The following is a 144179-nucleotide window of genomic DNA, read 5'->3' as shown; positions in this document are numbered from 1 at the left end:
GCAACCGCTTAGCATTTAAAGTCTAACCTCAGACTACTTCATAATTTTGGTTTGCGTTTAGAATAGTTATGTCTTTACTTACTTAAGCTAAAAATAAACAGAATGACCTACAAACCTATCAGCATACATCTCACAAAATAATATCATGATGAGAGTTAAGTATCAGAACAACAAAAGCTTAAACTTACATTAGCAACAAAAATTGTGGAACCAAGTCTACCAGCCTGCAAATTGCTGATAACCTCAGGAGGAATGTTCGGATTATTGAGAATGGAAGGTGGCAAATTCACCAACCCAGACCCCACATCAGAGGTATGTGATCCTTGAAATGATGTTCCTGTTCGCTGCAGTGCCCGGCGAGCATTTTCTCCATCGGGATCCTACAATGCACACTAAATGTTAACTGCTAGCAAATACATCAGTGAATATATATAATTAAAGTGGTTTAAACTCAACAACAGCTAACCCATCTGGACCAAAGTACTGACATCTTTGAGGACTAAGGTTTTGTTTATTCGGGTCCCCCCCCCCCCCCCCGCCCAGGAAGTGAGTCCCATAAAAAAACCTAAGGACAAAAGATTTCAGACTCAAAAGCTGGGAGTTTCAAGTACTTTTTTCCAGTCACTGAGGCCACATAGAAACCTGAAATTTGTTTTGTTTTGTTCTTATACTGATGCAGAAGTGTGCATATATATAAATGCCCTTAACTCAAAGAGTAGCAAAACACTTTCTGTGCCTCTCTGCACAATACAACAAAAGTGAACTCTCACCATTAGATAGTCAGAATGTCAGATTCAGACTAATTCACAGCCTCTACCTAGCAGAACATACTACTGTAAACTAAGGAATACAGAGATATAGGAAGGTTTACTATCACGGGTTACATCACCCTGAACAAAACACAATAATGCATTTTCTAATAGCTTCCTCAACAATGAAAAGGACCTGTGACAGGAAAAGAGGAGGAATAACAGAAGGCCGAGGATCCAAGTAAAGAATTATAGCCAATATTTTTAGTTCATTCACTTTTAGAATATCTTTTATTAAAACAAAAGGCAAATACAAATGTATTTCACCCACTCATTCCACTAAGTAGAAGGCCAACAACAAAACTCACGTTAAGACTATATAAAATGAGAGGGCTATCATTTGCATGTAAATTATTATGCCAAAGCTTCTACTTTCTCATTCATGAACTCACAGCACTTGTGCTTGCCTGTATAAGATCAGTCCAGCCAACATTCTAACATGAAAGGATAACGGACTCAGAGCTCCTACCAGGAGGGATCTATCGGCAGCAGCTGTCAGCTTCTGGGGAAGAGACTCAATTTTCTTAAAGGGTCTAATCTCTGGCAGGCCAGTCATGCAACAGTGGATGACTCCCCACCACCACACACTCACAGGAGAATATGGTTAGCACAAATCAGACTCAGGTTTTAAAAATTATTTGGGAGGGACACAAAGAAAGCTGGGAGAGCAAGGAGGTAGGAGTGGATCTAGGAGCTGGGGGAGAAGGGAGTAAAAATGATCAAAATACATTAAGTGAGATTCTCAAAGAATAAAACTATTCTATCAAAATCTTTCCTGCTGTGTTCAGTCTGTAAATACTGATAAAAAAAAAAGTGAAATAAAATAAGGAAGGATGACTTTAAGAAATTCTCCAGCATAGTTGGAAGAACAAAAGAAGGAAAAAGAATGAACGGAAGAATAAAAGTATGCCAGCCTCTAATGTGTTTCTTCATAATAAAGAAATTAAAAGGAATACAAAAGTAAAAAAACTGTTGACCCAAGAATGCTCTAAGACTTTCAGTTAATAAATAGTTGGGATTGTTACTGCTCACTCTGTCACTTGACAGGATCTAGAATCACCTGGGGAATGATTTCTGGGCATGCTTGTGGGGAACAAACTGGATTAGACTAATAATAACTGCTTTCAATTGTGAGCAGGACGATTCCCTGTACTGGTTCCTGAAACGCACGGAATAAAGGAAGTGAGCAGAGCATGCATTCATATATCTCTGCTTCCTGACTAGGAACTCGGCTGTTGCAGGCTCCTGCTGCCTTCAACTCCCCACAATGATGGACCACACTTCAAAGTGAAAGCCAAAATAAATTCTCCTAAGTTGATTTTAGTCAAGTATTTTGTTACAGTGACAGAAAAGAAATTAAGACAGCCATGAATGTTTCAGGTTTGAAAAGTGAAAAACGTGTACCAAAAAAAAATTGAGAATAATGGTTACCTACACAGGAGGATTTAAAAAGAGAGCAAGCTCCTTCAACTATTAAAGCACATAGATTGTTTGTATTAACACGTTTTGTCACATGTAAGTAAGCACTATATATACATTACACACACATAAACAAATCGCATTATGATCTTAGTTTTTATTCCTCTTTCCTCCTTGCTGTCCAGCCTGCCAATCATTAACTGTTAATGCTATTAGTGGATCTACTAATAATACATGAACAACTCCTACTGATCTTCATGCAACTGGATAGAATTCTAAAAACTTGCTAAAGAACGCTGCAAACACCCCTTCATTAGATAACCATGGAAGCAGTCCTCAGCAGTTTTATCAGTCACTAGTTTGTAAATCAGATATTCCCAGGAAAATGACTACCTTTACTGAACATTAGCTGAAGAGTTAAATAAACCCTTCATTACTTAGTAAAGTTAAATTTGACCTTTTTTTTATAACCTTCTAAAATAGTTAAAAATAGAGGTATCCTACAACTTCGTTCTAGGGTTTCCACAACAGATCTGGGCTCTACAATATGCTGCAACAATCACATGACCTAAGCCTTTAACACCCAGTCAATTTTGTCAATTAAAAATAGAAAGATACTATAAACACAGTATGCTTAATGTCTATAGTGTCTCTATGGAGCCTTTATAATACTCGTTTCCTTTAAAGAGAAGCAGGTCCATAAAATAGCAAATTATGATCATTAAATTATTAGAGGATTATAAATTGTGACAAATTATTTAGGATGCCAGCACATTTCTAAAACCTTAGCCCTGGCTTATTCATAAAAGCAGCAAATAAATGACTAGTCGAAGCACAAAGCTTAAAACACTCCCTACCAAATCTCAGCTCTCTGTCAGTTGTGTGTGGGGGTTTTTTTGTTTTTTTGTTTTTTTTTTTATAATCATAATCCCAGGATCAAACAGGATTCAAGGAATTTGGAAGTTAATTCCAGTAAAGAATAGAGGACACACGAATATTTTGGTATCAAGCCATTCAAACTATCATCACACTAAAGAACAAGATATCAACAATCACTAACAGGAATAATTTTTACAGTTTACATTTACAATATAGTTAAGACTATTTTAAGCACTGTGCTAACAGCTTTATATAATATCACAAGTATAGTAATTAGAAAACACTAGTTAACACTTTGAGTCTTTACAACACTTCAAAGATATTCTAATATTTCTCCTATCTCAGTGACAAGGAAACTCTGCTGGGTCATCTGGCTGTTCTAGTGACAGAGAATGAGTTACAACCTACTTATCACACTTCATACAATTCCCATAGGTATTATTGGTGGTGGTATAATAAGTTCTAGAGACTAGAGAAGAGCGGTCATATACCCTGTCACCTGGCAAGAAAAGAAAGGATAAGCTGGAACTCAAAATCACTGTTCTCCTGTTGAATGCCAGTCAACGAACGAACAGAATCAGTATTAGCACAACATTTCAAATATTCAAAATAACATTTCCTCTTTCTTTCCTTCCTTCTTTCAGTTTTTCAAGACAGGATATCTCTATGTAGCCCTGGCTGTCCTGAAACTCACTCTGTAGACCAGGCTAGCCTCAAACTCACACAGATCTGCCTGCCTCTGCCTACCAAGTGCTAGGATTAAAGGTGTGCACCCCATCGCGGGGCTGCCTATTTCTTTCAATACAGACTTAGCAAGGATATGTATGCAAATGCATCTATGTTCAAACTATTATGGTAAAATTAATAATATAAAATAAAAGAATTCATGAAATCGAGGGTTATTCAAGCTAAGTATTACCAAGATCAATGACTCCTATAAGTGGTATTATGTAAAGTGCCTTCTGGTCATTTTTCAATCCATTCATACTACTACAACAAGATTCCCATTATAGATTATTCTAAATCCTAGACTCTATATGCTAATTTATAGAATCTAAATTAATTTTATTAAAGATGAACACCAATCTTATTCAAATTCACAAGCTAGTGTATTATCAAGTAACCAATAATCAATTATAATATCTATTGAATTTTCAAATTAAACAATAGTCTAAAACTAAAAATGTTTATAGGAAATAAAGTCTTCATCTTAAGTTTATCATCTTTAAATCTATAGGCCCTGATTATTTTCTTAATTGGGGGCCTCTATTTAGCTATGACACAAAATTAATTAAATATATAAAGAATAACTCTTATTAGGAGTACTAGCAAATCATCTATAAGAGAAATTATCACTAGCTACAACTCTTTAATAAGATTCTATCCTTAAAAGACAAGTTGCCAGAGCTAAATGAGAAAAAAAATGAAAAGTGAAAGGAAGCATGTCCATATAATATTTAAATTCCAAATACAAAAAATAACTCACCTCTTTAATATTCAGAGGTCTTCCACTAAGGTCATATTTGTTCATAGTTTCTAGTGCTTTCTTTACAAATTCTTCATCTTTGAATTCAACCACACTTAATAGGGAAAAATATATAAGAAATGCTTATGTAAAAAGATTTCTTATTCTAATCACAAGATTAATTTGACTTAAGATACTTTAAAAAAAAAATCTTACCCACAACCCTATATCCAGTAGATTGTCAATACATGCAAAAGAAAAAAACATTTTAGGTCAGTAATTGAAGTTATTGAAAGACTCTAATATTTAAGTCATCACATGTAATCAAGAACATGTTTTCTTTTCTTTTCTTTTTTTCACCTCCAGAAAGTAATAGGCAAGTGACCGTGCATTTTCTACAAAATTTTAAATCCATCTAATACGTTACAAGCTTGGAGTACACTTCTATTTTCAAGTGACTCTGCTTAAAATTAAAACTAGTACCACTGTACAAATTTAATCAACAGTAAATAAAGGAAGAAACTGAAGGTTCCAGTATACAATGTTCTTACACATGAGTATTTCAAAAAGATGCAATGCATACAGTATGTATTGAAATCTAATTAAAACAGCAAATCAACATGAATTTTTAAAAAAAATATTATTTTATGTGTATGGATGTTTTGCCTGAATGTAGGGCTATACACAATATATGGGTGTAGTGCCAAGAAAGGCTGGATGAGGATGTCAAATACCCTGGAACTTGAGTTTCAGATGGTTGTGAGCTGCCATGTGCTATTAGAAATTGAGCCCAGGTCCCCTGGAAGAGCAGCCAGTACTCTTAAATGATGAGCCATCTCTCCAGCCCCCATGAATTTTATGTTAAATAAAGTTATCTATTAGATTAAAACTGGCTGCACACAATTGAGGAGCATCTAGTTGGAAGCATGTAAAACAAATTACCCATGCTAAGGGAATGTACAAAATCATTCTTTAAAAACAATTCCTGTGATTACTATTCAAAGTGCCATTTGAATGTGATGACAAAGTTTGTATCTCTCATGTACCCAATCATTTTATGAATATGATGAGACGTTAGAAGAGTTTTCCATTATATTCTTCCGTATGCACATGCTGCTAAGTCAAAATCTATCATCAGCCTTCTAGGTCAACTTAATCATAGACATCATTCCTAACAATTGGTCGGAGCACTGCCTCTTGTATGGTCCTGAAGGCTACCAAATTAAGCTTTTCAAAAAAGTTTCAAAATTATATTCGAAATTAACACCTTTAAGCCACAGGCCTCTCATGAAACTCTTGGAAATATTATCAATTCAGTGACTTGTAAAATATCCCTGAAGACATCAAAATACAACAAAAATAACTATATTAAAGTTTTATTAGCTAAGAAAAGCATACCTTAAAGCATTAGAAAAATGAATGCCCTTTATGAATATTTGCAAAACCCATCATCCCTTTCAGGAAGCTGGTTTGGTTGGCATGTCAGACTTGCTAGTATAAAAACCTCAAATCTTAAAGTAAAACAAAATGAAACTTAAGTTTCCAAAAGTCTGATAGAGTATTATACAAAAGTAAACTGCTGAGGAACTTTTAAACCTCGAGCAGATTGTGGCCCATAGCACTTACCCTTGATTTTCCTTCCGCATCCTTAAAGAGCTCCACGTATGTAACCTCACCAACTACATAAGACATACAAAAGGAAGATACCAAGAAACAATACATTTAAACACCAGTATCTTGCTTTACTGCACACCTGTGCACAACTCTACAGAAAAGCACCTATTATTCACCAGCAATCAGGACCAGATCAACGTACCTCCTATCAATAGCTATAGAAATTTAACTAATTTTCAGAAATTACATCATCCACATTCTCTAAAAAAGCTAACAACCGTATTAACCCAATTCATACAGCAGATCATATTTGGCCAGCATGATGTGGTTGGTGAACAAATGCACATATACATACGAATGACCCCTCAGCCTGTCATATTAACAACATTAGCACTTTTCAAATAGCTTTGGTCAGCCTACACACAACAGCTGTTTTAAGGTGACTTCCTACCTGAATGTCTTCAATCATGTTTGCCATCAGTAAACTAAATTTACAAGTCATGCTTCACAGCAAGCCACACACTTCTAAATAAAGTCAGTGAATAAAACCAGTCAAATAGTTGTCACCTTACAACAGATACACCAATGCAATTAAAAAAATTATTAGAGAAGATCACCCTCAAAGCCAAGTACATAGTTTGCAGGACTGTTGAACCTCAATTTTTCAAGAGATAACAGAACTAACTTTTACAAGATCAAGTATTGAAATTATTTTCCCCCAAAACCAAGCATGTGCATAAGATGAAGGTTTTCAGGTTATCCTGAAAACAAAACTGCAGCAGCAGTCACACAAATTTAGTACAGAACTGCAAAGACAGCATCATGGCAGTCGTGACAATGCAAGCAAAATGAATTCCACAGCCAGATTCCAGACTCCACCAAAAACATCTTTGGGGGAAAAAAAGAATCGACCTTATTATACATACATTAACAAGCGAGATGCATTGCTTAACTAATGCAACAGTCCTTTAAAATCTATAAAAACTTCAACTAGACAAAGCAATCACTTTAACAAAATTCTTGGTGGCATGCAGATGCTGGCTTCACTATCCACTAAAATGGCAAAAAGAAAAGTATTTCATTTATCCATACTTCCTTGTAACGAAATTGCCAGGTGGAAGAAAAAGAAAAGATTAATTCACATGTCAAGAAAGAAAAGTCTTTTTTTTTTTCTGAGTCTGTGTGGCTAAGAGGAATAAAAAGTTTGCTTATCTCCTCCCCTTCTTAGATGACAATTACAATAGTAAGTTACTGCAGAAATCGTTACCTTTTTCTCTCATCAGGTCTTTAATAGCCTGCCATTTCATGTCATAGGGGATGTTGCTAATAAACACTCGGTTCCGATTTGGACCTTTCTTTTCTCCAGTACCCGAATTCTTATCTTTTGAATAGGGATGAAATCGATTGGCCTTCTTATTTCCCGTCGACTTTTCTTTTAAATCAGATTTTTCTTCTTTCACTGATTCATCATTCTCCCTGTGAATTATAAGACAAATAAAAGCGTCTTCAACTGAACTTCTAAGAACAGAGCTCTTCAATCCCTCACATCTGTGGCTTCACAAATCTCTCACTTAAGCTAGAAGCTGGAGGTCAGCCTGGGGCCCCATGCTGTTCAAGCGTATCAATTTTTCAGTTAACAGTTGGCAGTTTTCTTCTCTGTTAATAGGTGTAAGCATCCCCAAACCCAGTTTTTCCCAGCATACTATTCAATAAATATTATTAGACCCTAAAGCAGAGGCATGTGAGTTATCTCAACATCACATTTACGTAAGAATTAATTTTGGGCTTCATTCAACTCTAAAACCCAATTCGGGCCATCAAGAGGACACTTGAGCAGGAACCTGATGATCTGAGTTCAAAACCAGAACCCATGTTAAAGATGGAAGGAGAGAATTGACTATACAAATCTTTCCTCTGATGTCAGTATGTTCACACGTCATACACATACATCATATAAACTAACACCCCCACTCACACAAATGTGCAAAATGATAAAAAAAAATAGTATCTTAACTAAATTAAAATTTAAAAACTAGCTCCTACTTGATGCATGGTGATACTTATAATTCTAGCACTCAGGGAGACAGAAACAGAAAGATTACCACAAGTTTCAAGACAGCCTAGTCTATACACTAAGTTCTAAGCTAACCAGCCAAACCAGAGCTATATAGTCAAGATTCTGCACCCCTCTCCCCAAAAGAAAATAAATGAATAAACAAACTAAAATGATTAACTGAAAATTTTATTACTTACAGATTAGTAAGTTTTCCCTAGAATTTTCTCCTTCCCGTAAAATCATAATCAAAATACAGTCATCTCTATCTACCTATTTAATACATGCATGTACTCATATTCACTACATGTCAAGTTTTATTTATTCCCCACTTTGATAAACAGAAAATGTAAAAGGTATCCTAATATCTTCATGTTGAACATAGGCTAGGACACTTGATAGAATTATCTCTTTTACTAGTAATGCTATTTATAATACGAGGATAGAGTTGAGGAGGGGGAGATAATTAAACACATCATGAGGCAGAATCTACCAATTTTTTAAATGGGGCTAATTGGGAAAAATTAATTTTTAAGACTTTTCTTGCAATGCAAGTTTTATGATGTCACATATCAACATAGGAATAGATAAGATATGGATATATATAAAGCAATCCTTGCAGATAAAAATCTGGATTAGATTTAAAATACAATTTATATTTTTAAAGTAAAATGCAAGTGTATGCAAGTGCACATGCACACCTGTGAGCAAGTGTATGGAGACCAGAGGACAGCCTCAGAAATATCATTCTTATCTTTGAGATAATGTCTGCCTTGGGACTGATGCTCACCAAATTGGCAAGACTGGCTAGCCAGGGAGATGCAGGCATCCTCCTGTCTCCTTCTCCCCAGTACTGGTATTACAAGGACACACTTCCATGCCCAGAACTTTCATATTACACTGGAGCTCACACTTAGGTCTTCACTGCACATAAGGCAAGCACTTTTCAACTGGGCTAGCTCCCCAAGCCGTGAAAGCAATCGTATTACATAACAGTGGATTTAACTCACGGATTGCTTTAGTCAATCTAAGGTAAATTCATGAACAAAATCATTTTAAGGCAATTTTTATAAACTTTAATGTGTCAAAATCTCTAAGAATAACGAGCAAGAAAACAGATTTTTTTTGAAACTTAATGGATTATCCTAACAACAAACCAAATATCATAATCTAGGCTATGAAGTCTAAGATGAGCAATTTTAGAAAGCTATAAACAAACTTCTTACAGCATTAATATGGGAATTTTACTTCTTAAGACACCACTCTCCTGAAGGGTAACAATATCCTTTGGTATCCACACTGTATCTAGCATGGTGACTGACTATGATTTGTGCTGGATAAACTGCAATTTTCTATTATCAGTTAAAAACCCAGACTCTGGAGATTGGGAAGATGGCTCATGGCTCAGTCGGTAAACTCTTGATATGCAAAACTGGGTGCCAAGGTTTGGCTCTCCCGCACCCACATAAGAAGCTGGACGTGGAAATACACATCTGTAACTCCACAGCTGGGGGGTAGAGACAGGTGGATTCCTGAACCTCACTGTCCAGCCAGGCTAGCCAAATCAGTGAGCTTTAGGTACAGTGAGAAACCTCGCAGGAAGTACACCCGTATACACACACACACACACACACACACCTAAACTCACTGAAAATGGTGATACATGACTGTAATACCAGCACTCAAGAGGTAGAAGCAAAAAGATTGCCAAGAGCTGAAGACCAGTCTGGACTATGCAGCCCAACATAGGCAGGACCTGATCTCAAAAACAAAGAGAAATGCTCAAACAATCAAGAAAGAAACATTAGTACCAAACTTGCTTCACCACCTATTCATATTTTGACAGGGACATTTCTCTATCTATCTTATTCTTTCATAAAAAATGGCAAGACCTGAAAGGTGTCTTCTCATTGTTCAACTCTAGAATGCATCTGTGAACAGAGTGGCATTTCTGAGAATAGAAGCAAGCAGCCAAAATTTACAAGGCCTCTTCTCTGGTTCCTAGCGACAGCAGACTTAACAAACCTTTCTTTTTAATTCCCCTGAAGAACTATCTGCATAATAATGTGCTTCCACTGAATTCACTGAATGTTTCCAGTCTGGGGTCAGGTAAGAAGATATCTAGCCTTTTGATAAGTATCCTTCCAAGCTGCTTTTATCCTTGATGAAATCAAAAAATGCACAGAATTCTGAAGTACTAAGTTCCTCCCTTACTCACCTTGCTGAAGGTTAAGTGACTGTGATAACCATTTGCTCTTGGTCATTCATTAAAAAAAAAAATTATTAAGGAATTTTTTGTTTACTTAAAGGATAACCAGGGAGCAACTAAAGGTTTCTCAAAAAAACAGAAACCGAACTATCAAATAACCGACCTACTAATCCCACTTTTTGAATATAAACAAAGGAAATAAAATCATCTCACCATTCTGAACTCATACTGTATCACTCACAGTAACTTAAGATGTGAAACTGAACCAAAAATCTGCTAATCCATTAATTAATGGTTAAAGAAAAGAAAGGTGTGAGAATGTATATATTCTGGATGTATACATACAGGCGCAAACTCACACACATACGAGAGAGAGAGAGAGAGAGAGAGAGAGAGAGAGAGAGAGAGAGAGAGACCCAGTCTTTAGAAGGAAAGCCTGGAAGACCATGTGCTAAGCGAAGTAAACCAGACACAGAAAACCAAATACTGCATGATAACTAAATCAGAGTACAACGATCATCACCAGAAGTATAAGATGTCTGCCTAAGAAAATAAAGTTTCAGTTACCAAGGGAGTTCTAGAGCCAATATATAGTACAATAACTATAGTTAATAATGACACATTGTACACTAGAAAATCAGAGAATACATCATAAATATTTGCAACACTTTTATATTAGCTCAATTATAATAATCATATAATATTTAGAGCAAATCAAAACATGCTATTTATCTTCAATATACAGTTTTTATTTTCTAATTATAACTCAGCAAAGCTAAGGGACAAAGATCACAGTTGTAATCTTCACTCATGATAAAACTGATGCTTTATTAGTAAACACTTCACAATGCCCCAATGCTGGATATTTTTAAGTAGCACAACAGAAACACATTTATAATTACACAAAACTAACGAAGAGTCACAATACAATTGCTGCTTTTCTTCCAACTTATTTTGGGAAGGAAACAAGTATCTTTAATTCCTGTCTAAAGAACAAGCCAACTAAATCTTTTGCGTGAGTTTCATGATCCCAAAAGTTCTCCCTGTATGTCTTCAACAGATACTCACTGGACCTTTAACATTTAAGGCCTCAAGGTACAACAATGAAAAAGACTATGGATTAATTCAAATTCAATCCTGATGACAGTAGCACTTAGTTCATGTCTAAGCAGCGCATGTTGTAAAGCAGCATCTGGTCATCACAATTATTTTAATGAATTGTTATCATTAAAAGCATGGCAATCAGCCCAAAGTTTAGGGTTGTCAACCATCCCTATGGTTCTCAGTATATCGACATTAAGATTTAAGGCCCTACTTTTTCACTGTGAGTATCTCATGATGGCCCATCAGATAACAATAAATCCTTTAGGAGCATACTGGTCTCTACTCAACATTGGGAAGAAAGGGAAAGAATGAACTGGAAAATGGAAACATTCTGGATTTACTGTTGACACCCCCCCCCCATATTTTGTCTCCTGAAATTAGAAAATGGTTCTTTCCCACCTTTTCCCATCCTGCAATACAACTGTTGTTGGCGCTATATTTTCAGATCTAATAGAGGTTTTACAGACCAGCTTCACAAGTACCAACATCATAGGACTCAAAAATTATTCTCTTCCAGAGTAAGGGGGTGGCACTCCCATGCTTAAGACAGAAATTAATGATACACACCTGCTATCCCTGAGCCCCATTCCGCCCACAGATAAAGTTCACATAAGCTCTAGTACCTTTACCCAAAATGGCAGTGTTTACATGCGACTTAAAACACAGGGCGGTGGTGGCGCAAGCCTTTAATCCCAGCACTTGGATCTAGGGTGATAAATCATGTCAATAACTAATAATGAAAGGCTCCTACAATCTACACCCCAGAGGCACTGCAGAGCTCATCTTGAATAAGACCAGGTAGTAGCCGGGCGGTGGTGGCGCACGCCTTTAATCCCAGCACTTGGGAGACAGAGGCAGGCGGATCTCTGTGAGTTCAAGACCAGCCTGGTCTACAAGAGCTAGTTCCAGGACAGGCTCCAAAACCACAGAGAAACCCTGTCTCGAAAAACCAAAAATAAAAAATTTAAAAAATAATAATAATAAAAAACACAGGATCGCACATACTCTAAGCTCTTTGTTACTTATGCTTACCTTCCATACAGATACAATATGGGGGGTATTTTCAAATCATGACCAAATCTATGGAGACAGAACCCAAAGACATGCAGGCTGACTAGTATTGGTAGTTATTCCAATGGGTTTTTTTTTTCTTTCTATTTTTAATGGCAAGTCCATAAAGGCCCACGATCTAAGTGAGGCTCTAGGCCTCACTTGCGCTCTGACTTCTCGATGGTGCAGCAACATGCACACGTTCCACCCAGGAACAAACTGCACTGAGTTCTAATCTTGGATACCTGCTAAACTTGGTTCTGCTCTGAAAATGTTGCCTGTCCAAATGTCCAAAGCTAAAGTCCCCAGTTAACATCTAGCCAACTCAAAGGTAACACAATGGATTCTAAATAATGGCACATTAGTAAGATGCCTCTCAACATACATCATTTCAAAAATGAATATACGCTTCAGCAAACACCAACCACTGAACTTCCAAAGTTCAGGATGGGCCCCAGGGAAAAGGGATAATTCCTCTTAAATACACTGTCAGTGGTTAAGAGAAAATATCCAATGATGTCATCCAAAGAGCAAGACTGTCGTAATGATGCTGAGGAGAGCTACCCCATCTAATTTGCAATCAATTCAATTCAGTGCATTCCAAGAAACTGGTCCAAAGGGTACCATCACTACCGCAAGTATTTCCACACAAAAAGGCCAGACGTTCCCCTATAAGCGCATGAGTTCACTGTTTTCTATCGAGGCAGAACTGAGAGGTGCAGGGTGTTTTCACTACATTACTGACATATTTAACTTCAATTTCATAGACCGGGGCATAGAAAATGCTTGCCTTCACATCACCCCACGTGACAAGGAGAGGCATATGCAAGATGCCTCTATCCTACCGCCGTATTTATAGATTAACGCCAACTGAATTCTCTACAGTGATAGATAACAGATCCGACCTTAAAGTCGAGAGTTTTCTTCTAAAAAAACACTGTATTTTGTGGGTTGGGGGGTGTCATTTTGTGGCCTAGCGCCTGCCTAGCACACACGAGGCCCAGGGTTCCGTTCCAGCTCTGTCAATACACTTATATTCTAGTAATTTAATTGTATCACCTTATGCTGCATTATAGTAAAATGAAGGCTACCATACACTGAGTTTGTGGATTAAAAAAAAAAAAAAGCCTGCATAGACAGCAAACATCATCGGGTGAGTGGAGGAGACCGAGTCCCCCTTTTAAAGAGCGCCAATCAAGGGGAACACAATGGGTTCGATGAGCTCTAACACTTCAGACACCACCACGGCTCACGCGGCCCCCAGCAGGGCTCGGAACCCGGCCGGGAGGAGAAAGGTCCGATGATGTCATCCTTAGGTCCTCCCCCGAGATGAGCCTAACCTCGGGCCTTTAAAGGGGACCGTTTTCCGCGCGCCGGAGGCCGGGGCCGCCCGCGCCGCACCTGCTCCCGCACCGGGGCGGCCCGCGCCTCCCGCCCCGCCCGCCCGCCAGCCCGCCGGCCCTCCGCCCGCCCGGGGGAGACAATACATTTTAACGCCGTTGGCGCTGCTGCGCGGCGGCTTCTCGGACTCGGCGGGGTGCGGGTCTCGCCGCGGCTCGGCCGGCTGCTGCTGCGGACCGTCGTCACCGGCGGCCGCCTCGGGCTTGTCGGCATCGGCCATCCCGCCGCGGGCTCCGCCTCGGCCGCGCTGAGGGCTCCGAGCGCTACAATGGCGGCGGCCGGCGGAGCGGTAACGGACCGCGATTTGAAAAGGCCCCGAGCGCTCGGCGGCCCGGATCTCGCGAGAGCGAGCGGACGAGGCCCCGCGACTTAGGGAGCGAGCGGGGGGCGGGGCTCCTGCGCGGCCACCTGCGGAGAGCGCGCCGGCAGGCAAGGGGCGCGGGCGTGGGGGTCCTCAGGGGGAGGGGCGATTGGATACAGGAAGTACGCCAGCGTCGTCTCTGGTGCTCTACGTAGCCGCCGCGCCCCCGAGTCACGCGGAGACCTTCAGTCCGGTACCTCCGTGAGTGGTGGCCGCGCCAATTGACTACTTTCTTTGAGGTCTGAAGATCTCTGTAGACCTTAGCAATCAGCTAGGAAGTTGAAGTTTCTAAATTCTCGAGGCAGCAGCCTTGTGGACAATCTGTAATTTTCTTAAGAACTGTTGTACAAGGAGCCCGGAGGGAGAGCCCCACAGTTAGGATAACGTGCTACTCCTGCAGAGGACCCAGGTTCGGTTCCCAGCACCCACGTGGAGGAGCGCCAACTCCCTCTTCTGACCCCACAGGCACTAGGCGTGCACTTGATGCACGTGTAAATAGATGCAAGCAAGCAAAACACGTACTCGTTGAATAAAAGTAAATATTTATCAAAGTCGGGCGGTGGTGGTGCACGCCTTTAATCCCGTCAACCCGGAGGTAGAGACGGGCGGATCTCTGTGAGTTCAAGGTCAGCCTGGTCTACTGGAGCGAGTTCACGCCAGTTGATGCTGTTACACAGTAAAACCCTGTCTCGAAACAAAGAATTTTTCAAGATTAGCTACAAATGTACATTCTGGGTTTTGGTTATAGATTTTTTTCCTTATGAAAACACAAATTTAACTTCAGTGCTATAATTGGACTTGACACGAAAGTGATCTTTTCAGTTGAAAAATTCAAAGACCACTCCAAATGTTTCCTTCCATTAAAAAGTGAGTGGCATACTGCAAGCATATTTTACAAGCGATGAAAAGCTCTATAAAATGCTGCCTTTAGGGCACTGTCCACATAGAGTCCTAACACAGGAGTTGCTACTGCCCTCAGTTTGTGTTTCTCTCCCGTCAACCCTGGGGGCTAGTGTTTGCAGTTAGATAGGTACTGGGACGGAATCAGGTCGGGACATTCAGAGCTGGAGCCCACCTCTGCGCTTTCTGCTTCTAACACCTTGGGTAAGTCTCCTCACTTCTCAACCTCCCTCGCAGCAAGGATAGCAATACCTCCCTTGCAGGGAAAGGATTTAAAGAAAGCTTTCACAGAGGAGCCAAGTGCTACAGATGGTTAAATTGCAATACCTTTCCAGGTATTCGTCATCCCGTTATTCTTTTGCTGTAAACCAAATTGCTTGGTGTTTTATCACAGAGACAAAGAAGCATGGAGACCTTGCCTGGGGGTGGGAAATAAAAAGAAGAAAGATCACACCATGATCACACACACACACACACACACACACGTGCACACACAGACACAATCAGCAAAACCGAACATATGACAAATTAAATGGTTGAATTTGAATGCACTAAGATTCTAAACAAAGTGTTTACTGATCTAAGACTATATCTCAGTGGGAGAGCTCTTGTCTAACAGGGTTCAACCCACAGTACTGTACCCTGTTCTGTTTTGCAGTTCGTACTATGGTGGAAATACAGATGCTTATCACTAAATAGTAGAAAGAAACATCTGAACTACTTCCTAATGCCTTAGCTTTCATCAGCCTACCTTTACCTCAGTGCCACCCAGTAACTCCACCCAAAGGCAGATTAGAGTGAGTTCTGGAGAGGCCTGCTCACTTTCCTTTGCACAGGAAGAGACACTCCCTTTTCCTAACACGTGGGAGAATTGGGCTTCCTCCATCCCAAGCCATGGATATCAAATGGTAACCATTTTGTCTGGCACCCTCACTCATTGTTGTGGTCTTTAATTTAAATATTTATATTTTTACAGCATTGTTTTCAATTTTTAATTATAACATTTAGAAGAGAAAATAATACTTCTTAGATGATGATTTGTGAGGTCCAATCCCTACACTGGTCTGAATATTTGGAAATAATCGTTAGAAGCTGATAGAGAAGATAGCCATCCTCTTTTTAATCTGCTGATAGGAAATGTAGTGACAATGATAATTACTAGAAGTCCATGCTTCCTCCTCTGTTTGCAGCTACATGTACCTTAGAGGGTATATTTCTGGTCAGTAAAATCTAAGAGAAATGTTGAGCCGGGCGGTGGTAGTGCACGCCTTTAATCCCAGCACTCGGGAGGCAGAGACAGGCGGATCTCTGTGAGTTCGAGGCCAGCCTGGTCTACAAGTGCTAGTTCCAGGACAGGATCCAAAGCTACGGAGAAACCCTGTCTCGAAAAATAAAAATAAAAAAATAAAAGAATGGCTGAGAAACGTTGAATAGACCCTGTAGGAGAGTCTTAGAGGAAAGTCATTTAACAAGAACTGTGGTCCCTCCAACCTCTTTTGTCTCCCCCTGTCATTGGCTTAGAATAGAGAAATTACGTTTACTGCAACGATTACTTTGTAGGACCCAGAAAGTGACCTCATAACTGGAAACTAAGGATGAGGAGCAACAGTAACTACCCTGGCATCCTAACGCCCGCCTTGCTTTCTACAGTGACTAACAAATGCTCACCCTGATTAAACTGCTGCTTCTCGGCATCTTCCGATTAGGCACAACTGAGCTGGATGAGGATAGCTGTCGATGGAAAGGACTGATTTGCTTAATAGCTTCTTCTATATGATGGTCTAAAATGGTTTTCTGGTGGTACCACTCACGTGTGTTTGACCTGTTCTTTGCTTTATGTAATAGAATACTGCAAGTTCCCCGTCTTATGTCCATCCTCTGCTCTCCTTACCGGATAGAAGCAGCCTTGCTTTGAGTGACACCGGGCCTAGGTAAACGATGCGCATGCGCACATGACACAGCTCTTTCTGAGTTGTGAGGCACAGTATTCAAGGGATTCTGGAAGTGCCTATTTCCTGACAAGTTCTTAGCTTTTCTTCCTCCCTGTGGGGTCGGAAAGTTGAGCATGCATCTACATGGAAACCGTGATTCAACAACCTTAGGGCAGATGGACATGTGAACAGCTGCAGAGGAAGAAGACCTGAAACTCTGTTGACGTCAGAGAGCCCCTGTATAAGCCTTTGACTGCTCATAACCAGGCATCGTGTTTGGGGACCAAAAGAACTTTTCTTTGAGTACAGTTAAATTTCTGAAGGAGTTGAGCTCCATCGCAGCCATTTCAACAGAGGCATTCATTACTGACAGACACTTATGGGTACACTTGGCTGGAAGCAATGGTCTTACAGGAGTGTACAGATGTGACTTGTCTCGCAGTGCATTACAGAGGAGTAGGTTGAATTTATTTCAACTCACAGGCCATTTAAATATGTAAAAATTATACAAAACTGTGTGATGTGAATAAAAACAAACTTGATAGCGTGTATTTCCACTGTTTTCATTTCTGTGTCGGGTGTCAGCCATTTAGACATGTCCTAGGAGGAAGGCCCTCCTTCTGGGCCCTATAGGCTTTCATGACAACTGGCTGGGCTGGGAGAGCAGAAGTTGGGGAGTTATTGCTAGAGCTTGGAAAATTAGAAGGGGCAGGAATGGAGAGGACTCTCCAGCATTAGCCCCTGTGAACTGTGAAAGTCTGAACACCCCTAATGCCCAGCAACACCCCTTCTGCCCTTTGCTGTGACCACTAAGTTACCTGCAGCAGCTGTGGGGTCAAATGGCTTCTCCTCTCCCTTCTCAAAAAGTTGCAACACTGTTGCTCATTGGCAGAATTTATATTGGAATACAACTAGAGACAGATTTTTGGCAATGCTGAATCATCAAGAGTCCTATGTAGCCCAATTTCCTAGCCACTTAGCATAGTCCCTGATATATAAACACACACACACAAAGGTGTTTACAAACTAAAGCTAGCGGTAACATAATTAAAGAATGAAAGCTAAAATGAGTTTATGATGTTTTTAGATTTCACAAATTTGACTAAGAACAAACATAATAATGGGAAGATAAGGTATGAAAAGCTCATACAAAGAGAAGGAAAAATTATGAAATAGGAATTTTCAAGATAGCCGAGGGGAAAGGGGGATGCAGGAATGTGACCTGGGCATCAGACTGACATCCTCAGAACTTACCTCATTTGGCTCTGTAGCTGGACTTAGAGTTCAGCTATTTTTTAACTTGGTAGTCAAAACTTAACATACTGGGGTGGGGGACAATGATTTTCCTCAATCTGTTGACATCCCTACTTGTCAGTTATGTATTAACTGACTGATGCTTTGGAATCATATACTGTAACAGAAAAAGGATGGGCTTTTGAAATAATTTCAGTCAGTTCCTACTATTCATGGCTCAAAAATTTGCAGAGACTGTGTTGAAAGTAACATATTCTATTTAACAATGCGCATAGAAAAGAGCTTGAATTATGGTTTAAATGAGACTATTTAGAAGCATGTGGAGAGTAAAATTAAAACCAATTGAATAAAACTTCATTTTAATCATCACTTGGAGCTGAAACATTGGGTGCATCTATCTTTGCCGAAAGAATTTCTAGCAAAATGTAATACTGTCAATGAGACTCATCAGATAGGCCAGACTTAGGTCATTATCCACACGGGAGTACCTTCAGCTCATTTCATTTACGAGTCCACCCGGATAATCTCTTCACTGTTGACAAAATCCAGTCATTCTGTTATCAAACTCTCCCGACCCATTTCAGCACTCACTACTCCTGAGACCCCAGATGACCTGGGGGGAGGAGGCTAAGAAGAAAAGAAAGAAAGGAAGCTAATAGTGTGATAAACAACAACAACAAAACCCACAGAACTTTAAAGCACTCAATACTGAGCTGAGAAACTTGAGATGAGCGCCTGGCCTGCTCCATTTATTCGTCTTGGAAGCTTTTAATTGGCCCTCTTGAATTACACTGGGATGATAGGAATGAACCTCTAGAAAGTACGGAATGTGCCTGCATTGGGAGCAGATATCTGCAATTGTGTCTTTTTTTTTTTTTTTTTTTGGAGAAGTAGCAGATACTGCTTACTAAAATTTCAAAAACATTCCAAACCCTTCCTCCAAAAAGATTAAAATAATTTATGAAGTGTAAAGGTAAAAACGACATTCAAGATTGAGAGGAAAATATTTTTAAAATCAATCAACTTCAAAATACAAATGATTATCTAAATGCTTTCTAACAATCACAAGATTATTAAAATTTTAAATGTAAAAAATAAATCGAATAAAGTAACTATACCAAAATTATCTATATGTTTCTTCAGCATATTAATTTTTGTTACTCAATGTTTGCGTTAACTGTACTACGTAATAAAAAATTCTATTTGAAGACTCTTCATATTTCAGCCATCAACCAGAAAATGTGGATTCTGCAAAGAAGAAGAAAGCAGCATCTTGGCTCTACTGTGACTCCAGGAAGCCATCCTGTGGGCGCATATTTCGATATGCCACAAAAGCCATTGCCCCGGTTTGAGCTGATACATAGCTCTGCAGACAAGCTGTCTGCCCTTAACAAAAGCCAGAATGCCTTGCTCCTAGCTTCTTTTATTAAAGTGTGGATTACCTGAGAAGAGGTGTTGACTGAAACTGGTCAGGATGTTTGGGGTTTCTTTCCTTATGCAATTTGAAGGTTATCTTATAGAGATGCTAATTCAGGACCTACCTGACTGCTAGATGCAGACGTGATGAGAGCCCAGGCACCTGGTTGCCTAGGCAACAGCCTTTGTGTTCCTGCTCATTTGGTGTGAGTATATAAGATGTTTGGACAATAAAGGAGTCTGGCCTTTTCCATGATGACGGTGTAAGCTGTGTCTGATTATTCCTCACGACTCCGTTCCAGCCAAGTTAGAAAGTCTGTGTTGGACCCAAACGGGCTCCGACACCATCCCAATATAAAAACCTTGGGTGCAAAAATTACCAGTGAAAAGGCTCCAGGCAAGCAAGACCTCCCTAGGAAGGACCCTAGACTGATTCAGTAGAAGAAGGTCTTGCTTTCTCTTTTATTGCAATGCAGTCTTGCTAGACTACATTCTGAGTGAGGCTGTCCTCTGTGCTTGCTAATTCCTGTAAGTTATCACATCTTTTTACAAGGTAGAAACGAACACTTCCCAGGTCTGGGGAGTTGGCTTGGTTGCAAAGTTGAATTATGATGTGAATGGGGGGACCCGAATTTGAATCCTCTGCATACATGCAAAAGCGGGGTGGGGGGGTGATGGCACATGTCTGTAGCTCCAGTGCTGAGGAGGGGGAGTCAGGAGGATCCCTGGAGCACATTGACCAGCCAGCCTAGCTGAGTCTGAGTTCCAGGTTCAATAGGAGACTTTGTCTCAACGTCTCAAATAATTAATAATGATAACAACAATCTAGACAGTAATGAAGACACCAAGAGTACAGAGAGAGAGAGAGAGAGAGAGAGAGAGAGAGAGAGAGAGAGAGAGAGAGATTAATGCTTCTGATCTCTAGCTTAATTAAAAGACAATATTTAGGGTCTACAAAAGAAACAGAATACACTGTGCTTTAAGGTTAAGCTAATTTGTAATTATAAATTTGAAACTCTTTTCTGCCAACTTAACATTTTAACATTTAGCATTATTTGTCATTGTCAGAACCTGGAAACAACCTAAATGACCCTCGACCAAAGAATGGATAAGGAAATGTGGTACATTTACACAATGGAGTACTACACAGCAGAGAAAAATAATGACATCTTGAAATTTGCAGAAAAATGGATAGAGCTAGAAAACAAAATATTGTGTCAGGTAACCCAGACCCAGAAAGACAAATATCATATGTACTCACTCATAGGTGGTTTTTAAACATAAAGCAAAGAAAACCAGCCAACAAATCACAATCCCAGATAACCTAGACGACAATGAGGATCCTAAGAAAGACATACATGGATCTAATCTACATGGGAAGTAGAAAAAGACAAGATCTCCTAAGTAAATTGGGAGCAAGAAGACCATGGGAGAGGGCTGAAGGGGAGGGGAAGAGTAGGGGAAAGAAACAGAGAAAATGTATAGCTCAATAAAATCAATTTTAAAACATTTTAATATTTAAGATTATAATTTAGATTTTTATTTCCATAATAATTAGGTTATGTACTTTCCTATCTTTCAATATCCTACTAAAATAAATTATATAAATATGTACATAAACCTGTCATATACATTTACCTAACAGTCATTCTTTTGGCTGTGAGTAAATGACTTTAAGTTATTTCTCCACTTCTGATTTTATGACACTATTTTTACAGCTGACCATAATCTGAACTTTTTAAGAATTAATTTAAAAAACAAATCAAAGACAAATAACTAAATAGAGAAAAGAAACAAATTTTTAAAAAATATATGAGGTGATAATTTTTAGTTATTAATTTGACTCTGGTCTCCCTGGGAAGTAAAAGAAGCAATAAACACAATCAGTCACACAGTCTTCACAATATATGAGAAAAAAGCACAGCTCCTGCTCCGGTTTGATTTAAATGAGGAGTGAGTAGGAGTGCTCCATTTGCATTTCAAGCAGTGCTTCTTGGGAAATTTCCAAGCTTTCTAAACTGCACAGCATCTTAAAGATAAAGTAGTAGGCGATGTGTTGACTAACTACACACACAAACACACATACATACACACACATAAAATCAAGGCTGTATGTATGTCAACTAATAGCTAGTAACAACTCTATAAAAAAATTAAGCAGTTTGTGTAAACCAGGAATGTTTCCAATAGAATATTTGTAGATAAAGTCCAATGTAACACCAAAGCATGTTAAAGGTGATTTTTGTCAGGGGTTGTACAATGTCAATCACAACTTGGCTTCTATTCTGGAAACAGATCATAGTCTCTGAAAGCATAGGTGAATCCCATTACTTCAGAAAGCCATTAGTGAGTTTCGTTTCTCTCAGGACCTTCTATGGAAGTTGTGCAAGAATGTGAAGGGCACACTTCATTGCAGTTGTGTTAATTCACCAGTTCTTTTGCAAAAAAAAATAAAGAAAAAACATAAGTCGTATATTAATTTCTATAGAAGTATAACTTTGTAGAAGTTTTGCACTGCTTTACAATAACAAATCTTCTCAAGGACAGATAACAAATCTAGTTTATTTTGGATCCCAGCGCCTAGCAAAGGAAGTGGAACAGAATGGATTTCTAATCACACGCTCCTGAATGGGCCACTTTTCAGACTTCTGAGAGCATCATCTTCTTCCAGCTAGCTTGAAAAGATCAAGGTCATGTGCCAACTAACACCAAAGAACCTAATTTGCAGTTAAAACTTTCCTTTGGCATCAATTCGAAAACATTAACTGGAAGGATTGTATTAAATGATATATAATTTTTAAAAATAGAAAACCAGGGGGTTGAAGAGATGGCTCAGCAGCCAAGAGTATTTTTTTTCCCTGCATAGGACCTGGGCTTGATTTCAGCACCCACATGGCAGTTTACAACCACCCATAATTCAGACTCCAGGGGATCTGATGCCCTCTTTCAACCTCTGTGGGCCCCAGGCATGCATGATGCAAATTCATACATGTTGGCAGAACACTCATACACATAAAATAAGTCTTAAAGAAAGGCAGACAACCACCCAGAGCAACCTTCAAAACCCATGTATGGACTTGTGACATCAATGGTCAAACAAAAATACTCTCCTGTTCTTCTATAACTGAATGAGAATTAGATGTGTAGCATCCAAGTGCTTTTAAAGATTTATTTTTATTTATTTATGTAGTCTCTCTCTCGATGTGTGTGTGTGTGTGTGTGTGTGTGTGTGTGTGTGTGTGTGTGTGCCACCTGCATGTGGGTGACTACAGAGGCAACACTAAGATATCAGAGTCCCTGGAGCTGGAGTTACAGGTGGTTGTTAGAGCTGCAGTACACACTTTAGCTGCTGAACCATCTCCTTAACCCTAGCATACTGGTATTTAACATAGGGCTTCATGAGCATTTACCATAGAACTATATTTAAAGTCATAACATAACAATTAAAAATCTCTAGCTATGATAATCATTCCTGAAATGAAGTTTGACTCTATATCAGATTCATGTCACTTGGTTCTGACCCTTTAAGCCAGGCTTAAAAAAAAAAAGATTCCTGGGGACTGGAGAGATGGCTCAGAGGTTAAGAGCATTGCCTGCTCTTCCAGAGGTCCTGAGTTCAATTCCCAGCAACCACATGGTGGCTCACAACCATCTGTAATGGGGTCTGGTGCCCTCTTCTGGCCTGCAGGCATACATACAGACAGAATATTGTATACATAATAAANATAAATAAATAAATAAAATGAAATGAAATGAAAAGAATTCCTGCTGGGTTCACAGTTCCAGAGGGTTAGAGTCGATGACCATCATGGCAGGGAGCATGACAACAGACAGGTGGGCATGGCAGCACTGGAGAAGTTGCTGAGAACTCATATCAACTTTCTTTTTATTCATTCTTTGTGTCTTTCACATCATGCATCTCCATTCCATTCATTTTTGCATCTGCCCTCTGCCCTTGCAAACACCCCCCAAAAAATAAAATAAAATAAAATTTAAGAGAAAAAAGAAAGAAGGAAAGGAGAAGACAAAAAGAAAAAATCAATCTCATCATGGAAGCTGTAGTGTGACATAGGGAGACATGCAATAAAACCTTTTATCCAGACATCTTTACTTGCAAGTGTTCATTGCAAAGAGTCATTGGTCTGGTTCAAGGGCTCGGGTTTCTACTACACCATCAATGCTGGGCCCTCACTGGAGCTCCTCTTGCTTATCCTGTTATTGTCCTATGTCATGGATATCCTGCAGCTTTGTGTCTGCAGGACCTGTCCCTTCCCATGCTTCAACAGATCGCAGATTGGGTGGATGTTGGAGTGGGCCAACTCATAATCCTGACCCCGGGCCTGGGTAGTTGCAGGGTTGGTCAGACAGCCAGAGAGCTCAAATCTTGATCCCCAAGTATGAGACAGAAGGATAGAGACACTGCGAATGGAAAGAGTATTCTGACATCTCAAAGCTAACCCTCAGTGACACACCTCCTCCTACAAGGCCACCTCATTATCCTTCCCAAAACAGTTAGAGCAACGGAAGACCATGTATTCAAATACATGAGCCTATGGGAAACAGTCACATTCAAACCATCGCAACCAGAAGGGGCTCTCGAGCACTGAGTCATCTCTCCAGCCAGTGAAACAATCTTGCTGTGAGATAACGCTCTTGTACACTGTAGAGATTCATCATTCATATTGGTTTAATAAAGCACTAGTAGGCCAGTAGTCAGGCAGGAAGTATAGGCAGGGCAATCAGACTAAGGGAATTCTGAAAAGAGAAAAGGCAGAGAGTCAGTCATTAGCCAGATGCAGAGGAAGCAAGATGAGAATGCCTCATTGAGAGAAGTACCAAGCCACGTGACTAAACATAGATAAGAATTATGAGTTAGTTTAAGTTGTAAAAGCTAGTTAATAATAAGTCTGAGCCAATAGGCCAAACAGTTTATAATTAATACAAGCCTCTGTGCATTTATTTGGAACTGAATGGCTGTGGTACCAGGCAGGACAGAAACCTCCATCTACATAATCTTAAAATATAGATCAGAGAAAGTTACCTCACTGTTTAGACTCTATAAGGAAGTGCATTGCTAGAATGCAATACTTCTAGTACCTGGATAGTTGAAGTATGGTTTTAAGACTAGAAGCTTCTGCCGTCAGTTCAAACAGATGCTAGGAATGAAGAATCTGGGACATAACCTTACACCTATGGAATTAGCGTCTTCTGATTCTCACAAATGTGAAATCCATAGCTAAATTAAAATTCAAGCAACTGTTTTATTTCAGAGCACTAAGAAAGGATGCAGCCCTTAACACATCTGGAAAAGTCAGTACAGCTGTGAGCATGCCCCTGAAAGAAGAGACAGCCTCTGCTCTTTCACGGCAGGCAATTAGGTCAGCTACTCCTTAAGATGTCGTGATCGTTTTACATTTAAAGGGGGAACAATTTTTTTAAAGGATGGCCTTCTATGAGCTCCCAATATGCTTTGTGCAACTTTTAAAAACATAAGATTTTTATTATTATTTATTTGAGAATTTAATATAACATATGACCATATTCATTTCCCACCCCAACTCCTCCTAGGCCCACCACCCATAATGTCCTCACTTCCTCTCCGCTCCTTTAAAAAGATCCACTGAGTTCAATTTGTGCTAACCTCATACTCCCCCACCTAGATACGAGGCTAACTACAGAAATTTGATCAACCTACCAGGAACCACACCCTTAAAAACTGTCTCCCCCCCCCCCACAGAAGCTATCAAATGTCAATAACTCATCAATTAGGGGTGGTGCTCAGGATCCCCTCCCCCACACCGTGTTAGAATGGACTGGCTTGGTCTTGTGCAGGTCTTGTGTGACTGCTGTGAGTTCATAAGTAAGCAGAGAGTTGTCTTGTTCAGAAAACACTGTTTTGCTCGGGTCCACCCTCTGCTTCTTTTCTTTTCTTTTTTCGAGACAGGGTTTCTCTGTGTAACAACCCTGGCTGTCCTGGAACTAGCTCTTGTAGGCCAGGCTGTCCTCAGACTCACAGAGATCTGCCTGTCTCTGCCTCCCAAGAGCTGGGATTAAAGGCGTGTGCCACCACCGCCTGGCCTTTTTGTAAGATCATTAAATGTCTTAAGTAATAATACTCAAGGTGACCATAAAATTTGTCTTCATTACTAAATGTGGTCGCACTCACACTTATGTGTTCTCAGCTAAATAACAACAACAGAAATAATAATGTCAAAATTCCATATCTACGGGCCCCATAAATATTAACAATTCAATAGTTCATAAGAGGAGCAATTACACTTATAGGGGATCCACAGGTGCTTGCCAAGGGTAGGTTCTGGGAATAGAGTCAAAGGACAGTCACAGTTCAGAAATATTAAAACTGAGTGTGGAGAAACCTCGAGGAGGGATGAGATGGGAAGTATCTGTTGCTTTGATGTGCTCTGCTTTTGCTTTCAGTTCTGTCTGTTTGCAGTGTGTGTATTCAAAGCTTTAGAAAACCAACGTTACTCTACCTGAATGGTTCTGTCACAGCTAGTTAGGCGTCTTCTCGCAGGAGGGAGGTCTGCCTCCGCGTTCAGCACTGCGGACAGCTCCAGGCGTCTGCGGAAAGGGGTGGGGTGGGGCTTAGGAAGAAAGGGGCGTGGGTAGTGCAAAGGAACACTAAATGACTAAGTGACGCATCAGTTTTCGGTTAAACCAGTACACCTTTCACTCGTTTTTTTCCCCCCTTTGTCTGATCAAAGGAAATATAAAAACCATAGCGCCTTCTAACAACTCGAGACCGCTGTTTCCACGCACAGCGAGATGCCTTCGGCACAGCTGGAGACATAGCAGAGGCAAGGATTTTCGCGACGAATTAATTAAACCCTCACTACTCTAGGAAGCACAAATAGCGACGAACCCTGATTGCTAAGCTTCAGGGTGCGATGTGAATGAAAATGAGCCCTTGTCTCCGCTCTTTCTAAGACCTGAAGAACAGACCCTGTTGCTGTTGTTGGAGTCCCTTCCCCATCTCGCGTCCCACCTCCTTTGCTCGCACACCCACCTGCGCGCAAATATTTACACATCGCCACACCAGAGAAATGCACACATGCACACACCTTTTCCTGCAAACACTCTCGCGCACGTCTTTCCGCGGCTGCCTGTGTCCTGTCTCTCACCCAGACACAGACACTTATACACGTAGGCCAGAAAAGCGCAACCCACGGTCCTGTGACTCCCTCCACGCAGGTCCTCGGAACACGCCGCCGCCGTTTACATTGAACCGATCGGCGAGCACAGACAAACCTACCAACAAGTCTACTGGCTGGAATTCATCTCCATGGCAACAAACATGGAAGGTGAGCCCATCCACCCCTGCTGCCTGTGAAGTAACTTTCTCCCCCTCCTCAGCATTCACCTACAGGGTTCCAGCGCCAGTCCTGAGGAGAAGGTGTCCTTATTCTCTTGGATTTCAGAGACAAGACAGCCGGGTGGGGGGCAGGGAAAGTCTGTAGGTTTGGGTGAGCTCAAATTCTGAAAAGGAAAGAATGCCTCTGCAGCTGCTGATGCTGTCAAAAAAAGAAAAAAAAAAGAAAGAAAGAAAATGTGTTGTGTATATACGGATTGCTGATGTTTCTCCCATGATGTCTTGTAGGAAGTTTCCATGCTTCCTGCAGCTTAATATGTAGAAGACAACCGGAGGCAACATAAGGTAGAATAATAACGATGGTCTAGTCATCTTTGGTGAGACAGGTTGAGAATTTCCAGATCAAGCTTACCAGTGCTTTGGAAGGAATGGTTGTCTGAGGAGCCACCCAAATATTCTCTTAAGGAAAATCTCTCAAGGTTGATGTCTTCGGGGCTTTGGGGGTAGATTCGTGAAGATCCCGAGGTTCTGGAACTCTAGGAATCCAGCATGCATGTGCTTCAGCATGATGAAGACATCTGGGTTTGTAATTTAAGGATTTCCTTTTGATTCCAACACATCCATTCCTAAACGATAGCTCTGTGAAGATATGGCCTCAATAATGCTTTCTGCTGTTCCTTAATTTAATAGACTTTAACAACCCTTGTATTTGATGCAGAGTCTGTTGTTTGTGTACAGACGGGCTCATTATTTTTTAAGCTAGAGGTTGCATGTCTCATTTCACGAAATGACAAGTATCTTCTCACTAAAGACTGTTGTCCAGTGGCTACTACTAGAATACTTTTTACCTTGAATATCCTATTGCACCCCAATTGTAACGATTTCAGATTTGATGTTGGTGATGCTAATACTAGATAAAATAAGCATGAGGGGAAAACCTGTTGATTTTTAAAAAGATATAGGATGCTCTTGTGTATTTTCAGGAGGTACCTACATTTTACCACTGACTTTCTGCAATTGCATGTTATTGTGTGCACATTGAATAACTGTTTGCAAAAAGCAAGTTTGATAGCTCCTAATCAGTAAATAGTTCACAAAGGAAAAAAAAAGCATTGCCTACTGCGTTCATTCATGGACATGAAAGGCTACATGCATAAGCAGGTATAAAGTGGCTCTCCTTGGTGGGTTACTCGCAGTGACATGATTGCAATAACTGAGCCCAGAGGCTTTGTTGGTGTTGTCGTCATCGTCAGTTTAACTACAAAGCAACTCCATGACATTGGGCCTTTTGATATCTACAGGTACTGCCGTGGCCCAATGCTATGACTCATCAGGACTTACAGAGCAAGCATGGCATTTGCCATTAGAGAAAAGATTATCTAACCATTAACTCCAGTAGCTGGAGTTCCTAGCAGTATTCTATCAGTAGTAGAAGTAGTATAAAAACACACTTTAATACTTCAGCCATTATATGGAGGCACTTTGACGTTTAAGCTGAGTGGTGTTCATGATGTTGTCCATTTTTGTGGTATATCATATTTAAAGTAAATTTTACCTGGATTCAAATTCCTTTTAAAAATTCACTTCTTCTTTTCACAGTTACGTTTTTCACACGGGCTTTTTATCAATTTGTAGTTTTGTTCCTTTGTAATCCATTTCTCTCATGTTGCATCCATTTTCTATTTGTCAGAGAACCTATTTCTCAGGTATTAAAATATTAATTTCCTTTTGAGGTAAGCCTCATAAGATCTATTCTACAGAACCAAATGAGTCTTTACTTCTCTCTCTCTCTCCCAATTGTGGAAAATGAAAATTTGTCTTTACTCCCTAGGTGAACATGATTTTGAAACCTTTTTCACCAGGAAGTAGTCAGTGCTGTAACTGAAGACCTCTGTTTGTTTATGATATGATTATTACCAATATTTTATAGAATGTACTCCACACCAATGGAAAGGCACATAGTTCAGAAAACTTGGTGATATGTTCTCAAAAACTTCAGACTTAGTATTGAAATGAGACAATGTACTCATTTTATATGTCAAATAATATAGGAAAGTTTGGGAAATTATTTGAAAAAGCTAGGCCTCAAATACCAGTGGTTTTGATGCTCTTGAGTCTGAAGGCTAACGTGCTTCTGTTTTTGTATTTATCTGCCTACGTATACAGCACTGCATCAATCAGCAGGCTTCTTTGGGCTTTGACTGTCTCCTTTTCAACTATGCTCCTATATGGCGCTTTGTTTAAAGATGAACATTAAAATCTAAGTTTTTCCTTTTAAGATATTAACAAAAACCAACCTTTCTCAATTCAATTGTTGTTTAAAAATGTAATCTACAGTTTTTTTTCAAACATGAAATGGATTGGCTTAGGTTTACTTTGAAAAATCAAATATCTGGTTAAGTCCTTCTTATTGAGAACAATTCATATTTGAATGCATTATCCTTCTACTCCTTTAATTTCCACAGAAGTAAAACTTGTTTTATTACCATCCAATTCTATCTCCTCTTTAGCCATTATACCAAAATTCCCTTCGATTTATTAGCCTTCTAGAACTTTCTATTATGGTGAAATAATTCTGATACCAGGCCTTGCTTGCCAGTACTTAATTTCCGTCCCACAGAATTAGACAGCTTTTCAATGGTCCATATGGAAACCTTGGCTTTCTTAGTTTTGTGTGCATTCCTACTATGGATCAATTCATGATCCTTACTTCTTGTAAGTCCACTGGGAGATCTTATTTTCCCTCTGCAAGAAGGGTATGTATTGTGGTTTATTGATAGTGGGTTTTTTCTTATGTTCAAATCCTGTCTGGTAATAGCAAACAGCATCTTGCTGGACTTACAAGAAAATTATCCTGGATCAGTCTAGAACAAGTCTATACTAGAAAACACTTTAGATGTCTGGACGTATCTACTGTCTTCTTCAGTGTTCTCTTTCAATAATGTCTCCTCCTCTTAACTTGAAGGCTGCAGATACTTCTATGTACTGTGGTCCCTCTATCTTGCATTTATTCATCTGCATCAGTTTTACTTGATAACCAAATCTAAAGTGTTCTTCCCACTAGGAACTTTCTGTTGCACAAAATTATCTGGGTTGACTCCTTACGTGAAAATCGTGAGTTTACAATACCCAAATTTACATTTACTTTGTAAATCTCTAATGTTGCTTATTTTTTGCTTAGGGAAAATGCTGTTTTTACATTTGTTGAAACTTAACAGAGTTGAGCTACCATTGATGGACCTTCTTTCAAGGCTCTCCACATTCCATCCTAGCTTTATGAAGAGCTTTCAAACCTACACTCTCTTCCTTATACTTATTCATACAAACCTTCATTGCTGCTCACACGAAGCATCGTTTTCCATTTCTTCTAAATATGTAGAAGTTAATAAAATTAACCCAATATGGCTGCTGAGGAGATAAAATATGTGCAAAGCACCATATAAGAGAAAGGCAGTAAATGTTGAACGTGGTTGCTTTTCTTTTTCAATACCCAAGTAGAAGACTGATTCGCTTGTATTTTATTTTGAACATGGCTCCTCTCCCTTGCTAGCTGGAAGCTCTTTGAGTAGAGAGGCCGCATCTCTTACCACGTGACAGCACCGCAGTAAATATTTTGAATATGCGTATGATGACTATCGATGAATTCATTTGGGTTTGACTGAGCCATAATGATGGTATTACCTTTCTGGACCTTTTGTTTCCATTCAAGTTAAGATTGTTTCTGCTTTTCAAGAAACCACTTCATATCTTCAACTTATATGGATTTTTGATGAATTTCCATTTGAATATTTATTTCATGCAAATTATCAAGCATTATCGCCCCAATTTTCAGTTAACATATTTCTCTCCTTCATTCTCAAATGCAAGACTTTTTTCTAAATGTGTCTATCAGATATTATGTTCAGGTTTCATCTCAGAACTTAAGTCATTAGAATTCTTTTGAATCTCAACACTGGGAGCTATATATAATTTCAGCCAAGTTTTATGTCAAATTTCGTAGGTCTCCAACCTAGTCATTGTTATGAAGCATGTAAGAATATATAGGTAAGGCTAGACCTTTGTGATCCTACCCTGCAGATTGTCTTCGTGACTGTAGAACCTGTAATTATTAGGATAGCTCAGTAACTGTGAATCTACACAAAACACCATAAGCCAGGCATATCTCACATACTCCTCACAAAGAGATTACAATAGAAGGTCCATGAACTGCCAAAGTCACTAAACCATGCTGTCCCACGTCCCTCATTCATCATATTAACAGCAAACTACTAAAAAAAAAAAAGGTGGAGTTAACTGTAGATATCTGAAGTTTTTCTCAAAGGCCTTTCTGTTAAGTCCTGACTCTTAGCTACAGCTACAGGGCTACTGGGAGACAGTGAAACCTTAGGAGGAGATGTACCTGTCAAAAGAAGTTAAGTCACTGTGGAGATGACCTTGAAAAGTACAGTGAGACACCCTGGTCCTTCTCTCCCTCCAACCACCAAGTGAACAGCCCTCCTGTGCCACATTCTAGAACCAAAATCAGGCTCACATGACCACAGCTGAACCTGTCAAAGCAGAGGGCCAGAATGAACTTTGATGTTTGCCTACAGTGGAAAGCAGAGTGGTGCAGCATCTCTCCCCGTGTTACCGTCAGTGCCTTCGGTGCCAACCATTGCTTACCCTGTGTCTTTTAGCTACACATCGCCAACACAGAATTTCCTCTTCCGCTCTTTGAAAAACAAAACGTTCGTCTGGACTCACAACTCTGGTAACACTCCCATGGTCAGTCATTTCTGAAAGAGTATCTCCACACTATAAAAGCCAGAGGAGGTTAAGGAGTCTTGTGTTTGTCATTTATGACTTTAAAATAATTCTGTCTGCCTCTTCCACAAGGCATACTGCTCAGTACGGCACATCGGTACCAAGTTCACCAAGGAAAAGGCTGACATATGTTAGTTTCTACTTTTTTTTTTTTCAATGAAAAAGTTGAGAAAATATTCTATGTTGACTTAAACTCCTTTAACCCTTTAGACTTTCTGACACCGCCCTAAAAGTTTTGGGTCACTTTCCAGCATGTGTTCAAATAGCACTGCATTTCATGTTATATTTTTAGTAATTGAGAGATTAAGTGCTACAAAGTAGGTTTGTTGTCATGGTAACCTTTTTCATTTAACAAGCAATTGTCTATCCACACACCATGCACATCCCTACTCCATTCAGAAGATTTTGAAGCGTTTCATAGCATCCTTCCTTACTAAGGCTGACAGCAAAGGATTCGATCAAGAAGATGGAGTACTACACCAGAAAATTTAAGCTAACTAAAAACAAACAAACAAACAAACAAACAAACGGGGATGGAGAGATGGCTCAAGGGTTAAGAACACTAGTTGTTCTTCCAGAGGTCCTGAGTTCAATTCCCAGCAACCACATGGTGGCTCGCAACCATCTCTAATAGGATCTAATGCCCTCTTCTGGCCTGCAAGGATACATACAGGCAGAATACTGTATACATCATAAATAAATAAATCTTTTTTTTATATTTATTTATTATGTATACAATATTCTGTCTCTGTGTATGCCTGCCGGCCAGAAGAGGGCACCAGACCTCATTACAGATGGTTGTGAGCCACCATGTGGTTGCTGGGAATTGAACTCAGGACCTCTGGAAGAGCAGGCAATGCTCTTAACCACTGAGCCATCTCCCTAGCCCCCATAAATAAATCTTTTAAAAAAATAAACAAACAACAAAAAAACAAACAGAGAACAAATATAAAATTGGCATCTGTGCTTTCTAGTACAGAAAAATGTCTATATAAGATAATTAAGATAGCACCTCCTGAGAAAACAAAGGGAAATTCACAGAGTTACTAGGAAAAATCCACATGCTCTCTCTCTGGACATAAAAACTCGTGTCTTTTTGAGAAGGCCACATTACATCAGTTTAACCAGAGAGAGCAGGAATGCTGGCAGAGCTGTTGAATCCTGTTGCTTATCTTCATGGTTAGTTTTTGAAAGCAAATGGAATTGCTCTTGTTCATGCCAACTACTAATAAATGAAATTTCAAGTTCTCTGAATATTGAAAGATTAGGTTAAAAAAAGAACTTTTTTCTTTAATGATTGTATCTACCAACGTATTTAACTTATTACAGTTCAGTACTTATTGAATAAAGATGATATGCCAGCTTAGAAAGTGTTTTTTTTTTTCTTATTAATTCATTAACTCACTTACGGTCCAAGAATCTAAGAACAAAGTGTTATATGGCATATGTTAGCTAAATTGTGTATGAAGGGCGGGGGCTTTTGTATCTCTGATGAGGAAGGCGTTTTGTTTTAATTTAGTAGAATTTTATGAGCTGTGTGTTTGATTGCTGTTTCTGAAAAATGTTTTTTTTGTTGTTGTTGTTGTTGCTTTGCTTGTTTAGTTGGTTGGTAGGTTTTACTAAGAATAACAAAGTCGCCAGGCGGTGGTGGCGCACGCCTTTAAGCCCAGCACTCAGGAGGCAGAGGCAAGCAGATGTCTGTGAGTTCGAGGCCAGCCTGGTCTACAAAAGCTAGTTCCAGGACAGGCTCCAAAGCTACAGAGAAACTCTGTCTTGAAAAACTGCTATTGAGTTAATTATTAGCCCAAGGGCAATTCAGTTGGCTTCTTCTGTGACCAGCTATGACACCTCACATATGTTTACTCTATGATGTTGTTAAAATATGTAACTATCTTTAGCTAATTTTATGACATCAATCTAATTAGGCCATTTTTACACGACGGCAAAATGAACAAATCATTAAACCTGCCCAGGCGTTTTAACATTTGTGAGGCTAATTGTTTTCAGCAACCAGACACGGAGGAAGAGTTTAGTGGCCTAAATGTTTATTAAGAAATGCCCTTGGGCTCCTAACCTGGAGATGGATGGAGGATAAAGCAGGTGTAGACAAAGCTGAGCTGTGATCTGCACCAAAACAACCTCAGCTGATACCCTGTGGAACTCCAGAGCTAGACCACATCTTCAGCATCTTCCCCTTTGAGTCAAGATGGTCAGAGTCACATCGCTCACTCAGTGAACAGCATCCTTCCCAGGGGGAGACACACCCGTGGTAGGGCAGCTCTCTGCAGCCCAGGCAACCCATGCAAGGGGAAAATAACAATTGCTGGGAATGCTGCCAGCTGCTAGGCAACAAGTCCTGCACTGTGGGTACACCACAGAGTCTGCAGTAAACCAATGTTATCGGCCCTTCTGTTTCCAGGGGTTTAGTTTTATTATCTTAACTTACGTGCACATGTGTGGATACATGCACATGAGTGATGCCTCCCTTAGAGACAGGCGCTGGATGTCTTGGAGCTGGAGTTACCTATGTTTATGAGTTGCTGCCTGATGTGGGAGCTGAGAACTGAATTTTGACACTCTGCAAGAGTAGGACCCATTCCTAACTGCTGAGCATGATTGGCTTCTCTACCCACACCCCTTTGCAAATGTTAAATGTAGCTCACAAGGACCATGAACTTGACAGCATTTTACAAATTCCAAAACAGAAAGTGTTGTTTGGTCCTGTATCCTATGCCTCCTACAGGGTAAATAACAAAAGAACTCGGCCTCTGGCAAGGTCATTCTGAGTTACTTATGTAAGCCTATAAAGGTAATTTTTTTTTAAACAGGCAAAGCACACTTTTACTTACTAGGACATTAAAATCAACATGTAGAAAGAATCTCCACAAAGGAATTTTAAAATGTTTTTCCCTTTTATTGAACAAAATGTCAACCAACCAATGCCAGAAGTAGGGAGTATGTCTGTCACCGGTAGTTTGAAGACTGAGCTCTTTTGTAAAAAAAAAAAAAAAAAAAAAAAAAAAACCAATAATAAAAACAAAACAAAACAAAAACAACTTTCATAAAATCAGTGTTTCTAAGTTTGAAAGTTATAAGCCTTATTACTCTCTCCACACATTCCCACCTATCCCTTGTTCTATCTCAGTGTTCTTTTTTTAAGTTTATTTTATTTTATATGTATGAGTGATTTGCACACCTATATGTTTGTGCACCATGGGCATGTCTGATGCCATCAGAGGCCAGAAGAGGGAGTCAGATCCCCTGGAACTGGAGTTATAGACATCTTGGAGCCACAATGTGTGTGCTGGGAATCAAACCTCCATCCTCTGCAAGAACAAGTGCTCTTAACCGCTGAGCCATCTCTCCAGCTCCCTCAGGTGCTTTCTGAAAACGGATAAGGAGCTCCGTTGTATTTAAAGCCAACTTTTTTAACATCTTAGCTGTAGTTTTAGAATATCAGTCATAGATAGGGGCATGAGAATGAGACTTGTTTAGAAGGACTAGGGAGTTGTCTTAAAGTTAGCTGAATCACAAAGAACACACAATTTTAATTTGGATTTTATGTTTATTTAGGGAAGTGGTTCTCAACCTTCCTCATGTTGCAACTCTTTAATACAGTTCTTCATATTGTGGTGACTCCAACTATAAGATTATTTTCATTATATAATTGTAATTTTGATACTGTTATGAATTATTGTAAATATCTGATGTTTCTGATGATCTCGGTGACTTCTGTGAAAGGGCTTTTGACCCTCCAAGGAGTCTCGACCCACAGGTTGAGAACCACTGGCTCAGAGGTTCAGAAAACGAATGTACATGGTTGGGAAGTAGCTAGTGCACACAGATATTGTGCTTAATCTCTTTGTAGTTGTGATGTTGGGGAGTGCCTCCACTCAGGCAATTTTCAAGACATAATTTAACCAGGTGTGGTGGCTCTTGCCTATAATCCCAGCATTCAGGAAAGCTGAGGCAGAGGGATGGCCGTGAGTTCTGGGACAGTCTGGACTATAGAGTGAGAATTTCTCTCTTGCGCGTGCATGCACACGCGCGCGCACGCGTACACACACGAAAGGAGTACATATAATAGATAAGATACTGTAAGCATGCAGCTATGAAAACAAGAGTTGAAACAAAAAGTCTATCCCGCTGTTTAAAGGATCAGGTTTTGTTTCAGATAAAATGGCCCTGGAGAGAGATCCTAAACACAAGGACCTTAAACCTCAGTAACAGCTTACACGCTTTGTGCTTGCGCTATGATCTCTACATGCAAAAATGCAGTGAAAATTCAGATCAAAAAAGCAGGGACCAGCGAATCAAAGGCGTTCAGTGTTAATCAGACGACTATCACTTTCATGCTTGCCTTTCTATTTCAGTGTGCTGGCATGGACTTCTGTGTCCATAGACAACTCCACCCTTAACTTCAGCGGAATAAGCGTCTCCAGTGCCAATTTCATTCTGGTCTATATCTGATACCTTCAAACACCTTTGATGAGTTAAGAGACCTTGAACATACCTGCTTTTATAATGTCTTGCCCAATGCTGCACAAGGAGGAAACTAAACTGGGTCCATTCTGTGTCTAGGCGGAGAACTGATTCCTGCAGGGACGCTGGAGAACCCCCACAATGCACCAGTGAAGGATGAGTAGCACCTACTGCGGCAATTCCTCAGCTAAGATGAGCGTCAACGAAGTCTCTGCCTTCTCCCTGACCCTGGAGCAAAAGACTGGCTTTGCCTTTGTGGGCATCCTGTGCATTTTCTTGGGGCTTCTTATTATCAGATGCTTCAAAATCCTATTAGACCCATATAGTAGCATGCCCTCTTCAACGTGGGAAGATGAAGTGGAGGAATTTGATAAAGGGACCTTTGAGTATGCCCTTGCCTGATGGCAGCCTAAGCTTCACGCTTTTTCTAGTTGCCGTTGGGACACATGGTAGACACGTTCGTAATTAGCTTGACTGTGCTGCTCTGAGAGGATCATTTCATTCACGAAATTCAATAAACATCTGTGATTGACCTATCTACCATGCTGGGTAAAATCCCGTGCTCTTCTTGGTCTCCCTCCATGGAGGTTTCTTTTTCCTTTTCTTTTCTTTCTTTCTTTTTGATTTTCGAGACAGGGTTTCTCCGTAGCTTTTGGTTCCTGTCCTGGAACTAGCTCTTGTAGACCAGGCTGGCCTCGAACTCACAGAGCTCCTCCTGCCTCTGCCTCCCGAGTGCTGGGATTAAAGGCATGTGCCACCACCGCCCGGCCTCCGCGGAGGTTTCTATGCAGAGAGCTGAACTGTGACTTCTGCCACCTCATTTCCTCCTCTAATATCTGTCCTTGCTGTCTGCTCCTTTCTGTATGCTACTGAGCTGGTCGGAGGCTTCAGCACATCAAGCCTTTGTAGCCTCTCCATGCACCACACTGGAGCCACAGCATAGCTCTTAGCGAACTCTGTGGTGTGTTACGCTTTTCTTAGAGAGACATGAACATACGTCTGCTCACCCCAGATAGAGAGCCAGTGATAGACTGGGGTTACTTGTAGGAATTATGGGTGAAAGGTCACTTCCAGGAGCAGAAATGACTCAGCAACAGCTTTCTCAGCAAAGGTCCACCTCAGTATGGGTGACAGCTCACAGAGCTGGAAACCAGGAGCTCGGGGCACAGCCTACACAGCTCCACAGGTAGGAGAGCTCCTCTTTAAGACAGCTCAGCTTGCTCGACAGTGCCTCTCGGCAGATTTTACTGCTTCTATAAGATTGGGGAAGACAGGAGCTAGGGTATCTGGTCAGTTTCCGAGACTTTCTGAAGCCTTTAGTTGGTTTATTCCCTAAACTTAGCAAACTTCGCTGGAGGGAGGAATGTTTTCCCTCCCCTTAGAACATTCCATGTCTCGAGGAACTTTCCTCCAAGATGGGGCCTTATCTCAGAGGAAATTGCTATACAACACTTGGGCTCAAAGGCCTCTGGGCCCCCAAAGGAAAGACTGTCATTTCTCAGACAGAGGTCATAGGTCGGAAAGTTCACAGTGGGGCAAAGTCAAAAAGCCAACACCCAAACCTTCCAGCTCTGCAGACATCTGAAGGTTCTTAGAATGCATGCCCAGCATTTTTCTGAGGCTTGAAGCTCTTCCACTGTAAAATGCTGTAGTCTAGAGTGCCCACCAGTCCTGCCTCACGGGGACACTGGCTGCACGAGAGAACTCCAACACTGCCCGGTAGGTGGGGCGAGCGCATGGAAGCGTGAACTCCAGTCAGCCAGCCGGCCCCGCCATCGCTAGAGCCACGCCTCCCTGAGCCAGTTGTCTAATCTCTGTGGACTCCAAGGGAGAGACAACCAGAGGGATGGAATGACCCTTTAAACTAACAGCCTAAAAATGCCGCACGCGTCCCTGGAAAGCCAGAGAGCCAAGATGAGGTTTGACGATGCACAGTTTTCTAGGTCAGGAGTCAGGGTTCTGATATTGGCCCACGCAACAACTAGCTTCATCTAGCTTTATAACCCAGAAAGTGATCTCAGGGTAGACAGCTTTCCACATCTGTGAAACTAGGATGAGAAATCCATCCTGTGTCACTAAGGGATCCTGGCAAGAGGATAGAGATGTAAAGGATAGAAAAGCACTTGGGAAACCATGGAACATGTAAAAACACCATAATCTCTATCTGTCTCCGTACTGCTCCAACCCAGCACTGAGTTACATGTGCCTCTGCCACACCTGAGTTCTACATGGGTGTTGGGGATCTGAATTCAGGTGCCTTTGCTTGCAAGGCAGGCACTTTTCCCACTGAACCAACACCCTGGCCTCTACAACTTTTTTTAAAAAATTTTATTTATTTATTTATTATTTATTTATTTATTTTTACCGAAACTTCCATTCAAGTCTGTGGCATTCCAAAACAGCAGCCACAGAGAGATTCCCGATAGAGATTTTTGTTGTTGTTTAGATGTTTTCTCTCCTAGTGGAATTTTAAAACCTATGTGTTGGTTGTGGTCAAGCCTTCACATCAAGGAGGCTCTTGGTGCCCCAGCTGGTACAAAGATACCTCACATCCTATTGATAATCTGGCCCAAGAATAATTCAGTAAGTTGGGCTCGACTGATCTGGCTGAAAGGTATCTGTGCCCGAACACCGGGCATCATTTTTGTAACATGGGCTTCTGAAGGGCTCTCTAAGATTCATGGCCAACTTCATGCAGAGGTTCCGTTTGTTCCAGAGACATCATTCACTAAGACTTTCCATTTCACAAGATCAAACTTTTATTTCAAAAAAAGAAAAAGGAGAGAGAGGCAGAAAAGAAGGAAAGAAAGAGAGGGAGGAAAAAGGGGGAGGGAAAGAGAGAAAGGAAGGAAGGAAGGGAAAAAGGAAGAAAGGAAGGAAGAACGGAGGGAGAGAGGAAGGAAAGAATGAAGAGAGGAAAGAAGGAAGGAAGGGAAGGAGGGAGGGAGGGAGGGAGGGAGGGAGGGAGGGAGGGAGGGAGGGAGGGAAGGAAGGAAGGTAGGTAAGCCAGACACATTCATAAAGAACGCACCATTTCACCATTTCGGGGCGTCAGCTCCCAGCACACTGCCATTCCCAGTCTCACTAGGAAGAGACTGCACTGACAGAAAGTGCTTGACCGGTGGCTTTTGTTTTTATTTTATTGGTACATCTTAGTCTTTTGTGAAGATGGGGGAAGGAGAATGGTCATCATCTGTATTTTCAGAGTGAGAAGTGATAACTATAAATGGGCTGGTTAGAGTTGGGATAGAACATGGAAACTTCAAGGAATGTTAATGTTCCTACAAATAGGCAGCCAACATCATACCCAGATCAGCCCCAATGCCACACACACTCCAGAGCCTGTTGGGGAGAACAGGAGGACAGGTAGCGTACCCCGGACAGCATGTTCTGGTTTCTGACCTACCTACCGCAAAGGCTTCGATGAAGCTCACATCCAAGGCTGACTTGATGGATGGTGTCACTTCGTCCATATCCCCCAAACATCCCTCAGCCACTCTAGGACAAAGGCCATTGTTTCCAGGTCTGAGATAACAGCCTCGAATGAAAGTCTCTACTTGATGGAAGACCGAGAGTGAAACTAATTCATCCGCACTGGAGTCAGACAAACATGCAGCAGGAAGCAGAGACTGGCTTCAGAGGCACTCGGCCTCTGGTGGAGGAAAAAGACTAAAGAAGGAATAAGGCAAGGGAGTCCCGACGGCGCGTGAGGGCTGCGTAATGTCAATCATCCTGGTATAGGGAATGGAACTTGCTTGGGGTCCCAGTATCATCTTGGCAGTGTTCTGATCTATTAAGTCAGTAGCCTAGCCGCCCCCCCCCCATCCCCTACTGAATCTGACATCCGACAGCTTCCTAAGCTGAGTCCTTCTTCTACGTGACATGTGGAATCCTCACTCGGTGAATAATTCTCCTCTATCAGAGCGGTCCTTATGAAGATGAGGGCTGACAAATGCTCAGGGGGTAAAGGCACTTGCTGCCAGGCCAAACACGTGATTTTGAACCCTGGGACAAACGTAGCAAAAGAAGAGCACCGACTCCCTGAAGTTGTCCCCTGCTCTCCATACATACCACATATGTGTGAGCACACACCCACACAGAAACAAACAATTGTAAAAACAGGAATTCAGATTGGGTACGACATTAGCCTGAGTACCTGGCTAAGAGCTTCGAAGGGGTTGTCCTTTGGCTTCTGCCTGTCCCTTTGAACAATACTGTGTCTGGTTATCAACTTACCCTTTCCTTTATTTTAATAAGTAGATTCCTATCCCTGTCTTTAATGGTTGGTCTCAGAATCAGGGGTGGAAATAAAAATAAGTCACAAACCAATAATAAATATTGATAAAATAGTACAAACAAGGACTATGTACAAACTGGTGCTGTTTAAACATAAACGTGAATTAGCTCATTTAATCCTCACAATAACTCAGCAAGCTACAGGCCATTGTTGTCTGCATCCACGTTTGCATGTGAGAACATTAAAGCACACACAGTGAATGAGTCTCCTGAATTCATCCAGACAGGAAGTAGCAGGGACCAGAGTTGAAATCAAGCATTCTTCAATCACTGCTCACACTTAACCACTATGTCACACCACAGCAGAGCCACCGAGCCAACTGGAAATCACCTGCATGGTTTCTTATTAGACACAGAGGACTCATTCAATCATCCTGATTGAAAACCAATGACAGAACCTGCACAGAATTGTGTGCTGTCTTGATCACCAGCTCTCATTTTGGAGTAGAAACTTCTTTTGTGAAAACTCAAAAATTAGATATGATTAAAAAAAATTGACCCTCCATGCAGAGACAGAAAAGTCATACCACTAGGAAGTATACTCAGTCACCAGGAAATGTACCCAGCCCCTGGGAAGTGTACCAATAACTGGGAAGTGCATCCAGCCCCTGAGAAGTGTACCCAGCCACTGGGAAGTGTGTCCAGCCCCTGGGAATGTACCCAGCCACTGGGAAGTGTGTCCAGCCACTGGGAGTATACCCAGCCCCTGGGAAGTGTGTCCAGCCACTGGGAAGTGTGTCCAGCCCTTGGGAGTGTACCCAGCCACTGGGAAGTGTGTCCAGCCCCTGGGAAGCATATCCCCTTCCACTTGAGCAGTTTAAAGTAGTTTTCTCACTAGGTAGAAATCTTTTCAATAACTAACTAATGCTATTCTCAAACCGTTCACTGCCTATGCAGAGAAGAGGCAAGGTGAGTAAGCTAAAATGACTTAATTAAACATTTTCTAACTGCAAAGTATTGAAACCATCTTTTGAGGGATAATATTTTGGCTCCTATGCTGAGCAATAAAAGGTCACCAGGTCTCATCAAAAACAGGATAATGAGCTAGGCCTGGTGGCGAAGGCTTGCTTCCAGCTACTTGGGAAGCTGAGGCAAGAGGAGGGCAAGTTCAAGGATGCCCGGAGTACAGAGTGAACTCTGGGCCAGCCTAGACAATTAGCAAGAACCTGCCTCAAAATAAAACATCTAGAAATGGGGGTGGGAGGCTCAGTGGTGGAGTGCTTACTTAGCATATATGAGGTCCTGGGTTCAATTCTTATGGCAAGAAAGAGAGACAGAGACAGAGACAGACAGAGATAGAGAGAGACAGAGACAGACAGAGAGACACAGAGAGAGACAGAGAGACAGACCGACAGAGACACAGACACAGACAGAGAAAGAAAGGCAGACCGTGGGACTAAATTCATCTACTACCAAACAACTGAAACAATATTTTTGAGGGATTCACTGTTGAGCAATCTGTGAATTAAAGAAGCTTTATTTTGTTTACTGTCTGAAAGGATTAATGATTTACTACGAGTTACTAGTTGATGTGGTACTCACGGTTCCCCAGGGCTAGTGACTGGCAGGGCTTCTCCCAGCACTCCAGGCCAATGACTGAAAAGTCATCTCTTTCAAGAAGTTTTTGACCAATGAGGAGAAGCCTAAGCTTGTGGGCTGAAAGCTAAGGCTCCATATATGCGCGTGTGCCATGCTGAAGTGGCTTGCACTCCTCAGAAGGCGGCTGCCAGATGGGAAGGTAAGCATGTGGGCTGGGCAAGAGCTTCCCTTCATAACATGGCAAAAAGCGGACCCCGAGGACTGGGCTGGAGGTGTCCGGGACCGAGCAGTGTTAAATGGTCTACAAAGCTAAGGGATATGAGCTTCACTGGTCATTTCACCAGGAAAGGTTATTTATGAGTTTAAGTTATATGTGGGTGGGTTTTTTTTCTTAATTCAGAGAAATCCCTTAAAGCACTGCTTGAGAGTTTTTGTTTATATCGTTCTCATTTTTTTCTACCTTTCTTTGAAAAAAAATCAAAGTTTAAGGTATCTGCAAAGAAATATCACTCTAGAGACGGTATTTACCTTTGGCACATCACTGTAGAATCATGGAAATTATTGTGTGGCCTATTGAACTCACAAAATATTTCATTAAAAAGAGCGAGTAGAATGTAAGCCTTTAGTGAGAGCTCTAATTTATTTTCATATCCCAAACACTCATTTCGTAAGGCTTCCTTAATGGCATTTATAAAAAGCACAAATACGCGCGCAAGCAAAACGCTTCAAAGGCTACTAAAAATTCTGAAATTTCGCAATCACCTTTGCCGGCTTCATTTTTTAAAATTTTCATTCTGAAATGTAACTTTTTACTTGTTACACATGTGAAGGTCTTTCTGAGACACATTTATCATTGACGATGTGTGGATTTTTGTAACAAACAACACACTTTTCAGCATTTTCAGGTTTCCTGTTTCGTGTATCAGCCAGTGTATAATGCTATCAAGGTAAAAGACTTTGCAGTCTCGGCATTTAGCCGGTCCGTGAAGGCTCCTACTATTCCTGATTGCTAGGAAGCTTTCTAAAAGCCCCAGTGGCTTCCAAGCAAACACGACAAACAGTCACATGCTAGTGACTTCATCGGAAGTTCTGTTTGCAGAAACCAGTCCCTGGTTATTTGTTAGGATTTCGTTGCTCAGGTAGCAAGGATTCCTCAACAGGTCATTTTAGTGAAACAAAGTTAAAGTTGTGGATCTTATGGAAGTTAAGTGCACCTTAAACCACAGCCCTTCTTAAATAGGTTTGCAGCATTGCCTGAAACAAATTGAATTTTCTTTCTTAATAACAGCCTTGAAGATCATTCTGAAGATTAAATGGGAGACAATATACCAACGATCCAGCAGGAATCTAATTATTGGGTCATCCAGGGCCAAAGCTGAGCCCTCCGTCCTGTAAACACACTCTTGTCTGCTTTGAAGCAGAAATACAGAGTTAAAAAAAAAATACCTAAAATAGGTAGTTCCAAAGTAGATTCTAGGAGATGTCAGTGAACACCCCTTCCAGCTCAGTACCCACTGGTGCCAGCCGTTTTCAAGTTCATGTCGTAAACGAGAGCCGTGGCAGCGGCGCAGCCATGAGCGACAGCACGGACCCCCCACATTATGAAGAGACCTCGTTCGGAGACGAAGCCCAAAACAGACTGAGAATCAGCTTTCGGCCTGGGAATCAGGAGAGCTACGACAATTTCATCCAAAATGGAGACGCTGCTAAAACAGACACCACCTTTCACGCCTACGACTCTCACACAAACACGTATTACCTACAAACCTTTGGCCACAACACCATGGACGCTGTCCCCAAGATTGAGTACTATCGCAACACGGGCAGCGTGAGCGGGCCCAAGGTCAATCGGCCCAGCCTTCTGGAGATCCACGAGCAGCTGGCCAAGGTAAGCTTGAAGGGCATGCTAAGTGCCCTTCCCCAGCATTCCCTCGCGGTAAGAACACTGTACACTCGGTGCTCCAATAGAGAGGGCTGGTGCGTGCCAGCCGTCTTCCTCACACAGCTGTCTCTAGTTCCCAAGAAACAGAAAAGGTCCAGGTGCTTCACAAATGGTTGCTGACTTGGGAGAGAAGTGCAGACTGAACTCGGAAAGCGAGGCAATGTTTCCTATGGTGTGTGTAATAAGGTTCCTCAAGTCCCAAACGGCTGAACATGCCGCCCTGAGTTCTAAGCCGCTTCCACCTTAGTGCTAACAACTCCACAGCCATTCTTAAACAAACCGCTGTGCTTTCATAGTTCATATTGTGGCAGCCACCCTGTGGCGGAGGCTGAGTGACGACTACTTTTCCTATTCTTTAAGGAAAGAGCAAAAATACATAAGATTCAGCCTTGTGTGCCTTTGCCGGAGGCTCTCGGCTCTTCTAGATTTAAGCTCAGAAGCACGGTGGCCAGACTTCCTATTTAAAGAATGCACAAGGGGTTCAAAGTCCCTGGAAGACTCTAAAGCTGTGTACATCATTTAGAAGCTTAGATTTCTTCTGTGACTTCCTCCAATATTTGTTGACAGGCTATCTTCCTGCCTTTCTGGCCGTTTGTAATGAACATCACTGGTATTTGATTTTTGGTTTTTGGTTTGGTTTGCGTGGCCCTCCACATGTGTGCCTATTTGTATATGTGCCTGTCTGCATGTGTGCCTGTTTGCATGGGCTTGCACTCGTGTGTGCAGGTGTATGTGGAAGTCTGCGGCTGGTGTTGGATATGGTCCAATTCTCTTCCTAGAACCCAGAGTTTGACGACTCAGGTAGCTTAGCTAGCTTCCTCTGTAGATCTCCTGTCTCTACTTCCTCGGTGCTGAAATTACAGGTGGGACAGACACCATCCCAGGCCCTTTCCATGAGTGTGGAGATTCAAACTCAGGCCCTCACACTTCCCAGCAAGTGCCTTGCCACTGAGCCATCTCCCAACCCCTGAATATCACTTTGTGGAATATGGTTACAATCTAGGAGGAGAATTGGATATTATATCTTCTAATATAGTTTATTTACTCACACCCAAGCTTCCAGGAAAACAGAACATGAACAATTTATTCCATAATCATTCATTTGTTCATTCTGGTTCTGAAATGTTAAACAGGCTAGGCATGGTGGTTCAGACCACCTCAGCACTCAGGAGACAGTTAGTAGTTAGCCTGGTCTATAGAGTGAGTTTCTGGACAACCAGGGCTGCACAGAAAAACTTGGTCTTGAAAAAAAAGAAAGAAGGAAAGAAGAAAAGGGGGAAAAGTTATAGTCTCCAATCATCCCTTCCCCCACTCAGGGTGGGTTCTGTCAGGATGATTCTGGAAGAGGCACTGGCTCTTTTCTTACTTTCTTCTCACCTTCTTCCCAGAGGAAAGTCATCTCCAAAATTTACTCTCTGGGCTGTCAGGGGCCCAACTCCATATTAGGATTTCCAGAGGGAGATTCCATGCTCCCACTGTGTTCTCCTCCCCATGAGCCTTCTCCTCTGTCCTCTGTGCTGTATCTGTGACGATCTGCCAACTTTAGGCTTTCTCTGAGCTACCTGGTGCTATAATAATAATAATAATAACAACAACAACAACATTGTGGCTATTCAGATACATTATCAGTTTCCATGGAGATTTTTTAAGGAAGGTCATTTGATATTTTAGGTAAGCTGCTTGTCCGTTTCTTCCTCTAAATGAGGGGGTAGGGGAGAATGGCCGGGGACAGGAAAGGGGGAGAGAAAAGAAACAGCAGGCCAACAGGAGGGCATGGTGCTCCCAAGTTGTGGAAGGAGCAGAAGGAGGAGTTAAACAATACACGGAGCTTCCAATTGTCTGAAGAAGTAAAAAGAACCAAAACTGTCCAGAAAAAGACATAAAATTCTACCCCACCAAGTCCTGTACGCTACACATAACTTGTTTTTTTTTAAGTTATTTATTTATTTATTAAAGATTTCTGTCTCTTCCCCACCGCCACCTCCCATTTCCCTCCCCCTCCCCCAATCAAGTCCCCCTCCCTCGTCAGCCCAAAGAGCAATCAGGGTTCCCTGCCCTGTGGGAAGTCCAAGGACCACCCACCTCCATCCAGGTCTAGTAAGGTGAGCATCCAAACTGCCTAGGCTCCCACAAAACCAATAGGTGCAGTAGGATCAAAAACCCATTGCCATTTTTCTTGAGGTCTCAGTAGTCCTCATTGTCCGCTTTGTTCAGCTAGACCGGTTTTAACCCAGGCTTTTTCAGACCCAGGCCAGCTGGCCTTGGTGAGTTCCCGATAGAACATCCCCATTGTCTCAGTGTGTGGGTGCACCCCTCGCGGTCCTGAGTTCCTTGCTCGTGCTCTCTCTCCTTCTGCTCCTGATTTGGACCTTGAGATTTCAGTCCGGTGCTCCAAGCTACACATAACTTGTAAAGCTGCCCCCTTCAATATTAAAATTCCATCCATTCCCACAATTTACAATGAAGAAAAATAATACCTCATTAAGAAGAAACTAGAAGCAGGGCCTGGTAGGTAGTTCAGGCCAGCAATCCCGGCTATGCCTGGAACCTGATTTCCAAGTCAGCAAATGACTTGACAAAGATTGGCCTAATAGGTAAAATGAGGGTGGAGATTAGGGTTTATGGACCTTAATGTCTTCATTGCAGAATGAGATCAAAGCCAGCTAGGGCAACTTTGTAAGACCCTCTCTCAGAATTAAAGTTCGAATTTAAAACAAGATTAAGCAAACAAATGATATCTCATTATGGGCGCACTTGCCCAGAATGTACGAAACTATGGGTGCAGTCCCTAGCACTGTTAACGGGCTGCAGTGGAGTAGGAGGAAAGCTGCTCTTAGGACAGACATTAAGAAGAGAAAGGTAGATTATGAGTAAGTAGGGCCTAGCTTATGAAGGTCTTGAAGTTTAGGGGATAAACTCAGAAGCACTGGTTTCTCAGTATGCCATCTCAAGGGCCACGCAGAACGCTGGAACTGCCTTTGACACAGCACGTTGGAAAGCTTTGTGGACTGGCGTATCAGTTTTTGAACAGATGGAATAAGACCAAGGCTTTTACATTGTTCTGGGCTCTGCTCTCTTCCCCACACCGTCGACCTTGGCCCCCTCTCCACATCAAAGAATGCACAGTGATCGCTTGGCGTCTGAGGAGGATTGTACTTTGTTTCCAGTTCCCCTCAGAACACGTGTGATTGGAGCTGCATTCATTTTTTTTTAGTATTGGGGGAGGAAAGACTTGTCCAAAATTGCCTTCCTTTCTCTTTAAATGCACTGTATTTTTCTCTTCGACGAATCTGCAATACACAAGGAGAAATCTTGGGGAATGGATGGTCATTCCAGAAAGTTAAAAATGCATTTATGAACAGTTAAGGATTGTCATTTAGGGAAACAGAGTGTAAACAGGAAAATTAAACTCAGATTGAGACAAAAAGAAAAAACAGCTACAGGCAAGATGTCATCACAAAGCTTTTCATCTTTGACACCGGCCAGCAGCATCCAGATGTCCGTGAGCCCCCTAGGCAGAGCTTAGAACCCTTGAGGTGCCCACGAGCCCCTTCTCAAGTCAGTTCAGTATTCGAATGAGACATTGAATTTGCTGTTCTTCCGGCATACAAAGAAAGCATTTATCGAAGAGTGAAACCAAGATTTGCTTGACCACATAAAAGGTGATTTTGCCTTTAACTACTTCTAGATAATATTTTTTTTAAAAAAAAAAAATCTTGGATGTGTTCTCATTTTAACTTCTTAAGAAAGCAAAGAGTAGCTTGCTGGAGGATGTGCCCTGGATTAATTCATGACAAAATTAGACTCCACCTGTAGTTTACAAGATACTTTTGCTCCTATATTATAGTGAGCCAAGAAAACAGCATCATCCTTGTGAATTTACTGTTAAACATTAGTCACAGAAGGAGATATACATTTGAGGTCACTGGCTCTATATCCTTGGTATAAATGTACTTAAAACTTCAAAACACTAGCAAGTTCCATTTTTCTATGAAAAGAGACATTGACTTTGCTTTTGAACAGTTTAGGAAATTATTGCTGTACTAACTTCCATGTCTGGTGGTTTACCTGCCCTGCCTGTAGACTGTTCTTTTTGTATCGTGCTCCACAGTCCAAGTGACAGACTCGAAAGCCATGAAACCGTGAGCAGGATTAGCATCCACCAGGAAATAAAAAGCTTCTTTTGATGGATAATTTTAAATATGCAATTTATTTTTTTATCCTGCCTTATTGTTTTGAGGATGGTTTTCTTGTTTGGCTTATTGTTGTTTTCAGTTGTTCTTGCTCTCATTCTCCAAATCTAAGGGCCAGCGTCATCACTTAAAACTTCAAGAGCACGGCAGTCGCCTAGGTTTTCCTCATCAGGTTTTACCAGAAAGCATAGGCTTTATTCCCAAAACTACATCCAAAAAGACAAGTGGCTAAGGCTTTCTCACATGACCCCCAGCCACGGAATGGTGACTAACTAATGGGGATTATAAAGGTGGCTTCTTGAACTAAATTGAAGAAGTGAATTCTCTAACCAAACAATCCCTTCAACATTCTTATTAGCACACCTGTAACGCCTATGCTTTTAAAGACTGTACGTTTTAGTCATGGGAAGTAAAAGCTGTGGCTGGGAGATATCTCCAGGTGGAAAATACTTTGCAGCATTGCTTGGTGCGGACGCACAGGGCAAGAGAGAGAGGTGGAAACAGGAGACTGCCTCTCCAGGAGCTCTGGGGCCACTCAGCCTGGCATACACATCAGCAAACAGCCAAGAAACCCGGTTGCAATCAAGATGGAAGGCAAGGACCAACCATCGTGGTTGTCCTCTGACCTTCACACACATACCATAATACATTCATGCCTGCACTCATACAAACACAAACACACATGTACACACGTAATTCACAGAACAAACGCATACATCCTATATGCTCATTCACGCACGTCAGAAACACAGACACGTGATACCCAACACGTACAAATAAAAGTAAAAGCTACAGGTGACTGTTAGCTGCCTTATGTGTCTGGAAGTCATAAAAAGTAAAACACTTTTACTTGGTGTGTGAAAAGCACCTGATGCTTTTATCAGAAATATATTATACTGTGTGGGCCTCTATTTAGCTAGCCCATACGTGACCCATGACTACTGAGTGCTGGAAATGAGGCTAGTCTAAGGCAAGATGTGTTGTCAATGGAAAATACACATTGGATTTTAAACATTTAGCATGGAAAATACTTATATAAAGGCTTCCTGATACTTTATGCTGACTATAAATTTGAATGGTAATATTTTGTACAAACCCAACTAAGTAAAGCACAATCTAAAATTCCTTGTGATTCCAGTCCCTTCTCCAAAGTGAGGGACCATGACTGCCAACACACATTTACATTACAAATATCTGTAATTCAGTTTCCTAAAGGAATTTTAAAATTTGATTACCATTTCCCCTTTCAAAGCAGCTACTAGGGACCGAGAAAAAACACAATAGCAAAGCATGGGCTTAGCATGAACTAGACGAGACGTTCTCAATCTGTGGGTTGCAACCCCTTTGGGGGCGAATGACCTTATCACAGATGTCACCTAAGACTGTTAGAAAACACGAATATTTACATTATAATTCATAGCAGTGACAAGATTACAGTTATGAAGTAGCAACGAATATGATTTTATGTTTGGATGAGGTTGGGAGGGAAGAAAGGACGTGACTTGAGATTCATTCTCTTTCTCTCCCTTTTTAAATGTGCCCTGCACAAAGGGAACAATGAAAAATGGATAAGAAACAAAGACTAAATAAAATACCTGAAATTATTCAGATATATACAGAAGAAAAATTAGAGAATGAGAGCTATTCTTAATTTGAAATAAACATATTTTCTCCACGTTGTATTCAAGGGCTATCATACAAAAAAAAAGAAAAAAAGAAAGAAAGTTTTTGAAAACTGGCCACAGAGATAAAATCATATACTAATTTTTTTCAAAAATTATTTATGTATAGTTCTTTTTGTTTCTACTGAGGAATCTTGCAGAAGACAGGAAGGAAGGATTGTAGGAGCCAGAGGGGTTGAGATACCAGTAGAAAAAGGCCTATAGAATCAACTAAGCAGGGCTCATAGAGGCTCACAGAGACTGAAACGGTAAACATGGAGCCTGCATGGGTCTGCCCTAGGTCCCCTGTATATATGTTATGATTTTTCAGCTTGGTGTTTTGTGGGACTCATAATGGTTGGAGTGGGAATATCTCTGACTCTTTGGCCTGCTCCCGGGACCCTTTTTCTCCTACGGGTTGTCTCATCCAGCCGTGATGTGAGGGTTTGTGCTTAGTCCTTATCTTGTTATGCTGTGTTTGGTTGATATCCTTGGGAGGCCTGCTTCTTTCTGAAGGGAAATGGAGGAGCAATGCATCTGGGAAAGGGAGGAGGTGGAAGGGGGTAGGAACCAAGAGGAGGAGTGGAGAGAGGGGAAACTGCAGTCGGGGTGTATTGAAAACAAAACAATAAATTAAATTAGATTGTTTTAGAAAAAAAATTCCTTTTGGGATTAGAGAAATAGCTTAGCTGTTTAGGGAATTTGTTTGTCTCTGCAGAGAACATGGATTCTGTTTTCTGTACCCGCATGGTTGCTCACAACCATCCATAACTCCAATTCTAAGAGATCTGAGGTCCATTCTGATCTCAGTACACAACAAACACACACATGGTATGCACACATGCAGGCAGGTAAGCATTCATACATATAAAATAAATAAATAAGTTAAATTAATGAAAGTTCTGTTATGGGATGAATAGTTTTGCAGTCACACATGCCGTTAGCCTTCTGTAGACTGCCAGAAGCTGCTCTGTTTGTGTGTGTAGAGAAAACACTTCTTTGGGTTTTACTGTTTACTCTCTTAAAGACGTTGGTTGAACAGTCTATTGCCATTACTTATTTTTAAGAAAAGTTGTAGTTTATTAAGAAACTATTTTAACAGAGTGAGTACTGGCAGAGAAAAGAGGGGAGAGATTGTATTCTCATCTAAAAATTAATTGGAACAGCAATTGAGAAAGAGGGGAAGACGGGGTGGGGGATCATTTTAAGTAACTGAATAAAATGAAGCAGAGGGAAAGAATTCCAGCTTTGCTGCATCCAGGAAGCTAATCACTCTGGTCCTCCAAACACGTGGCACAAAAGACTCATCTGCCTTGCCTTCTGTCTTCCCTTGAGTCCATTGTCTTGTTTTTATCCGTTTGCAACTTATATTCATTTAAGTTTGACCACTTTTATGTTGTTAGTGGTAGGATGGCCCAGGCTCTGCCTACCATCCTACAGCCTTAGCCGTGGTTGGAAATGGCTCATAATGGGGACCCATTGTCTTCCAGGGTAAGAAGCAATAACAACATTATTTGCTGAAGTTATTGAAATACTTTTTTTCCTAGAGTTTTATGGCCACTGTTTTGATTTGGCTTTGAAAGTTTTAAGAAGCTGAATCATTGAGAGAGAGAGAGAGAGAGAGAGAGAGAGAGAGAGAGGCCCTGAACCATTACTGTTTTGCTTTGTGTTTCCTCTGTTAAAATGCAGAATGTGGCCGTGGCCCCTGGCTCAGCCGACAGGGTTGCTAATGGTGATGGAATGCCTGGAGATGAACAAGCAGAAAACAAGGAAGAAGACACAGCTGGAGTTGTGAAGTTTGGATGGGTGAAAGGCGTGCTGGTGAGAAAACTTCTGCTTACAAAGGAGAGCATCTGCCCGGTGATCCGACGGGCTTCACCGGCTATTCATGGACACCAAAGTTACCAAGGGGGTGGGCTGGGCTTGGCTCAGGACCCCTTTCCATCCTCACTTTCATCCACAGGTGAGATGCATGCTGAACATCTGGGGAGTCATGCTCTTTATTCGCCTCTCCTGGATTGTCGGGGAAGCCGGAATCGGTGAGCAATTTCCCCTCCTAAATGATTTTTATGTAAATTGCAAGTTTAATGACAAACTGGGTTCACCATGAAAGCTGCAGAAGATGAAGGTCACAGGAGACATTTACACTTGAGAACTTTTTTTTCCTCTGACAATGCCAGGAAGGAAAGGTGAAACACTAACTCCTGAGAGACTGGAATTTTCCAGTTTGCTCAACGGGGGAATGGTCAAGCAAGTGTTTCTCCCTTCTTATAGAGTTTCATGCATATGGCTGTATGAAGCATATCTATTTCATATAACTAGGGTCATACTTTGGGATATATTGACATTTGCATTTTACTTGCCTCAGTCTGTCCCACTTATAAAGAATGGCAAAGCTTCACTTAGCAAAAACAAATTGTGGGAAAGTACAAAAATGTGCACACAACCACATACGTGACCTGATTCATAAAAATGCCTTGTTGCTGAACATTTTCCAGAGAAAATAACTGTGTTACTGTCAGATACCAGCAGTAAATAGCAAATGCTCACAAACTATTCCCAACTATAAGCTTTAAAAGATAGTTGAAATGACTCTAGTCATTGCAAATGATCACTTACAATGTAGGTAGCCAATTTAAAACAACCGTATTTTTAAAAGTTGTATTATTCCAGGAGTGATGATTTATTGCTTTTCAATAATTTGCCACTTAAAAATTCAGTTTTGCAGAATGTTTTCTTATTAAGAATATAAAATTTATTTGAAAAACTTAGTTGTGTTTTTACCTAAGTTCCTAACTTACTGTGATAAAAATCGACAGTGTTCTGTTCTATGTACTCGAAAAAGAAAGGTTGAGTATTGAGGGGAGACTTAGATGTGAGCATTGGTATGGAGAACACAGGAGCTCAGCTGTGCCTTTCTGTGCTGTTCAGGAAGACATCTTAATTTGTATATGGAAAGTACCTGGTGCTATCTACCCCCTTCAACACACCTTCTGAACCAGCAGTTGACAACTGGACCAGGAAGGCTGCCCTCCAACGAGGAGCACTGAGCCAGCCCCCTCGTTTTTTTCCATGTTTCTCGCTCAACAGCTGCTATGTGCCTGGCAGAAAGGCTGCTTGCTGGTTTGATGATGCGTAGCAAATGAATGCCTACAGCCGCGGGGTCCAAAATAAGTAGATGCCGTTCCACGGAAAATCTGCAGCTTAATATTGCCAAGGCTTTGCTCCGGGCCTTCATGCAAAATTAGGTTTTTAAGGGCAGTTTAGTAACTTATTGAGATCATCAAGACGCAGTTCTTTGTGTGGAGGTGTGAGCACAGACAGCCCAAGGCAAGAGTAATTCTTTCTAATGTATGTATTTAACACCCATATGTTTGGGCGACAATCGGAACTTTAATCAGATCTTACACAACTCTTCACAATCAACCCAGTTTCAGGTTTATTACAAAGGTATAAAGGATCCTCTCTCCGCTAAGCTGCCTGTTTCACTTTTAGACATAGTGTGTCTAAACAAAATTGCTTCGTTTGTACAGTGGAATCACACACACAGTCAGTAGTGATCGCTCTAACCGACATTGGTGACTGGCGTTGTTGGCATTGCTTTTTCTCATGCTCTTTTAAATCTCAGAGCATAGAACGTAGTTAGTAGTAGAAACATCTTATCACCTACATTGTTATAGACTTAAAACTAGTGGAACCAAATGGTCCCATTTGGGTTTTGTATATTGCTTGTTTTTTTTCACCAATTTTGCTGACATTCCTCTCTAGGGTCTGACTAAATTTGTATCATCCTGGATGTCCTGGATCATTTTTGTCAGAACTTTTGAAATCTTCATCTGGCACTTGCCCAAAGTCAGCTTCGTTGTTCCTTTGTTAAGATGATATACAGGTGTTCTAACCATTCCTCTGCATCTTTGAGTTCAGGCCTGCTGGTTTGGGTAACTCTTCTGGGGAGGGGTCCTCTTACTAAGCCTCCTACTCTTTAAAACTCAGTCCCTGGTACCATTTGTTGAGGCATCTTAACACACACACACACACACACACACACACACACAAACTGTCCAGCTGACACTGTGTTCAGCTTACTTCTCTCTATACTAGAGAAGAAAAGACACAAACGCAAGTGTTTTCCTCTTGCTTTAGGCATAGTTTAGGGAAAGAAAATAAGTTATTTATTTTTGAACCCAGAGCCAGGGGATAAGCCAGGAGGAATCTTGTGATTGTAGTTACAGTTCACGGGCAGCCATGCTGGGACTCTGAGTCTGGGCTGCCCTAGTCCTAAAAACGTGGCAGACTGAGCTGATAATGCTGTCCAGTTGTTCCTCTCTTTGGACACCTAGCTGGGGCAGTATCATTTCCAATTAACTCAACATTAGGCAAGGAATTTGGGCGTGGAAACCAAAGCAAGTCACTTCCACTCTGAATTTCACTTTGCAGCTAAAATATTAAAAAAAATGAGTTAATTCTCCCCCTCAACCAATTATTTAAAGAAAAAATCTTGCTGAATGGGCAGATACAAGTTGAGACGGACTAAGGCTAAACTACTCATCTCGCTTCAGGAAGAGCAAGAATTATCTGAAGTGGAATAGAAGACCGCAGAGCTGGGATTCACTTTCAAAGCTTTGAACCTAGCAAATGTGGGCATTTCTAAGAGGCATCCCCAGTACTTCCTGCAGCAGGTCATGAAAGAGCCACGATTTGAGGAATCAGCGAACTGAATGCTCCCTCAGCTGCCATTTACCCTGGGACTTTTCCTTTGTTTGTTTGTTTGTGAGAAAGAAGCAAGCTTCTCAACGTGTTAAAGTAGAAACTGGTGTTCAAACAGGCTACAGAAATGTCCGCAGCACGACAGAGTGAGGTGGGAATTGCTCAGGAGACAGTGATCAGGAAAGAATGGAGTTAGAGAGGGAGTGACGTCATGCAATGCAAACTGGCGAGCCCGTGCAGTGTCTAGGGGGTGCTAAACATTCATCCTCAAACATCCTGAAAATCAAAATAATGTGCGGAGGCTGGGAAGAAACCACCAGCACCGGCAGCCACACAGGAGAAGGGATGCTCCTCATAGCGTCTCTGTCACCTAAAACATACACCTCCTCTCCAAGGGTCTGTGGCGGGGGTGGCGAAGTAGGAATGACTGCCTTATGTGTGGGAGAACACTCAACGTGACAGAGCAGAACACTCGGAGTCACTGAACTCCCCAATCTTATCTCTGAATTCCATATCAGTTTCTCGTGACAGGGGGAGGGGAGTGTAAAAAGTTTCCCTCTGTCTATCTCGGGTTCACAGCCTCATGCTGTAGACAGTCAGACATCACATTCACAAATGAATGTGCTTATTAATGTCTTGTGCAAGCGCGTGGGAGGACGCGGTGGTGGGTGGTGATGCAGAGGGGTGGTGGGAACACTTGAATATCGTCCTAACAAAGGAACAATGAAGCTGCAGGAAGCCTACTAGGCAAAGAGAAGGGAATTTGAGTTTCTAGGGTGGCCAACCGTGGGGAAGGAAAATAGAGAAATTTGCTAGAACAAAAAAAGGACTAATTCAGAAGGTTCCTGGGTTCCCCAAGAATCCTCTGCAGTCTGGTAAGGGCCTGCACGTGTCTCTGGTTGAGCATCAGTCTTTCCAGATAACGGAAGCATGGACGCATTCACATGCGTGTGCTCCTGACCTGGACAAACAGGAAAGTTGAGAGCTTTCCTTGTGCCCGCTTGGTTTATTTTCACTTATGTAATTAAAAAAAAAAAACTTATACCACAGTGATATATTCTAATACATTCTATGCCTTCTATGCCTGCCTAAATGCCCCCCCCCACACACACACACCTGCTGTGAGTATCTTGAAACTAAAAGTATGTAAGCCTCTCCTTTGAATTTGGCCTTTGTCAGTTCCTCCTCATAACCGCTGCCCTTCTGGACCACAATATCCTCAAGGGTGGCGTTTTCATTCTGGTGTGTCTGCGGCTTGCATCTCTCACACTGCCAACCACACAGCTAGACATGCAGAAGGCTTTTCAGAAACGCTGGTATTTATGGGTGTTGTGGGTACACTGAGCGAGCCACCAGTGAGTTCTGCCCTCTGTGCACCACGTCAGCAACTTCACACATCCACTCCTAATGTCACTGCCATTCAGGTGTCAGAAAATAAGTAAATTCTGAGAACGCACCGCAAATAAGTTAATGAACCTAAATTCGGTTCTGTCCGATTTACCCATCTACCCAATGAACAGTTTGCTAATGAAGACTTTTACCAGGAAAGTTAGAATAACCTTCATTTACACTAACAGCTGGAGGCTGTGGGGAACTTCATCAAAGACCAGGTTCATTCTATACATTGACCAACCTCAACTGTTCACTTGGGGGTCGCACAGCTCTGCACGCCCCTAATCTTAACTCCCTTAGTACCTGAATGGCGATTTCATGGCCAGCTTGTTTAATTCAAATGGGATCCTTCAATGACTACCCAGATGTGTTTGCTTTTATGTAAATGACCCCATGAGCTGTTCCACCATTTAATCGCCCGTATTTTTCCTCTCTCAACCGAGGTCTCGGTGTGATTATCATCGGCTTAGCCGTGACAGTGACAGCCATCACTGGTTTATCCACCTCTGCCATCGCCACAAATGGATATGTCAGAGGAGGTAATTAAGGTTGTGAGCCAATTCATCAGGCATAAGGTAAAGGTGACGCAGGCTCCAATAGCTCACCGCTGACCTTTCTGGGGTGTTTTCGAAGGTAATGTGAGTTGCTTCCTTTTCTCCCCCAGGCAAAGGGTGCAAGAAAAATGAAGAAGGATTTAACCTTTGTCAAATCCCAAACTTTCCCATTCAGGTTCCTCTCAAACAAGAGAGAAGGTCAAATGTCATGTTTCCTCTTTCGCGGCTGGGGTAGCTTCTCTCCCAGGACACCGAGAGGAGTCGGCTTTTCCTCTGCAGGACTGTACGTTAGACTGTGTTGACCACTGGATGCCATTCTTCATCATAATGAGTGCTTCTTGGACTTGATCTTTATGCCAGGCATAGCAACCCTACCTTTGTACAAAGAAACCCCACTGGGGCCCAAGGCATGGACCAGAAAAGCTCAATTAAGAGGCAGTAGATGTTGCAGGAGTAGGGACTCCAAGGAAGAAGCATAAAATGTAATATCTTCTGTCTTTCATTGCTGACAGGTCTTGGAGTTCTTATAATTCTTCTTTCCACCATGGTAACCTCTATCACTGGGTTGTCAACTTCTGCAATAGCAACCAACGGGTTTGTTCGTGGAGGTAAAATCTCTAAGATCCCTAACACCCTCATCACATGTTACGGGTAGGCACACGTTTCTATATACTTGGTTGCTGATGGGCACAGGGAAGTGTCGAGGAGCCGAATGCGGACAGCAGCGCGGTGAGTGTAGTTCAAGTCCACCCAGGCCCCGGCTAACAGAATCCTGGCACATTACAGGTCCTGCCTCAGGTGCGCGGAGTCCTTGGGGAAAGCTCTTCTTTTCCAGGTCAGTCTGTACAGTCTTGCTGGTCGTTCACAGGAAATGACTCTTAAAAATGGCAGCAGTTTTAAACACAGTACATTTCAGGCGTCCCCCACAAGGCCGCTGAATGGAACCATTATGTTAGAGCGTTTCAGGTTTCTGCAGTGAGAAGGATCTTCTGTGACTGGCACTTCCTGAAGGAAGGGGTGATCTCTCTCCCTACTGAGTCAAACACCTTTGTTGGGGGTTTTGCAGGTCTGGGAGTCATCATCATCGGCCTGAGCGTAGTGGTGACAACACTCACAGGTATTTCTATGTCTGCTATTTGCACAAACGGAGTAGTTCGAGGAGGTAAGCCACCTGATTTACTTGTGATTATAAACACATCCTGTCTAGAGTTGTCTACTAACTGAGCATGTAGATTTTATGTTGCTAACTGGTCCCTAAGACTTGAAAGAAAACAAAATAAAGCAAAATCCAAACAACAAGGTAAAATTCTTCTCAACTGAAAAAGAAGAGATCTGGAGAAAGGGCTCCTTTGATCCATTTCCTGTGGTGAATCTCAATGGGTGCTCAGCACCAGGGTGAGCTATACTGCTCCCTCCTGGGTCCCCGCAGCCTGGGTGTTCCCCAACATCCCGCCTGACAGTGGTGATTCTCACACAGACAGTACTCCTGCCCCAGCCGTCATGTTCTCCCCAAATACTCTGCTTCTATCACAAAACATCACCAAAAAGAACGTTTAAAAATAAATAAATGAAACAATGAGTTACTGTCAGGTTTTCGGGAGCAGGCAGGCTGGGGTAGAAAACAACGTAGATGAAGTTTTTCCCTGTCCTGATTGCCCTCGCCCTGTTCATCGGGTTCACTAATTTTTGCCTTGGCTGTTTTATCCATGTCTCCCTGCTTAGGACTTTTTGTTGTCAGTGATGGGTTCTGTGGGGAGGGGTTGTTTTTGTATTTTTAAGATTTATTTATTTATTTCTCTTTAATTGTGTGTGTGTGTGTGTGCGCGCGTGCATGTGTGTGTGTGTGTGTGTGTGTGTGTGTGTGTGTGTGGAGGGGGGTATGTTCACATCAGTATGGGAGCTAGAACCCAGAAGACGGCAGTAGAGTTACAGGTGGGTGTGAACTACTTGGATTCTGGGCACTCAAGTCCTCTGCTAAAACAGTACACACTCTCAGCCACTGAGCCACCTCTAGCGTGATTTTGGTGTTTTGAGACAAAGTTTTACTCTGCAGGGCCAGGTTGGCTTTAAGTCCACGACAATCCACTTATCTTAGCCTTCCAAATCCCTTGGTTGCAGGCACAAGTACCACCCCTTCTTACCCCTGCTCCAAGCAAGGCTTTCTAAAACAACCCTAGCCACAGAACCCCTTTTCTCTCAACTTATGTTTTATTCATTGCTTTTTAAAGATTTATCTTATTTTATGTGCATGAGTATTTTGCCTGCATCTATGTGCATGTACCCTGTGTACTTGGTGCCTGAGGCAGTCAGAAGAGGGCATCGGAACAACTGGACCTAAAATTATATATGGTCTTGAGCCGCCACATGGGTGCTGAGAACTGAACCTGGGTCCTCTGCAAGGGCAACAAGTGCTCCTAACCACTGAGCCAATTCTCCAGCCCCTATCTGTCTCTTGTTTTTACTGTTATGCCCATGTAACTGCCCAGCCAATTTGTCGAGCAAAGTTAAGTTTTAAAATTCCAGGGGATTTGCTCTATGTTCCATTTTGAGAACTTACCCACACTGAGCACAGTTTCTCCTCCACAAAAGGGAGTTTGTTCTGAGTTTTCTTGTCCCATGCTGACTTCGCAAAACGCCCATGACCAGCTCCACCTAAGAGGTCATTACAATGTTTAGTTCCCTTATTAGTCCCTTTTTGTGTCAGTCACTGGCCCTAAGCTGTGAAGCGAACCCCTTCGGTTTTCATGTCACGGAAGTGGGTGGCCAATCACAAAGCTGTTCTTCAGTGTTCAGGAAAGAGCATTGGTTCCCAGCACTCCCCCTGCCCTTCTTTCCATCCCACAGCCTTATTGTGGGAATTGACGCGTCATTAGGCTAAACCCGGAAAACAAGCCTGCTTTCCAGAGTGGGTAACACACACCCTGATAGAGATGCTCATTTTACAGATTAGCTACCAGGAAAGTTTATACAAAAGAATGGAAGCCAGAAAATAAAATAAAATAAAAATAAAAAAGGCTCAACCACTTTGTTCTTTTGAGCCAGTGTTTTATGTAGCCCAGGCTAGTCCTCAGTTTACTATAACTGAGGATGACCTTGGAGACCTAACTCTCCTGCCTCTGCCTCCCAGGGCCAGGATAACGGGCTTGTGCCACAGCACCAGAAAAGAACAAGTCTTGCCATCTCATTTTCTACCCTGGTCTGTCAGTTTCTGGAAATTTTGAATTTAAAATTGTACTTGAGTCACACTCTTCATTTGGGTACTCTAAATCAATTTTTTAAAAAGACAAAGCATTTGGGTAAAGCTTGTTGCTATTATTTATTAACTTAGATCAGGATTCTAACTTGGAAGTCTCAACAGATTGAATTTTACTGGCACGTACTTTGCAGACTCCGTACAGCTTATGAGGCAGGTACGCCTGCAGGGCCTCATTATGACGACCCAGGATTTATAGCATGCCTAGGAATCTGTAATACTCTTCGTGGGATGATTAACAGCTGGAGATTAACCATAGGGACTGGAGAGCTCGGCTTCCTCTCCAGGTGACACACGCTGCTTTCTTGTTGCAGGAGGAGCCTACTACCTGATTTCCCGGAGCTTAGGGCCCGAGTTCGGAGGGTCTATAGGCTTGATCTTTGCTTTCGCCAATGCAGTGGCTGTCGCCATGTATGTGGTGGGGTTCGCAGAGACTGTGGTAGATCTCCTTAAGGTAATTAAAGCTCTTCTTTGTACAGACAAACAAAGTAGCTCAGCTTTTCTTCACAGGGCCCTAGGGGATAGTCTCAGGTCAAGATAAAAGAAGGGGAGTTCAGGATCAGGGCAGGAACCCCAAACATAATAAGGTCAGAAGGTCTGGCTTTGACTTCGGCTCTCCCCTTAGCACCTGGGAGACTTTAGGCCAGTCTCCTCTACATCTGAGGCTTCTTTATTTTCTAAAGCGGAACGAGGAGCTAAGTTACTGCTTCATGCATTCCCCAGGAGTTCCGTGCATATCAGATGGGAAGGATGTGAATGGAAAGTGTGTAAAATACAAAGCTTCAGGTAGACGACAGGCACCATTTCCTGTAGGCACACCGCTGATGCTCACAAGGTTTCCAAAGATGAAGGAAGTTCAATCATGGGCTCAACTTGCTGCAGAAAAATGAGGCCTCTCTTAGCTAAGGGCCCAACCCAGGTGCTCTGGGAACAAGGTCTTTAAGCCTGTGTAGTGTGGGAACTCTCACCGTCTCACCTTAGATGCTCTACTGGTGAAAGTATGTCTACGTAGAAATTGTACGAATCAAGGAACATAGTGTGTATTCTTACAGTCTACTCTCTTCAAGAGATGTGTTACTGAGTTTGTGTTCTCTGTTATTAAGTTGAGCAATGCTTATTTTCCAATATTCATATTGGAAATCACCCATTTTTATTCTTCTAAAATTCCCCTTGGCACGTGAAAGTAGCCAGTCCTTCTGCTGAAGTACCACACAAAAGGTGTGGCCATACAGACTTCTGCTCAGTGCTACATTATCTCCCGCATCTGTGGCTAGAAGGAGTTTCTAGCCTTTTTAGGCCCTAGCCTTACCTGTCAAAGGCCTACATCACAGATAAAGTAAAATTAGAATTTTTTTCTATTTTGTCTTCTGGAACTTACAAATACTTCATTTTCTTAATATCCTATATGCCCCCAGGCATTTGTGTACAGTATCCTTTCTTCATGTTGAATATTATTAAAAAAAAAATACTGAGTGCAAAGAACTATCTCTAATCATTTGAGTGATTCCCTCCCCCCAGGAGAGTGATTCAATGATGGTGGATCCGACCAATGACATCCGGATAATTGGCTCCATCACCGTGGTGATTCTCCTAGGAATCTCAGTAGCTGGGATGGAGTGGGAAGCGAAGGTGGGTGTCTCTAAATAACACTGTAACAAGTGCTGGCCAGGCCCTGACTTAGTCACAACAGAAGGAACACCATATTCACAAAGAACAGCTGTCGTTCCTTCATTATAGCAAAAGGCACGAGTACATGCAAGGTGGCCATCGTACCACTAAGTACCTGTAGTCAAACTTTCCTTTGGGCCACCAGCTCACACACAATGGCACTGAGACTTGTTGTTACTTATGAAAGCTTGGCCTTAACTTGGGCTTTTTCCTCACTAGCTCTTATAACTTAAATTAACCTGTTTTATTTATGTGCATTCTGCCTCAGACCTCGGTTATTTCTCCTCTGCACCGTATGCCTGACTTCTTCAGTGTCTCGCTGGCATCCCTCGTGTGCCGAGATTCATCCCGAGTTCCTCTCTCTGCCCAGAAGTCCCACCTATTCTCTCCTGCCTACCTATTAGCCATTCGGTTCTTTATTAAACCAATCACGGGGACACATTGGCACACAGTATAAACCAATATTCCGCAACAATACCAAGTCTGGTCAAGACTTGATCATATGAGTCAGGTCATAGGGCCACGTTTTACCTTGCTTGCTGCCAATGTGGTGACACAGCCAGCAAGGTTGACACGTCTTCATGTACAGCTCCTGTCCAGACCAGCAGCGCTGCATACTGGAAATCCAGGTCTCATCCTCAAGACCTGAACAGGGAAGAGGGCAATATATTAAGCTTCAACTGTGCAGCGAGAGCGTCCAGATGTGAAGCTAGTTTACATTGTTGTTGCTTCTAACTCGGTCCCTTTCCTGTGGTGTCACAGGCCCAGGTGATTCTCCTGGTTATTCTTCTCATTGCCATTGCAAACTTCTTCATTGGAACCGTCATTCCATCCAACAACGAGAAGAAATCTAGAGGCTTCTTCAACTACCAAGGTAAGTGGGGCCAATCAGTCCCTTCTCAGTTAATGGGCCTACGCTGTTCTCCCCATTGCTACCTCTCTCACCCATCCCCAGCCACGAGGATTCCAATGTAGCCTAGGAAAGGCCTGAAGTTGGATTCAGGGGACCCATGGTGGGGTTTCAACACTTGCGTATCAGCTGAGCGGGTTATACAAATCCTGTTTGAATCTCAGATTTTCCCATTAAATTAATGATGACAACTTCCTGAGGAAACTTTAAAAAGTAGATATGGAGGGTACTTAAAATTTAAAAGCAAATTTGAGAAGTCAGTCTTTTTCGGTTGAAGATGAGAAGGTCTCTTGTAAATCCTTGAATACTGGGCTATCACTAGATGGCTAGACAATAGGAATAGAAGCTACATGTAGGGAATGAGAACCGGGAGCTGGGAAAGATAATCAGCCTCTGCTGAACAGTAGCGTCAAATCAAGTCCTCTGTCTTCCTGGGAGACTCTGTAGCACCCAGCCCTGCTGGGACATAACCTGCTGCGGTCACTGTCAACCTTGCAAGCTGAGTTAGAAGACTGCTCAGCCCTCCCCAATAGCTCATAAGCGTCTGTACATGTAGTTCCAGGGGATCCAGCACCCTCTTCTGGCCTCTGTAGGCACCAGGCAGGCAAACAGTATAGATACATACATACATACATACATACAAAGCTAAACACACACTTGAAAGAAATGATGGGTGAATTACTTGTGTATCTCCTTGTGGTAACATCACAGTGTACAAATTTGACTTTTCTCTCCCAGTTCTTCTTCTTCTACCTTCTTATTTTCTACCCTAGATTACTCAATACACAGCTAAGGCTCTAAAAAATATCAATTGCTCAATTACATATTCGGTTATCATTACCTGTGACCCCCTCATCATTTTTAAAACCAGGTCTTTATTGTGGTTCTTTCATTTGCTTTGGGTTTTACTGTTCTTTCTTTTCTACCTTTTCCCCTACTTTATATCTTCTGATGTTTTCAACTCTCCCCCCCCTTTCTCATCCCAGATTCCTTTCATTGTTTGGTTTCTTTCTCTTTCTCTTTCTTTCTGCCTTTTCTCTAGAAGGCTTTCTTTTCATTTAAGTGATTTGGTGACAGCCTACAGAACAGGACAGGACAGTATTGCTCTAAGAACAAAGCAACTCACCATATTCTTATTCTTAGAAAATTTGGTATAAGGACCTAAGATCCAAACTCTGAGAGGAAGAACAAAGAGAGCAGAACAGTAGAAACAAGTCTACTATGCAGCCCGCCTCAAATGGGTCTCTTAAGGCTTGTCAAAGGCCTGAAAAAGCTGTTTAAAGATACATATGTGTGAGAACGTGGTCATGAGGGGGGCATGTGAACATATGTTCTATATTTGGAGGTTACTAACATGTTTCTGCAAAAAAAATTCTTGGCAATATTTATCTGTTTTTATATATTTTTAAAAAATATTTATTTATTTATTTGTTTGTTTGTTTATTTATTTATTATGTATACAATATCCTGTCTGTATGCCTGAAGGCCAGAAGAGGGCGCCAGACCTCTTTACAGATGGTTGTGAGCCACCTTGTGGTTGCTGGGAATTGAACTCAGGACCTTCGGAAGAGCAGGCAACGCTCTTAACCTCTGAGCCATCTCTCCAGCCCTGTTTTTATATTTTTTAATTAAAAAATTTTATACAATATATTCTGATCATAGTTTTTCTCCCCCACAACTCCTCCTTAATCCTCCCCATCTCCCCACCCACCCAACTCCATGCCTTTTCTTTCTTACTCTCCTTAGAAAACAGATAAATAAACAAACAAAATAAAAAAGTAAAAACAAAGAACAAAAAACATAAACTCACACAAAAACAAAACCCATAAAGCACAAAATCAGAAACCCGTAATAGATAAGCAAAAGAACTGCAAGATGAAAAAGAAAGAGAAAATGTTCAAATAAAGCAATATGAGACAAAAGTCTGCAAAAATACCCTTGAGTTTGTTTTTGTATTGACCAGTTACTGTTTGGCTTGTATACCCAGTGAGACCCCCAATGAAAGAGACTAATTTTTCCTTCTGCAAGAATTCCTTATTGCTTTTTCCCATTTCTTCTATATTCAAAGAAGACAAGCAAGCTTGGTCTCTAATGACCTTCCCAGAGCTCTGTCGAGAGATCTAAGACCTAAACGTGTATGTAAAATGATAGGCACCTTGGTGCTCGGAGAAGAGTAACCAACAGTTTCAGGTTCACTCTGCTCCCATTCTAAAGATCCATTTTCATTTAGAAACACAGAAGTCAAGAACGTAAGCTTCTACAGTGTGCAAAACCCAGCAAGGTGATGCTCCTCTCGCTTGCATTTCAGCATCCATATTTGCAGAAAACTTTGGGCCAAGCTTCACGAAGGGTGAAGGCTTCTTCTCTGTCTTTGCCATCTTTTTCCCCGCTGCCACCGGGATCCTTGCTGGTGCCAACATCTCTGGAGACCTGGAGGTATGCAGTTTCCTCTGCTTTGTAGCCTTGGTGGTGGGAGAGCAGTTGTTGGCAGCATGAGAAGCTGTGCAGACTCAATATGACTTAGATCCCAGAGACACAAGAATGAAGGTTTCTGGATGATTTCTTTGATATTCTCTCTCTCTCTCTCTCTCTCTCTCTCTCTCTCTCTCTCTCTCTCTCTCTCCCCCCCCCCCTTTAATTTTAAATCTAAGCTCTTGACAATACAGTATAATTCCAAAACCCACATTCAGTGACATCCAAAGGCAGAGTATACTCATGAGAAGTTATTTTTCAATAAAATAGATTGACTTACTTTCAGAATCACCCTTTCCCTTTAAAAATCATCATGACTAGGAATACAAGACATTTGCGGAAAAACAAAACCAAATCCATAATAGCAAACAGTCATGTGACCACTTGGTCCTCAGTTCACAGCATTCCCCATCAACTGCCATGGGGATCATTGACTTAACTATGGATGGGATTTCAGTATTGTAAGAAGGATCATGGCCAAAACAAGATCAGACTTTGTGCTTCTGAACATGCATAGGCCATCCAACAAAATTAGAACATCCACCTCCAAAGACAGCCCAGGGACTCAGAGAAACCTCTCCTCTTTCAAGTCTACCTTGGGTGGGGCTCATCCTTATCTTCAAGGCCCTGGGTGATTAATCACTTCCTGGTTCATGCTCTACCTCTTTCTGTTGACATTCCATTGGTCTGGATTTTGGCTCATGTCCTTACCTAGCTTCAAAGGACTCTATGAAATGCTTACCGGAGTAGGGCAGCCATATACCCCAATAAAGGCTGAGGCATTCCAATAGTACAAGAAGGTATTAGAGGACAATAAAAGTCTCCTTCATAAGACAGACAACGGTTTTACCTCACAAACACAAAAAGAAGATGCAAATCTTATCTCAATGCATTCATAATCAACATCAGAGGTGAGTATTTGCAAAACTCATCGGGAGATAAGTATTAAATAAAAAACATGCCGGGGTCAATGGGTGGGGAAATAAAAATACTGAACAAATAGTTGTTGGGCTGATCAGAGTTAACTTGGGAAGCAAAGGCTAGAAGTTGGCTTTTGGAGAGGAACAAGGTAAGTCTGGCCAAGGAAGCAAGCAGAGTCTGGCATGAGAAACCTGAGGACAGCAGGGAGTCTCTTACAGGTTAAACGGAGGAAAAACTGAGGAGGCTGAAGAGCCTCACAAGGTTCACAGGAAAGGAAGTGGCTGCAGATGCTCACTATGGGGCATGAAACTCTGAGGACGTGGCAACTTGGCCTTGATCTTCAGAGAAAGCGTGGTTGGAATAGACGCTGACTGAGCTGAGTACTTAGATTTGTTATGCTAGTGACCACACTGCCAAGGTAAATTCTTGAGCAGACAACAGCAGGGAAAGGTCATGCCAAAGCTCAAAAGGTCACAAACCTGCGCCAGCTGCTTCAGCTCCTCTCCTCGCTGAATGAGATCTCGTTACGAACTCCTGTTTTATCACTAAGTAGGAAAATATCAGAGGTCACTGATTTAAGCTTCCGGAAGCTACAGGCAGGTTTTTAAATTGGAAAATAATGTGCTTTCTTTAGACTCCTTAAAAACAAGGTGCTTAGTCAATTCCTCTTACTTAATGTCTGAACGAAGGCCTGGCAGGAGACAGAGGTTAAAGCTCTGCCTTTGTTAGAGCTAGAAGCAATGGAAAGAATTCTTTTACTAAACCACAGTAAGAAAGCATCATAGGTCACAGCTAAATGCAAGCAATGCCTTTTGATGTGTCTACATCAGTTCTATCCGATTCTGGTCTTTAGCACTGGTTTCGCCTCACTGAATCGATTTCACAGCATAGTAGATGAGGAAGAGGAGGCTCAGGCTCAGCTAATGGGGTTGAAACAGAAGTAGGACATGGCAAGTTGTCTGGGAGGCAGAGGGAGTCTGGAGCTCTAGGAAGGAAGACAGGACTAGAAGCTGCTGCATGGGCGAACTCACCCAGGTAGGTGCAAGAGGAAGGCAAGGAAGCTAAGGAAGCACTCAGGGGAGTGTGGGCACCCAGATCATTATTGTAGAAAAGGGGGGAGGGAGGAGAAAGAGAGAGAGACAGAGACAGGGAGACAGAGACAGAGAGACAGAGAAACTGCTTAGTGGATGGGGAAACCAACAGCCCTTAGGCCCAGGAAAAAGGGAAGCGAAAAGAGAAATTGTCTAGGATGTCAGAACATAGTTAAAAGCCAGAGTGGTCAGACATGTTAGCTCCCAAAGATGAAATATTCTGGAAAACGGCAAGGAAATTGCTGTATCCATAATTTTATTTCTCTCTGAGGATGAAACCCAAGATAATTATAATAATATTAACCATAGTTGAGTCAGTTCGCTTTAGGAAGTGTTGTTTATAGAATGTAGGGAGATGCAGATGAGAACTCAGCTTCCAGCCTCAGCATCCTTCTCAGGATGGCCTCCGCACTGCAGGGAAGAACCACCAGGACAGCATAACGGATGCGGATCCCATCCTGAGCGGTCTGTATGGAACAGCAATAACATGGCAAGAACTGTCCTGAAAATTGGGATCTGGAAGAAGATCTGAGAAATATTTCTGAGATGCCAAAAATTAGGAAGTGGTTGTTAGACCCCCAAAAAGTGGAAACCTAATTGATGACTTATATTCTGTCCTGGCTAGGGGGTCACTTTTACTGACAGGAAGGAGAAACAGCTTGGATTTGGGGTTAATTCTGGAGGAGGGGGGAAACTTAAGAATGTGTCAAATTGCCGAGCTCCCTCTGTCGGGAGCAGAACCGAACAATTCCATTTTATACAGGATCACACATCAATACGCTGACATCATACGCTACCCATTAGTGCCTTAGCGTCAAGTTGACCCTCATGTCACGTGGCCTCGGCAGCTTAAGAGCTTGCAGTGGGCAGCTGCAGGGGAGCGCTGTCTTCAGGTCTGTGTCACAGGCTGCCTTCTACCTTCTACCTCCTATTCCATCACGCTCCAGTTAGATGGTTACAACTTAAGCCAGATCCCATGAAATTTTTGTGAGGTGTGTGCCTGCTTGTGTTCACCTTGGGAGGTGTGTGTGCGCGCGCATGCGTTTGTGTGTGTGTGTGTGTGTGTGTGCTTCTGAAGGCCAGAGGTCAAAATCAGGCCATTCCTCAGGACACTTGGTTTGGTTTGGTTTGGTTTGGTTTGGTTTGGTGAAAGTCTCTCACTGGAAACGAGTCATCAATGAGGCCAGAGTGGCTACCCAGTGAACTCCAGGCCTCCACCTGCCTCACCTCCCCAGTGCTGGGATCATAAGTGTGTCCCACATTTTTCTTTTCTAAACATGGATTTTAGGAATTGAACTCAGACCCTCATGCTTTCGCAGCAGACACTTTACTGAGCCACCTCCCAGTTCCCAATAAGTTCTTCAGCAATAGCTAAAAGGTAAAAAAACAAACAAAACCCAGTAATTCGATTAAGAAGGGCCCATTTCAGCCCCACTGCTCTCGTCCCCCTCCCCGGAGCTGCTGTATTGCACACACCTGTACATTTGCTGTGGCGTCAGTAGTATGGAAGGAAGAGGCTGGGTACAACTGTACGAGCAAAACCCCAATATGCGGATGTTCCTGGACGAATTCGAGCATAGGGATTAGTGGCTGCACAGAGCTGGTTACACCCAGGTGTGGTGTGTGTTTGCTTGGCTAAGACATGATCTCCAGAGGTTGGGTTGTGTCTGCAGTCACCAAGTGTGACCTTCTCAATGGACTTGATCATCATATTTAGGTTTAGAAAAAAACAAGTCCTTAATCTTCATTTACCTGCATTGATTTCTCATGTGTATTGATGAGACTTGTGTCCTCCAGCTGGGAGACCAGTGCCTACTGGAATTGTACTTTTCTCTGCTCAGTATTTATTGACTCTTTCTGAATGCCAGACAACTGCCTACATAAGAAAAGCACGCCTCAAATTATCTGTTTAATAATTTCTTACATTGAATTAAATATAATCCAATGTGCTGCTTGGAAGTCAGTTTGATATAATTTAGCAGTTCCTTTCAAAACCAGGTATAACATGGTGAACTAAGTATCATCTGGACTCAATTCGGCGTGTGCATATACATTCGTAAGCAAGAGAAAAGGCCATTTTCTGGTACAGGGCTGACCTTACCTCTTTACCGAGCTTACTTGAGGAAATGAAGACTTTAGAGAGACTGGAGAACTTACTAGATGATCCTTTTTGCTCAGTCAGATCGGTGGTTTTGTTTTTGTTTGTTTGTTTGTTTTAATTAAAAACAAGCCTAAACTCAGGATAAAAAACATGTGCCCAGATACTGTCAACATGCCAGCTTTGTTTGTGTCTGATGCTTCTACATACAATTCACATGGAGAGAGAACTAGCTGTTCATTTCTGTAACTTCTCTCTTCAGCACTGAGGTTTGGCTTGTTTGGTCTTTTTTTTTTAAATTTTTTTTATTGTTTTAACAGTTGGGTTTTTGTTTATTAAAAATAGAACCACTTTTCTCTTTTCCTTTTTTTTTTTGAAAATGAAAAGAGACTTTTTTTCATGCAGTAGGTTCTGATTACAGTTTCCCATCCTCTGCTCCTCCCAGTTCCTCCCCACCAGATCCACTCCCTTGTCTGTCTCTCCTTAGAAAACAAACAGGCACCTAAGACACAATAATAAAATGACGTATAACACAATAAGATAAAAGAAAAGCAAACAAATAAAGGCCAAAAATAACCAAACAAGAAAAAGAACCAAAGATGTAAGGGGGGGAAAAGCCTGACTTATCATGAGACAAAGACCCTCCAACGATGCCTTGAGCTTGTTTTCTGTTGACATGGAGCCTACCCTTACGAGTGGTTTGTTTCCCCAGGGAGACTCCCTTGGAGAAAGCCAATTTCTCATTTGCACATGGTTTTCAATTGGGAACAGCTTCTGGGTTAGGGAGGCAGGCCTGTGTCCACTTCTCCTTTCAGCTCTGGGACCCCATCGGCTAGAGACTGGGGCAAGCGTTGGGAGTTCATACGCAGCACCACGTTGAATAGCCCATCGTTCACTCCGGAGACTCCGCCCGGAGACTCTTCACCTCCCCATTGCTAGGCAGTTTCTTTAGAGCTCGCCTTAGGAAGCATGGTTTAATATTTTCCCCTCTGCATGTTTTCACAGGACCCCCAGGATGCCATCCCCAGAGGGACCATGCTGGCCATTTTCATCACCACTGTTGCCTACATAGGTGTTGCTATCTGTGTAGGTAAGGAAAACATCCCTGATGTCAGAATGTCAGGGAGCCCAGGGTTGTGTGTGTGTGTGTGTGTGTGTGTGTGTGTGTGTGTGTGTGTAATGGCTGCCAATGGAGCCTACGTAAGTAGAAAGTCTTGTTTTGTCTTTACAGCGGCAATTTTTGGTACTTAATAGTTTGTGTCTTTGGGAGCCGTTGTTGCAATGAAAGTACAATGCAGACATCTTCAGATCAGTGACTTTTTGTGTATAAAGTCAAGAGTATATCTGGGTCTTACATTAACTCTATATTCAGTTTCTTAGGGAATATTCATACTGGTTTCCAAAGGAGCTACACAAGTTTACATTCCCATCAATAATAACCATATTTCCCCATATCCCCACCAATGTATGTTGTCCTTTATTTTTATCTAAATTTAGTTTATTTTTTATATTAAAGTATAATTAGATCATTACCCCTTCCCTTTTTTGTATGATATCCCTTTAAGCATCTTCTGCAGTGTGAGCTTGGCACACATCATTGCCATAGTATGTACCTGCCTTAGGGGCCCTTATTTCTCCATCAATTCTAAAAGGTAATTTTGCTGTATCTAGCCATCGTGGCTGACAGTTATTTGCTTTGGGTACTTGTATATCTCATTCCAAGCGTTCTTGGCTTTGAGGGTGGCCTGTGAGATGCCTGGTGCCATTCTGCTGTTTTTGCCTTTGTAGATGAGTTGCCATTTTCTCCCTACAGCTTTTAAGATGGTTTTCTTTTCTCCGTATTTTTGACATTTTTACATCACAAAGCTTCTTCTCTCGTCGTGTCTGTTTGGAATTCTCAATACTTCCGGTGCTTGGATATTGGTGTCTTTCCCTGATTTGGAGAATGAATTTCTGGTATAATTCAGTAGATTCTTGATGTATTCAGTGCTGGCCTCTTTCTTCTGTGTTGAGGATTCTGTGCTTTAGAGTCTCAGAGTGCTTAGATGCTTGTTTGCCACTGGCATTTCCTGTGCTGATATCTGGGCGCCATGCTCCATCGCCCCCATCCTCCGTCTCTGACATTCTTCCTTCTGCTTGTCAGGTTTCTTGGTGACCGGTCCTGCTGTGCTTTTTATTTGATTCAGTGAGTTTTTCATTTTCAATGCTTCTGGGTTTTGTTTTTGTTTTGTTTTGTTTTGCTTTTCAAAAATCTTTGTTTCCTTGCTGAGTTTTCTGTGTTGTCAACTTTTTGGCCTGTATTGCTGATCTTCATTTTGCTGACTTTTTTTTTTTTCTTAGTTGTTGATGCTCCTCTCTATGGCCTGGATCAAATTCATCTGTTTGTTTGTATCTTCTTTTAGGTTGTTAATCATTTTTACCAGAAAACTGAAATCGTCACGTTGCATTTTACATATCTCTGTATCTTTGGGTTTCGCATTCATGGAGTTACAATCTCTTGTAAGAGTCATACTGTGGACTTTTTGAAGTTTCTTATGTTTGTTGTGGTTAGTGCATCTCTTGGTTTAGATGTCTGGATTTTTTTTTGAGGGGGAGGACTTTCTTATTTGGTTACTTACTCTTTCAGTCTCAGTCCCCGCCACCAATCAAAGAGGGAACAAAACTCTGTTCCCGCAATAACATCAAAGCACACGAGACACAGATCAGTTACAGCCACTAATACATCACCAGTGACTGTGGGCTGAGAATGATATTATCTCGGATATAAGTAAAGTGAGAAATAAATGAGATACAGGAAGAGGAGGAGAAAGATAAGAAAAATACAGAAGTGAGGTGTGACAGCTAAGAGGAAAAGAAGGGAGTGGAGAAAAGAGCAGAAAGGAAAATAGAAAAAGGTTAAAGGAATAAATATTTCCCGATTATGAAAAAGGTCAAAAACAAATTTGAATAAATATAATAAAGAGGATAAAAATTTAAAAACCATAGTGTATTAATAGCAGAAAGGAAAATAGAAAAAGGTTAAAGGAATAAATATTTCCCGATTATGAAAAAGGTCAAAAACAAATTTGAATAAATATAATAAAGAGGATAAAAATTTAAAAACCATAGTGTATTAATATTAAAAAAAAAGTCTGGGCAGGAGAGATTCTAGGTAGGTATTAAGAGCACATGCTACCCTTGCAGAGGACCCAGGTTCCGTTCCCAGCACCCACGTTTGGTGGCTCAGAACAACCTGTAACTCCAGCTCCAGGAGATCCAATGCCTGTGGCCGCAGTGAGCACCCACACTCATAAGTACATACCCCCACATGGACATACACAGACACATGATTGAAAATATAAACCTTTTTTAAAAGAAAGGAACCAATAAAGAAAATTCAAAATACGATAAAATGTAGAGAGGTGGCAGGGGTAGGGGAGGGAGAGAGAAGGGCCAGAAAAGAAACAAAGAAGGGAAAAAAATTGCCTCAAAGTGAGGATTAAAAATGCATAAAATAAGATTAATGTATGAAGAAAAATCAGTACAAATACTAAAAGGTGTCAAAAGATATAATACAGTGAAGAGCCTGCTAAGTATGTGGGACAGAAAGAATAGGGGAGAATGATGTCAGAATGGCTCCTGTCTGGGTCTTCAGAGCTGAAGCTCTGGTTACAAGCAGTGGGGGAGGGCAGTCAGCTGAATGTGGGCTCTCATCTCTCCTCTGGTTTATACCACTGCCTGGTCTGTACTGGGCAAACGCACGGTGCCTGCCAGAGCTCACTGCACTGCGGCTGGTCTCCTCCGTAGGGCACCAGGGGCCTCTGCTGGCCTCTCCGTGTCCCTTTGTGAGCTGGACAGGGTCTCTCATTTTCCTGAGACTCCCAGGTCATAGACCTGATGTGCCTGTTCCAGAGGAAGGCTGTGGGAATGTGGGAGCTACCACAGCACCAAGATGGGTACACGTGGAGGGCCTGACTTGGCCTACCAAGTGTTAATAACCCACTGGAGGTTGCACCCCTAGAATTTCTGAGTTCTTGGGCTGTAGAACAGTGGACCACAGTCATCTCTAGAATTTCATCTACCTGTAAGCTTCAGGCTCAGAGACAGCACATGCCAGGCTTGATGAGATCTCTCCCTGGCCGCCTGTACCTTTCAGCACATCCATGTCCAGCTCTCCGCTCCCCACAACCACCACCCTGGTTCTTCTTCACCAAAGTGTTATGACAGACCCAAGGGAGGATCCCCAAGATGCCTCCCAACCCCCACTACCCTGAGTCCCATTGACTAAACAGGATCTCTCTCACCAATGTTGCCTCTTCAGCTGGAGAGATCACCGCCTCTCCAAATATTACAACTGGATTTAAGCTCATGAGGACTTTGACTTGTGCTGGGGGTGGAATTGCCTGACCCTCACCTAGCTTATCTTTGGGAAGTGGCTTCTGAATTCCATGACCCAGCCAGGGAACTGCACAGGTGAGGCTCTGCTAGCCTGATGGAGCGGGACATCCCTGTTCAACATTTTTTCCTTTCCTTCCTTCATGGATTTCCAAAGCCTTGTCTATATTTCTGTTTGGGATGAAGCCTAATATTTTTTTTATTCTGTCTTAACTAGTGCTCACATAGGCAGAAACTATGCAAATGTCTTACTGGGAGGTGCTATCTTTATTATTAAAGCAATTAAAATGATATATATTTGACCTGAACAAGGAGGACACCGATAGACATGCTAGCATGGACAGGGTGCGGGAAAGCCCAGGAAATCTCAGCCTCACACCGAGAACTATAGGGAAGTAAGGAATGCTGAGAGCAGAAGAGACAGTCTTCCCCAGGGGAAAGCACAGCAATTCATGATTGAAGGCCAGCTCTGAAAACATACAGGCAAACAGCATACAGACTAAGTACACGATTCATGTGTTTAGAAGCACACACACACACACACACACACACACACACCAATTAAACAACAAAAAAAAAAAAAGAGGCCATGAGTTTGAAAGAACAAGACAGGTGGATATGTGAGAAGGTTTGGGGGAAGGACAGAGAAGGGGAGAAATTATATAATTACATTATAATCTCAAAAAAAAAGCTTTTAAAATTACATCTAAAGTAGGGTTATTGCTCTGCTTTCTAAAATGTATGCAAAGAATTAGTTGAAAAACGAGGCCTCATTCTCTTGGTTATTAGATTCCTTAGTGCCTTGCCTCGGTCTCCTCTTGGGTAATGAGAATTATTAAAAATCATGTGGTCAGTAAGAAACTGAGCAAGGTATGAGCTGTGTGCATGTTAGGCCAAAGCACCGCACATTTTAGGAGATCAGAAAATAAGACAGCATCTCGGCGCCCAGGACTCCTATAAGAGAGCCTCAGGGGTGAGGACCACCCATGACAGTGTGATCCACAGCTTGTAAAAGTCAGGGTGTTCGAAGGACTCAGAGGCTGGGAGCTCCAACGACCACAGCTCAAGAATTGACAGTCGGCACAGGCCCTGGAAATATACGTTCAGACTCAGTGCCAGCCAAGCATGGCTTAGAACGAAGCCAGAATGGGGAGAGGACGTGGCTCAGGGCTTTAGCTCAAGGTTAGTGCTTGCATCACAAGCTCAAAGCCCTTGGTGCTGTCCCTAGCACTGAAAAGGAGCTAGGAAGGAAAGAAATGACAGACGAACATTGTTTCCTCAGCGGCGTGTGTGGTCAGAGACGCCACTGGAAGCATAAACGACACCATCGTTTCTGGGATGAACTGCAACGGGTCCGCAGCCTGCGAACTGGGCTACGACTTCTCAAGATGTCAGCATGAACCTTGTCAGTACGGGCTGATGAACAATTTTCAGGTGTGAACTTTGAGGAGGGAGTTTATTGCTATTGTCTGCATTTTCTGAATATCATGTCTAGAGAGGCTTCTGGATCATCAGTTGATTACATATTGATTTATTTGAATTACATGTGGGGGAGAAAGGAACCACGCAGGTGTGAGGTGGTAGCCGTATCTGTTTTCCAGGCACTGTGGTAAGGAGACAAATACCAGTGTGAGTTGTGTCGCCAGGAGGGAGCACCATGGTGTTCCCTAGCTTTCAGTCAACTCCGTGAGATACTGTGCTGGGAAACAGAGGCTAGCTGGCCCTCGGGATTCATTTTGTGTACAGGTGTTAGATTAGAGAAACCTAAGGCAGCCGCCCCACATGGCCAAGAGACACGGCAAGGAGAGATTGTGAGTGAGAAACTGGGGCAAAAATGAGGGCCACGCGGCAGGGGGAAGTACAGAACTTGAGACATACTAATTGTCATCCTACATGATAGGTAAAGAGAGGAAGAGGCAAACAGACTGTGACGTCTGCGTCCATCTAATCCTAACAACCAGCACAGAGACGTCATCTCAGCCAAAATCGTTATTCCAAAGTATGACTCACGCTGATAGGATCCTCATAAACATGTAAAACCTGTTCCCAGGAATCATATTGGTCCCGGTCCTATTCTCATTGCTGTTCTGGGGACATCACGAGCATCTCGATTATGTCAAACAGTAACGTTAGGTTTAAAGAGCGCAGGAAAAGCAAAGGTTTAGAAACTCTTTGGTAGAAGGAAAACCGATGAGTTAAAAAGAGTGAAGGCAGGCGAGCCAGCTGTCCTCACAGGGGCTCACCGCTCACCACTACCCGCTGTGGGTAGAGCTTCCTCCCACCCGAGCTACAGAGAGCACACGGAGGTGCTGTGAATGTCCTTGAAAGCATCCCCTTCCTTAGCTTTTCCAGGGTTTTCTAAAGATTTTGTGGTGGGTGTCTAGTATGTGGTAGATAAAAGAAGAGGTCATTCTACCTTAGAAAGAAGTATTACAAATTTAAGAGTGGGGGAGCATTGGTTTATAAGGGTGAGAAGTGGAGAAGGAAAAAACGTCTTGGAGAACAATTAACTTTCAAACTGCCTTATTGGAAGCCCTCTCTCTTCTCAAGGTCATGAGCATGGTGTCAGGGTTTGGCCCCCTCATCACCGCGGGGATCTTTTCAGCAACACTCTCCTCGGCCCTGGCCTCCCTCGTCAGTGCGCCCAAAGTCTTCCAGGTAATGCAGCCACGGGGGGGCGCTGTCTCCACTGCCTGCGAAACTAGCTGGAATAGCGGTTCCCGCCAGCCATCACTTTCCATCATTTTCTGCAACTGTTAATGTTTGCATCTGGCTCAAGTGCCGTGTCTGCCACATAGTCGAGATCGATTCCGATAATATAAAGAATGATGGGCCGCGGTGTTAACTTGCGCCTCGCATTGCGCCTCGCTTAATCTTTCCCAAATCTTCTTTTCTGAATCACCTAGAGAAAATGACTGTGCATAGACAGAAATGACAAATGTCTTCTCCTTTTTTCCCATTAGGCCCTGTGCAAGGACAACATCTTCAAAGGACTGCAGTTCTTCGCGAAGGGCTATGGGAAAAACAACGAGCCCCTGAGAGGATACCTCCTCACTTTTGTGATCGCCATGGCATTCATTCTCATCGGTGTGTAGTTTTCGTGTGCTATAGAAAGCCGAAAAGTCTTCTTGTGACTCAGGCTTTTGCTGCTGGCTTGAGAAATTAGCTGGTTTGTATAATAAGCTGTTTGTCTGAGAAGGAAATGAGAAATCCTTATGTGAAGAGGGCATTTGTGGGGGAGGGGGGCTCTAGGGCTTCTGTCTGTTCTCTGAATCCTAGGAGCCCGGCTAGCCAAGCCCAACTGAGCCCTTCCTCCCATTCAACATGTCCTAACCATGAGACCCTGCCACCTCCCCTCCCTGCTCTATGCACTAGCCAGACAGCTCCAAGCTGGCAAGCTGAATCATCTGCACCAGTGTTTCTACAAATGTAGCTCCTTGACCATGCACTCAGAGTCACTGGGGTGTCTCTGAAAGCCCAGATTTTGCAGACCCAACCCCAGGGCTGATGAGTTGGAATCACTGAGGATTTGGAATCTGCGTTTCACATGCCCCTCAAATCTCTCCTAGATGGAGTTGCTTTGAGAACCCCTTACCTGGACTATTAATTTGAGTTTTCTTTCCCAGGCCAACTAGAAGTAAGCACATTGTCTTGAGAAGGCTTCTTTGATAGTTTCATGACCCTTGTTCTCCCTTAAGGCTAAAGCTAAGAGTTTCTTGTGTGTGAAACCCACAATTTATATGTCCTTAGATGATGTCTATGAAGTTGAAGGGGGACACATATAACTCCTATTAAAGTTGCTAGATTTTTAAGAAATTAAATTAAAAAATGGTTTATATAGATAGTCCAGTAATGTACTCTTTAAGACTTCAAATGCCCTGCGCTGCATTTAAATGTCTTATTACGTGTGTGTGTGTGCATATGTGTGTGTATGTGTGTGTACACTCCTGAGTGTACACTCCTGAGCTTGCAAGTAGGTCAGGAGACAACTTGTGGGGAGCTGGTTTTCTCCTTCCACGTGGGTCCCTGGGATCTAACTCCAGGGGTCAGAATTGGCAGCATACCTTTTCCCTGCTGAGCCATCTTACCAGCCCCCTTCTGGATTTAAATGATCACACAACCAACTTTTTAAAAATGTTAAATGTTTAAATTTTAAAAAAAATTTAAAAATGTTAAAAATACCTTAAATTGCCTCCTTTAAAAATGATCTAACATATTGTACATATTAAATTATCTCCTTTAAAACCCCATGAATTTCCATCCTCAGAGCCTCTTGACTGTTTATATAGCAAGTTTGGACACACCAAAGAGGTCATTATGGGCTTAGTCCTGGTATAGACAGAGATCTGGATTGTCTATTTTCCGATTAGCAGGTTGTCTTGAGTCTCACCCCATGGAAACCTTGGCTGAACGTATGTACATAGCCTCAAAGAAAAAATCACTAACTCCTTAAACTTTGACAGATTTTAGCTGTTTCCGATTTCCAGGAAAGGTTGAGCTCCCAGGCCTTCAGAGCTGTCCACCCCCCCCCCCCCCCCCCCCCCCCCACCCCCCCCCCCCCCCCCCCCCCCCCCCCCCCCCCCCCCCCCCCCCCCCCCCCCCGCCCCCCCCCCCCCCCCCCCCCCCCCCACACACACACTCTCACTGCTCAGAGGTACACGCACTGTTCTGCTTCTCTTGCAGCGGAGCTGAACGTCATCGCCCCCATCATCTCCAACTTCTTCCTGGCCTCATACGCACTTATTAATTTCTCCTGCTTCCATGCCTCATACGCCAAATCTCCAGGTAAGCCAATATGAAAACCATAAACCTAAGCAAACAGTTAGTTTGTCTCAATAAAATGAAATAAGTCTGAAAAGTGTTCAATCTGTGCTTTTATGTTTCCTTATATCTTAGTAGGCAGCATAATCCACTTTATTTTGGTGAGTTGGGGGATGACTTCCGAAATAGAAAAAGAATCATATGAGCGATGGCCTTTTTGACCAACCGTAAAGTCAATTTTCTCCTGTGGCAATAAATTATTCATTGCAAGAGAAACCACATTTATTTCAGCAGTGGAAAAACACCACTATTTATTTCCAGGGTAAAAGTGACCACAGAAGTGGAATAAATGTATATATTTGAGACTTCCTCACTATCAATTTGTTTCCTGCCCATGGTGCTGAAGCGAAGGATGAACGGTTCCCGTAATTACCTGCTGAGTAGAGGCAATGCAGATCTAGGGTTGTGCTCATCCCAGGGGCATCAGCACACAACCGGGCTGTGCTCTTAAATGCTTTCGAATTCCACACCCAAGAGCCTTCCTCTCGCTCATCACCCTTCCTCTCTTCTCTGCTTCCACTGCCAATAAAATTCCTTCTGTTGCTTCCAGAAAGTCGTCTGGTGGGCATATGACTCTCAGAACATTTATTATCATGAGGACTTCTGTCCAAGACACTAAATAAATACTCTTTTAGAGTTTGCCACCATCCTTAGCCTTATGGGAAGGGAAGCAAGGTTTGCAAAGGAGGCTGGGGAGCCTCTATCCACGCAGGGCTACTGGGTTACAGAAAGTAACTGAAGAGTTCGAATTTTAGTGTGGTTTGTCTCTTAGCATGAATCTATAAATGCCATGTTTTGGTATTTAAAAAAAAAACAGCTACAATAATTATCAGAAGAGTAGAAAGGAATAATAGGAAAAAATAAAAGGGGGAAGAAAAATAGAAAAAAAAACATATCTAAGAAGACTCAAGTAGATACACAACCCCCAAATATGACTCCCCAAATCCACCCCACTCTCTCCCCATCCACCTGACCTCCATTGGCCTCTCAAAATGAAACAGAAGAAAAAGTTGGGCTTTTCTATTGGTGTTCTTGGAGTGCTATTTCCATCTTGTGGTCATTGAGGAAATTGCTTCTCTAGAGAGCCATCAGTTGTATTTCAGCAAGTCCAGATTTAAAGTTGTATTCATCCATTGACCAAATGCATTCTCCAGCTCGGGTTTTCCCATCCTGACCAAAGTATCCTTCACTTCAGAAAACTAATGAAAGATAGAAACCTGTGTGTATTGTAACTGTGGCAGATACTTTATAAAATATCATGCTATGCCGGACGGTGGTGGCACACAACTTTAATCCTAGCACTCGGGAGACAGAGGCAGGCAGATCTCTGAGTTCAAGGCCAGCCTGGTCTACAAGAAATAGTTCGAAGGACAGGTTCCAAAGCTACAGAGAAACTCTGTCTCGAAATACCAAATACCATATATATTGAATATTTTATATATATGTATGTATATATGTGTGTGTATATATATATCAATGTGTTGGGTTTAAGAAACATTTCTAATAGAAACATTTCCCTCTTCGTAAGATTATTTCTCTTGAAGGATCAAACACTGTCCTCTTAGGATGATAATAAGGCAGGCTGTCTCCATTGCTCTACACATGGAGCAAAGGAACCACTTTTGTAACTGGTTCTTGAGTAGAGAGGAGATTCTTCCACCCTACCTATTGCAAAGACAATGTATTTTCTAACCCACCTTCTTTTTTTTTTTAATATTTATTTATTTATTATGTATACAATATTCTGTGTGCATGCCCAAAGACCAGAAGAGGGCGCCAGACCTCCTTACAGATGGCTGTGAGCCACCATGTGATTGCTGGGAATTGAACTCAGGACCTTTGGAAGAGCAGGCAACGCTCTTAACCACTGAGCCATCTCTCCAGCCCTCTAACCCACCTTCTTTCTTCCCATTCCTGATGGTGTTGATTTCAGACAGCCAGGACACACAGAAAGCACAGAGGGGTCTGGTTGAGGGCCACCTCCTTTCCAGATGTTTTCTATTTCCCAAATCTTACAGCATCGTCTTTGGTATAAAAAAGACCTCTTTGTAGACCAAGGATCAAAGAACATAGAAAAACAGTTGATTTAGGAAACGAACCTAAAAATGTCAATTTTTTTTAATGCCAGAGGAACACATGTTATCTGCCCCCTACAATAGAGAGTGGACAGCAGCAAAAATCTTCCTGTGCTGTTTTTCCTTCCAGGATGGAGGCCGGCATATGGGATTTACAACATGTGGGTATCTCTTTTTGGAGCAATTTTGTGCTGTGCAGTCATGTTCGTCATCAACTGGTGGGCAGCTGTCATCACCTATGTCATCGAGTTGTCCCTCTATATCTATGTGACTTATAAGAAGCCAGGTAAGAGAAGAAAGGCCGCCTAGGATGGCCTTCCATGGCCTTCTCTGTCCAACCACTGAATGTTTATCATGTAGCTTACACATGCTTACACGTGGTGTGTGCAAGGCAGTCCATCACAATGCTGCATAATCTAAAGACAATGGTCATTAGCAGCATGGAGCCCTATACAAGTTGTGTGTTCATTTAATCTACACAGTGATGCTGCGCACCTGATGGTCTGAGGCTCACTTTATAGTTGTGAAGAAATTCCAAAGAATTGATCACTTGCCAAAATAAAAGTCAGAGCGTGATAGAGCTGACATTTAGATCACAGTCATATGACCACAAACCTCGCAAGCTTTCCTTCCATCTCCTTCTTCTAATGTCCTAATGAGATAGGGCCCCTGTCCTGAAGGAGTTCTCAGACTCACAGCCAAGAGTGAGTATCGCACGAGCAGTTTAACCAATTGCTGGGGAAATGGGGAGGCACAAGCAACCTTGGAGTTGTTCAAAATTCTTTCTTGGTTCACAGTTTGTACTCACAGAGCCAACTACTCTACATGAATTTAATAAATATTTGTTGAAATGAATGGATTAAGTTCTAAAACAATATCAAGCCACTTGGAGGTGGGCTATGCCAGATCCAGAGAACGAGCCTCCAGGGAGAAGAACAGGGGTAAATTGTGGATACATACAATATTAGTGATGGGTACAATTTACTGCTGGGAAAGTTCCACCCCCTTTAAATGTGCAGCCATAAGTTTTGGCAAACTTATAAGCCCTTGTCACCATCACAATAAAGGTGTGGGATTTCCCCAAGAGTCCCCTTAGACACCTGTGTGTTCAGCTCTTTCTCGAGAACTTAGCTCCTAGCAACCACTTTTCTAACTTCTGAACCTATGACTTGGTCTTTTCCAGAATACCATATAAATAGAATCATGGTATATAGTCCTTATGGATACTTTTGGGTTGGCATGAACTTTTAGATCTGTCCATACTGAAGCATGTATAAGCAATTTGTCCTTTGATATTGATGAGTGGTGTTCTATAGATGAACATACCACAAGTCTCTGCTGCTGACTGACAGTTCATAGACATCTGGGTAATTTTCAATTTGGAATATATATGTTATGTACAATTTTATATATTAGTATCATATGTGTTATTTATATATTAATATATACATATAATTTAAGTGGATAGGTGTTTTTATTTTTGTTGAGTAAATGCTTAGGAGCAAGACTGCTTGTACACAGTGTCTGTAACTTCACTGCCAGATTGTCTGCCACAATAGCAGTATTAGTTTCCATTCCAAACAGCAGCCTAAAAAGGTGTCCTGGTCACTCCACACCCTTGTCAGCAGGTAGCATTGCCAGTTGGTTTCTGAAGTCCCTGTAATAGAGGCGTAGTCCTAGCCTCTGTCACTCAGTGTGCATTTTTCTAGTGACTAACGACACTGAAAATCGTACATGCCATTTATACATCTTATTAAGCAGCTATTTAAATCCTTTGTCTTCTTTTTTTACTGCTTTCTAACTCAATGTGAGGCTTCCTTGTGTAGTCTGCCCGCTTGCAGTGTGTACTTTCTAACTATTTTCTCCAGGCCCATGGCTTCTCGCTTCATTTACCTGATAGTTCACTTTTATCAATGCACATTCTTATTTTTTTAATCAAGACTAATTGATCTTTCTTTTTATATTTTATCTTTTGTAATGTGTGAGTGTGTGTGTGTGTGTGTGTGTGTGTGTGTGTGTGAGAGAGAGAGAGAGAGAGAGAGAGAGAGAGAGAGAGAGAGAGAGAGAGAGAGAGACCTGAGACATCTTCCCTCAACCTAAGGCTACAGACATTTAGAACTTTTGCTACTTTGATAATTGATTACAGTCCATTATCTACTGCAGTTAATTTTGGTATATAGTATGGTTTGCAGTTCCTTCTTTTACATATGAAGATCAAATTGACTAGTAGAGGGTTTTGCCTTAAGAGGGTGAGTACCGGGGCGGCAATTTAGCTCAGCGGGTGAAATGTTTGCCGTGTAAGCCTGAACACCCCGAATGCAATCTTTCAAGCCTACAGAGGAAGGAGAAAATCCCACTCCCAAAACTTGCCCTCTGACCACCAACACATTTGCTGTGCCATGAGAGCGCACGCACGCGCGCACACACACACACACACACACACACAGAGTCAACACTTCATATTACTCTGCTCGATCGTCAGATAGAATATTCACTTGTGCCCACGCTCCGCAAGCCTTGGGAGACCTGCCATCCAGGAAGATCTGTCAGTTCGCCCCTGAGACTCCCATCATGAGACTTACCAAGTTCATTTAATATTTAAACACACTGCTTTTGAAGCAGAGAGAGCGCTGAGCTCCCTCTTTGAAAGGTTAGTTTCTGGCAGGCCAGACTGAGACACTCGCTAAGAGCCTAAAACTCTCCTCAAGACCCCCACAAGCAAAACTTCCCAAGCTGATGAGCTCTGCCGCTCAGAAGAGAAGGATGACTGCGCACTACCCCTGCACACAGAAATCCCTCTTTTGTTTCCTATGAAGAATCTGTGAAGGCCTTGGGCTTTCTGCCTGTGTGGGCATCACCACGCAACCTTTCTTACTGAACAGGCTTTCTGGGGCTGCAGATTTACACTGTGACCCTGGCTGGAAGGGAGGCACGTTCCTAAGGATTCACGTGGTGCTCACGGGAGGGTACAAGGCTCTTTCCAGGAAACCCTATGTTGTATTTTCTCTAACTTGGGCTCTCATCACTGCTTGCATAGGCAAGAAAACTTGCAGGAGAGAATGGTTTACTAAAAAGTATTCAAGGCATGCAGAGAAAAGGTCAATTTTGGGGAGGTACCAATTTCCTCCTTTGTCCACAGATGTGAACTGGGGTTCCTCCACCCAGGCGCTTTCCTATGTGAGCGCTTTAGACAATGCTCTGGAATTAACCACAGTGGAAGACCATGTGAAAAATTTCAGGTAAAGTTGGTTTTGGGGGGTCCCCTGGTGTTCCACATTCCAAGTGTCTTTCATTTAGAGGAAGCCAAATACATCAGTGGGGCTGCGAGTAGCTTTGTGGGCTCATTTCAGACATGAATAGCAAAGCTACCTAATTTCACAGTGGCAGAAGGCCTGCGTTCTTGGATAGAATTCACACTGTTACCAAGAGCAGAAATGAATGTGTTTTTCCTTCCGTTTTGAGCTCTGCCCGCCTAGAGCCACAGCTCCTCACCCTGCTGTGCCATTTTTGGCGCCTGGAGTCACAAAGATTTAAAGGACGAGATGTCAGATCCCCATGCGTGTTAATCCCCGGTCTTATCTGCATTCAATCTGGGACTGGGTGGTTTAATGAATTCCCTGAGGAGAAGCAGTGATTTTTAGATCTTCATTAGTTATATATAATGGTGCTCACAACATAAGCCAACAAGGGAGGTTAGTGAAAATACTGATGAGAGATGGACAGGCTGTCTGGAGACTTGGGGTGATGTAGTGCCTAAAAAAGAAAGACAAGGGGAGCCTGGGACTACCCTTTCCCTACTTCATACTTCTGCTGTGATTAGTTAAACAAAACTTCCTAAGACGACAAGATGCAGTCAGGATAATTCAAGGACTCTGGTGGGAAATCCAAGAAATTATTAAGGAAATGGATGTTCCATTTTTCCACGTTTTCTGATTTTTTCCTTTACACATGCTTCTTGCACTGGCCAATGCTCATGTCTTCTTTCCTTTCAGACCCCAGTGCATTGTCTTAACAGGGGGACCCATGGCAAGACCTGCTCTCTTGGATATAACTCATGCTTTTACGAAGAACAGCGGCCTCTGCATCTGCTGTGAAGTCTTTGTGGTAAGAGTTGCATTATCCAAGGGGAAGTATTCACCCAAGGGGAGTATCCACCCAAGGGGAGTGCTCACCTAAGGGGAGTGCTCAACCCAAGGGGAGTGTTTACCCAAGGGGAGTGCTCACCCAAGGGAAATGCTCACCCAATGGGAGTGCTCACCCAAGGGAAGTGTCCACCCAAGGGGAGTGCTCACCCAAGGGGAGTGTCCACCCAAGGGGAGTGCTCACCCAAGGGGAGTATCTACCCAAGGGGAGTGATCACCCAAGAGGAAGTGCTCACCCAAGGGAAGTGCTCACCCAAGGGGAAGTGCTCACCTAAGAGGAGCACTCACCTTGAGATATTCTAGGTGCCACAGCTGATACCTACAGTAATAGGGAAGTGACAGGATAGCTTGAACAAGAGTTCTCTTTGATTCAGAACTAGCAGAAAAAGTAATAGTGAATTTAAATGGATAGATGAAATATATTTCTGATTTCTCAGGAGACCACTTAAAAGTGATAAATATTTTTAAGTTATGGCCTTTGACTCAAGAACATAACTAGCTCAGAAATAAAATGGAGATATCTGGGTTGATAACTGTCTAAATTAAAACAGTGGGAAAGATCATACCAGAACACTCATGAGTCTATGGAAGCCAATAAGAAGAAACCAAACATAATGGCCTTATAACCACACGTGGATTTTAGATGAAATATTTAGATAATTGTGATGACACTACAAATCTCTGGAGAATTAAGCTAAGCATTCCACGCCTTTGACAGAGTTGAGCAAACTTCCTGTTGTTTGAGACTGTGCGGGGGACTAACAAGGGACTAGAGGTTTTTCTAGAAGGTTTTCCAAAGTAGATGCTAAAAAGTAAACAATAATTATTTACCAATCCTCCAAATGAATACAAAGCATTGAAATTAAAATTAAAGTTTATCTAAATCCTCCATACTAACCTGCCTTTGCGTGTATTCTCATTTTTCTCCTTCTCTCTCCTCTGTCTGTGTGCTCTCTCTGTGTCTCTCTCAATTTAAATGTTTATCAACGTGTGTTTACATGACTAAATACTTACATAGTCTTCAAAGCATCTTCCCAATTTCTTATTTGATCTGCAAGCACTTAAGACACAGAAAACAAAGAAACTCTTGTTTTTATTTTACTAACTGGAAAAAAAAAAAAGAAGCAGGATGTTAGGATGTACTGGACCATCCTAACAAGAAAATGGCAATTGGGATGTCGTGGCGGCCTCCCAGGGCGCCTCTTGTTAGGCCATGAGGAAGAAAGCCTGGACGGCCTGAGAGAACAGTCACAAAGACCACTATTTACATTTCCAGTCTTGCTAAGGAATGCGTGTGAGGGCAGTCAACGCTTCAACGACACAGTGAACTAATTTGCCATATTGCATCTTAAGAAACACTCAAACATCTAAAACTTAGCAATATCCTAAATGCTATGAAAGTTGGCCACGTTCTCTTTCCTTTTCTGTGCTTAGATGACAGTAACTCAAGCAATATTACTAAATACAATTATCCAGTGGGGTGGAGAGAGCTACTGAGTCGGGAAGATTGACAGGTTAGGTTATGGCCAACTGTGACTCCAGAGAATTTGTTAAAAACTTATCAAGAGCCTTTCTCTCTTATTATCAACTTTAGTGCCCTGCATTAGTGGATTTCATTTTGGCCAATATAATATAGAAACCGGTTTTGATGGGATAAGCAGTTTGGGGTGTTTTTCTGCCCTAGCAATTTAGAGAAAATTTGGTTTAGCAAGCAAGAAAATTTCTTCAGGACCGGAGAAATGAACAAGAAATATAAACAGTCATATATTGGCAAGGGAGAAAAGGTCTTCCATGGAGACAAGAAACCCCGCTTTTAACTAACCCTTTGATTCCTTAGCTGCAAAAAGGACTACAGTCCTGGAAAACCTTTTCATGTGAAGTAAGTGTGTGATCTGGTAGGTTCATACATATGTTGGACAACACTTCACATAACTGTGCTGATGTCTCCGTGAAAGCCCTGTGAGTCCGACTCCCCAATGCCAAAATTCTCTTGGGAACAGAAAACAGTTACTGCATCGATTAAAGACTTCCCGGTTAGTTACTTCCTGTGAACTCCTGAGGCTGCGGATGCTGTCAGAATGTTTAGATTCAAGGCTCAGCTGTCAATCATCTTTCCAAGGAAACAGATGGAAAGGGATGCAGGGGAGGCAGCGTACCACTGGAAATGTCTTTCCCCAAAGAATACTGATGATGGTTAAGCCAGCCTTATGGAAATGTTAAGTAGTGATGATGGGAAGGGAGATACAATTTTGTTTTCAACTCCAGGAAGCAAGTTCCCCGGGGTCTTTGAAACTGACAATCAAATTTGGAGCCACTATTTAGCTACTTATTAGCTTTGATTCATTTATACACGTAGCTTAGTCTCTCTGAATAAAAGAATCATCTGTTTTAGGGTCATCGTGAGAATTATATGTGACTTCATGCACTATTTTGTGTCTGTCAAACAGTGAATACTGAATTAACTTTGTTATTTTTGTTAATGTTGTGATGTTATTATTGAGAGAGTATGATAGTTGCTATTTTCGTTCCTGAAATACGTAGTCTTCAACCAAAGCCCAGATACCCTCAGGTCCAGGCAGTGGATCTGCTAGACCCCTATGCACCTAACTCATGTTCAGCCATGAAGAGCTAACCCTTCACCCTCTCCCTTCCCTTGTCTTTTTCTTGTTCAGCTTCCAAATTTCAGATGAGGGATGCTAAACTCTTTGTGTCAGTGGGCCTTTATAAAGACGCTAATAAAATAATGACATTACAAATAGAGGAAGAAGGAAATGACCTAAGAATGAGCAGTAGGGTATATGACATGGTTCATGGGCCAAATCAGAAAAGGAGAGAAATTAGCCTCCAGTAGTTCCAACCAGAGAAGCAATGAAAGCAAAATCACGAGTCTCTCAACATATGGAAGCATAGTTGATATAAATATACACATTTTTCAAATTGGAGAATTAATTTGTGTGCTCATATTTGGGAATGCTGACAGAAGTTAATCTCAATAATATATTCGTTGGGCGATAAAATCCGTTTTTGTGATCATGGCATATTTGACTATTGGTTAATGATGCTCCAGAATGTCCCCCTTCTGTTGGTGGCTTTAGCCTTCTTAAGTGCCTTACAGTCTAACTCATATTAATGAGCACGCTACGAGAACATCGTAATCCCTTTTAGCAAAAAGAGATTCTGTATGAAATATTTTTATGACTTTTCAGTATGGCAAACTCAGTCATTAAAATAAATCTCTCTGTCACCATTAATGTTTAATCCAGATTTTTGTAATACTAACAGACATACGTTAGATCTATTTCTTTAAGTAAGCTCCATTTTCCCCAGGAGTTTACAGTCATTACAGGGTAGCTTAGGACTCTGATGGTCTAACATCTTTCTCAGTTGTTGGTTGTTCTTCTGTCTGATGGTTGTCATCAACATTAAGCGACCTTCAGTACAATATTCTTTCCTCCTCTTGTCGTGGGTGAAGCCTAGAATGCCCACGGGAGGGCTAGGAGTTTAAAAGGCACTGACTTCTGGAGCCCTGAGTGAAACTTCTCCCATACTATCTATCATACCTTCCTGAGGTCCAGGTCTTCAGACTCCACCTTTTCCATCTTCATTGAAAGCTCTTGCTTTTTGACTAACATAAGTGAATCAATTTTGGCGGAATATTGGTAACTTCTAGAACATATGCTGGCAAACTACTAGCTACATAAAGAACAATTGATCCAATTTAAACAAAGTACCAAAATGGAAATGGCCCCGAAGCTCAATTTGTGCTGTATGACAGAAATATAATACATACTGTATATATAATTTAAAATCTTCTAGTTGTCAAGTAAAAAGACAAAAGATAGATGAAGTTATTTTAATAATTTCTTTTGTTTAACTCAAATATATCCAAAATGTTATTTCAACATGCAATAATCACAAATGCTAATGAGGTTATGTTACATATATTTGTGTACCAAGACCTCTAGGATATCTCTTATGCTCAGGGATAACATGTGGATGAGAGCTGTTATATTGGGCAGTGGTGACCCAGAAATTGCCTTATTTGTATAAATATATTTTCCCTCAAGAAAGGACACCATTTGTGCCAGCGAGTCAGTCCAGAGCCACATTTAAACCCAGCACTCTGACTCCCAGCTCAGTGACATTCCAAAGGTGCGGTAGAGCAGACACAATACAGAATTAGGCCTGGGATGTCACTGAAATTATGAACATCCACTTGCAATGGCAGAAGTAGGCTGCAGGTAGGCACCTGGTGCTTTCTAAGCTTAGCACGAGATGCCTTACACTTACTGTTACTACTCAGACAGCCATGCAGGAAAAGGGCGTTTATTCCCACATCCAGAATAAGATTTCAAAGCTCAGAGATAAGCCATGACCTCCAAAGTAGCCAAGCGTCGTTGGGCTAGAAACGGTCTGTCTGACACCAAATCTTGTACCTTATTTTCCTGCATCCCAAAGTCCTTTGTTTCCCGTCAAAGACCCCTGAGTCTTCTATTCTAAGTGCAGTCTGGGGAACCAGTAGTGTCTGGATCACCTGGAAGTTTATCAGAAATATGGACACTTATGCCCTACTCTATACCGTCTAGGGGCAGTTTCACCACATGGGATCAAGATGTCAAAGGACTTGATATCAAAGACATCCAAACAAAATACAAATCCCTCTTTAGACTGGAGAAAGTAGGTAGCTCACATGTGTCGGGCCAGACGCATAGGCGACAAACAGAAATACCTCTGGGACTGCATTAAGTCATGAGAAGAAGAGGAGGAACCTGAACCTTGAAGGAAGAGGACCTGTTAGTTGAACATTGGATTCCAGAATTAAACCTTGAGCTTACTAGATGCTTTACCACCACCATGCCTGCCTTGGCTTCCCTTAGCCTATCTCATTCTCTCATGTCATGGACACAAGGCCTTTCGTCCCCACCAAATTTAATAAATGAGGAGGAAGCATTAACTTGCCCAATTATAAGTGTATTGATGCAGGGAAAGAATAGAATGAAGGAATTCTTACCACACCTACAGGCAGTGCTTAGGCACCAATAGAACTGTCGGGATGTGCGCTTGTGGCAGAACTTGCAGTTCGTCATACACTGGCTCCCAAGAGATATGTCCATTTCTTGACATTGGAATCTAACTGAGATTTCTCTGAGGTTCATAAACGTGGCTCTCACTGTAGAATCACAGATTGCTTGTGGATTCATCATGAGCCTCTTCAGTCATGTTCTGAGTGTTTTCCCCGTGTGCCACCAACACCCTCAGCTTTTTGTTTCCATTCTGTAGAAGGCAATTGTTTATTAAGCCTGGATTTGGGGTTGAAAATGAGTTCTAGTTCAAAATGAGCAGCACAGGTCCTCTCCCAAAACAAGGTTCCCATTTAAGGGGGTACATTTCCCTCAATCCCGTATCTTCATTCAATGGGGCTTGACTGGCTGGCTTGGTCACTTGGAAAACAACAGCAGTGTGCCGTATAAGAGTTGGGCTTCTAACTAATATCTCATTGCATCATACAGGGCCCTCGCAAGCTGTGTGTCAAGGAGATGAACAGCGGCATGGCTAAAAAACAGGCCTGGCTCATAAAGAACAAAATCAAGGCTTTTTACGCAGCAGTGGCAGCAGACTATTTCCGAGATGGTGTCCGGAGTCTCCTTCAGGTAAGGCAGGCACCGAGGGAGTGAGCCCAGAGGCAGAAGACAGCATCTGGTGGATGAAGCACCTCAAACCAATGGCTAGCGTTAGGCCACTCACCAAGGAAGCATCGGAGACCGAGACAGATGACCAGGGAACACATTTCAAATTCTCTGTGACGGGCAAAAGCCGAGGTTCTGTTACACTGAACTAGAAATGATCGACTGGAAGCAGAAAATGAGTTTGCCTTTGGCTACCAGCACCGCTCTGTCCCCACACTCATTGAAATGCAAATTTGTTCCAGTGGTTGAGGACATTCAGGACCCTATTAAAACTTCAAACTCTGCCTCTCCTACAGCAGGTAGCCATGGTCCGGTCAGGCATCTTTCCTATTTTTTCTTTTGCAAATGACGGGTGGGCAGCTGCAAGACTCCACTAATAAATGCATGTAGATCAGGGTGGAAAACCGCCCCAGCCTTGGGAATTATTTCCAGAACGTTAAATAGATGTGATCATGTCTATGGCTACATGCCGGAGTCTGCCCTTTTCTCTCTCCCTCGTTCTTTCCTTTGCCCTTCCCTCTTCTACTTCTGTAGTGAATACAGAAACTGTTCCCCAGTTCTCATCTCAGTAATTTAAAATACGAAAAAAAAATATAAAACAATCCAAAGACTCTCTGAATATAGCATTTGTGTATTTCAAAATATTAGCCTAGTGACTGCAATAATATTAGCTGGCCCACAGAGGGAGGCAATAGGAAGTTCTTGGCTCTGAATTTGCAGCATCCCAGTCTCGCCACACCCTTGGATCAGCTGATCAGCCTTGGCAGTTACAGCCTCTGTCCAGGCGTTCTATAAGAATCACCTGTCTGGCAAGACACCCCCACTTGAGTAACAGCAGCATGCCCATTATAGAGATAACTAGAGACTTTTGTTTGGATTTGAGGCCTCCTCCACACTGGAGAACTCTTTTCATAGAAACCTGGTCAAGAGCCTGTGAGTAGGGAAGTCACAGACCCCAGAGGAGAGACCACTCTTCTTGATTTATTAAATAGACACTGTGTTTATGGCCACAGATTAGGGCTGGTTCCAGCCTTCATCAGAGAAGCTTCTTTTGCAATAGGTGTTACTTAATGTTGAAAGACTCACAACTAGTCAATGTATGAAGAGCAAATGATTGTGGTGTACTGAGCCCTAAAGGGGTTAGCAACATCATCCTCTCCAAGGCTCAGGGACGTCACAGTAGAGGGAGACAAAGAATGTTAGAGTCAGGAGTTGGGGCTGCTACAAAATAGCATCTTCCAGACATGACACGGGCATCACAGCCATGACTCACTGCAGCCGTGGTTACCGGCACAAGACCTACACAATATTGGACCAAGACTGATTTTATCATGCATAGGGGAGGAGACTCCGGAGCCTCACCCCCTATAGAAGGGCTATGGGCAATTTATGGGTGCGGGGGGGGGGGAATAAAGTCATTTCTTCAGCTATATATCCACCAATAAGTTGACTGTGTGCCAGTTAGTAGCCTCATGTGTATTTATGGCCATGCAACTGACCACAGTTAAACTCAGTGGACTAAGAACATGGCCATTGAGGCTGGAGAGATGAGCCCTGCTTCCTCTTCCTGAGGTCCTGAGTTCAATTCCCAGCAATTACATACTGATATTACTGATAGCTTACAACCATCAGTAATGAGATCTGGTGCCCTCTTCTGGCCTGCAGGCATATATGCAGGCAGAACACTGTATACATAGTAAATAAATAAATTAAAAAAAAAAAAGATGGCCATCAAAACAGGTGTCAGCATGTTAAGGAAAAGGGCTTCAGCAGAAGGCAAAGAGTAGAGAGGGCCTGAGGGGGCATGAAAAAGCCCAGAATTCAACATAGACATGAATAAATTTGTCAAGGTTTTTTTTTTTAAATAGTAAAAGAATCATGAAAAAAATGAAAGTAAAGAAACATTCAAAAATGTAAAAAAAATTGAATATGCAGCTTCACATAAAGCACACACCAAGTGTATGGAAGGCCAAGTTCATGCCGATTGTGTCTATGTCCTTCTACTCGGGACTGTGTCCTCTAGCATGGCTGGTGCTGGACGCTTCTCTAGTATCTTCAGGACCCAGTGACCTTCCTTCATTAGCAGCTCTCCTTATCTCTACTTGTCAATGTTCAATTAAACTTGAAGATCCAGAACGAATGTCGCTTCCCCATGAAGCTGTGAGCCATCAGCTGGAGCGCAAGTGTCCCTGGGCTTCCTCTGTTGCATTTACTCTTGGGTTACAACTGCTTATGTACAGCTTGTCTCCTCCATGTTATTCCAAGCTCCAAGTACCTCAGACATCACTTTGTAATTAATACAGACTTGATAATATGACCACATTAAATCTGATTAACTGGAAGCCATATCCTGTCATTTAAAGTTGACCGAAAATTTTGATATGAAATATAATGCCTAAGGACACTACCATGCAGAAGCAGTCTGTTTGGGAAGCACAGTTCAGTCATTCTTCGGTAAATAAGAGAAGGAAACTTTCAATGGTCCTTGTATACAGAGATCGCCAAAACATGGATTTTATCGTTGATGACATTTTGGACATCACTGTTGGAAATGAGTTCTGAACCTCTGCACATCGACAGTTAAGCCAACCCTTACTTGATTTTAAATTATTGAACCATTTTAATGAGTGTGTCAGAAGTAATGCAAATGACTGCTAATTTAGCAAAGCTACATTCCTGTCATCTAAAACCCATTTATGGCTGAGATGATTCAGAACTGATCTTCCTATTTTATGCTTGGGTACGGGCATGAAGGACATACATTAAGATGTAATCTAATCTTCAGAACATTACTCCAGTGCTCTTTGACATCGTTTTTCATTTGCAGTAGTATTTCACTGGCACCGGAAGGATTGCTCATGTGTTTATGTCCTCTGTTTAGGCCTCAGGCTTGGGGAGAATGAAGCCAAACACTCTAGTGATTGGATATAAAAAGAACTGGAGGAAAGCTCCCTTGTCAGAGATTGAGAACTACGTGGGAATCCTACAGTAAGTGATGGCTTCCAGGATGGGCCCCTGTTGATGATGCAGTGACCAGGGTAGCGGGCAACCTGGACACACAAAGCTCTCTGTGTCAGATTCACCTGCTGGAGAAGAACGCATTCTCCTGCTCCTGTAAAATCTTTACCAAAGTGGGAAAATAAAACCCCACACCACCAATAAGTGGAAGGAGTTGAAGTATCCATGGAGGTTGGGTGGGGTGATATTGGAGTCAAGAAAAGGCAAATGTTTAAGGTATACAGGTCACCCAGGTATATAATGTTTAAGGAATAGCCTGAAAGTCTTTTACTAGATTGAAGACAAGGGACAGGTAGAGGAGAAGGAAATTTTCTTTGGAAACATTTGGGATCCTGGGTTGGCTGTTATGTCAACAAACAGGGTGGAGAAGGAAATGCAAGTGTAGATAAGATATAATCTTACATATCTATCTTATATGACCAGAAGATATAAGAACTGTGTAATCAATCAAATCCTCATAATCCAGTTTTTGATGTAGCATTCCTGTGATCAGCCTCTCCATCATCCCAAACACTCAATTCCAAGGATCAAAATGATAGAGCCTAGTAACATCAAACTGAGGAAGCCTCTGGCTTTTACAACACGTTAGCAACTGGTGTTCTTGGTAGTAAAATTCAATATTAACTAACGTGATCCAAGTTTTCATTAGTATAAAATTGAATAATTCCACCTCCAAAGAGCAATCGAGAGGAAGGTAGCCACATCCTGCTAGAGCGAGGCTACGGTTACAATCGTGTAGTGTCTTACTATCTTCCTATGAACAAAAGGTTTGAAATGTCTGTATCACAAATATGGTTGATTTCACTTAGAATCTGTCTTAGTTTTTTTTATCACCTTATAGTTTGATGAGTTAGACATCTAACACATTTCTTATTGTGCCCAAATCAAAGTGGACCAGGCTAGATTGTCCATTATACCATAGGAGGCCCTGGTATCAAGTCCTACCTTGCCTTTCCAGCTCCTAGAAGCTGCCCAGGAGTGGATGCGACTGGTGGCCCTCTTTTTCCACCTCCAATGCAGCCATAGCCACAGTGCACAGACCTCTTCTGTCTCTCAGCCTCACTGTCAAGCACCCTTGTCACTGCCTCTGGCCCAGGCAGACGCTGTAGGATGCTCTCCCCTTTTCAAAGCCTTGACCCCTTCGTCTTGTGAGGAAAAGCATTCATTGGCTTTAGGACTTAAGATGCGCTATCAAGCCCATGCATCTGCCTATGAAAGAATCAGCATGGTCTTTGTGAAACTAATTATCTAGCTTTTCATTATCCAGTTTAAATAGAAACAAGGTTTGCTTATGTAGAGTTCTGTCTTAGAATACACCTACTTTGTTAAGTGAAGATAATTTACGTTTGAACTTTGAGTGGAACTTCTTCCTATCATTCCCTGAAAGTTCTGGTCGACTTCTTATTGGGAAGCTTGTTGCTTAAGATGACCATCACCTACATCAGTGATACTGTGGAGGGAGACCTGAGCAATCAATCACAGACCACAGTGATACTGCAGAGGGGGTCCTGAGCAATCAATCACAGACTACAGTGATGCTGCAGAGGAAGGCCTGATCATAAGGAATTCTGGGTCTCAGTTCTGCAGATGAGCCAATAAGGGAACTTCCAGAGTAAGAAACATTTAGTTAACACAAATAATAATAATAAATAAGGCTTGCTTCCAGATCTATAACGTGTACTACAGTAGCTGAGATAAACCAACCGCTTTTCCGTCTCGTCTACATCCTTTAACTTTCCTTAGGCTGGGGCTGAGAAGACATCAGAGCCATCTGCGAGGACACAGGACTTCCAGGGAGAAGCACTTCTCTGAAGCCTGTGCAGAATCTGTAGCAAAAGCTCCTCAGAGAAACCAGAAATCTTTTTGTTTGTTTGTTGGCAGGGTTTCAACTCTGTAGTCTTAGCTGTCCTGGAAGTCACTATGTAAAGCAGGTTGACCTCAAACTCAGAGACCCACCTGCCTGTGCCTCCCAACTGCTGTGCTAGAGACATTTTAAACATAAACTTGTTGCCCAGTGTCCCTGGAGATGTCTTACCAGTGACAGGGAGGGAAGGCACATAATTTCAGAAGATTTTTGCCATCTATAAATGTTCCATTGTAAATATATCAGATTGTTTTGATCACCTAATAATAGATTAATTATTTTAAAGTGTGTAGAGAGCTACCTGATGGGACTATGAGAACAAATCAGCTTCAACCTCCACCCAAAATTTATTTTTTAATGGTACAAAGGAGAGAAAAAAAAAAACTCAAAGAAGACATCAGCTCTTAGCTGTGTTCTGAAGTGAATTTCAATAGCTTCATGATATCAAAATCCTAGAGACAAGTTTAATATTTACCCTGTGTGAAGGTAGAAGAAAACATTGGAAACTTAGTATGTTGCTTCTCTTTCCAGCGACGCCTTTGACTTTGAGATCGGTGTGGTCATCGTCAGGATCAGCCAAGGGTTTGACATCTCTCCAGTTCTCCAGGTCCAAGGTGAGTATTTTCCTTATCCTCTCAACAGATGGTGACTTTTTCCTCTGGGGTGGGGTCAGAACAGTGCCCAGCATGGGCAAAATGCTTCTCCCTCAGCCCATGCTGTGTGCACTGCACGTGTGCTTTCCCGTGGCTCACACAAGTAGCCTTTGTCCTCGTATTCAGAGATATAGACTAACTCAGGGTAGCTAACGATTTTTCTTATTGTAATACCACAAAGCCAGCACCGAGGTAAATGAACACCTTCAGTAAAGTAGAATGCCAAATTAATTTCTGCAGGGTGTTTCAGAAAATGAAGACCCCCTCCCCCATGGAGAAGTATGTATTTTGCTTTCAGCTGACAAGGACTGGTTTGTAGCCACCGTGGAAATGAATCTGAACGTGTCAGGTCTGTGAATCTCTAAGTAGCGCACAGGCAGAAACACTCGTTCAGATCAGTACTATTGCTTCACTACAGAGAATGTGGTAGAGTTCTTTACTCTTAGAATTTAAATGTATCCTTTTGGTGTATGAAGCAAGGAGAGCCACAGGTGAAGAGTTTCTGAAAGATTAGGATAGAACACAAGCCCTCCTTTTCAGCTGAGCTTTTCTACTGAGTCTTCTAATGTTGCAAAGTAAGATAAGGGGAGAGCCTGGGACACCTACAATAGAGCACGCAGAGTGCAGGTGAAGGTATTGGCATTAATGATAATATAGTATTAATAAGCCTGGTTTCTACACTTACGAAACTGGCATTGTAGACGGGAAATGGTTATTAGTGTGGTCGTTATGTATGAATGAGAAATTATGGTTAAAAGGGGCGGGCATCTAATTCCCAAAGAGGCTTCCTGGAAGAAATATGGTTTGAGGTTGTTGTGGTTTGAAAGAAAATGGCCTCCCAAAGGGAGGAGCCCTATTAGGAGGTGTGGCCTTGTTGGAGGAAGTGTGTTACTGCTGGGACAGGCTTTGAGATCCCTTTTGTTCAAGCTTCCCTCAGTGTGACTTGTCAGTTGACTTTCTGTTGCCTGCAAGACATGGAACTCTCAACATTTCTTCAATACCAAGTCTGCCTTTTGCTGCCATGTTCTCTGTCATGATAATAATGGACTGAACCTCCAAAACTGTGAAAAATTAAATGTTTTCATTTGTAAGAGTTGCCGAGGTCATAGGTCATGGTGTCTCTTTACAACAATAAAGACCCTAACTAAGACATAGGTTTAGTGGATGAGTAGAAGTTAAGTAAGCAATGTTGAGGGACAGAAAAATAATGAGACTTGAGAACAAACATCTCTTGCCTGGAGGTGAGCGTGAAGAAAGGTTAAGATGAGGGACAGGGATGGGTGGGTATGTGCATAGCCAGAGCAGATCAGTACCACTCAAGGCAAAAGTAGGAGGCGAGCAATGCTGAGGGCTTCCCATGCTTCTGCTGTACTCAAAGGGTGGGCTGTAGTCTGTCACCAGTGAGAATCCTCAGACGGATGTAAGTCAGAGTATAATGGTTAAACTTGGCTTATAACGTTCATACTATTTCAGTCATTTGAGGCATGACTCAAAGAAGTCAAGAATGGAGAAAGAGATGTCACTTTCTCCTGCATATGTGACATCTAGGTTTAAGTATATATATATATGTTGTAGGAGCTGTGGGTTGCATTCCTGCCACTCTGCTCCCAGCCGTCTGGCTAGCTTATGCCTGAAATAACAACACACAAACTGTATTCTTTTAAACACTGCTTGGCCCATTAGCTCTAGCCCTTACTGGCTATTCTGATATCCTGATCAACCCATCTCTAATAAACTGTGTAGCACCGGTCTTACCGGGAAAGATTCAGCATGTCTGACCTGGCAGCTTGCTTCATCACGTCTGCCCAGAGAGGGGAAGCATAGCGTCTGAGCTCACTTCCTCTTCCTCCCAGCATTCTGTTCTGTTTACTCCTCCCACCTATGTTTTAACCTATGAGGGCCAAACAGTTTCTTTATTATAATTAACCAATGACCTTCCTCCATCATATATACATATATGTATACATATATGTGACATGAAAACAGAATGGGGTATATTTGGAGGGAGAAAGGAGACCAGTGAGAGGGGCAGGACAGACAGCAGAAGGTAGTCGGGGGTGGGGAGGACAAATATGACAAATATGAGCCAGGCACAATAACATATATGTATGAAACTGTCAAGAGAAATTCATTATTTTGTAGACTAAGAAGTTAATTTTTAGAATTCAAGGGTGGAGAGATATATACAAACATTCTAGGAGTGAGAGTTGATGATTATAATTTGCTTTGAAATATTTTACCAAGGAAAAAGACTGTAAAAATGTGTGCTTGAAAAAGAGTTCTACAATAATGGAAACAAGGGGTGTTAACAGCCCAAACTCAGAAATCACCTTCAGGGGTGAAGAGAAAAAATGCAGAATGAAAAAGCATTTTGGAGACATAAAGAACAGCACTGGAGTTTGATTGAATGCGTAAGATATGGGACAGGGAGCTGTGAAGAAAAAGATACCTTGGTTGACTGAGTGCCAGAGTATCAAAGGAGAAGGGCAGCGTAAGAAGAGGTTTCAGCTTTAAGGAGAGATGTGTGTCTCAACTCAGAGTCAGTGGGAAATCCTGCTGGGATGCTCAGTAGGTGGTCAATAGTCTTAATCTGCCTGCATTTGAGATCCAGACTTAGATGTTTCAGACTAAACTGTGCCTCAGGAACCACCGAGTTCATATGCCAAAGTCCTAACCTCAGCGCCTCAGATTGGAACTGTCTACAAAGATCACCTTTCATGATGTAATTAAGGTAAAACAGGGTCACACTGATGGACCACAATTCAACTCTTCTAATGCTCTTACAGAAAGAGATTAGGGCACGGAGCTCGGCATTACCGTGTTGGAAGCACCACCAGCAAACTAGGCCAAGTGGCCTTGGGTAACTACCTCAGTTAACACCTTGCTACTGGAATTCTCACTCCCAGAACTGTGAAAAACAGACTTCCCTTGCTCAAATCTCTTTAATGTGGGATGGTTTCAGGGCTATCCCCAGCAAATGAAGGTGGGAAATCAATCGTAGGTAAGGTGGAAATAGAAACTGCAAGAATGCAAACACTGCCCACGAAAGAAGCTATGAAGGAGCCAGAAAGGGGCCAGGTAGCTGGTGCCAAGGGAGCCGTAGGAATAAATAACCAACATTGTTGGGGACAGCAGACAAGCCCAGTTAGGGTGAATGAAATAAGATTAACATGACACAGATAATTGTAGTGAAAGAGATTTCTCTAGAATTATAGTGTTGGAATCCTCATTCGGGTCTTATTTAGGCAGCTTTATTGTTGAGGTGTCAAGGGAGAAATGTCCCTGTCATTTCTAAGAGACACACTTCAACAGCAGATTTCCTGGTCCTCTGGCTCTTATGATCATTACGCTCCCTCTTCCAAGATGTTCCCTGAGCAGAAACTGTGCTGTGGATCTATCAGTTGGGGGTGGGCTCCCCACCATCATTCATTGTGGATTTCTGTAATTCTTCCCATCTATTATAGAGAGCCGTTTCTTTGATGTGGGATGAAGACCACACTTAAGGGCATAAGTATAAGCCCTTCCAATCAGTTAAGAATTGTGCTGGCTTAGTAAAGTGGCAGTAGCAGGCTCTCCTCTAAGATTTATGACCTAATTAGTCCTGGATAGTGGCTAGGTTTCCAGTACCAGGCATGATTTCCCTCCTGTTGAGAGCGTCTGAAGTCCGATTAAAGAGCTGTTGGTTACTTCCACGATATGACTGCCACTGTTGCATCTTTAGGGACATCTTACCACTCTGTTCATTGTTGTGCTTCATAGGCATCACAGCTGGGCAGGACAATTGACTGCCTCCCTCCCATGGGAGCGTGCATAGAACCTTCTAGTACTATGAAAGCTGGTTCTCAGGGAGAAGGTTTCCTGGTCAGATCCAACTCAGATCCTCTGAGTCCTATATACCATCTATTTTGATTTTTTTTTTCTGGCTTTGGTGCCTTTGAGTTTTCTATCTAAAAATGAAAAAAGTATAATTTGTATTTAGTTTATGCATTTGCTTTATGTATTATATTAGACTGATGTGTGTGATATAGCTGAAAGTCATGACCGCTACTTCTTACTGCTCCAGGCACCAAAATGCACCAACTGTTGATTTCTGTGGAGCAATAGAGCCGCTAGATTCTGTAAATGTACCCCAAAAAAGCTTGGCACTGAACTATAGCTCCTTTAAGCTTCCCAAAGAAAAAAGTGCTATTTCGACCAACGTTGATGTTTGAAATATTTCTGCTTCTTAGCCAAGAAAGGGAAAATACGGTTGGATACTAATTAAATAATTATGAGTACCAACTACCTAGGTAAACAAAAATGCAATGTCACTCAAATACACAGAGAACATGTGAAAAAAAATGTAAGGACAGAAATTAGCTGATGCCACAGCTCCATGCTTTGTTATGAAGCACCAACAATTTATGGCATAAGACTTATATTAGGTTTTGGATTAGAAAGGAAACAAACTTGCAGTTGGTTATATTATATTATAATATAGGGCTTAATACGAGCCTGATAAATCTTCAGGATTGCGAAGAGGATGTTAATTATAATCATCATAGCTTTCCCAACGCGGGCACCGCAGTGTCCTCACGGATTATAATTTAAGGGGAACATTAGCAATTCAGAGCCCATCTACCACAGTTAACAACGCATTGGGTAGAGATCAGCTTTCTAGGTAATTTGCCCGCTAATGACAATCATCTCTGCACTGTGCCACAGACTCATATGAGAATAACTTTTTGTTTAAATAAGATCGATGCTCATAACATTAGAACTTGCTCACCACAGCAAGTCGCCCAATACTGATGACTAATAGTCTTCTAAATAAATTAATTTATTGGCTGACAACACACACACAAAAAGATGTGGCATGTCATATTTTTTTCACATTCCAGAGGTATTTAGCAAGTTTGCCAGTTACAACGAAGTATCCAGATTGCAGCAGTAGTAAACAAAGCGATAGAGTATGAGTCACAATTGAGTACCCTGTGTAAGTACTGCACGATTTATGACCCGCTCAGAGCACGGTGATCCTGCTGTGTCTGATTGAGTGGCTTAGCAAAATAAAGACAGATGGCCTAGCAGTAAATAATTGCTTGATTGGAAGGCAGGGCCGCGGGACTGCTTCCTGCCTTCCATCCAGCCTGACTCCACCTGGGGCTCAGCAACTGAGTCATATAAGCATTTGTGGCTTCAAGTTGATTGGCCAAGGAAAGAGTTGTAATTTAATAATGAATATAGAAAAAGGAGGTTGTAACATGGGAGGGGAGAATGGCTGCCCTCTGGCTCTCTCTGCTCCCCATCCTGCTGGCCTTTAGATTCAGGGCAGAGAGTGAACTATAAACCCCTAAATGATATCTTTAGAAAAACATGACACATTGGAACATGAGGCCATTTTGACAACTAAATGAATTTCAAAATACAGTCTCTCCGACTGGTTACCCTGTGGTCAGATTGTGAAGCGCTTAGGAATGTGATAACCTCTGTTCATAGCAGTTTGGGCACATCTGGCCTCACTAGAACTGTTTTGGGGTATGCAGAAAGAAAGTTATTCAAATCCTGCTCTCAACTGACAACCTAAAGGCCATCTACTTTCACCATTATAGCCTTGGGAAATCTCTCAAAATCTATGAAATCAAAGGGCAGACAAATAGCATGATCAGGTCACTGAAGCACAGTAAGGAGCAGCAGTTCTCAACCTTTGGGGTTGAATGACCCTTTCCCAGGGGTCACCTACGTGAAGACTTCTAGGCTGCAGAGGAAGACCCTGTCTCAGAAAAGAAAGAAAGAAAGAAAGAAAGAAAGAAAGAAAGAAAGAAAGAAAGAAAGAAAGAAGAGGGAGGGAGGAATGAAGGAAGGAAGGAAGAGAAAGGTAAAGAAAAAGGAGAGTAGTTCTGGTATAGAATAGAATGAATTATCTTTAATGTCAACTTCATGGCTCCCCTGAATCGCCTCCTTCTTGTGACCAATGATGACTTTTGTAACTCATTTTCCCAGTATCCCTCCCTCTTAAATGTCTTGGCAAAGTCTACTCCTCGTTCCCGGTGCAGACCGAGGTATGCAGTACACCAGTTATAATTCAAAACCCAGGTCACCCAAGGGGCGCTTCTGGTTCACACCGCAATGTGAGGAGCTACACGGGAGGGCTCCTCAATCTATCTCCCACGGAGCAAACGGTGGAGAGTCATCTCTAATGAAGACTTGCAAGCCTACTGTGCAGTGGAGATTGCACCACTTGTGGCCCTGAGACCCAAGATAGCTAAGCAAGCTAATTTTAGCCTCCAGAAAGATTGTACCAGTTTGCCTGCTCTACAAGGGAGCTAGTGGATTTGAAGCATAGGAGCAGACTTTTGTCTGTTGCCTGGGCCTGGGATTCTACAGTTTGCTTGCCCTGGATAGGCTCTGGACTCTTGGAACAAACGGCTAGAGTCACTTGGAGTGTTCTCGGCCAGCTGGCTCCTCTGCAAAAGAAGATTTAAACTATCTTTGCCCAAGCGGAGCACAGTTAGTAGCTAAACACAAGGTGTGCTGGAATCTGCCAAAGAAAGAAAGGGGAGCTGCCCCTCCTCCCTGCAGCCCTTATGGTCACCTCCAAGTAATTTACAGCTAAGCTCCTGGAAGAGGTCTGGAAGAGAATGTCCCAGCTGGAACTCTGAGGCAACCTCGCATCCAGCCCAGATCTTTAGAGCCCTCCCTAAAATGACATGTTCCAGAACCATCATTGGTGCTGTGGTTTGCCTTGGTACCCTGTGCCTGCAAATGTTCCACTTCCTCTCATGGAGAGGCGGAGAGGCTAACAGTTTTTTTTTTTTTCTTGGTTTTTCGAGACAGGGTTTCTCTGTAGCTTTGGAGCCTGTCCTGGAACTCCCTTTGTAGACCAGGCAGACCTCGAACTCACAGAGATCCGCCTGCCTCTGCCTCCCGAGTGCTGGGATTAAAGGCGTGCACCACCACTGCCCGGCTGAGGCTAACAGTTAATAGAAACAGTTGTAAAGTAATTCTAAGCCGCAAAAAGGTCTTCCTGCTGGGAAACACCCAGATTGACAGCCAGACAGAGCTCTTTGTACTTAAGCCCTGGCCTTGCTGGACGATAGCCATGTAAGCTATTAAACTTTTGGGGGCTTTGGTTTCTTCATCCACAAAATGAAGAAAATCATAGTAACCCTCTCTGAGCTGTTTGGAAAGGAAGAAAACAAGGTACCCAGAGAGTACCGTGCAATAAACAGTGTTAAAACAACTCCCGGCCTGAGAAGACCCATTTCCAGAAGGCACACAGATACATGTATAAAGAATACATTGCTGCTCTAGTCTCTCTGAAGCTCCAAGGCACTCTGCTGTTTCATCTTCTTATGAAGCTCAGAGGGTGGAAAAGGAAAGTATTCTGATCTTCCATTCCACAGGAGTAAAGGCCTGAAGTCACAGAACCACAGCCGAGCTCCTCTGGGTTGTGGTCCCCTCTGCAATGTAGACCGTCCTCACCTTTTAATATCAGTGCAAGCATGACCCGCCTGGTCTTTAAGACCATCAGCTTCATTCCCAGTCTTTCTACCGCCACTTATCATGAGAACTTTTGAAGCTTCGGGGAGATCACACGGGTGATTTGACTCCAAATCGCGTGCCACCGGTAAAGGATTAATTGCTAAGACCTGGAAAGGGGCCGGGTGGTTCTGTGGAGCTGGACAGATTTAGCTAAGGCGGAATCGTCCCTTCGCAGATAGATAAGGCGGTGGGTTCTGAGAGCTGACATTTACAGAAGCCCTAGCCGGGGTCTGTGACACTGAATCTGGTTTTCTGCCCTCTCCCTTGGAGCAGGGCTTATTCCCCATGGCTGACTTCTCAGCAGTCAATGAGATTTAGAAGATCTGACAGAAATTCGAGAATATGCTTGTTAGCTCAGCACTGTCACGTGACTGCTTATAGCCTCTTACTTGCCAAGGCGAAGGAGAGATTATGTATTATACAATATAGAGAGATGGGGAGGAAGGGAGAGAAGTCAGCTAGGAACTTTCCAACATGGTCATAACCCAGCAAGGCTAAAAGGCAGCCAGATGTCACACCGAAGCCTGGAGAGTGGTCCTGAACCTTCTGGAGGAAATTTTGCACAGTTTGACTCTTGGTTTACACGCAAGTGTTTCAAATGACTTTTCAGCCATCTGGACTCCGACATTCTCCCAGAAACCTCGGCTTTGGCTCTTTGCCTTTGGTCACTCACTCCATAATGCTATTTTTTTGTCATTATTGTTTACTTAAGAGACACAATTAGTACTGGACATTCGTTCACTGCAATCTGTATTCAGAGATCAGAGAAGCTGATTCTAAGACCTGATTATATTTCCATAATTCGCCCCCATCCCATTTGAGACAGTCTTAGCATTGCCTGGGCTGGCATCACGTGTGGAGCCAAGGATGACCTTGAATTCCTGACTTTTCTGCCTCCACCTCCCCAGTGCAGGGATAACCTGTGTACACGAGCATACCCAGGTGTCTGTCTGCAGTTCCTGAGTTTTCTGTTTCAGTTCAGAGCCTTGCTGTGTGGGATGCATGCCCAGCAGACTTCTGCAATATTGTCACTTCTGCTGGCTGAAAATCTTACCTAGTATCTTAATCATTAGGTCAGTAGTTTAACAGTGACATCATCTCACTAAATCGGGTTTTCTGGGTGATGGTATAAAGGCATCAATATGTAGTAGTCTTTAATCCCAGCACTCCTGAGACAGAGGCAGGAGGATCTCTGTGAGTCAAGGCCAGTATGGTCTACAAATCAAGGTCCAGGACAGCCAGTGCTGTTACACAGAGAAACCCTGTCTCAAAATAAAAACAAACAAAAAAGTAGCCTTTCTTGCCCTTACAAATAAAAGCCCCATGGCTTCATGCATGGAGCTGTTTCTCCGAGCAGCTGTTACTACGTACTGAATACAATTTACTGGAAACATTACTTTGTAATGATCGGGGAAAGAAAATCATACCATCGCGTTGCCGTCTTATTGCATAATTATACGAAATGCCAGACCTGTCTTATTCGTAAGATCGTTCCTAGAGACTTTGTCCCTGACTGTGTCTCCTCTCTTCAGATGAACTGGAGAAACTGGAGCAGGAGCGGCTGGCTCTGGAGGCCGCCATCAAAGACAATGAGAGTGAGGAGGGGAAGGGAGGCATCCGGGGCTTGTTTAAGAAAGCTGGCAAGCTGAACATTACCAAGCCAGCTCCGAAGAAAGGTAAGTGCCTTTAAATCTTAGGAATAAGACTTCAAGATGAGCACAAAGCTGACCATCACGAAGGGGTCAGAAGGAGCATCTAAGACACTGAGTACGGGCAGGCACTGAAAGATCTCTTCCAGGAAGGACGGAGGAAGCGCTCTACACCACCTTACTGAACAAAAACTAATTTTAAAAAGTGGTTGCCCAGTGCCCATGTAGACTGGGTGCCTCAAAATAGAACTGCCTGCTGAGATAGAAGAATAGAAAATTAAGAGCCAGTAATACCCATCAGTTTTATATATACAGTCCTCACCTTGCAGACGTCATGTCAGGGTCATACAGTTGGCTAGTGCACGAGGCAGACAAGATACCGCTGGACCTGCTTCCGGGAAGGCATCTGGTAACTGACCAGAATGAGAGCTGGTGCTTCGCCTGACACTGATTGCTTCCTGTGGTTTTGGTTTAGTGGTAAACTTATCTCTGCGTGTCTGGAAGACATCCCGAGGACAGAGGATCAAACATGAGAGAATTTGTTTAAAGTTGCAGAAATGGGAGATTTATTCACTTGCTTTTGAAAATTGCCTTCTTTCCTAAACGAGTCTATTTGAATTTAATACGGCCCACAGCGGCCTCTGCTGGCACAAAATCAGAATACACACAGACCGCCTGAGGTGGTCGCACACTGTTAGTCCAGTGGCAGTAAAGCCTTACTGCGGCTTTACCAGCTCCTGGTTTGTGCTGAGGGCCAGCCTGGAAAAGACCACGCCCTAACCTGTAAATAGTTCGATCCCATTGACTTGTTCTAGTGCGTGTAGCCCAAGGTTGAAAATTTACCTGTGATCTTAGAATGACAGGAAATATAATTTGTGTCCTACAGACTCCGGGAAGCTTAATATTTCCCACTAAGTTTTTTTTAAATGATTTATTCTTAATTTATGTGTACACGCAAGTGCCCAAAGAGGACACCAGGTGTCTGGAGCTGGGGCTAGAGGAGGATATAAGCTACCTGACACAGGTACATGGCTGCTGGGAACTATACTTGCATCCTTGGAAGAACAGCAAATACTCTTAGCTTCTGGGCCATCTCTCCAGCCCCTTCCCATGAACCTTAAAATATCATTTCTCTCCCAGTATGGTGGCGCACACCTTCAATATGAGCACTCGGTGCAGAAGCAGACAGATCTCTGTGGGTTTGAGGCTAGCCTGGTCCACAGAGTGAGTTCCAGGCTATCAAGAACTATGTAGAGAGACCTTGTCATATATACATTCATGCATACACATACATACATACATACATACATTCCCATGAGAATTATATATTTGAATCTGAAGTTAGAATTGGTATAAAATTAGTAATAGGGCCCTGCGAGATGGTTTAGCAGGTTAAAGTGCTTGTCACCGGGCCTGATGACATGAGTTTGTCCCTGTAACCCACAGGGCAGAAGAAGAAAACTGATTCCGCCAAGTTGTCCTCTGGCCTCCGAGTGTAAGCCGTGACACACGTGTGCCCAGACATGCACACGTGCAAAATAAGTGAAGGTTTAAAATGTTTAATTAGCAAGAAGACTTTTAAAAATCATTTCTTTTTCCATTTGACCCATTTGCCATATGTTCCAGCTCAAGCCCAAACCTGCAGACTCTCCTAATAATCCTTCCAGACGCTTTGATTTGCACGGACGTAAGGGCAGAGCTTGGTCCATTCTACAAATAAATTTGCTTTCTCTCTCAGCAGTCCTAAGGATATAAAAACAATATGCGCTTGTTGCTTTAGAACTGACGGGCCCAGACCGCGGCAACAGAGGAAACAGAACAAAGTGTCTTCAGAACACACTAGATCAGAGAGGGAGCTCTGAAGGGGCTGTCAAAGCTGCACTGAGCACTGCCCTGCTGCTGCCTCTTTGCATTAGAGCCATGAAGCAACAACTCTCAAAGGCGAGGAAATTAGAAATAATATAGACAGCATGCCAAGAAAACTCCAGTGACAAGAGTTCTCTAGGAAATGAGCCTAGTCCCCTGATGCTCCTCTGCTGTGCCCGTGTCAGAGTCAAAACCACTCAACATGGGGCTGGAGAGATGACTCAGTGGCTAAAGGCACTGGCTGGTCTTCTAGAGGAGCCAGGTTCAATTCCCAGCACCCACAAGGCAGCTCACACCTGTAAACTCCAGTTCCAGGGCAGGTGACATCCTCAGCTCAACTCCGAGAGTACAGGGCAGGCACATGGTACACAGACATACATGCGTGTAAAACACCCACACGCATAAAAACAAATAGACCTGGGGCTGGAAAGATGGCTCAGCAGTTGAGAGCAATGGCTGCTCTTCCAGAGGACACGTGTTCAAGTCTCAGCACACACATCAGGTGGCTGTAATCCCAGCTCTGAGGATTCAATACCTCTGACCTATGTGGGCAACTGCACTCGCGTGCACATAGTGCACACAGTGTGCATACTTACCTACAGACACACACATACTCACATGTAAAATAATAATTTAGAAAAGTATTATTTACTTCTAAGAATTACATATGCATCCATCCTTAATTAAAACTCAAAGCAGTTTTTAATCTCTATGTATCCTGGACCTTTTTCATATCATTCGCAAAAATCCATACAACTCAAGGGATTTTGCTTTGCTTCTCAGAACTCTTGAAAAGGAAATAGATGTGAACTGGGATTATAGAAAACTACCAACCAGACCTTTGTGGAGTTTATGACAAAACTGTGTTGAAATGAGTGAAATTTCCAATGAAAGAATAGTTTTTACATGTGTGTGGAAGTGTGTGCATGTATGTAAGAAGTTTGTACATGTGTATGGAGGCCAGAGGACAGCCTTAGGCATCATCCCAGGAAAGCCATCCATCCACTTTGAGGCGGGGCCTCTCACTGGCCTAGAGTTCTCCAAGCAAGGCAGGCTGCTTGGCCAGTTAGCCCCAGAAACCCCCTCTCTCTGCCTCCCCAGGGTTGGGACTGCACACACACGACACCTCTCATGTCATTTTCTCATGGGGTTCTTCGAGGCCAGCACTTTGGTGCCTAAGTGACCTTCCCTGTCCCCTATTGCTCATCTCTAGAAAATTCAAGTCACCACACGTTCTAGTTTAAAGTAAATCTAAAAATGTTCCATTCTAAAATTTCGGGAGGTTGGGGATCTGTTGATTTTCATCTGCTGCGTTCATAATTGGAGCATAACCAGGCTAAGACATCCCACAAGAAGCTGTGTGTGGCCCTCTTCTTCTAAAAGGAATGTTTTTATTAACATATGTAGAATTCGGTTCCATTATAGCGTTCTTTCAAACAAATGTTCTTTGTATTGTTTCTCTCCCACTTTGTCCCTCTCCCATCCTTCCCTTGTACCCTTTTCTTCCCTGGTAGCCTTCTTCCCACGTACGTATTCCACGTGACACTTTTTTTCCCTCCTCCAAACCATCCCCATAGACACTGCTTCTTCTTTAACAGTCTCCTGACCAAAAACAAGATAGAGCAAAAATCACCTTAAAAGAGGAAATAGTTCTTAACTATTTCCAATAGCTTGTGATTTCGGAGAGTTTTAGCCTATCAGAGTAGAAAGGACGAACTCCTGTGGCTTCATCTTTGGCAGCAGGAGCTCAAGACAGATACTATTCACATCAGGGCACACCAGAAGTGGAAGCCAGGCTATAACCTTCTAAAGCCCACCCCTCTCACTGAACTACTTTCCCCAACTGTGCTGAGCCCCCTAAAAGCCCCTTAGTCTCCCAAAATAGCACCAATCAGCCAGGGTGGGGGGAACAGCAAAAAATATAAGCCTGTACATTATCTTTGAAGCTTAAGTCACTATACACCTAAGTTATAATTCCATCGTGAGATTATAAGAGATCTAAAAACGATGCACTTCTTTAGAATAAGAACTGTCGGCAGAACTGGGGGGCAATTCTTTCCTTAGTTAAGGAGGGTGAGTTAAATTATGGAGCTCAGCTTTGTAGACTGGAGCTCAGAAGGTTAACTGGAAAGTCACCTTGTGTCTGTCCTCAGAGGACAAACAGATACTTCACTGTGTCCTTCGTTTCAGAGGGCAACATCAACACCATCCAGTCGATGCATGTCGGGGAGTTCAACCAGAAACTGGTGGAAGCCAGTGCTCAGTTTAAAAAGAAACAAGGAAAAGGCACTATCGATGTGTGGTGGTTGTTCGATGACGGAGGTAAGCTGTCCAGAACGTTCGCTAGGGAGCTAGGGAACTCATTTCTGAGTTCCTGAAGGCCACAAATTGTAGCACGAATAACAAAAACTCAGAGACAGATATTGGGGTTCAACCTGAAGATCAGAAAAAGCAGAGCAGCCAACCACTGGCTCTTATCTCTACCTCAGACTGAAAATGGGCGAGCCTGCCTCCAGAAATCTTCAGATTGAGACTGAGAATGCGAGCTGTCTCCTCCCGTTTTAGATTCCTCTCTAGTGCTGGGATTAAAGGTGTGCACCACCACCACTGCCTGGCTTCTGTGGCTATTGTGGCTGCTGGGATTAAAGGTGTGTGCGACCACTATCTGGCCTGTATGACTGACTAGTGTGGCTGCTTGTTCTGATCTCCAGGCAAACTTTATTTACTAAAACACAAATAATATACCACTATAATAAATCATTTAAGAGTTATGATAGTGGGAATGAATAAAAATAATGCTCTCATTTTTTCTTTCAATTTCTTTCATCCTTCCTGTTGCAATTTACTCTTTATTCCAGGGTTAACGCTTCTTATTCCATATATCTTGACTCTCAGAAAAAAATGGAAAGACTGTAAGTTAAGAATCTACGTTGGAGGGAAGATCAACCGTATTGAAGAGGAAAAGATTTCGTGAGTAACTTGTGGCTCACCTTGCTGGTCCTTCTGAGCATGGGCTGCTCTGTTGCTGTCATTTTCAGTGCTTTAAATACCTTTGAGCTAGCCGGGTGTGGTGGCACATGCCTGAATTCTCAGCACTGGGGAGGCGGAGGCAGCCAAATCTTTCTGGGTTTGAGCCCAGCCTGCTCTACATAGCAAGTTCAAGGCCAACCTGGACAAGTGTTGAGTTCTGGCCAGCTAGGGCTACATAATGAGACCCTGTCTCAAAAGAAAGAGAGAGAGAGAGAGTGAGAGAGAGTTCTAATTAAAGTTGATTCACAAATCTTTGTAGATTTTTCATTATTGTAGCCTCTTGAAGCCGATGTGTAGATGTGAGAAAAACAAGCATCCAAGAGCATGGTGTATTCATATGTGCATATGTACTCAGAATTGTCATGGAAAGCCTGGAGAGTCAACATCAGCAGCTCTCAGTCCTGCATGATGGGCTAAAGTCCTGAGCTCTGTACCTTCCAGAAACTGTGCAATAATAACAGGCCTCTCATTCCATCAATTTTCATATTTTCTTTTTCCTCCCAGGTGAATGGAATTATGGTAAACACACACATATACTCACATTTATAATAAGGATATAAGGATATTTATAAATTTGCTTTAAATGAAGATATCACAATGCTCATACAATTATATCACATATATTGATTCCTTTAAGAGGTGGATGGACAGATAGATATAAAGAGAAAGAAACAAAGAGAATAACAAGCCAAATTGGAAAAAAAAAAAAACTAAGCAAATGATAAGCCTAGGAATTTTTTGGATCACCTTAGAAGACTTCTGTAAATTTAAGTTAAGATTACTAATTTCCAGGGGTGGTGGAACTACACTGTAGTTACCATTTTGTCAGCAGTTTATAAAAGACGTCCAGCAGTAAGAATTACCTGTTCTGTCTGACTGATGGCAAGGATGGCTTCACATTCTCTCTCATGAAGATGAACGCGGAGTTCCCTTTGTTCTCTTCTCTGTATCTTCCAGGCTTTCTTTGTTTTTATTTCTTGGATTCATTTTTATAACAAGGTGTCTCAGAGTGTGTTCTGCTGGCCACACTCACAGTCCTCCTACCTCAGTGCCCTGAGATGGCCGGTATGTGCCACCATGATCACCTGCAGGGCTGGCTCTATGCCCTCGGTAGAGTGGCTTTGTCCATGACGTCTCCAACAAGTGTGCTAACAAATCTCAAAACTGAAAAGCCTCCATCTGGAAGCTATACTGATTGCTTTTGATGCCTTAATCAAACACAAAGACAATTTTGATAGAAAGTAATTACATAGACACTAATGATGTTTTTTTTTCTATCTCTCTCTCTTTCAGAATGGCTTCTCTCCTCAGCAAATTTAGGATAAAATTTGCAGACATCCATATAATTGGAGACATCAACATCAAGCCGAACAAAGAGAGGTGTGAACTGGGTAGTAGGCTCTTTCCCAGCCCCTGCTCCTGTCTCGTCTTTTCCGCGTTGCTTAGCAAAGGGCTGGAGATGTAATGTACGGACTGTAGCATCTTCTTGACAGATATTAGAGAAGTCTTTTCCATAACTGCGGCCCAGAGCCATCAAGTCCGTTTTAATGGAGAGAAGGAAAGGGCCCCCATCCCAGGGATGTTTTAGGTTCTAGGTACTAAGGGATTCTATGCTTAGGGCTGTGAACTTCTGAGAGAACCTCTAAAACTATCTGAGACCCAGAGAGGTGGTTGAAGCCCCACTCCCAGAAAACTGAAAGTTCAATGAAAGGAGAAACAATCATTGAAACGTCTTCAAAGCTTGACAGCATTCTAACCCTTATCAACTGTTGACTTTCTCAACTCCATTGTTATATTAGTCATTAACAAAATGCCATAGGCTAGGTGCTTTGTTTCTCGGTTCTGGTTGAGCAATCCAAGAACAAGATGCTTTGGGGTGTATGTCTGTTGAGGATTCTCTTTCTAGCCTGAAGCTGGTTGCATCTCTGTCTTCATTTTTTTTTTTTTTTTTTTTGGTTTTTCGAGACAGGGTTTCTCTGTGGCTTTGGAGCCTGTCCTGGAACTAGCTCTGTAGACCAGGCTGGTCTCGAACTCACAGAGATCCGCCTGCCTCTGCCTCCTGAGTGCTGGGATTAAAGGCGTGCGCCACCATCGCCCGGCCTATGTCTTCATTTTATGGAGAAAGAATTCTGGCTTCTCTTTCTCTTCTGCTAGGGTACGAATTCCCTTGTGGGGCCACCATCCTTACGACTCTTTCTAAAGTGAAGTGCCCCCTAGAGGCCCCACATCCAAACTTCACCACATTGGGGGTTTGATCTTCCTGGTGTGAACGTCAGCAGACAACAAAACTTCAGTTCATAGCCACAGCATCTGAAATCTATTGGTATCGCGGGTTGTATCTTCACAGGATATCCCAAAGGTGCAAGGAATCACGGTCAATTATAAATTAAATGAACTGCCTAGACTTGCAATTTAGCCATCACAAGACGTTTTCAGTTGTTTAAAGTAAGCTATATTTACTGTCTCTTGTGGACATGATTCAATGCATTTGACTTAGAGTAGACTGGAACCCACAAAGAAAATCACGTAGTGGGATGTGAAGACTTCTAGGCGCCTTGGGTCCTCCACTGCTGTTGGGTCTTCTTTGAGCACAGTTTCTGCTTCCTCTGGCTATTCTTGGCAAGCCAGAGTTCTACAATCTCCAAGTCTTTTCACCTCTTCCCTTCTTGTAGTATAGTGTTTCCTTTATGAACTTGATAAATATCTAAAAATAGTATGACTTAAGATACACTTTTTATGGACCAGATAAACTCAAATTTTATATTGTTTAGGGTGTGCGTGAGTTCGCCAAAGCTATGGGTCAGGTAGAATGCTTAACAGGGCACCTCAGCTGTGATAAGAAAACTGAAATTGCTGGGCCAACCAGATATGCTCTGTAACATTTCCTTGTGTCCTGCATACCTCAAATCCCTGACATTCTTGGGCTTCTGCCGCTATAAACACGTAAATAAAATAACATATTTACAATTCCCATTGGTAAGTGGGGATGCTGTTGTGAGCAGGCCTGGCTTGTCGTGCCGCCTCTTCTCATTTGAAGAGTTGTAGCTCACTGAGTCGATGCCTCCGTGGCATTTGCAGCCGTGTGACCCCTCAGTCTTATTGAGTGGCTCTAGTTGGTAGAGATCGATCCTTCAGAGCAGAGCAAGTCAAACAATTTTTGCATGAACCCCTTCGTGGTAGGGTTTAGATAGCATTATAAGTCAAGGTCAAGCTACTTTCTGTTGTCTGGAGGGTACCACTGGTTCTCTTCAAGCCCTTGCTCAATGCTGAACAAAATTTAGCCGCCCAGCTCTTGAAGGACTAGAATTTGTCTTCATTGTTTATCTTTGTAAATAAGCAGCTGTTTCTCTACCCCCTTGTATTTTCACCCCTCAACCTGGTTTTCTCTCCTTAATGCTTGTTTTGTTTTTTTTTTTTTGTTTTGTTTTGTTTTCTGTGTCACGCCGGCTAGCCTCCATTCAGCAGCTGTGGCCACCACCCTGTGTTCTTACCCTTTCTGTTCTGTCACTGAACGTGTGATATGTTACCTTCCTTAGCTGTCCTCTCCACTCTGGGAGAACCCGCGTGTCATAATACGGACCAGCTTTGCCTTATTTGTCCCACACTGTTCTCTTCCTGGGGCATTTTCACTTTTTGTCCATGTGTCTAAAGTTCATTCCAGAGACCAAAGAATTCTGGTGGCTAACGTATACGGCCTTGAGAAAAGGAGCCCATCGGCCAGGAAGAGTGCTCAGGGGAGCCTTTCTCCTCTCTTACCCTTCCACCACACTCTACCCACACCGACGTGTAAAATACCATGTACCTTGCTGGTAACTCAGGTCCCACGATTTGAAAGTAGCCCTAGGTTGGAACAGAGTACCTGTGGCCTCTGATAGCAGGTCAGGCATGTTTGTGTTACTCTGGGTAGTACAGTCAAACAGAGAAAACTCTTGTAGATGGATGTAACTCCAGGCCATTGAGCTACACCATCAAGAGAATACTGTCTCAGTTTCAATGCCCGTGGTGGCCTTCTTAGCTGGGCAGTCTTCACCACCATTAACAACTGTCCCCAGATCACTATTTTTGTCTTGCTCACCTGGTGTTAAACAGGGTGGATAACAATTTGTCGGTGCTTGGCTTGAGGAAGTCTAGTGTTAAAATATCTTTCAATCTTCTTTAGCAAATCATGCAGCCACCATGAAATGTTGGTTAGCCATGTCGGAGGCATTTTGTCATAGAAACCTTATCTCTACGTATGGGAAGAGCAAGGGTGAAGATAGCACAAAAGCCAACTAAATGAGAAAATAATTGAGCCTAGGGAAACATAGGACATATTGTGGTTAGAATCTATTTTTATTGTATAAACTGAAATAAAAGTCATGGGCCAAAGGAGAAATCTTTATATGGAAATCAAGGAGAAATTGGAAGCAATTAACTAGATAATTTAGCTTAAAGATGCTAGTGCTAGAATAATCTAAAAACAATCACAAAATGTTACTTTGAAAGAGGAAATCTTATGTGGACAAAGGTTAAAATTTTAAATTATTATCACACTTTTGAGATTAAAATACATCATTTTCCTCTTTCCCTTTCCTCTCTCAGGGAGAAAGTTTTATGCAGTCAAAATAGTATTGAACTTTGGTGTGAAGAAAGTGATGGAGAAGGCAGGAAAGCTATTAGTTAATTAAAAAATCTGAATTAATCCTCATTTATATTTAACAGCAGATATTACTTGGCTGAGAGTCAATTAAAAGGTGCTTTAAAGAAAGATCAGTTGGGGCCTGGAGAGATGGTTCAGCCAGGAGCACTGGCTGTTCTTCCGGAGGAATGGGGTTTGAGTCTTAGGACCCATATGCTGGCTAATAACCATCTATACCTCCAGTTCCAGGAGATCCAATGGCCTACTCTGCTCTCCCTCATCACCCCCTTAGTGTGTTTCAGTGCGAGTTAAAACACCTCATTGTGAGTTAGATGACAGAAATTAGTGTCACACATAATTAAGTACAGGTGTAGGCTGGCTTTCCGCTAAATGACTTAGAAAATAAACTTCATAACAAAGGACTGATTCTCTCTCCTTCTTCCCGTTCTCCCTTTTTGTAGAGAGCTGCCAATCAAAGTTCATTTAGCTTATAAAAAGCAAGATGCCTGACGAGAGCAGCTAGGACTCCATACTTGTTCTTGTTCATTCGGTGGGAGAGAAAGCATCTCTCCCTAGTTAGTGAAGTCAGGCTCTTATACTCTGCTCAGGATTCACTGTGCCCCCAAAAAACAGGGCCGTTCATGGGAGGCACCATAGTACTGGGTGTATATTAGTGCAAAACTGCCTAGGCTTCACTCAGTCCTTGCAGAAAGCATAGAGATGTGTTAGCATTGGCTGATGTTGGATGGAACGCTTCTCACCCTGGATCCTGTGGAAGCAACTACCAGTTTCCGCTCCTCCTGTTTCTTTGGAAATCATCCTTACGCTGTATTTTCTAGCCAGGCTCTGGATGAGGCACAGAGAGACTCAAACTGTTCCAAAATAAAAATGTGTAAAGTTTAAATATGGTTTTCTATCCTGAAACCAAGTTCTGGGGCTGGTCAGCACAATGCTACCTCCCTTTCCCGATGGTGTACCCACACCATCACCCTGGCTCTCGGTGGCCATTGTCACTTCCTTCTGTGGGCCAGATTAGCTCTAAGAGGGAAGTAGAAACCCTAGAGCAATGATCCAGGTTCTGAGGCCAGACTGCATCTCACTGACTGTCGCCACAGCCCTCTCAGGGTTGACACCGTGGGAAGCAATAGCAAATGAACGTATTGTTGAAAGAATAATAGGGACACTTCAGTTCTCTTGCTTACCCATTGTCTCCCCGCTCTCTACATGAGTCGGCACAATAGGAGTCTATTGCATTCGGTGCCTTTCAGTGCTTTACAGGGGCCAATCGGGCACTCCTCCGCCCTTAACAGAGGCCAACCGGATACCCCTCCGTCCTTTACAGGGGCCGACCCAGGTACCCCTTCGTCCTTTACAGAGGCTGACGGGTACCCCTCCACCCTTTACAGGAGCCGACCAGGCACCCTTCCGTCCTTTACAGAGGAGAACCAGGTACCCCTCCGTCCTTTACAGAGGTTGACCGGTTACCCCTCATCCTTTATAGAGGCTGACTGGCAGAGAGACAATTTTACTCCCTTGTAATCTCTGCACTTTTATCTGCAAGTCCTAAATCAGGCCAACTGATGAGATAATTAAATTCATCACTTCATATTTTAATTTCTTAACCCCAAAGCGTATGGGTTCTAATTATCATTCATCCCGAAGTTACTAAATGGTAAGTAAGCTAAATTATATAAAACCAAAGAAAATTATTCATCATTGAAGTCTTCTTAAGCAGAGCTCCGAAGACTGCTCCTTCCATAAATTAGAAGCTTCACTTTGTGCCGTAGTTAGAGGAATAAATCTTAGGAGATTATCATGTAAGACAAGAATGAGATTCTTTTTGCAATTTTTTAAATGTTCCATAGCTCAGACGCCACTTCTCGCCTTCTCCTCGATGATTTATTTTTAGATGCCCTAAGATGGCCTCAGATTTTTAGGCATTAAATGTTATTGATTTTTGTCCTCTCGCTTAACACAAACATGAATAATAGTCATTTGAAAATCCCAGGCAGCAACATCAAACACCAGGACAAGGACACCATTATTTTCCGCAGACATTTTTTGCGCTAGAACTGTTAAACCTGTGAGAGCCCAGGCTAGGCTATTTTCCTATCTGCCCAAAGTCTCCCAGCAGGCGTGGGCATTGTCAGTTGACGGCAGGTGAGGAGGACTCCCAGCGCTCAAAGAATGGAGGTCATACTCCAACTACAATAGCTGAGAAATGTTTCCCCTTGATCTGCATTACAAGTGGAGACTCAGATGTGGGCTTCAGTGTCTATAGCATAAGTGGGCTTTTGACTACATTCTGCAGAAAACATATATGTGGAATAATTATTATCTCCGTGTCCATGAATTAATATTATTGATGATCCTTGCAAACTAACTGGGCCTTCAAACACACGGGCTGCTTGCTTTGACTAAGGAGGGAGGCCTCTGCCCACGGTCTCGCTCACAGTGTGTTCCCCACAAAGGACTCTTAAAAGATTTGCATACCATTCAGCTCCGATTCTTTGCATCTGTGATATAACAAATCCCGTTTCCCGCTATGAGGCCTCCTTTACAATTCCGATTTCAGCTGGAAAGTCTTTGAGGAGATGATTGAACCTTATCGGCTCCACGAAAGCCACAAAGATTTGACCACTGCTGAGAAATTAAAAAGAGAGAGTCCGTGGAAAATTACAGACGCAGAACTGGAAGCCGTCAAGGAAAAGGTAAGGACCTGTCTTCCCTGGTTTCCACTTCGCTGTCTAATTAGCGAAGAGGAAACAGCGGTTGGTTTTTAAGAACCGATCCATCAGGTCAAGCTGCCTTCCTCAGCATCCCAGGCGCCCACATTTTCAGGGACATTTCGCTCATATTACTGGATACAATCATTCAGAAAACATTTTCATTTTTTTTCTAGAAAGAAGCCTATTTTTATGTTTAACAAAACAAGTTATTGGTCCATACTGTGAGGTCTCCTTTGAAATGTATTTTTATTAATCTTAAGATAATTCTTCATTTAGGCATATAATGTGGATCAAGGCAAACTGACCCACAATTTAAACAATAACAAAGACCCATAACCTGATAAACACAGCTGTGAAAAACTAACATAAGTATCTACAGAAATGTTTGATGCATTGGTTGGAATAATGAGCACAGATGTTGTGCCTGGACTAACAAGATAGCTCATCAGGTGGCCCGAGCTCAGTTCCCACATCCCATTGTGGAGACAGAAAATGGATTCATAGAAAGCTGTTCTCCAACATCTACAAGCTCACTGCAGCACTCACACACACGTCACACATACACAGGAATAGTGAAATAACTGTGTGTGTGTGTGTGTGTGAGTGTGTGTGTGTGTAAGTTGCATCCGGCGTCCACGGTGAGATGAATGTAAAATGATGAGCTTTTCTAGATAGTGCAGTGGCCAGGAATTCCAGCACTCTGGAGGCTGAGGCAGGAGGCTCACAAACCCCCAGCCAGGCTAGGAGAACAGAGAACAATCATAGGTTTCTCTGACCTTAGTGTCCATTGAAGTGGTAGGCAGTAATATAATGGAAAGAACAGGGGTGAAGATTTAAATACAAAGCTCAACATGTTAGCTGGTCATTAAAGGACAGGGATCACATGAACTTGTAGAGGAAGAAAATATTAACCCCTTCCAGTAGTGGCGTAAACAGCGCTAAAAGAGAACAATAAATTGTGTGTGTGGTTAAGTACCCGGTCTTAACAAAGATATCACATATAATTAAACAAGTCAGACACATGAACCTAGTTCTGAAGCAGTGAAATGCAAAAATGAGCATTAGTCTGAGCACTGTAAAATAATTTTCCAGTGACTTTATTGGTGGCTTTTTTCTTGAAACTGTTATGCCCAGATCACAGAGCCCCCCCCCCCCAAAGCCAACTAGGAGACCAAATCCTGTATATAAAAGCAAAGAGCCTTTATTCTTACATAAGTTTGCAAACTCAGACTCTCCATGTGTTCCACGTATTGGAGCAATTGGAGAGCCCCGAGGTCAGATGGGGTTGGGTTTTTATAGAAGCAAGGGTAGGGGTGAGGGATTTCTAAGGTTCAGGACCCCTGATTGGCTGACATTTGTCTAGGGGTGTCCTGGTGAAAAGCGATGGATGTGTGCTGGCAGGTGATTGCATCTACAAAGGTTAGAACGTTAGGAATTTCCTTTTGAGGCTCTGTTCCTGGGTGTTACCTGGGTAATCTCAGTTTGTGGTCTTTCTTGGAACCAGGTATTGCCTTAGGGTAAACTACTGAGACTCAGGCCTCTATTGAGCTTGTCATGGCTGGTCCTACAAAACCAGTATAATACTAATATTACATTATCAGGGGGCTTAAAGGGAACAGGTTAGAGCACAGCCTGCTTTCTTAGGCTGCCAAAGAGATAGCAAGATTCAGTTGGTCTTCTTCAGATGAAAGCCTGTTTCCAAATCCTCCGTTTTCATCTTTTTTGTTTTTGCTATCTATGCTGTTCTACACCCCTAGACACACCCTACACCCCTAGTAAGCCACCACGCCACAGCGACAATCCACACTCACTCTTTACATTTCTACAATTGCCTGTGAAGCTTTACAGTAAATCTTCGTTTTTCAAGTACATTCTATTTTTTCTTAGTAATGACTTTTAAAAGTCATATCTTCTGCTTATTCATGACTTGAGGTAAGACAATAACTTCTTGTTCATAATTCTGGTGGAGCCGCACTGAACTCAGTCTAAATACTGTCCACAGAGTTACCGCCAAGTCCGGCTGAATGAGCTCTTACAGGAACATTCGAGAGCCGCCAACCTGATCGTGCTGTAAGTGTTGCCGGTGCGGTCGCCTGGTGGGGAGAAGGGAAAAGCTGAGTGGACTGATTGGACTGAAGGTCCAGAACTCCTCCTATGGGAGTTGATAAGTTGGAGCGTGTGGGAGTTTTGGCAGTGAAGGAAGACAATTGTCACTCTAAGACAGGGATGACCAAGTTCTGTGAACTTCAGCAGTATGTGGTTGGACTTGCTAGTGGTTCTACAACAGCCGTGGGGCCGGGAGCGTGTGTCCATGGTCCCATATGACCAGGCTCCAGAAGCCTGGAACTCTGAAATCCCTCCCAAAAGCCCAAGCAGGCCACAGGGCTCACAAGCTTCCCTTGATGGGTGCCCCTGAGCTGTGGGTGTACACGGCTGATTTCCTGAGTGGGTACTTCCGAGCCACGTGTGTCGTGGCTGACAGTGTGGGAAGAGATCACCATGAGTTTTTATGTTTTCGTCCTTTCTCCCAGGACCCCACCAACATTACTCATGTAATGGAGATTGGTGCTAAAACAGGAAAATGCCCAGCTATTTTATTTTTACCCCATGAACTGACCTATATATGAAAATATATGTATCTTCAAGCACGGTGTGGCCTGGAGAACTGCCACTTCTAATGGCACCCCCCCCAAAAAAAACAAATTCCCAGGAGATATTGGAAAGAAGAGTAACTTTCTCCATAGAGCAATTTTTTGTTTATTAAATTCTCTGTTTAAAAAAAATCAGAAGTTATAATTTTATTTTGTCTGTACAATGACTAAGCCATTTTTTCTCATTTATACATGTTTGCATTATCTGAAGAATACATCAATTTAATTTCTGTACTTAAAATAATTGCAGTGCTCTTGTTTGAGGGGGATATGATAAACATTTCAGGCTACCAGTTATTATTAATTCAGAAGCACAGATAATGTCCCTTCCCACTGTAATTTTTCTCTTTGCTTTTAATTTGTCTTCAATACTGTCAGGAGCCTTCCAGTGGCGAGAAAAGGATCTATATCGGATTTGCTGTACATGGCGTGGTTGGAAATTCTGACCAAGAACCTGCCTCCTGTGTTACTGGTTAGAGGAAATCACAAAAATGTCTTGACATTTTACTCCTAAAGAGTGAAAGATGAGAAATGTTGCATCTTGACATCTAAATATGAAATGCATCTGGTACTTTGTGTTCTAAAACCTCGTCTATAGATGTACAAACCTCCGGAGACTAGTCTACCTGATTCTACATAAATGTTGTCTTTAAAAAAAAAAAGAGTTTTTACTAATGAGAGGTTTCCCCATTAGTTTAAGGCTCATCGAAAGCCATGCCACTCCTAGAGAAACACTTAGTCGCAGTTGCTGGTAAACACGAAATTAATAAAACATCGCTGGCATGCTAATCTGGATGTGAGCTCCACGCAAACCTAATCCCATTTCTGTGGAGTCTGCACGGCCCGGCCGCAGGCCTCAGGCCCACAGCAGGCTGCCCATAAGCGCTTATTGACGGGCTGGTATGGGGACGGCAGGTGGCAATCACAGGAAAAGACCTGCTGGGTCAGCGGCCCGATTCTGCTTGGCCTCCTGAGAGGCTTATGAAGATTTAAAAATCAATAACTGAAAACTTTGCCAAGGACTGGAGTCTGCGGAATGTTCAAATAAGTTAGCTAAATACGGTTTATTTAATGCGGCAGAGAATGTGCTTACAAGTTGGTTACAAGATGGTTGATATCACACAGGGCTTGGGTTTGGGTTTGCTGCCGGCTGAAGGTATTTTAGGCAGGCAAGTAGGAGACACATGTTCCACTTAAATGAAATCCAGGCGATTCTTAACATAGAAATTCTAGTTGTCTTCCCTACTACATATTTTTAAATGTCTATCTTAATACTACTTTGCTCATTTTTTTCTCTAATTAAGTGGTTTGCATAGATGAAATCATAATAGATGTGTCATTGAAAAATAATCTCATAAATTTTCAATCTACTATTAAAAATACATCCAGACCATACATGTATTTACTTCCTATAGTTCTTATATGGGCTTTAAAGAATAGCAAGACAGGGGCTGGAGAGATGGCTCAGAGGTTAAGAGTATTGCCTGCTCTCCCAAAGGTCCTGAGTTCAATTCCCAGCAACCACATGGTGGCTCACAATCATCTGTAATGGGGTCTGGTGCCCTCTTCTGGCCTGCAGGCATACACACAGACAGAATATTGTATAACTAATAAATAAATAAATATTTAAAAAAAGAATAGCAAGACATAAATGAAGAAACTTGTAAAATTTAAGAATACAGGTGATGATTCTTCTTCTTGATAGTGTGTCTATAATATTTAATCACAGAAAAAAATTGTTTATCTGATAAATGGCTTGTTTTTTGTTTTGTTCTGTTTTGGTTTTTTTCTTGGCATATTTTGACTATTCTGGGGAAACATGTGGGGGCAAATTGACCTGAAATAAAATCGTTAAAATGCTTTTGCTTTGACAAAGTGGTGTATTTTACTTTTCTGTGATTGAAATCAACGACACTGTGCCATGGTACATAGGTATGAGCCTGGATAGAATACTGCATCCTGTGGCCACACCTGCAGCCTGTTTAAAGCTGGGGTCCAGGGTGAGTGCTTCTAGGCCTAGCTGTGCTCAGAGGTTGGCAGAGAAACAGAGGCAAGGAAGGAGCAAGACCCGGACAGCTGGTGTCCCTTGTCCACCTATGCTCGGCTCACCCTACGGATATGAAGCTTGAATGACTAGTGACCTGGTGGAAATGACCCTGCTTCAGTGAAATACTAGAGCAGGTCTTGGGGAAAGGCAAGACGTTTACCACTGAGCAACACATCCTCCTCACAGTGAACCCTTGGGGGTGGAGGAGCCTGGAAGTGGAGCGGGGAATGGTGGAAGCAGTGATGTGGGGACTAAGGACTGGCTTGCCCAGCAATCTGGAACAGGGATGTTCCTTCAAAGTAGCCCAGGACCAGAGGAAGGTACCTGGGCTTTGGGATCCTGCATGATGTAGGCACTGACTGTGGACTGTCCAGGGAGATGTATGAACTTTTCTCTGAAGGGGCTGAGAGCTGAGGTCTGTCTGCTGACAGCCCTCCCAGCTCACAGACAGCAAGCTCTTCACTAACGAGTCTGGGAAAGGACATCACCATCTCTGCCAAAGGGAGTATATAACCATAACGAATTAAACAAACAAACAAACAAACAACCCTGTCCTCTCAGATTGGCCTGAGCTCAAGTCTCCATTTACTAATGGTGCTCATTCCTTAGACACTAAGGGATAGGTCAAGCCTACGTTTATTAGTTCGGGGTGATTTTTTTAGTTGTTTTTATTGGACAGATAGGGTAATATAGTTCAATTTGAATTCAAACTCCCTCAAGACCGTGAACTGCTCCTCCTGCACCTGCCTCCCAAGCCCTGGGATTCCAGTCCTGCACGACCACATTTAGTCTATGGTAGTGCTGGGGACAGAACCCAGGGCCTCACGCATTCAGGCAAGCCCTCTAGTAACTGAGCTACACCCCGGCCTTGCCAGGCCTGTGTTTAAAGGTTCACTGACCCAGATCTGGACTCGTGCCCTGCTTCACAGACCTTCTCTCATCATCAGAGAACTGTTTGAAGACACTAAGAACACAGACAGATCTTCACAGTCTTCTAATTATTGGAAAGGAATGAAATTACCCCAAATGACTAACATTTGATCTCAGTAGCTCCCTCTACTTCTTCTAGTCTAATTCTGTCTCACATCAGCTTAAAATACGTTCTAAGTCTCTGTGGTGAGCAAAACATTGCTCCTCAAAGATGTCCACACACTGATTCCTAGAACCGGTGTGTCTATTACTTCCAGGGGCAAAGAGACTCTGTGTGCATGGCTTATGCATAAGCTAGAGCTAGGGATAATATCCTGGTCAGTCTGGGTAGTCAGACACACTGCAGTTACAAGGACATAGGGGAGAGCCAGTCTAGGGTGTGGCCAGAGAGCCAAAGAGATGAAAATAGCAGCAGTACTCCACCTGCTGCTCAAGCTCTGAGCACAAAGGGAGGAGGTCTGAGGCAGGGAAGGAAGGAGAAGGAACACATGGCTTTCCCCTCTAGAACTTCTAGAACGAAAAGCAGTTTTTTTTAATGCCCTGTTTTATTTAGATTATTGATAACTGGGTTAGACTTTTGACCTAAAGATTACTTTTAAAGACAGTGTGTCTTAGTTAGGGTTTCTATTTCTGTGAAGAGACAGCATGACCATGGCAACTCTTATAAAGGAAAACATTTAATTGTGGGGGTTGGGACAGTTGCAGTTTCAGAGGTTTAGTTTATCATCATGGCAGTGAGCGTGGCGACCTGCAGGCAGACGTGGTGCTAGGGAAGTAGCTGATTATCTTACACCTTGGCTTGCAGGCAACAGGAAGTAATCTGTGACTCAGGGTGGTATCTTGAGCATGTACGGGACCTCAAGGCCCACCTCCATACTGACACACTTCCTCCAACAAGGCCACACCTACTCCAATAAAGCCATACCTCCTAGTAGTGCCACTCCCTTTGGGGGGCATTTTCTTATACACTACCACAGACTGTAGTACTTTGTTGTACCAACAGATTCAAGGCTGCTGAGTGCAGTGCTGCAGTCTGTAATCCCAGATTGAGCAGGAAGATCACCGAGTTCAAATTTTTCCTCAGGAAGTTCAAGGCCAGCCTGGACTTTGAGAAACCCAGTCTCAAAACAGCAAAATGAAACAAAGGAAATGCAGAAAAGAAAAAGCAATGTGAAGCCTTCCAGAAGCTCACTGGCACATTTGAAATTTTGTCAATTTTCCCTTAGGAATGCCAGTTTGACCTAGATCTTGCATCATCTTTACTTCAAGTGAACTATACAGACCTCTTGTTCGTTCTTTCTTCTTCTTCTTCTTCTTCTTCTTCTTCTTCTTCTTCTTCTTCTTCTTCTTCTTCTTCTTCTTCTTCTTCTCCTTCTTCTTCTCTCTTCTTCCTCCTCTTCCTTCTCCTTCTTTTGATTGCTTTTCCACTTTACAAATTCAATTCATTTCTGGTCTAGGTCACCCATGTCTGCCAAAGCCTCTCCTAATTCAAAAATATCACATCCCATCATGAGACTCAACAAAGCCACTAAGCCCTCTAAAACAGTCCCAAGGTCCCTGCTGAAGCAACTTCCTTTTTACTGTGAACATCAGCCTTCCTGGCCTTGTGAACTGGGGATCAAACACAGGTTCTCTCAGTCTCCTCAGTCACCCCATCCTTCCCTGATATTTACAGAACCTCAGATGGAGATAGCCAAGTGTTCCTAATGGCTCTACTCAGCCAGTCAATGTCTGATTACCTCCTTTATCTTAAGGAGGCGGGGGTCATTGCTCAGGTTTTCTGCCTCCAGCACAGTTGGATGGATTCCATCTGTTCCCATGTCCCACCGCCTCAGAAGCCAGGCTGAGACAAGCTTTTTTATTGCTTGTTTAGAAGTCTTCCCTAATTGGAGCAGTGTCCCTCTCCTGTGCCAGACCTTTGTTGAGGCCCCCAACTGCAGGTCACGTCACAGAGTCCCCCTTTTCTCTACTATAGGTCTGACAGACACGAGGGTTGTTTTCTATCCCTGCTGTCCTCCCCACTCTCCTATTCTCCCCATGAGCTCCATGTTCTTGGACCCCAGGAAACGCTTCTTAGCGTGGATCTAACTTACGCTCTTCTCCTATTAGCCCCAGCCGTGAAAAGCGACAAACCAACACTTCTGCCTTCTCCTCTCTTTTATCTAATGTACCTGCCAGATCAGGGGTGAACACAAACACGGAGGACACTAGCTGCATCTCCCTTTCTCATGTGCTTCCTCCTGCTAAGCACCACCCACCTAGGCTTCGGCTGAATCACTTCTTACACATAACCAGGACCAAGCAATCAGACATCCCCAACTCATCTTTGGTTCTGTCATTTCTCTGTTTGGGTACCTAGTATGTGTAAAAGACTTTCCCAGGGAGACAAAACACACGCACTCTGTGTGTGTCTGTGTGTGTCTGTGTGTATATGTGTGCCTGTGTCTGTGTCTCTCTATCTCTATATGCCTCTGTCTCTCTCTCTCTGTCTCTGTCTGTCTCTCTATCTCTGTCTCTCTCGCTTTCTCTCTCTCTCATTCCTCCAGAAAGGGATCCCAGGAAAGATAAAAGTAACAATTGACCAAAGTCCAACTTCCTGAACACTATCCAGCTGTTTCAGGGTTTCTCGCAGGAGTAAGGTCCAGCGTGCACTCACAGCAGCAGGGAAGACTCAGGAACAGTTGCAACACTGATGATCTCACCCCGACCCAGGTGACACCTCATGGAAGCTGCGACCTGGGAGCTCTCTGCACAACTTGCAGGCAGCTCAACAAGTCTGAGGAATCCCTCAACTCCTGAGATGGCTGCTCAGAGTACAGACCCTACAGACACCCTGTCCCAGTGATTCCCTGAGGTTTCTCAAAGCTGAGGAGGGGCCTTCAAGTTTCCACTTTCCCAGAAAGCGCTCTTTGGCTTTGTGTTTGTTCGTTTGTGTTTCTTTACCTCCCAACAAGGAAGACAGGGAAGCTTAGACTCTTTCTTGGCCTTCTCTCCCCTCAGTGAAGATCATTCTCTCACCTGCAGGCCTCTCCCTACCAAGAAACCAAGACAACCTCCCTCATCTTTTCCTTACCTCCTCCTCTTCCACCCTGGGAACTTGCACTGTGCCTATCAAAGGAATCCTTCTCATGGCTCACTTCTCTCTAGTTTACTTGACAGTTGATTTGTCCTTAAGTCTACTTTTCCACTCTTGCCTAGTTTCCAGAAACATCTACCACCCCATCACCTGCAGTCCAGGATGCTCCTGCTGATATTATCAGGTCAAAACGGGAAAAGGTGGTATACTAACTCATTTTGGGTTCCATTTTTTTCACTCTGACAAAATATTTAAGAATAACACCTTAAAGAATAAATTTTTTGTTTTTTTTTTGTGGGGGGGTGGATTTGACACTTTTGGAGTTTCATACCCTCTAGCTGACTCTGTTGCTATGGGGGAGGTGGAAACATCTAGTAAACGGCAAAGAGAAGATGTTCCCGTCACAGCAAGTGAGGAGGAGAGGACAGAGCCAGAAGAAGGGGCCAGGACGAGAAACACCACCGAGAATAGTGGACTACTTCCTCTCAGATTATTTACCACCTCCCCGAAATGTCACTGAGTTATGAATTGATCAGTGGATTAATCTCTGAATCGAGCAGAGTCTTCATAATCCAACTGTCTCTCAATGGTTGAATCCAAGAACTAGATACAAAGTTTTCAATACCTAAGCTTTTTAGGGGAAACTTCATACCCAAACCACTGGATCTTGTATATTCCTGAGGGAGAGTTAGGGGGACAGGTAACTGGGAAAGTGAAAGTGGGCTCTCTGAGGGGACTGCTTCTTGTTCCCAGAAGTCACTTGGAGGAGAAACCAAGGAAGGCAAGGGGTTTTGCTTCCTGGTCTCTGCTGTGTGAAGAACCACGGACACAAGCTCCTGCTGCCACGAACAGAACTTCTCGGCTTTGCCTCTATTATGCCATGATGGACTGGATCTGGAGGTGTGCCTCTAATAAGCCTGCCTTTTCTCAAATTGCTTCTGTCAGGCGTTTTGGATTCAGTAACAGAAAAGCAATGAATACAAAAGCAGGGGCAGAGGGAAATGCCTTCAGTTGGATCTCGGTACGGAGGCCCCCCTTTCTGCTGTTTTCTGTCCTGGTGTAGGAGACCATTCCATCTTTATAAATAATACACGTGTGTTTGGGGAAGTCAGGGGTAACCCGAAATGACGCCTAAAACCTTCCTCCTACCTTGACTCAAATCGAAAATTCAAGTGAGTTACAAAACGTTGCGCGAAGGGTGTCTAGAAAAATGGTAAAAGAAAAATAAATTCTGCCCCAATGTCAGATGGATCTTATATAAAGACGCTCTGACCAGGGCCCAGTCAACAGAGATGGCTACATTCTAAAGTTAATTTCGTAGTTCATTAAGAAAGTCCAGTGAGGAAGGAAGACATGCTGTGAAGAAGCACCAGTGAGCCAGGAAAGACAAAGAAAGCCCATGGTTCCTCAAGGGCGTTCCTCCATTAATAGCTCCTCATCACTCAGACTTTCCCTTCTCATCCGACAATAAAGTTTGACTTCAGCCTTCCGGTCCCACTCAGTGGCTGATGGGGCTATCTTTTGTGACTTGTCTTGACAGTCTCCATCCAGCTTACTTGAGAAAGCAGGAGACATTCGGGATGCTGTCTGTTTATTAATAAAATTATACCACAAAATTCTTGCTGGGGCTTGTGTCTTTAAGGTGATGATGTCTCCACCAAAATGTTCGGAACAGTAGGTTTGGTAGAGCTGGGAACAGCGATTAAAGGTGAAGGGATTCTTTCTAGGGTGTGATGAACCCACAAAATTCTCCAAAAATAAATCCCAAAGCGACGGTCTCTAAACAGAATGAGCAACCATGGGCCCTGAGGTCTGGGCCGAGCTCTAGCCAAGCTCTCTGGTGACTGTCCTGTGTACTTCCCTTCTTAAAGCTGTAGCTTTTACACTATTTCCTTCAGAGGAGCTAAATGATGCCTTCAAATTAGATAATAGTAACTCATCTGTGAACTACAATTACAGGGATTGTGTCTCCTGACACGTCTGCATAATGTAGAATCAGTTTTTCATGATGGCCGCCTCGTTAAGTTAGATTGAGTATTCAGTATATTCAAGAGAAAGTCACGCTCTCAGATTTTATGATAAGTATTCTATCCCCACCAACTTCTGCAGCACAATGAGGCAATAATTTGTGAGTCGGTTCAAATAGTTTTACAGCAAGAAATACTTGTCTAATTAGCTTCCAGGCCACTTAACTGCCAGTCACTCTTGTGTCGATCTGCAGAACTATTTCTCCTTAAGATGTATTTATTTTTATGAGTGTTCTGCCTGCACGTATATAAGTTCACTGCATGTGTGCTTGGTGCTCATGGAGGTCAGAAGAGGGTACTCAATCCCCTGGAAGTGGAGCTATGGATGGTTGTAAGCCTTTGTGTTCCCGCTTGGAACTGAACCCAGGTTCTTTGCGAGAGCAGCCAGTGCTCTTAGTCATTGAGCCATCTCTCCAGGCCCTCCTGAGCTACTTGTATGTTCAAGTTCCCTGGGCTTGTCTCACAGAACCAAAATCCTGCATCTGTTCATTATGTTCTTCATGAAGGCCTCATAGGAATATTCGTATGTGGTTGCTACATTATACACTAAGAAAATATTTTCAAATATGCCTGCACACACTTCTGGGGGAGCAAAAGTCCCCCTGAGAAGCTTCCCAATGGTATTTTTTGTAGGTGTGTGTGTGTGTGTGTGTGTGTGTGTGTGTGTTTATGTTTGTCTGCGTAGGTGTGTGTAGGCCAGAGGTCAGTCTCCGGTGTCATTTCTCAGGAGTCACTCACCTTGTTTGTACAGACAGGGTCTCTCATTGACCTGGGACTTACTGCCTAGACTAAGATGGCTGCCCAGGGAGCCCCAGGGTTCTGTCTGTCTCTGCCTCCCAGTGCTGTGAACACAAGCGCACACCACTACACCCTATCTTTTTTGTGCATAGTGGGTGTCAAATTCAGGTCCTCTCATTTGTATGGCTAACGATCTGCTGAGCCACCTCTCCAGAACCCACAATGGTATATTGGGCCAAAAACTTAAAAATAGTACATTAGCAAAATTAAAGCATTCAACAGTTCTGGAAGAATGGTTTTCATTAACATTAAATTTTATATTTTATTTATGCTTCCCTGTCTTTATTACCAGTTCTTTTTCTAGCTCCCCTATTGTAACCATCTGTTTACAAAAGCACACTCCCCACCTGCCCCCAGCCTGCCTCGGATTTTGTTCCATGGTGGAAAGGCCTCCAGAACAGAAGCAAAGAAACATATTTCAGTTTTACTGTCGAAGTCGTAAGTGACCTCGTGTTTTCTTGGCATCCATGTCTGAACGTCACGAACTTCCATAAACCTCAGCATGAGAAACCGAGTTGCTGTGGCCTGTAATGGAATGTTCTAAATTCAGACAGTAAGGACAGTCTTCCATCACGGCCTACACCGCTTCCATTCCTGCGTTATTGCCCAATAAGACAGGACCCCCAGCCCCCACCCAGAAGGAATGCAAGAGTTTTCAAACCCCCAGGTCTGAGAAGCTCCTCTATGACGGACCCTCACCTCAGGAAGTTGGAGAGGAGAACAGTGACGCTGGCCAGAGGTCTGAGACACCGGAGGAAGATGGAGAAAGCCATAAATGTTAGTAAATGCACCGGTTTGGATGCATTAGTGATAAACCCCCAGCCACTAACAATGCATCCGTGTCTAATTAAGAAAGATCAATTTAAAATCACTTCTACTCGGTGTGATTTAACCAAGAGTGAGGCCAGATTTGAATTCTCTACTTGCCTTTCCCTGTGCCTTTGCCATTCTTTGTCTATTGCATGGGTCCGAACCTGTGGCCGACTGAGCGCTGTCTGTGCCTGTGTCTGTCTGTATGCCCCCACAAAGGGCTTTGCTCTCTCTTTTATACAACAGCACAGAAAGCTTACCTGGCAGAGGGAATGGGTGGTGCTTTACAGAAATCTTTAACAGTTTTACAAGGGATTAAGTCAACCGACTCAGATAACGAACAAATCTTATCAAGCAACTTCCACGCGTTGTTTTCAACACTATGGCTATGGCGGTATAGTGTGGGAGGTCCCTCTGTCTATGTGTTTCTTTGATTGGTTAATGAATAAAGAGGAGAAAATCTGAAAAACAACAACAACAAAAAAAAAAAAACCAAGTCTCTTCTTAAAATGCTGTGCTTGTTTGTTTCATTTGGAGACAGGGTCTCACGATGTAGACCTGGCCGTCCTAGAACTGGCTCTGTAGGCTAGGTTGGCCTCAAACTTGGAACCCGCCCCTGCCTCCCAAGAGCTGGGATTAAAGGTATGTGCCATCATACCTGGCTCTTCTTAGATTTTTTTTTTTTTTTAAGCTTGAAGCACAAGAATTTGAGAAGGATCAGAACCGCACCTGAGGATGCCCAGGAGGAGGGAGGGAGGGAAACCAGAGAGAGGGTGCAGCCTGTGGAAGAAGCAGTCCCACAAGGGACCATGCATCAATTCCAACATGAAGGACCCTGATTCATTTACCAGTCATCTTAGCACCTGGGAGCATGGGCAGCGGCAGGCTCGGTGTTGCCATCCGGGTCTTCTTGGGACACATAGAAACCTGCAGAGAAGGCTGAAACAGCAAGGATTCTGACACCAGAGCATCTGAGGTTGCGCGGCAGACTTCACCCGCAAAGCTCCTATTTGATCCTCAGGTTTCTAGCCGCCGCTGGACATACGTAATTAAATTAGTCAGCGGGACTGGTAGCTGAGTCCTGATAAAATAAACTGGGGTGGGAGATACCTCGTTCTTCTTAAGTAGGGTAGCTTGGACTGAAAGTCGATGTTCATTTTAGCGGTGTCTCCACTGCCATTAACAATGACTTGTCGCGTTTCCCCCTCAGAATCCTGACACTCCTTTTCAGGTGGCTAATGGCCCTTTCTCTGTTCAGTCGAAAATGACCCAGAGGAAAAGTGATCACAGTCAACACTTTCTATAGCCAAATTTACAAAAAGCACGTAAGGGCACTCTCGTGGTGGTGGGTACTATAAGGTAAGTGATGCTTTTGTTGGACTAAAACAGCCAGCTAAGTAAGCACTTTGAAGCATTCATGACGTTATATGACTTTGCTAATCCGGAAGATAAGATATGAGCTCACACACCAGAGCTAAGTGGCAAATTAATGATTAGTGTGAGTGTCGTGGGAGATAAGACGGGAGCAGGAGTCACTCCTGGTTGTGTATTGAGTGAAGAGGAATTTTGATCTGGGCCTAGAAGAGAGCTATAATTATTACATGATCAGAGAAGCATGGATTCAAACAATTTCTCATGGGAACTCTCTTCAGAAACTACTAGAAAGGACTCCAGCAAAAACGAAGGAACAAATTAAGAGCCAGGCACTTGAACCACACTTCAGGATGAGCGGGAACAATCTTGAAGTCACGAGACACCCCAAGACCAAGTTCTCAGCATAATGACGACTTACTCGTCCCGGAGGGACAAAGAGCAGGGAATAAGAGACATAGATAGGGGGCAGAGGATAAGGGAGAAGGGGAAGGGGACAAGAGAGTAGGGGGAAGGGATACTTGCCTCAGAGGGACAAAGGACTGCCTCTGGATAGAGAGGAGACAGAAGTAGCCTGTAGGCAAATGGCAGTTTATTAAGGTAAAATGTGAAATTCCTCTTAGGATGAGTTGGCTAATTTTGATTGGACATGTTAGTTAAGGCAGCCAAAAGGGGGTTTTTGATTGCCAGACTTCAAGACTTTGATAACTGAACTTTGGTAGTCAACCTCAGGAGAAGAAAATGGTCAAATGAAAGAAAAGATCTTGGTAGCTAACTTTAAGAATGCAAGGGAATGGGGAAGAAGGGTAAAAGTTACATGTTTGTCAACCTCGGGCCTGCATGGGCCATGCCCAGGCCTGCATTCTCTGTGGTCAGGCCTGTGTTCACCATGCCCAGGCCTCTGTTTGCCAGGCTCAGGCCTGCTAGAGCCACTTCAATCACCACAGACCAGAGCCAGACCATGGAGAAGGACACCCTGGGGGAAATTATAACTGAGAAAGAACCAAATGTGTGTTTCCTGTAGCATGTTTGGAACACAATACAAAAAATAATGGGCGAATTAGACGTAGCTCCTATAAAACAATTGGCTTGAGAGCACTGTGGCTTTTAAAGCATCACACTATTTGTCTTGGTAGTGAATGATAGCTTGAGTCAGGACAAAGGTCCTTCAAGGGAGGACCTGCTCAAACGTTCTCATTAAATATTCCCAGGAATGGTGTTTAGGACAATGTTAAAAGACCTATCCTAATTCAGAAGGTAAGTTCTGTATCATTATAAAGGAAATGTCAACACATAATCTAGAGATAGGGAAGGCAATTCCAGCGCGAGAAGCCCACACGTTAGGGGCCTTGTCCTTAAGGAGGGAGACTGGGTGTGTGTAGACGCTTAGGGAAGGGATCATACCTGTCTCTTACTCTGAAGAGCAATATATGGAAGAAAAAGCCTTCAGTTAAAATTCAGAGGCGCCTTGATCCTCAGGCAGCAGGCAGAATCGGACACTGGGCCTGGAGTGAGCTTCTGAAGTACACCGGGTTACACCAGGAACATAAAAGGCCAATCGAAGGATACAGGGTCCTTCCCTGATGGAGTTTGAATCTAATCAGTAAGTAGACAATAGACTAGAAAAAATATACATGTATAGACTGTAGTATCAAGAAATGTAAATAGAAAAATATTCTGGTAGTAAACGGTTCTGAGGGGAGGCGGGGCAATAATTTAAATTTTTTCAGAATGGCCTCCTGGAGATAAATGGAGTTTTGCTGGGGCCAAAGATGGGTCTAGAAATGGTTAGAGAAACACCACGACCAGAGGGTAGTAGGACAGTCGCTCAAGCGGGAAAATGACCACGCTAGAAATTTCAAAGTTAAAATTTAAAGCCTGGGCCCAGAGAGCAGGCTCAGTGGAACAGTGAGCTTGTTGCTCAAGCCTGGTCACCAAAGGTCAAAGGTCCACCCCTAAACCCACCTATCGTGGACCGAGCTGACCTCACACTGGCAAGGCCATACATGCAGGAGCACACTTAACACAGCATGTTTTTTTTTTTTTTTTTTTTTTTTTTCTTTCCTTCTAGCTTTTCCTTCCTTCCGTTTGTTTGGTTTTGTGAGAGAGGGTTTCTCTGAGTAGTCCTGGCTGTCCTAGAACTCACTCCATAGACCAGGATGGTCTCACACAGAGATCCATCCATCTACCTGCCTCTGCCTCCCGAGTGCTAGGATTAAAAGCGTGTGCCACCACCGCCTGGCTAATAACAGATTCTTTAAAGAGCCTCAGGAAGCAGAGTGTATTGCACACCCACCAGAGGACCGCACTGGCCTGTAGAAAAGGCACGGAAATGACGATCATCCCCTAGTATGTTTAGTTGGTATTTCTGTAAACATGCTTTGGGCCTTCTATTTATTTTGAAATCCAAGTGCATCACAACTGGAGTTCCACGTGTTTGTAGTATACTCTAGACAAAACCGGAGAGTTTATTAAGTTCCTTCATTATCCCCTTTGTAAAGTCAAAAAATAATTGCCTTCCAGCCACGGGATCTCCCATGAGATTTGGCCGAGAAGAGATTTATAAACGCTCTGCCGGTTCACAAGCAGAAGGCGAACGGTCTCTCCTTAGCGCCGCGGAACGTCTGGCCGAGGAAGGGCGCGTGGGAGGCCGCTAGGCGGAGCGCGGGGCGGGGCGGCGGCACGGGGCCTGCGGGGCCTAAAGTGCGTGCCAGCGGCCCAGGGAGGGACCCGCCATGGCGCTCCTGGGCGCGCGCGCGCTCCTGCTGCGCGGCCGCCTCCTGCAGAGCCAAAGCGGCAACGGAGCCGGTAAAGCCCCCGCCCGGGCCGGGGGTGCGGGCGTTGGGCCGGGAGCGCGCGCTGGCGCAGGGGAAGTCAGGGAGGAAGTCAGCGCGCACGGGTGGGGAGGCTGGGCCTGCTCAGGTAGCGAGGAGCCGGGGCGGAGCTCCGAGCGCGGGAGCGAGTCCATTGGGGTCTCCGAGCGGGGGAGCACGCCGCGGTCGGAGCCTCCGCTAGGCTGCGCTTGAGCCTTTTGCAGAAGGCCGCGCCCCCGCCCTGCGCGGTGGGCTCGTCCAGGCGGGAGACGTTTTTTTTTCTTCCTGGGCTGGCGGGCTCCGGTGCTCATTCGGTTTTTGATTTTTTTGCCCCCCCCTGCTAGCCGCCATGCCCTGCTCGGAAGACGCGGCCACCGGCTCGGTCAGCAAGCGGGCTCGGGCCGAGGATGGCTCGTCTCTGCGTTTCGTGCGCCTCTCGGAGCACGCCACGGCTCCCACCCGCGGGTCCGCGGGCGCTGCGGGCTACGACCTGTACAGGTGAGAGCCACGGCCGCGCGGCAGGATTGCAAACCCCGAGCCTCGGTGCAGCCGTGGCTCCGCCGCGGTCTCGCGGAAACTTTTAAGAGTTCTACTTAAGCAAACCCTGTAAGGGATTCGGGCGAGGGGAAAGTAAACGGCTGACATAGCCAAAGCATTGCTGTGCAGCGTGCACGCCACCCTTTGCAAGGGGAAGGTCCGGTGAGCGCGGTTTATCCTTGACTGAGAGGTGACGGTCTGCGGTGTGCACGTTAGAAAAGCTACGTGGGAGTCTAGGAAGAGGATCCCTGGACGCTGTTTACATTTCTATACGGTCATTCCGTCCAAAGACTGGGAGCTTAAGAAAGGGGGGTCCCAGGCTCAGCAGTATAAGCACTTGGCGATGGTCATCAAGCCTCACGCCCCGTGTGTATGCATCTAGCAGGGCGAGTCTCTGGAGAGATATTAGCTACTTTGCACATCTTGTAAGTAAGCTGGGGTCTTCTGTGTTTCGGAAGTGACTGGTGAGCACATACCACGTGAAAGGAATGGAGCTAACACAGTCCTCCAGACAGAATTAAGGCCTCCCGAGTAACGTCCAGTGCTGATCATTGTAGTCTCTGACGCTTTTAACAGGAAGGGAGCGCAGCATTTGGTAGGTGACACCTTCAGAAATCCCACTGGGGATGGACACCCAAAATTGGGTGGCCAATTTTCTCCTCAGCCACAGCTTGGGAGGTTTGTTGACCTACCTGGCTAAGAAGGAATGCCGCGCATCTCGGCGCCTCACCAGGTGTTTACCCTTTTCTTCTGCAGGTTCACCCTCACTCAGGCGAATCCTGTGTTAGCAGGTTAGAACTGTGCCTGGTATGGAGTGAGGGCCTAGTGAGTGTTAGCTGTTGTTTGCCAGTTTCTTGGCTTTTCATTTTCTTCCCATAAAGTTTGTGAACTAAGTCTACCTTTCTGCGCCCCATTCTAATACCCAGCCGTTGCTTTCAGAGCCGAAAACGCACAGCTGTGGCAGTGTTGGCATCTGCTCGGTCCACTTAAATTCAGAGAACTGTTAGCTAAGCTGTGAGCCCGTATTTCTTTCCCACCCCCAGCCAGGGTTTTACCATGAAGTTCTGACTAGCCTGGGCTCACCAAGATCTCTCTACCTGAGCACTAGGGTTAAAGGTGTTTATATGCATTAACACAGCAAAGAATGTTAAAAAAAAAAACAGTTTAATTAAAGGTGGCACACACCTTTAATTCCATGACTTGGGAGGCAGAGGCAGGAGGATCTCTTGAGTTCAAGGCCAGCCTGGTCCACGAAGAGAGTAGCGGGACAGCCGTGGCTGTAATAAAGAGAAACCGTGTCTGGAAAGAAAAAAAAGTTTAATAAATACTTACTTTATTTAAATGTCTTTTTAGTGCCTATGATTATACAGTAGCCCCCATGGAGAAAGCCGTTGTGAAAACAGACATTCAGATCGCTGTTCCTTCTGGGTGCTATGGAAGAGTAGGTACGTGGTTTAGGAAACAGGTAACTGTCACGCCTGCCCGGTATGGTAATGTCTGTCATCTTAGTGTCCCGTGGGCGCACAGTGGCGAGCTGATGCAAGCTTGGACAGTGCCCATCTGGACGCACACAGCTATTTTAAAAAACTTCGATTCCCATGTCTATGTTTGCCTCTTTTTTTTTTTTTTTGCATTTTTACTTCAAATACCTTCTAGAGTTTATAGAGTTGTTACACTGACCCAATTGTTGGTTCTTACGATGGAAAACATGGGCGGTTTTTAATTGGAGCTTTTTCTAGTAGTGTTGTAACTTTGCAGAAGTTAGTCTGCATAGGAGGTCACATTCTTTGTAAATACAGTGATGAGCAGACTAATATTTGTGTAAGAAAGTGGGGTCTTAGGATGGCTTTGGCATTTTATATTATGGGAGAGAGGCCTGAACCCACACCCACTGAGCCTTGTCTTGCTCTGGGCCCTTGCGATTAGAGCAAGGGGCACTTGTGTGTACCGTTACTGCTGAAAAGTCGTGGACTGAGTTTCTGGGACGTGCCACTTATCTGGAGACAAAGGCTCTTCCTTAGATAAGAGACCTGGACTAACACGGTCGTCACACTTGAGTAGAGACTCTAGTAGTACTTTGCCCCTTAAAAGGAGGAAAATGGGTTCTGCTGGTCTGTAGCATCGCTGACTACACTTTGAAGGTCCCAGCACAGGAGAGAACTGAGTCCACAAAGTTGCCTTCTGATCTACACACACACCATGCACGGTTATACTACTCAGAAGGCTTCAGGTTGAGCTGTACTTGCTCACTTTCCAATCCATCCCAGCAACTCATTGCTCCCTTCGGTACCACGACCAGCCGTCTGACTGTGCTTTGGGTTTGCTTTGAATTAAAACGGCATTGACTTTTTCTAAACTGGCCTCTTCCAGCTTTGGTAGTATAGTATATGGTAAAGGTGTTCTTTAAGAGTGAACTGCCGACATTAAGGTGAAAATAAACACCTTAGAGGAGACCGTGGTACTTTAAGTTATATCAAAAATAGTGTATCTATTTCCCCTTACCATTGAAAGTGACCACTGTTTTTCAATTTTGTTTTCAGCTCCACGGTCTGGCTTGGCAGTAAAGTACTTCATAGACGTAGGAGGTAACATTTATTTCTTTGTTCTATGAGATTTTGTAGTATCCTTGTCTCTGCAAATCACTAAGTCTGAATAGGCAATAATGCTGTGGTTTCAGATACTATTTGATAATGTCTGATTTCTACTGATGATATATGAAATGCATGTTGTCTTACTAATAACAGGCACTGTCCAACAAAGGGTTTTGCCAATCTGTATTTAGTACGAAGATGAGGAAAACATTTTGTATGGTTATTGAATTAGAGTTTGCTGAACTATTTAGCAAAAGGTTCTAGTTAGACAGCTCTAACTTGTAAGAATTTTCTTAGCTTTGGAAGAAAGGCCATACTTGTTTGGCAAAATGTAGCAAGGTTCTTTGCCCCACAGTACCAAGACTAACTATGTGCTTTTCTCTGTTTCTCGAAAGTGTCTTTGGAACCTGTTTCTCTTTACCTTTGGGTGGTGTCACCTTGTAGCTACAGGGTTTCTAACCAGGCCTCTGTATGTAAAGAATCTTCACTTTCCTGACCAGATTCTTTTTTTTTTTTTTAAAGATTTCATTTATTTATTATGTATACAACATTCTGCCTCCATGTATGCCTGCATGCCAGAAGAGGGCACCAGATCTCATTGCACATGGTTGTGAGCCACCACGTGGTTGCTGGGCATTGAACTCAGGACCTCTGGAAGAGCAGCCAGTGCTCTTAACCTCTGAGCCATCTCTCCAGCCCCCTGACTGGATTCTTATGTGTGTATTCATTTGGTATATGTGAGCATTCTGCCCTTGTGTATACATGCGCAGTGTGCGTGCCTGGGTCTTTGGGGGACCAGAAGAGGACCTCATCCCCTGATCCTGGTGTTACAGAAGGTTGTGAGCTGCCTTGAGGGTTCTGTCAGCTGCACCTAAGTTCCTCTCCAAGAGCAACAAGTGCTTTTAATTGCTGAGCCATCTTCGTGGTCCTCCTGGAAGGATGATGTTGTTTCTGCACTCTTATTAGGGCACATGACTTCACTGCTGTGGTGCCAGACTCTTGACCTTTCTTTGTCTTCATCCAGTATTTTTGACTGCAGAGACACTGGCCTTCAGATACCTGTGTATGCTTGATTGTCTTGTGGCCATTTTTACAGAACTGTGTCAAGCAGGGGTTTTTTGTTTGTTTTGTTTTTGTTTTTTTTAAACGAGAAAATTGGCTTAGCATTGTGTTTCTAATACCACTGTCCTCACCAGTAGGATCAACACTGCCCATCCCCTCACTGTCCTGTCTTTATTGTTCTGTGCCAGTGTGGGTGTGGGTTGTTTAAGGAAGAAGGGCTCCTTGCTCGGGCTTGTCTACCCGCGGGCCTCGTGTTTTGGAAAGTACTGGTGTCTCCCATGGTGGCACTAGGTGGCACTGTGGGGCAAGACAGATAACCTAAACAGTTTTCTGTTCCGTGTAGCCTTAAGGTTGGTATTTACAGTTCTCTCCTGGATTGAGAATTCCCAGGGCTTAGTGAGTTACATTTAATTTTCAGAAATACTTTTTACAGACTGGAGAGATGGCTCAGCAGTTAAGAGCACTGGCTGCTCTTCCAGAGGAGCTGGGTTCAATTCTGAGCACCGCATGGCAGCTCACAACTGTCTGTAACTCCAGTTCTGGGGTTCTGGCATGCTCTTATGACCTCCTCAGGCATAGAATGCATGTGGTGCATAGACATCTACGCAGGCAAAGCACCCATACACATAAAATAAAAATTTAAAAAAAATTTACTAATTCAAATATAGCCACTTGGGATATACTAATTACCTAACTTAAATTTATAAAGGTTTTGTATATTTTTATTGAAACTTCAAAGGGTTTTGAAAGTTTCATCTGCATAATAGAATTTAGTGTGCCTACCTGTGAGGGGTATGAGAGCTAAGTTCTGCGTGTGAAGCAGCCAGCAGTGTTTGGCACATACTTTAATTCAAGTTAACAGTTCTGTCTCCTAAGGACGTAGCAGATTTTTATGTGGAAACTTCTTTTTCCCCTCCAACCTTGTTTCTAAATTTTGCTCTGCTTAAACCAACTGTCTGGGGGAACATCATGTAGTTGGAAGGTTGGTTTGCCTGGTGGTTGGTGAGGTTATTCATAAAATCACACTGTGGTATGTTCTTGGATGCAGAAAATCTAAGGAATTTTTCTTAAGTACAAGTTTATCATAGTTGGCCACTGAAGGGAGATGCTGTTAGAAGCCTCAGGCTGGAAGAAGGGTCAAAAGGAAAAGTTGACTCTGCAAGACTGTGTTCTGAATTCACATCTGGTAGGTGTGGAGCCTTTTCACTAAAGTTTCCAACAGTGACATGCCAAAGTCTTGACACAGAAAACCTTGCCTGAAGTCGATTACCGACTGCCAGTTCCAGTGCCTGGTTTTTCCAGTGATAACTTTCCAAGATACTTGGTGCATTTTCACGAAGAGATATTAGAACACACTGATCTTCATGCGGAGATTACACACAGCGTTCACCATCTTCAGAGATTACACACAGGGTTCACCATCTTCATGCAGAGAAGGTCTGTCTTTTTTCTTTCTTTCTTTCTTTCTTTCTCTCTCTCTCTCTTCCTTTCTCTCTTTCTTTCTTTCTTTCTTTCTTTCTTCCTTTTTTCCTTCCTTCCTTCCTTCCTTTCTTCCTTTCTTTCCTTCTTTCTATAATAGTGGTACTAGGATTGACTTCCAAGGACTCACACAAGTGCTCTCTCCTACCCCCTTTTTTTTTTCTTTCTCTAGTCCTCTCTGTACTTGTAGTGGTTTTGTGGGTTCTGGGAATTGAACTCAAATCCTGTAAGAGCAGCCAGTGCTCTTAAGTGTTGGCCATGTCTCCACGCCCTCTTTTCCTGTCTTCATGAGAGAAAATCTCTAAGTTAGCAGGTGAGCCCTGAACATGGCAGTTGATCTGCATCAGCCTCCCAGCAGTTGGCCTTGAAGGCCTTTGCCACAGGAGCCAGCATTGTTTTGGTTTATTTGCTTGCTATGTAGATTTTCACATTTTCATGTTCCGGGCATATAAAATGACATGGCCTTGTAGGATTCAAGACACCTAGCTGTTTGAATACTCTCAATAGGGGAACTTTGCAGATACACAGTGGAGATTTTTTATATATATATGCCAGAAAATTACTATATTTACAGCTCATGAAAAAAAAACATAAAAATCATAGATAAAATATGGAAATGTATGACAAGTGTCCGTTGTACATATGGAAAGAATGTCCACCCACAGGGAATGAAAAGACCATGGAATCTTTTATTTATCATTGGCCAGTAGGTAAAAGACTGTTGCCATCTGGTCCTAGCACAAACTCAGCTGTGCCTCTTTTATCTATTAATGTATGTATGTGTCTGTCCTTTGACCCCGGATAGTTCCTGTGACTTACTAGAGAGCACTGATGTGCATCCAAGGCTGTTTTGTGTATCCTAGCAAAAACATGAAAGCAGCATGAGTGTTTGTCATGCATGTTGTTTGTTATTTATGCATAGAAGTAATGGCACTTCCTTCTACATATGCATACAAAGAAATCACTAGAATTTATGCTGTTTCAGCGAATAACTGATTCTTTGGGGCGGAAGAATGAAAGTAATTTAGTTACTCTTAGAAACTTGATTATTATAATACTGGTTTTTACCTTGTGATGCTGCTTGAGTAATTTAATAGTTTCCTAATAAAGTACTAACCAAAAGATTTGGAAGTCAGCCCTGGTTATCTTACACAGACTCGTTTGTACTCAGTGTGCGTATTAGGCTGTGCCTCAGGTCTTCCACAGTGGAAGTTCTCCAGTCTTGTGTGGTCATTCGTTCCAACGTGGGACAGCACACACTTATCCTGGAGTTTCCTTGTGAAGTGCAAGCTGCATTATTCCTGCAGCTAACCTTCCTCCAAAGAGTATGAGAACGGCTGGCCCAATCTTTGTCAGTTCTTTTCCTAAGTATTAAAGAGTAATAAACTGATGATAAAGGGAACCTTATATAATATTTGGATTGGTAAAAGGTTTGTTGCTATTCTAATAGAAATGAAGGGCTGTTAGCCATGTTATCTGTGCTTGTGGGAACACATCAAGTTCTGGACTCCAGGGTGGCTGGGGGCAGTTGTGAGGCCTGTGTCTTCTGGGCTGTGGCAAGGACCTAGCTCAGGTTTTTTGTAAGGATCCATATAATTTTGTAATATCAAACATGTACTAATCAGATATTTAAAAATAATCTTGGGCCAGCAAGATAGCTTGGTGGGTAAAGGTCCCCACTGTCAAGCCAGGTGACTGGAGTTCATACCCGCATGTGGATGGGAGGAACTGACTCCCAGAGTTCACACCCGCATGTGCATGGGAGGAACTGACTCCCAGAGTTGCCTTCTGACCTCCACTCATGCTGTTGCAACAACAGCAGAAATTTTAAGAGAACTCATTAAGCTTACCAGCCAGTGTTAACTAAACTCTCGTGGTTTTAAAAAAGGATAGTGGTTTGAATTGAAAGGGAAAAATAACAGCAGTTCTGCCCCATTTTCTTGTGCAAGTGGACTATTCTAGTAGCTGCAAGACTGCTATGTAGCATGTTGCCACTGACTTTTCCCTTGCAGGTCGCTGGGGCTCAGAGTATTGTTTCTCTGATCTAATCAACGAACGCTGTTAGCAGAGAAGGCTTTGAAAGCCCAGATCTTTTTCTACTAGTCTTTTTAGCATGTGAACTGCAAAGTCAGCCGGGAGGTTGGAGAGGATGTTTTGCTCCACCCAGCTTGGAGTACTTGAGCATTCAGGATGGATTTTTGGAACATGCTTTTAAAATACTTGTTTTTTAGTAATATCATTTGTTTCCAGACTGTGTAGGGCCAAAGTGAAATTCACTTTGTCAGGTGTAAGAAGAAGAATCTGAGGAAGTCTTTGGAAAAGTAGTTTTGAGATAATCTAAGACACCTGCTGTTCTGATGGCATAAATCAAAAATAACTATTCTAAAATTATTTTAAATAATTTTATTTAAATTATTCTAAATTATTCCTTCCTCCAGCCGGTGTCATAGACGAGGATTATAGAGGAAATGTTGGTGTCGTGCTCTTTAACTTTGGAAAAGAGAAGTTTGAAGGTGAGTTAAATATGTAGGAAATTGAGTTACCTGTGTTAGTAAAACTGACCCTAGTTCTCATTGAATAAGACAGGATAGCAAATACATCCATAAGTATCAATAGTAATCTGTGTTTCTTTTTCTTTTTTTTTTCTTTTTAAGTAAAAAAAGGCGATCGGATTGCACAGCTCATTTGTGAGCGGATTTTTTATCCAGACTTAGAAGAAGTTGAAGTGAGTGTAAATGCCGAGTGGAGAAGGCGTGGCGTCTCAAAGTGCAGAGGAGGAACGTTTGGGAGTGTGCTGTGTGTAGCCAAACAGTGTGCGCGACCCGCGCTAGTTAAGCTGGATTGGTTTTTCAGTGTGAGACTGTTGAATGTTTTCATCTGAAAGAGCGCAGCCTTTCGGATGGTGGGGTGACAGGGTAGGCTAAGGGTTTGCGGGGTGTCCGGAGAACTGTGACTGATTGGCGTGCCTTCTTCCTCTCTTGTCTTTCAGACACTGGATAACACTGAAAGGGGCTCAGGAGGTTTCGGCTCCACTGGAAAGAACTGAAAATTTGCTGAAGTGTTTTGCTGTGTCTGCGCTCTAAAGAGGAGCTTCAGTTCTGGCAGCGTGCTATGTCCTAGGATGTAGGAAAGGGAACCTGTTAGTCACATGGGAATGTCTCTCCTGCATCTGGTTGCCTGTGAGGGTTGCACTGAGAGGCAGGCTTGATGAAACCAAGTATGCAATTTTTTTTTTGTATTATTTAAATTCTAGTCCTCGAACTACTGGTTTTGCTCTAATTGCTTTCTTGATTATAAGTTGTTTGCTTGTTTTTTAATTCAATAAAGTTGAAGTCTTTAGCAGAAGCTGTCTTTTACGTAAGCTGATTCAAGAACCAAAAAGCGGTCAAGCGTGACTCAGGGCTGTAACAGCACTTAGAGACTGAGTCAGGAGCATTGCTGGGAGTTAGAGGCCAGCCAGCGCTACTGTGAGATGCTGTGTGAGGAGGGGGAGGTGTTGTGGGACTGAGACGTCAGGTCTCCTCGCCCTGGATTGGAGCCCACAATGGGCAGACTCGACTTGTGCACCAGTGAGGAAGGGACTGCACCCAGGAGCAGAAGGGACTCAAAGGGACCTGCTCCTAGAGCACACCGCACAGCCTGCAAGCAGCTCGGCTGGTCTTGAGTGCCTCACTGTGGATGAAATTGGGGAGGGGTTTCTTCCCCGCATTGCCATTATCACACAGTTCCCTGGCCCGGTACCGGTGTTAGCTTTGGATTATCTGCCTCTAAGTACCTTCCCTCCTGGTCCTGCTGTCTGTGTCCACTGTAGCCTTAAGGTGGCAGAACAGAAAACTTAAAGATGGGCCAATTTTAGCACTAGTAATGATAGCGCTGTAATCTGTGCCTGGACACTTGAGTTATTTTCTGTTGGTGTAAACTGTCCCCTCCCACCCTACCCATTGTTCTAGCTGAGAAATGCCTTCCTGTTTTTTAATCGTCCTAAGAAGAGGTGGGGACGGTATCTTCCCCAAACAAATGTGTGCTCGACTCCCCCACTGGAGGCTGGCTGTGTACTCAGAGGTTCCCATGCTGCCTTTAGTGAAAAAGGAAAGGCGCGGTGTCCTGAGGGAGCGCGTGAAAACCTGTAAAAGCTGTTTATTTGAAAATATGTGGCTAAGTTGGGAAGGGTTTTTTTTTTTTTTTTAATTAAGCAGGTCTCGTGGAATAAGTCTAGTGCCTGTAAAAGATTTTAGACAAAATTAATAACATCATTGTGTTTTGGTCTTATTTTAAAGTGGGTTTATGGGAGTGGGGCAGATGCCATAGTAGCTACTATGATGTAACTCCTACTGAAGCCCCCAGTGCCAGCTTCTCGCCTCCTGGGGCACCTGGACGCATGCAAATACGGACATACACACAAATATAAAAAAATGTTTAAAAATAAATCTCTAGGAAAATACACTCTAAAATACTGCTTATTTTTGCCTGTTGCAGTTGGTAAGTTTTTTTTCCTTTTTGTATTTTCTATAAATTTTAAAAAATGACCAAAAAAAGTTTATATATATATATATATATATATATATATATTTTAAACTGCATTTTCCTTTGATTTATTTTTTTTAACTATTGATTCTTTGGGAGTTTCACATGCACCCCAATTTCACTTATCTCTCTGTCCCCCCAAGTCCTCACCCCTGCAGCGCCCCCCCCAAAGGAAACAACGAAAGCAAACAGGCAAACATAAACAAGAACAAAACAAGCAACAACAAAACTCCTTT

At 42.9% G+C, this 144179-nt stretch overlaps 4 protein-coding genes across 7 annotated transcripts in view; 3 read left to right on the top strand and 1 right to left on the bottom strand.

Annotated features, from left to right (window-relative positions):
- The window catches only part of Myef2 (myelin expression factor 2), a 37390-nt gene extending 21749 nt beyond the window's left edge, over positions 1-15641 (bottom strand). The window contains exons 1-6 of the mRNA XM_050132607.1: positions 14090-15641; positions 7454-7662; positions 6199-6251; positions 4789-4796; positions 4594-4687; positions 189-380 (exon numbers count right to left, since the gene is read on the bottom strand). Coding sequence (XP_049988564.1) covers positions 189-380; positions 4594-4687; positions 4789-4796; positions 6199-6251; positions 7454-7662; positions 14090-14223 — 690 coding nt within the window. The 5' untranslated portion in view covers positions 14224-15641. The remainder of the gene's footprint in view (positions 1-188; positions 381-4593; positions 4688-4788; positions 4797-6198; positions 6252-7453; positions 7663-14089) is intronic.
- An 11173-nt stretch (positions 15642-26814) lies between these two features.
- Positions 26815-37023, top strand: Ctxn2 (cortexin 2). 2 transcript variants are annotated; one of them, XM_050134270.1, is made up of 2 exons: positions 26815-27187; positions 36372-36529. In XM_050134270.1, the coding sequence occupies exons 1-2, from the start codon at positions 26930-26932 to the stop codon at positions 36414-36416; spliced, it is 303 nt and encodes a 100-aa protein (XP_049990227.1). In that variant the 5' UTR covers positions 26815-26929; the 3' UTR covers positions 36417-36529. The 2 variants fall into 2 exon arrangements, with proteins under 2 accessions (XP_049990227.1, XP_049990228.1); XM_050134271.1 differs by lacking the exon at positions 36372-36529 and adding an exon at positions 36580-37023 and having other exon boundaries at positions 26864-27187.
- A 5369-nt stretch (positions 37024-42392) lies between these two features.
- Slc12a1 (solute carrier family 12 member 1) lies at positions 42393-120554 on the top strand. 3 transcript variants are annotated; one of them, XM_050134454.1, is made up of 28 exons: positions 42393-42514; positions 43604-44203; positions 51801-51932; positions 52075-52150; positions 57277-57372; positions 57831-57926; positions 60332-60471; positions 61536-61646; positions 62448-62559; positions 64904-65031; positions 70183-70267; positions 74834-74985; positions 76102-76209; positions 76515-76638; positions 78235-78336; positions 80578-80733; positions 83587-83686; positions 84440-84551; positions 90100-90240; positions 93158-93264; positions 95690-95772; positions 104868-105011; positions 109041-109172; positions 109709-109820; positions 111174-111260; positions 117074-117209; positions 119230-119297; positions 120257-120554. In XM_050134454.1, the coding sequence occupies exons 2-28, from the start codon at positions 43796-43798 to the stop codon at positions 120390-120392; spliced, it is 3384 nt and encodes a 1127-aa protein (XP_049990411.1). In that variant the 5' UTR covers positions 42393-42514; positions 43604-43795; the 3' UTR covers positions 120393-120554. The 3 variants fall into 3 exon arrangements, with proteins under 3 accessions (XP_049990411.1, XP_049990412.1, XP_049990413.1); XM_050134455.1 differs by lacking the exon at positions 57277-57372; XM_050134456.1 differs by lacking the exons at positions 42393-42514; positions 43604-44203; positions 51801-51932; positions 52075-52150 and adding an exon at positions 55524-56749.
- A 13033-nt stretch (positions 120555-133587) lies between these two features.
- Positions 133588-142764, top strand: Dut (deoxyuridine triphosphatase). The gene is made up of 7 exons (XM_050134309.1): positions 133588-133745; positions 134095-134248; positions 135641-135732; positions 136828-136872; positions 141858-141932; positions 142074-142144; positions 142409-142764. Exons 1-7 carry the CDS (start codon positions 133673-133675, stop codon positions 142463-142465), a joined length of 567 nt encoding a protein of 188 aa, XP_049990266.1. The 5' UTR covers positions 133588-133672; the 3' UTR covers positions 142466-142764.
- The last annotated feature ends 1415 nt before the right edge of the window (positions 142765-144179 follow it).

The sequence above is a fragment of the Alexandromys fortis genome, unplaced genomic scaffold, assembly GCF_014885135.2.
Source record: "Alexandromys fortis isolate MF-2015 unplaced genomic scaffold, M_Fortis_MF-2015_v1.1 scaffold_6, whole genome shotgun sequence".
In the NCBI taxonomy this organism is placed as follows: domain Eukaryota; kingdom Metazoa; phylum Chordata; class Mammalia; order Rodentia; family Cricetidae; genus Alexandromys; species Alexandromys fortis.
The sequence above is the reverse complement of the archived record's forward strand: the minus strand, read 5'-3'. Positions and strand labels throughout refer to the sequence as shown.

Bases quoted from the DNA above. Each gene is read 5' to 3' on its own strand.
- Ctxn2 (XM_050134270.1), top strand. From the start codon at position 26,930: ATGCACACATGCACACACCTTTTCCTGCAAACACTCTCGCGCACGTCT. The intron at 27,188-36,371 runs GTGAGCCCATCC...TTTCTATTTCAG, and splicing joins CATGGCAACAAACATGGAAG to TGTGCTGGCATGGACTTCTG.
- Slc12a1 (XM_050134454.1), top strand. From the start codon at position 43,796: ATGTCAGTGAACACCCCTTCCAGCTCAGTACCCACTGGTGCCAGCCGT. The intron at 60,472-61,535 runs GTAATTAAAGCT...CCCTCCCCCCAG, and splicing joins CTGTGGTAGATCTCCTTAAG to GAGAGTGATTCAATGATGGT. The intron at 93,265-95,689 runs GTAAGTGATGGC...TTCTCTTTCCAG, and splicing joins AACTACGTGGGAATCCTACA to CGACGCCTTTGACTTTGAGA.
- Dut (XM_050134309.1), top strand. From the start codon at position 133,673: ATGGCGCTCCTGGGCGCGCGCGCGCTCCTGCTGCGCGGCCGCCTCCTG. The intron at 133,746-134,094 runs GTAAAGCCCCCG...CCCCCCTGCTAG, and splicing joins CCAAAGCGGCAACGGAGCCG to CCGCCATGCCCTGCTCGGAA. The intron at 141,933-142,073 runs GTGAGTTAAATA...TTTCTTTTTAAG, and splicing joins TGGAAAAGAGAAGTTTGAAG to TAAAAAAAGGCGATCGGATT.